Source organism: Adiantum capillus-veneris, chromosome 14 (genome assembly GCF_014529385.1).
Source record: "Adiantum capillus-veneris isolate H3 chromosome 14, ASM1452938v2, whole genome shotgun sequence".
NCBI classification, from domain to species: Eukaryota; Viridiplantae; Streptophyta; class Polypodiopsida; order Polypodiales; family Pteridaceae; genus Adiantum; species Adiantum capillus-veneris.
Window position 1 is genome coordinate 143,368,676 of NC_140944.1, and position 144,179 is coordinate 143,512,854.

Sequence of the window (144,179 nt, forward strand, 5' to 3'; positions counted from 1 at the left end):
GTATTGGGGCATCATTGCTAAGTATTTAGATGCATTCTGGGTTGAGAACGACTAGGTCAAAAATCCACTGTTGTTAATAATCGCGATTTTAGAACTTGACCTAAAGTGGGGTTTGAGGCCATAGGCATGCATGCTTAGGTCTTATAAATTTTTCCTAGAAGTGTCGTTACGTTTGGATGTCATTTGATGCTGTAACGGATGTGATTTGCTTGCCAATGAGCGATTGGCTTTTGGTGATTTCCGTCACTTGAGTGTAGCTTGAGTTAGATGCGAGTTGTTAGTTGTTTTCCGAGAGATTGACAACCTCTTGTAGCCTCTATGGACTAGTGGAGTCAGTTTCGTCCCATGGTTTGAAAAATTAATCGTGGTTCTTGCTAATACTGCAATAAGATAGGATGGTGAGGTTAGACATGCGTCCCACATTTGGTGCCACTGCCGGGGATCGAAGAGACCTAAACTAGGGAAAAACGCGAGCGTCTTGTGTAATTGTCCTTTAACTTCCTCTAGCTTTGCCTAGAGTTCAAAACTCTCTTTTAGAAACTGTATAGCTTAAGATTGTCGTCTTTTGCTGTGTAGAGATAGCTTGTAAGTAATCGTACTTGCTGAGTATCTTAGGACTCTAGGACTGTAGATTTAGATTAGGATTTGGAGGATGATTGATAGACGAAAAAAGTCTTAAGATCAAGACTCTGAAAAACATAAAAAACACAAGAAAACGATTGTTTGTGGACACTTTCCACAACCCCATTGCATGAGAAACTAGGAGTAGGGTAAGTAGGATCCGAGGTGGATTTCATAACATTGCTCTCTCTGAAAGAATCAAGTGTGAGTTGTTATATAAAGTTGCAGAATTTTAGGTCTACGGCTAGAAATAGCTTGAAAAGACTCAAATTCACTCAATCCGACTGGAGAGTAAGCCTAAGAGTTGTCCTAACCAGCAGGTAAGCTCAAAGACACTTCGAGGTAAAAATTTCAAGACGGATGTGATTTGCTTGCCGATGAGCGATTGGCTCTTGGTGATTTCAGTCACTTGAGTGTAGCTTGAGTCAGATGTGAGTTATTATTTGTTTTCCAAGAGATTGAAAACCTCTTGTAGCCTCTATGCACTAGTCGAGTCAGCTTCGTCCCATGGTTTGACAAATTAATCGTGGTTCTCACTAATACTGCAATAAGATACAATGGTGAGGTTAGACATGCATCCCACACAAATCTAAGAGATTTAAGATCCAGAAGAATGATAAGTCCAACATCTTCAAGCTAGGGTACTTTGAAAACCATAGTTGAGAAGGTTACCCTTACCTGCACCCATGGAAACCACACAACTTTCAGTTAGTATTGGCACCATATGTAGGTGATGCATGGGTATCCCACATGTTATAGATGTCACCCAACTAAAATGCTTTCAAAGATAATAACTCGCCACTTTTGAGGCAGTTTTCAATTGATTCAAAGGCAAGCCTTTTGCAAATAACAGAGTCCATGTTAGAATCTTTATCTAACCCAACAATGAACCGTTTCAATTCAATTTTGCGAAAGGCTAGAGAGAGATCAATTGAAATCCATGTGGACTCGGTATGCAATCACTCATGTGGGAGTTGTGAAACTAGTCCAGTAAAGACTGCCACCAATGATTTGTTCGATACATGTTGAATTGAAAACTTCAATTGGTGTTTATTACTGACCAAGTTGGCTAGGCATTCATTAAGTGCTTTTAAAGATTGTGAGGATTAAGTGGTAGAGGGGGGATATGATTGAGGCCTTTGGAAAGGAGACATCTAATAGAGCTATTCTCGATAATAGAAAGGTCCGTGGTACATACATGCTTTCCAAGAATGCCAAAATCCAATGTAAACCCACCCCATAAATGACAATCACATTCTAAGGGTTTCCTTTTCCTAAGAAACTCATTACAGTAAACTAGATGTAGAAAAGGTTCAGTAAATCTCCAACCTATCCTAACTTGGTTTAATAGATCCAAATTACCAAAGGTAGAGCGAAAGCATTTGTTAAATATAAAGCGAGGTGAAAAGAAATCTAAACTTTTTTTTGGCAAAGACACAATGAACAAAATTTTCGTGCTCATTTTCTTCATGAGATATAAGTGAATTTTACCCATCCCATTACATAGTACCTGCATTAGAAATCCAACAGGTGTTTGATAGGATACCCTCTGTCTCTCCCTCTAATCATGCTTCTTGCTTTCCCCCTCCCTCCAAAAGAATCAGCACAAGAAGAAGTTGGAGTCAAAAAATATTTGTCCGAAGAAGTGGGGGATATAAGAGAATTTGGTCTTTTAAGAGTAGGGAATCTTCAGCATCCGTATTAGGTTTTAGCAATCCAAGAAGGGTTTTAATACCAAGATAGTTACCATATGTAGTCAAAAGAAGCCTGGGTTTTTTTGCCACCAATTCTTTGAGAAGAGAGAGCATAAGGGTGCAAAACTAAATAAAAGCCATTTGAGCTAGCACAAGTTCCTTAGCCCAGCCTCCAAGCCAAGAGCAAAAAAGGGAGAGGTAGTGAGCAAAAGGAATGTCAGGAAACATAAGATCCAAGTTATTGAGGGCATACCATATAACACGATCAAGCCAGATAATGCTTGATTTGCAAGAAGCCTTGGGGTCAAGAAACCTACAAGCACATAAGGTCTGTAAATGTTTTAGATAGACAGTGTAGTATTCAGAGTTACTTTTGGACAACTCCATCAAGCCCTTAGTACGTACATACAACCTAGTGTTTGAGTTACATTTCTTTTTATCAAGAGACCGCATAGTGAAATAAGCTTTAATAAGGTCACCTTTATCAAGAGATTGGATGCCTCTTAATACTTTGAGTCATGATTCTTCTATTGAAGAAGCAGGAAGATTAGATAGAAATACCCAGGTTTTGATAGAGATAGTAGCTAAAAAGCCTTTGTTGGGAAGGGCCCAAAGGTGATGGTACACACCAAGGGATTTGATTTCAACTTGTTTGGAAGGTAATAAAGGAAACACCCGAGAAACTTTAGATACCATCCATAAGCGAGGTTTTGCTAAGAGAGCACATCTCTTTTTGAAAGGCTTTGATAGCTTCTAGGACCAAGGGTCCCTGCAGAATAGACTGTTGGATACAGATTGTATCATAATTGAAGGAGATGAAATTCAAGGGTAAGACCACATATTTTGTGTAAGTACTTGGGCAGCTCGACACCTTCAGAGGAGAATTGGCCTAACTCTCCTTTGTGAGCAAGAGTCAGAGAGGGGATGCTCTCTATGAATTTGGACAAATTTGAAACCCCATCTGAAGAGTTGTTGACAAGTTGGAAAAGGGTATGAACACAATTATCAAACGACATAGTTTGAAACAAGGAGCTGGCTAGATCAACAGAAGCTCCTGCTACTAATTCAGATTCCAAAGGGTCATAAATGCATCTAAGAACTTGAAGCAAGGATTTAGAAAGAGGCTCACTATGAAGCTCTAATCCCTGAGATAGTGCTAAGCTCTACATTGTCAAACTAGGTGTTAATAAGAGAAATATAAGAATAATTGTACGACTTGGTAGCCTCTTCACCCTTTAACTGACCAGGAGAACCCATAAGGGATGTGTGAAGAGATCCCCATCCCATACGAGTCAAACCTAGTAAATTTTATCTAGGGCAAACACCCAGTAATAAAATATAGTAACTAGGTCTTTGAATATTATCACAACTACTCTTGGTGTTAGGTGTGTGTGTTCTAGTAACCAATATAGCATAAACACCAAAGAGTTCTTTCAAATTACAAAAGACACTAGACTCTATGCCAATAAAAAGGTGGTATAACTTCCACTCATAGTACAGAACAGAATTTATACACAAGTCTAGGAGATTTAAGAGCCAGAAGAATGATAAGTGCACCATATTCAAGCCAGGGAACTTTGGAAACCATAGTTGAGAAGGTAACCCTCACATGCACCCATGGAAACCACATAACTTTCATTTAGTATTGGCACCGTATGTAGGTGATGCATGGTATCCCACGTGTTATAGATGTCACCCAACTAAAATGCTTTCAAAGATAATAATACAAAATGTTAAGCTACTCATTTATTCAGAGATGGAATCATTTAATAGGTTAAACCTAATTGGAGTTACTTTTATTTTGCAAGCTCTCATAAGTTAAGGACAAAGAGACAAGTTTTATGAGGAAATTTAGCTCCGAAGTGTTCCACATATCCCTGTTTATTCACTTTACGGGGTTTGGCATTTATTGTCACTATTGTTTTAGGGTTGGCGGACGTACTCATACGTGTAGTCAATCTATACTTTGGAGTCACCTGTTACCAAAAAAGATGTTAGTAATTTATACACATTCCTAGACAATGTTGCAGAACATATTTGGTAGTATGTATAAGAGATACAATCATAAAGCCAAGCAACATATAACATGAATATTTGATGGTACCAAATATCATCCCCAACTAGGAGACTAGTCACCATGGACCATACCCTTGATGTAGTGACCAACTACTTATAGTTCCATGGGCAGCTCATTGCCATTATGTACCATAATCCATACCTTTATACAACCATACCCTCAAACATATTGGGCCATAGTTAATAAAACCTTGTCCCCAACCAAATATTTAACCATGTACGTCCGAGTAGAGCAGTAATACAGGGGATTACAAACCTAAGCCAGCTTCGACCTTAATTGAGCAAGAAGGGGCAGCTCAAGGCTAGTAGTTCATAGTATACAAGGCCAATTTAGGTAGCTATCAAAGGGAGCACAATCTTCAGACATCAAATTCCTGATAGAGCAAGACTAGTAAGCTCATAATCAACAATGAAGCACCTACCTAAAGCGGACAAATTAAGTAGTTTTTTCAAGAGACCACCATACACAGACTTGCATTGACTATATTAGAGCAAACATAGTGAGAGCGGCATCCAATCCAAAAACATATCAATAGAGAATACCAGTTGCACCATTTATTCAAGACACGCAAACTCATAGGTAACAGTATTCAACCCTCTAGAGGGTCAACCACATCAAGTAGTTTCCTTCCCTATGTGTTAATGACATCACTCATCATATTATAACTTAAACAAAGGCCCACGGTAACAACTTCCACTATTGCAAGAGGATACCTTATCAGAAAAACCAAGCCCATGACTGGGGTATAACTATGCCAGGCCGAAGTTACACCCCAAACAAGTAGGTCCACATTACCATATGTGTTCCATCACCAAGTGTTATGAAGATCATCACTCCTATTATTAAGCTTTTATAGGGTGCCAAATACATAGCATAATAGGTTGCAATCCCCCCGCTTATGTTAAAACCACCCAAGCCAAGGATAAGACCGAATATGTGTATCAACAAAAAACCCTGCACTTATGAAAGGGAAACACAACCAAGGCCGCAAATACAGCTTTGTACCTTAATTTTTTAAAAATCAATTGAAAGATTTCTTACAGGAGCATAAACCGGCCAAGCTATTTACATAAAAGGCTCAGCATAAGTGACATTACAAACTAAGTATGAGGAATAGCACCATAGCTTCAAGTTAATTAAGCCTTACCATTTGCACAACAGTGAATACTAAAAAGATTTAGCATAAGTTTCCATACAAGTCCTCTATGTGCATGAGAAAACAAATAAGAGACTAACACATCATAATGCCGAACATGAGTCCATTTTAATGCCAACATTAGTCCGAGAATGAGTTGGAGCGGCCAGCTCCACAATGGTCTTCTTCTCCTTGCCCTTTTCCATAGATCCAATACTTAACAATACCACTTAGTAGGGCAGGTCATATATAGTCCTAATATGCAGGATAATACACCAAGTACACACGCATACTCTACCAATGCTAAGTTACCTAGAAAATCTCACCTTTTATAGGATCAGGTAGCATCCTCTTCATGGTTGTAAAGCAGGCCCAACCATATTAGGTGACTAGAGCAGCAGTGCAGAGGGAGAAGGGGAGAGAGAGAGAGAGAGAGAGAGAGAGAGAGAGAGAGAGAGAGAGAGAGAGAGAGAGAGAGAGAGAGAGAGAGAGGGGGGGGGGGGGGGGATTTGGAGAAACTGGCTTTCACATTCAAAAGAAAGCTGGCTCTAGAGAAAGGAAAATGATAAGTACAAAAACAACTCAGTCTTAGAATTATCTTTGTACATTGTTTATAAGAATGAAGACTCATTCCAGTATAATAATATCACAAGTACTTCCCCTGCAGTAGGTGTATGTGTAATCATGTGTTGACAACTGCTTTAAGACAAAAAAAAAACTTCCAAGATAAGATAGAGTCCTTACCTTCATCCATCCAAACCAGACAACAGATACGTTAGCATTGGATGTGTTTTATAGGAATCAATGGACTATACCAATTTTTATCCATGTCCCATCTTACAAACTTTTTTTTAACTTACAAGCTTAGTCCAAAGTATTTATGTGCTCCAAAAAAATGTTAGCTAATAGAGTTTATGTTTTAGCATAAATATTATTTAGATTAGAAGGCCATAACCTCTTCTAATCCAAGTGACTTATTCCCCCATCAACATCTTATCATTTTTTTTTGAGTTTTTACTTTTCCAAATTAGTGAAGCTCCACCACATGAAGCCATAAAAGAAGCCGAAAAATTTCCATTTATAGTTCAAGGATATCAAGCTTGTTTTTGTTTATTTAGGACAGATACAGTTTTATGCCCATCAAGGTTCATGGAAACCAATCCTTTCCCTAATTTGTATGTAACTTACTTTAATTATACATCTCTTAGAAAACCAAGTTTCCAACTATACCCAACCATGGAATGAAAACGTATTGTAACATCTTATCAAAACAGCCAGTAACGCAAAGAAGTCCAGTATCAGTATGCAGTCGGGGCATACCCCCCAAAAATTCCCAACCAACTATAATCAATCCAACATTTGTATGTTGTTGGGCCAAACCCCCAATATATAATTGTTAACTGAGTCAACGTCAATTAACAAAAGCTGTTAAAGACCAAAGACATATGAATGCACGTCAAAGATCAACATGAAGAAACAATAAAGATTGGAGTTACACATTTTTCCAAAATGGTCATGTATTGTAGATTCTCGATTTATTTCAAGCCATTGTAATATTTTAATGTGTTACGGGCTCACTGGGAGTTCCAAGCTGTAAAGAACAGTTCAATTAGTGTGCTTAGGTAGCAGATTCAGTAAGTGGTGGAGCCCTAAAGGCCTTGGGCGCCCGGACATTGCACATTTTTACCCTAGGTATATAAGGTAGTGTGTAAAATAAATTAGGGTTCTCAAGCTCATTCGTTGAGAGCACTCTTTGGTGAGAGCTCTTGAGGTGTGTGGCTATGGAGTCCTTGAGCTTCTCCTTGATCATGTGACTCGGTTAACACTAATCAATGCTTAATTCTCTTTCACTATGCCTCTCTCATGCTTCTTATGATTGCCTATGACGCTTTGATTAGCTAGATCTTAAATAATTAGTGGTTAATCTCTCTCTAATTTTGTGTGGTTTCTCTCTTTTTCTTGTGTGTGCATGTAGGTTTGATTGGAGTGTGGTGCTCAATAGATCTATGTGTGTGCGCTGTTATTAGTGTGTTGCATGATATGATTAGTGTTGTGTAATAAAATTAGTGTGTTGCATAATAGGATTAGTGTTGTGTGCGTCTTTCAATCGTTAGTGTGTGTGATTGGGTTGATTGGAGGTGAAGAGAAGTGGATGTGGATATTTTCCTTCATTGTGGCTTAGCTCCTCCATAGGCCGAGAAGCTCACCTCATAGAGCCAACCATTCATGTTTCCATGATTAGCTCACTAATCGTGTGAGTGTTTCCATGCCCTAGCCAGGTAGCTCATCCCTCCGGATTGATAATTTTGTTGGTCATTGAAGCTATGCAACGATGGAATCCCCAACATTTGGCGCCAGTGCCGGGGACGATGGCCTACACTAGTGTAATTGTGGCATAATCAGATGTGTTTCCTCACTAATTTCACTTGTGCGTTTATGGTTTTGTGGATTTTGGATGTGTGTGCATGAAGCAATGTGTTTATAATTCCCTAATTTGTCATCATATCTTGCCAATTGTGTGTTTACACACTCTAATTTTACACTAAACCCTTGATAATTTCACTAATTTTTGCTAAATTACTAATTTTCTATGAAAGATTGGAGCATTCAACTGTCAATTGATCTTCATTGGAAAGGTAATCAAGGTGGTATTCTCAACCTCCCTAGAATCTAAAGATGTATAGAATTGTGTAGAGACTCCACCATGATGCAATGTAATGTTAATGTTAATGTAATGCAATGTTAATGCTATGTTAATGCAATGCAATGCAATGTTAATAAAATGCAATGTTAATGCTATGTTAATGCAATGTTAATGTTAATGTTGATGCAATGCAACGTTGATGCTATGATGCTATGAAATTTTTGAATTGTTCGTTTTCATGCCGTCGTAATGCCGAAATTTTTAAGATTTGGTGGCGTATAAATTTGACAAGTTTAATTGATGATTGGTGATTGTATGTTGCTAATTGTGTGCTTAATTGAGTTAATTGCATGCTTGGATGGTCAATTGAAAGTGTGTGTGCACTAAAATCAAGTGTGTGTGCATTCTAATTGAGTGTGTGTATGTCTAATTTTAGGTGTGTGTGCACTATTTTGCCCTTGTTGGTGCACTTAAAAATCAATGTGTGCTTAATGGTTTTTCATTTGTGATGATTTATTTGTGTTATGGTCATGCCCAAATAATGATTTATGAAATAACATTACAATTTCGACAAGATTTACCGTTTTGTGTGTGCACCGAAAGAATGGTAAAAACTGCCAAGTTTATTAGTGTGTGTGTGTGCCTAAAAAGTGCGTAATGTGCATGATTAATTCAATGTTTTGATTGCATATTTTATGTGTGTAATGGTTAATTGCTATTTTTTTGAGCTCAAAATAGGGATTTGCACACTTAAATTACGTCCAATTTTGACCTAATTTTGTCACTAATTTTGCCGGTTTAATTACCTAGTCTTGATTTTATTGATAAAATTGTTTGACAATTGAATTGATGAGATTTTATTTGGCTGCACTAATCCCCAATGTGTGGAGAATTTTCAAAAAAATGGGTATTTTTTGGATAATTTTTGTAATTTTTTGACAATATATTGGTAATTTTGCATTAATTTTTTCTTAATTCCATTAAAAATTGATATTTTGCGATCTTTACGCGCTATTTTAAATGTGTGTTTACAGCTTGATTTACACACTTCAATTGCGTTAAATTTTGTCCTAATTTTGTCGCTAATTTTGCCGGTTTAATTATCTAATCTTGATTTTATTGATGAAATTGTTTGACTTTGGAGTTTTCTAATTTTCAAAACTCTTTTTTATAGGTTTTTTATTTTTTAATATATATTTTTTGTGATTTTATAATATTTTTTAAATTTTTATTGGATTTTTATTATTTCTTAGTTGTTTTTATGGTGTTTTTAATGATTTTTCTAATTTTTTAAAGTCTTTTTTAATTTTAATTTTATTTGTAATTATATCAAATAATATAAAATAAATAAATTAAAGATTACTTACACTTACCTGGTGGGCACATGCAGCGTTGACCTTCTATCGTCTCTTTCTGCAACGTAGAATCCGAAGCGTGAGTCAGGTCTGGCGTGACAGCGTGAGAAATTGGCGCGTAGCAGAGTGGGACGAGAGTCAGCGGTGCTGTAGAGTGGGAGAGAGAGAGTGTATGACGCTGAAGAGAGAGAGAGAGAGAGAGAGAGAGAGAGAGAGAGAGAGAGAGAGAGAGAGAGAGAGAGAGAGAGAGAGAGAGAGAGAGAGAGAGAGAGAGAGAGAGAGAGAGAGTAGTGCGTGAATAAGACAGGGCGTTGGCGCGTGGCAGTAGAAGTAGCAGAGGGAGCACGTGGGCAGCGACCTGAGCATTGGTGGGCAGCGGATAAAGACAAACGAGGAGGGCCCGGACCCGCGTGGGGTGTAGAGAGAAAGAGAGAGAGAGTAGGGGGAGGGTGGGGTGCACGTTGGGGAGAGAGAGAGAGAGAGAGAGAGAGAGAGAGAGAGAGAGAGAGTTGGAGTCGGTTTACTCGGAGAGAGACAAAGAGAACGGTCGGCAGAGGAGAAAGAAGAGGAGAATTATTTTAACGTCGTAAGAAAGTATCTAAAGAGACCATAAAGATCCATCCGATGAGGAGGAAATTTTATGCGTCGCAAGGCACGGGCGTTGAAGCTCAAACTGGCTTTTTATTTAAAAATATTTCAAATGTCCACAAATGCCAAAAATAGGCCGAAAATCACTTGAAAACGCTAAAATTCACTCGAAAATTCCAAAAATTCACCAAAAAATTCTAGAAACCTTAGCAAAATCGCTGTTGTTCACAATCAAACACTTTCGACGCGTAAAAGGACACCAAATACAACAGTTTTTATTGAAAACGTCAAATTTGACCAAATCATCAACCCGGTCTCCAAAAATAGTAAGACGCTCCAAATTTAACGAACGAAAGCCCAAATGCGCTCGAAATCAAGCCGTAAACATACATTTAAAATAGTTCGTAAAGATCGCAAAATATCAATTTTTTATGGAATTAAGCAAAAATTAATGCAAAAAATTGTAAACATTATCCAAAAAATACCTTTTTTTTTAAAATTCTCCACACATTGGGGATTAGTGCAGCCAAATCGGTGTAATTCAAGAGCTTTCCATAGACAACCATTTACAGGGTATGAGTGAATTTCTTTGGAAAAAAACATTTCCCCACCAATTTTGCTAACTCTAGTAGGAATGTCTTCTCCAGTCGGAGAGATCTGACAAGGTCAGTTAAACAACTAAGTAAAGCTGATAAATCAAGATATGGGTTTTTGGGAAAGTTAGGTATGTGATTAAGCCCTTTAGCCAAGACTTTTTGAAATGTGGTATTTTCAATAATACTAAGATCACAAGTGCAGACATGCGTGTCATAGGTATCAAAATCTTTACAAAACATGATAAATTTGTTACAAGCACATTCAAGAACGGAGTTGTGTCGTAAAAAATCATTATTGTAAACCAAATTCTTGATAGGTTGTTGATATTTCCAACCAATAAGTAATTCATGGTTTCCAAATAGTAAGTCAAAACAAAAAGTGTTTTAGGGTGTATCCAATCGAGAAGCTCATTCTGAAAAAGACAATGTTCATAAACATAATCTTTGCAAGAAGTTGAGATGCCTCCTTCCACATGGGTCCACAGCAACCTGCATATTCATTAGTGATTATAAGTCAAGAAGGTACCGGATAGGGGTGTTTCTACCTCTTCCTCTAGTGTAGCTACGAGATATTCCTCTATTAAAATTAGAGGAAGAGCTGGGTGTTAGAAATGAAGTAAATGAATTGGGGGTGGCAAGAGAATTAGGTCTTTTTAGTGAGGGAGAGTCATCATTCTCAATACATGGCTTGAGTAAACCAATGATAATTTTAACACCTTTGTAGACAACATAAGTAGTCAAATATATCCCAGGTTCATCAAATTTCATTTCCTTTAGGATATCCAGCATTAGCCCACGAAAGATGTTGAAAGCAATTTGAGCAATTGCTATTTGTTTAGCTTGGCCGCCTAACCAAGAACAAATAAGGAAAGATGAAAGTCTAGCCGTTTTTCGGAGAAGAGTAGGTTCAGATGGTTAAGAATAAACGAGATAGCATGATCAAACCACATAATGCTGGATTTACAAGATGCTTTAGGGTCAAGAAATTTGCAAGCACATTTAACATATGGTCAAAAAACATTCCAAATGGATTTTGTGTAGAAATCCGGATTACTTTTGGTAAACTCCATGTTCCCTTTTGTACGAATATAAAGACCTGTATTGGAAGAGCATTTGGAGTGGTCGATAAGGTTGAGGTTGAAGGGGGCTATAATGAGTTCCCCTTTGTCTAAGAACTCTCCTCCTTTCAAAATTTTAAGTTTACAATCCTCAACGGTGGAGGCAAGAAGATTAGCCAGATACACCCAGGTTTCACTAAGAATTGGTGCCAGAAAAGCTTTGTTAGGTAGAACCCAGAGCTGATGGTCCATACCAAAGGATTCAGTTTCAACTTGTCCAACTAGTAGGAAAGGGAAAACCATGGATATTTTTGGTACCATTTCAAAAAGGTTAGAGTCAATAAGGGAGCAAAGATTACTATGAAATTCCTTAACAGCTTCGAGAGCCGCATTATCTCTACATAAGAAACCACCGATTTGAGGGATAGTTGGAGCAACAGGGGTATTGATGAAAGAAGGATTGAGGCCCCATAAGTTTTTCAAAAAGTTAGATAATTCATCCCCAGAAGAAGAGAATATGGAAAGCTCTTGCTAATATTGTACAGAGAGTATGTGTAACTGGCTATGTACTGGGCAATCATATTAACTCCATCTTTGGAGTCCTTGTCCAAGGTAGCTAGGATCTTGACCCAATCATTAAAAGATAACATGTGCAAGATAGACATGTTTTTGTCTGTGGTGAGAGATGAATCATATATTAATTGAGAAGCATCCAAACTACCAATACATATGAGGAAAAGAGAGGTTGCCACAGAGAGGGGTTCAGAAGATAGTTCCAGGACTTGCAAGAGAGCAAGGGTCTGCAATATACAAAATTTTTAGGTAGTAAGGCTTTGATTACTTATGGTAGTATGTAGCACAACATTTGGCCCTTCTAGCCAAAAAAAGGTTGAGTTCTAACTGCTAAGGATTTTTTTGCAGTATGGTCTTTTAGGTAAAACCTAACCTGATCTAGAATACTTGTATGCTTCTTTAGGTCGTAATTTACTCTCATGCGAGCTAAGGCTATTTTTGGAGTATGGTCTTTTAGGTAAAAGCTAATTTGATCTAAAATCCTTGTATGCTTCTTTGGGTCATAGTTTACTCTCATGTGAGCTGTCATTTTAAAGTGTTTGTGATCTTGAAAGAGAATATATATATATATATATATATATATATAAATATATATATATATAAATAAATAAATAAATATATATATATATATACACACAATTAGTCTTGTGGATTGGGCCTTCAATTCTTAAACCGGAAAAGTTAGAGAATACAATAGTCGTGACCAGGTAACCTAAAAAACTAGTCTAAGAGGGACCACCTAACACCAGCCAACCAATCAAGGGATTACAGACTGTGGGTCTAACTTAGAAGAACTAAGATTCAAACTAGTTTCTAAAGCCAGCGTTCTGGTTTATCCAAAAGGTATGAAAAAAACCATATGTATAGGACGTGTGTGTAGCTATTTTTACTTAAATAATAAAGCATAATTAAACTTCAACATTCAAAAGACGGTTGGTGGAATTGGAGCTGATCTCTTGAGATAGCTAATTCCAATGTTAGAAGATTTCAGCTAACTGGTGATGTATTAGTTCAGATAGTAGACTGGACAAAGGAACAGAAACTGAACTGGAATACATCTACTAGAATAAGAACCAGACTATGTATTGAGAATGATATTCAGATTCAGAGTACTGAGTACAAAGTAAGTGTAACTGGAATATACTGTTGTAATTGGAATTATAGATGAAAGATTACAATGAGTATGATGTGTCTTATGAACAGAAAGATAGACAGAGTATAGCCGACAACAACTGCCAATGATTGACAACTCAAGTACAATTGCCAACAAATGCCACCAAAATGCTAACCCGATTACAATGTAATGGGCCCTATTTATATGCCTTGGGTTTACCATAGTAATTAACGTAGTAATTACTGACTGATTCACTGTCCGTCTCATATGAGAGCGTTCCCACCCAGTGAAATTGTCTCAGCCGTCTACATCCTTCCCTCCTTTCTTGAATTTTGGCAAGATTCCAAAATTTTTGAAAAATTCCCGTGTTTGATTCTGGTTTGAAGCTGAAAAATCCACTGTCTGCTTCTGATGTTGGGGATTGGACTTGACCAATGATAGAGAACCAGATGGAAGGGTCAGTGTAGAGCTCTCATCATCGACACAGACGGATATCAATCTTCCAGCTGAGAAGGAAAAGGTCAGTGTAGAGATCTCATCGTCTACACAAACTGATATCAAACTTCCAGGTGAGGAAGAAAAAACTCCAGCTGAATTCAGAGATGGAACTACCCAGTATCCTTCCATTGAACCATCTTCTGTTTACCCTTTGGCATGGATAGAGTCTGAGAAGTCCCAGTGCCAGCATTCTCCTTCTGAATGAGTCTGTAAATGGCCTCCTGCTCAAGCTGATCCCGCCTTTCTATGGTCATCTCATCTTCATAAGGCATAAGGGAATGATAGGTTTTGGTATCATGATCATAGAGCGTGCTTTTACCTTTGGTGATCCTAGTTCTGGCCGCTTGTGACAATGCGAAGCAGTATGGATCCATCCTTTTGGAAGAGGCTGATTGGTTTTGACCCGAGCTTCAAAAAGAATCTCAGCCATCTCTCTGTACTGTGGTGCTAGGCCTCCTTAGCTGCAATATCCTTTTCAGACAGTTTAGAGGACTCAACAGTAAGTTGCAGCCAACTGATTGGTGATCTTGGTCAGGCCTCTGATCTGAATCTTCCATTGACCCATACACAGCCGGATCCTCTGCATCTCCTCTTTCAGCTTGTGAATATCATTAAGTTGGAGAGTATCGTTGAACAGTGTTTGCCAAGTTTTCCATTCCACAGTCGATCGCTCATACCAATCCTGGAGCTCATCAATAATCTTGAAATATGTAAGGAGATCGACTCGTTCTAGATGTTGAGGGTAAAGTGCTAGACAAAATCTTGGCAATTCTGTCTCTCTTGCTGGGAAGGCATATAAGAGAACTGGAGAATCAGGCACAAATTCTAAGAAATTGAGAACAGTCTAGTTCTCTTGCTGCATCATTTTTCTGGTTATTCTGACCAGCTGAAACAGTTTGCGGAGAGCAGTTGCCCGTTCTCCGTCTGACATTCTAGTTTGAGGTCCCTTTACTAATGGCTGTCTAATCTTCAAGAATGGCATGCACTCTTTGATCCAAGACTTCTCTGGTGATTTTCATCTGCACCAAAACCTCTTTCAACTGTTCCCTAACATCCTTCATACATTTGTAGGTTGGTTTGTTTCCCAGCAGAAGTTCTAATTCAAGAGCGAGAGAGCAACAATCTGTAGTAGACTGTCTTTGCAAATGTGGGTTGGTCACTCTCTCTTCAGCAACATTGATTATCCATTCAGGGACCCTTTCCAGCAGAGCTGGACTGTGCTGGGATGTGCAGGTAAATGGCAAGTTTCTTGATCATGAAAAGCTACCGATTTCCAGTGCTCCACCATTTCCCTGGCTCTGACATATAGTCGTTGAAAATGTTCCACATCAGATAGAAGATCATCATACTCCAGATATTGCCTGATTATGGGAGCCTGATGATGTCTGAATCGCTTGTTAAGGGTGATAAGCTGTAAGGAATTTTGTTGATCATCTGGTCCCTCATTGAGCTGGGACTGATTTGTTGGCTGATTCCTAGTGTGATGGGTCATTGTTCTTCTGACTGATGATTGCCCAACTTCTATCCTTCATTCTGGCTTGACTGGTCTGGCTGTGAGACTGACCTCCTTCAGTTGGCCCTAGGCCACCAGTACCAGGTCGTGGAGGTGGAGATGGAGGTGAGGCATCATCATCATCATCATTAGTATGCCCTTTGTCTTGGTCATCCTCCTCCTTATCCGCTCCTTCATCCTTATCCTCTTCTTCTTCCTTATCTTCTTCTTCTTCCTTATCTTCTTCTGCTTCATCCAGGGAATTCTGCTGCTCAATATAATCCAGGATTTCTTGATTTTTTAGAGCACTATTATATTCAGCCACTTTGTCCTGCAAGTCACTCTGCATAGTCTCCATAAGAGACTTCAAGTTCTCCAGATCAAAAATAGCGTTGCCTGCTAGATTTAAAATTTCAGCCAGGCTATTATAATTATATCTGTCAGTGAGGGAAGCCTTCAGAGCTGTATGGAAAAGTAGCAAGGAGTTGAAGTCAACTCTCTTAATTTTCAGCATCGTTTTAGCCCGATCTACAGCTCTCTGTGCTTCATTCCTTTCTTCCTTCACAATCTACATATCAGACTCCGCCTTAGCTAACTTACTTTTCAATAGCTCAATAGCCATGTTTGAATGAGCTTCAAGTAGCTTATGGTGCAGATTCTGCTGGTCTCGTGCTTTCTTCATCTTTTGAATCTGGTCTTCAGCTTCGTTCAAGTCAGCTTTAGCCTTATTCAGTTCTTCTTCTGACCCTACAACATCCAGCATTTGTCCCATACAGTTGACAATAGTGTTCCATGAAGACTGGATGAGGACTGAACATCCATCATTGACAATAGATGGGTCAGAATCAGTGGGCTCATACACTGTAACCGGAGCCATATAGGGTAAGTCTGCATAATCAGCTTTCTGGAGGAAGAGACGCCCTTTCAGTGGATGGGTCTGCATCTGCTGCAACCTGTCCTTCTTTAACAAGTGCAAAGCTTCTTCATTATTTGGGATGAAAGACACCACCAAGTAGGGTTGGAGATGCTAGACCTTTGCCTTTGTCCAGTTGACCTTTACCCTTGTCCAGTTGTTCTTTGTCCGTAAGCCGTGTCCGTAAGCCGACTGTTTTGCTGCCTTCTCAGGAGTCACTGCTTTTGCCTGATCTTTGCCAATACCAGTAGCGACTGTAATATGTCCTACTGACTGGTTGACTTCAGTGCTTTGAGCTAGTTGTTTGTCAGCTTGGCTAACTATAGCCTTTTTAGTAGTCACGGTTTTGACTTGACTCTCTATCTGCTTCAGAAAAGCACTGCTCTTAGTCAGTGTTGTCTTTGGTTTCTTTGAACTGTCAGCCTGATCTTCGATGGCCTTCCTTTTCAGACCAGTTGGAGTGGTCTGACTGTCCGTGGCTTCTTCATCTGAAGAAAAATCAATATTCTTGGATTCTGGAACTAGCTTCTCACTCCAAGCATTCTTACCTGGCCATGAGCATCTAGAGCAGTTGCCCAATATAAAAATTGCCAAACATACCAAGCTTTAAAAACACTCTGAGACTTTAATTTGGCAGTTTTTTGAAGCACGTTCTGTGAGACAGGATCTGAGAAAGGTTGATAGAGACCTTTGAATCCAATGTCTTGGCCAGCAGCATAGAAAAAACTTTCTTGGACACATATGCTGGATTATTTTTAAGACTCACTGCTTCAGCTACAAACCTGTAAGTAGTAGAAGCCTCCAATCCTACCACTGGAATCCCTTGACCACTGGATTTTCTTTTGGGTTTATCCACTTCATCCTCCTTTAGGACTATACTGATCTGCTGTGGGGTTGCCACAGACGGCTTGGGCTCATTTGGCATCCAAAATGAAAAAGCAATGTCTTCTGGTGTAGCAGACACTTTTTTACCGTACACCATAGCACTACCATCTTCGGCATTGAAAGAGTCAAGAACCTGCTTTATGATGGCTGCATCAAAAGCAATTTGTGTAGCTTGCAAAACTACCCGTAGATCCCATAGTTGCAGCAAAGCCATAGCTTGGTCGGTGAACACGTAGCACTGAATCTTGCTATAAGGAATGATGGGAAGGCTTTGCAGTAGCGACAATGGCTTGGGTTTCATAGAGAGATTCCTGCATCTTGTCTGAACGCTTCTTCCTACCCATACACTATGAAGAGGACGAAACAGGTGAGGAAGAGGAAGACTTACTTGATGCTTCAAAGCCGTACCTAGGTGTTGCTGGCAAAGCTAGTCGATAGTCAACTGTCTCCTTGGAAGATGAAGTCTGTGGCTGTAGCGAAGATACCTCAGAGCTTGGCGATTTGGCGAATGAACAACGAGAGGAAATCGTCGCGCAAGAGATTTGTGAGGAAAAATGCCGATTGTCCTTATTGTTATACGCGTTCGTGCTATAAAAGCTCCACCACTCGCTACTCCTAGACTTGTGTGCATCGCTGCTATCATGGCAGACATGCATTGGACAAGACTTCTACCCATCCTTGAAATGATTACTATTGGTGTGCCATCTGATCGTTGGGCTCTTAAAAATTGAAAAGTGTGTTCCCACTGATACTGGACTGGTTCCCAGTTTAGCTTGATCACACTGGTACTGATCCTGTGATCAGTCTAGTTTGGTCCTTCTGGCACTGGTTCTAAAACTAGAACTGGCTGCACATGAAAAAGCCCAAAAATTGAAAAGTGTGTTCCCACTGATACTGGACTAGTTCCCAGTCTAGCTTGATCACACTGGTACTGATCCTGGGATCAGTCTAGTTTGGTACTTCTGGCACTGGTTCTGAAACTAGAACTGGCTGCACATGAAAAAGCCCAAAAATATATGATTATGGTATCTCTTGATCTTCAGTTCCTAATTCCCGAGTACCTTGTTCCTGGACAGACTCTCTAGCTTCTGAATAGTAGAGCTTGATCTTCGCACCATTATATACTCTGGTAGCAGTAATCCAGATAGATCTTTCAGTCTTACTGTGCCATTGGAGAAGACCCAGTCTACCTCAAATGGTCCTGCCAAGGAAATCTTTAGGTTTCGCTTCTTTGGACCCAATCTAGACTGATATAGAAGCACCAAATCCCCTTTCTGAAATTCCTGGACCTTAATTCGGCGATCATGCGAGTGCTTCCTTTGTTGCTGAACAATTTCTTGTTCCAGCATAGCCCGTTCCCTGAGTTCATCTAACTGCATAAGTTCATCTAAGCACTTTTTCAGATTGTGGTTGAAGTCTAAGCCATACTTCACAGCCATTCTCAGACTTGGGATAACAAACTCCATAGGAACCACAGCTTCAGTGCCATACACCATTCTAAATGGTGTCAACCGAGTAGTGACCTTGTAAGTTGTCCTATACGCCCATAAAGCAGTCTGGAGTTTCAAGTCCACTGGTATGGCTTCTTCTGCACAACCTTAGTGAGAATAGTCGTGATTGTCTTGTTACTACTTTCAGCCTATCCATTGCATCTGGGATAATAAGGAGTAGATTTTCGATGCTTGATTGAAAACATATCCACTAGAATCTCCATGGTGTCATTGATAAAATGTGTTCCTTGGTCTGTCACAATCTCTACCAGAAATCCATATCTACAGACAATATTCTCAAATAGAAACCTTGCAGTTGACTTGGCTGTGTGTCAGGAAGAGTCTTAGCTTCAACCCACTTAGTGACATAACAAGTAGCCATTACTATGTACTTGTTATTTCTGGGGGTAACCTTCTTAAAAGGTCCCATAAAATCTAAACCCCATTTCAAGAACACACCCAATGGTTGTACTGGCGTTAAAGGAGTCATATCTGCACCTGTAGGTCTACCCATTCTTTGGCATATGTCGCAGGTTTTACAAAAACTTCTAACATCAAAAATTAATGTTTGTCACCATAGACCAGCTTGCAGAATTTCTTGTAGGTAACTTCATTGGAAAAATGTCCACAAGATTCGCCATTATGTGCCTCTGAAATAACTTGCATTCTCCCTTCCATAGGCACACAATGCCGAAGAATACCATCAACACCTAATCGACAGAGTGACCCTCAGATGATAGTAAACTTCAAGATTTTGATGACCAAAGCTTTCTTCTAGTTCTGCTTCCAGTCCTTGGGGAAAGCGCCTTGAGAAAGAAACTGATAGACATCATACCATTCAGGGTCAACCGCTTCTCCTGCTTCCAGCTGAAATAAGTCAGCATCCACTGGTTCATCCCTCAAGGGTGCTTTTGAATAACCCTTAGTACTTCTGGACAGGAAATCAGCTCCACAGTGATTCTTACCAGGCTTATGAAAAATTTTGAATTCAAACTCCATTAGGAACATCACCTGCCTTGAATAATGACTTTATTGATCAAGAACAGAAGAGCCTGATGATCCACATAAAAATGGAATAGTTTGCCTAACAAGTAATTTCTGAACTTTGTAGCGCTAAAAACCATTCCAAGGGCTTCTTGGTTAGTGGTTGTATAACCTTGTTCAGCCTGACTGAATCTGTGACTAGCAAAATAAACAGGATAATCAGTACTTCCATCTGGTTGAGCCAATATCGCCCCCATTGCCAGTCCTGAAGCGTCCACATGTACATGGAAGGGTGGATGCATGAATAGGTGGACCAAAAACCTTGTCCCGGACAGAGGTTTTATAACCGGTACATAAAACCATCTCTATTAGTTCAATTCGATATATTCTTTTGAACAGATTTTTAATTAAATATAGAATTTCCACAGCTTTTTGTTAGATATAGAAGACGGCTCTGTACCTCTTAACTATGCACGCCAGCCAACTCTTTACACCATTACTATTTCCACGTCTCTTTTTCAAATATAGAAGACGGCTCTGTAGCTCTTAACTATGCACGTCACCCAGCTCTTTGTCTTCCCGCTCTCTTGTTTTCCTGTCTCTCTCTAACTCTCTGTGTAGGAGCACAGATTGTTGTTTTACTTTGTAGGCCTATCACACATCTATTGCTGTCATATACTACTCTTGCTCTCTGTAGGCCTATCACCTCGCTCAATCTCTCCCTCTCTAGCATGGAGCAAGAATCTCACATTGTATGTGGCTGCTCTCAACCTCACTGTGAACTGTGTGCTAGGTATGCTGTTGATTTGGTCAAGGAATATCATGCTAGGAGAAAGAGGGAGCAGCGTGCTAAGAACAAGCTTGAGCAGGTAGCACATGAGGAAGATAATGATCAAAATGGTGCTAATGATGCAAAGTGTCAAAGACTTTGCAATGACCTTGTTATGCTCTTCAATCGGCGTACAAAGGCCCTCGATGTTGCATCACGCTCAGATATTTTGAGCAAGTTTGTCAATCATCCTTCTCTTAGAGACCTTGAAATGCCCATGGCACAAACAACCTTCGTTGAAGCCATACGCAACACAATAGATGCAATCAAATTACCCAAGCGCGGACAGGAGCTCTTTCTTAAAAGGTTCATCACCACAATGCTTATGAATGTTGAGTGTACATCTACCTCAAAAGTGAATGTTTCAGCTGCATCTAAGTTGCTAAATTTGCACAAGAGGAACTTCATATCTGAAAAAAATCGGTTGAGGGCAGCAGATGATGGCAATTTGCCAATCTCTTTGTGTGCTCGACAGCCCATGGATCGTGGCTTCATAACACCTGATGAGAAAGAGTTGATCTTCTCTTTTTGGATGTCTAACACTCGTGTTTCACCCAATAAGAAGGATGTGTGCAGAAAGCGTATTGGAAGAAATTCATATGTCAAACATCCTGTGCATCTTCTTGAACAATCTCTGGTAATAACTTGCTTCACTACATCCATTTTTGTTTTCTAATATTTGCATTCATGACCTATATTCACTATAAATGGGTTGATAAGAGTAGATATGAAATCGGATATGAAGGAAGTTATAAATGGAAATAAGGGGAATCTGTATTTGGTCCTAGACTAAGAGTAGATAAATATTGGATGTGAAGGAGAATATAAATGGAAACATAGTTTTTATCATATGCGTATGTTTGTTGAAACATACGTTTGCAGATGCATACTTTCACACGCGTATGATATGTATAAACTGGTTAGGTAAAAAACTGGTTTACATAACCAGTAAAAATCTTTTAACACCTATTTCTCACTGGTATACATAGTGGTTAAGTGTTCACATGTACTCGTCAAGTGTTCACATGTACTGTTTGTCATGTCATATAGGTAAAAAACATATCTGTTTGAAAGGAAAATACTGGTTTCCATATCCAGTAATTTTTTTTGTACACTTATTTCTCACTGGTATACATCGTGATTAAGTACTCACATGTACTGGTTAGGTAAATAGTATACCAGTTTTAAATGAAAAGACTGGTTTACATTAGCAGTCAGAACATTTGAACTGGTTGACACTTATATACCACTGGTACGTACCAAGGACATGTGTTCATTTTTTTTAACACATTTTTCTCACTGGTATACATCGTGGTTAAGTGCTTACATGTATTGGTTAGTAAATAACATAGCGGTTTTAAATGAAAAGACTGGTTTACATCAGCAGTAAGAATATTTGAACAAGTTGACACTTATATATCACTGGTATGTACCAAGGACATGTGTTAATTTATTTTAACACTAATTTCTCACTGGTATACATTGTGGTTAAGTGCTCACTTGTACTGGTTAGGTAAATAACATACCGGTTTTAAATGAAAAGACTGGTTTACATCAACAGTAAGAACATTTGCACTGGTTGACACTTATATACCACTGGAACGTACCAAGGACATGTGTTCATTTTTTTAACCCTTATTTTTCACTGGTACACATCATGGGTAAGTGCTCACATGTACTGGTTATAAGGTAAATAATATACCGGTTTTAAATGAAAAGACTGGGTTACATCAGTAGTAAGAACATTTGCACTGGTTGACACTTATATACCACTGGTACGTACCAATGACATGTGTTCATTTTCTTTAACACTTATTTCTCACTGGTATACATCGTGGTTAAGTGCTCACTTGTACTGGTTAGGTAAATAACATACCGGTTTTAAATGAAAAGACTGGTTTACATTAGCAGTCAGAACATTTGAACTGGTTGACACTTATATACCACTGGTACGTACCAAGGACATGTGTTCATTTTTTTAACCCTTATTTTTCACTGGTACACATCATGGGTAAGTGCTCACATGTACTGGTTAGGTAAATAACATACCGGTTTTAAATGAAAAAACTGGTTTACATCAGCAGTAAGAACATTTGAGCTGGTTGACACTTATATACCACTGGTACGTACCAAGGGCATGTAATTCTTTTTAAAGCTTATTTATCACTGGTATACATCCTGGTTAAGTGCTCACTTGTACTGGTTAGGTAAATAACATACCGGTTATAAATGAAAAGACTGGTTTACATCAGCAGTAAGAACATTTGCACTGGTTGACACTTATATACCACTGGTATGTACCAAGGACATGTGTTCATATATACTGGTTTACCTAACCAATTAAGTGAAAAAACATAGTGGTTTGAAATAAAAATACTGGTTTATAGTAATGTAAGAGTTTTCCTCAAAACCTGCAGTTTTCTTCAATGTTCTTTAACCATATATGTCTTTCATTGTAGGTGGAGCTCTTTCTCAACTTCAAAGAACAATACCCTGAAATTGTAATAAGGCAGCGGGCGTTTGAGTACATAAAGCCATATTTTGTGCGGAAATTGAGAGACCGATATACTTGCTGCTGCATTTCACATGTTCAAATGTCCTTCCTAAAGGATGCCTTAAATCACATGTGAAGTTCTGTATTCGGTCTGCATGGAAAAGCTTGCCATTGTCAATGCAACATATGCAAAGACAATGGTGGATGCAAGGCACCAAAAAACCCTATCAAGAGTGTCACAGCCTTATTGGACTCTATACTGTGTCCTAAATCAGATACGTCCACCTTCCATGCCCTTGCTTGCTTGAGTGGTCAATGTAAAAGGTGTGGCCCGGATAAGTTAGACTTTTGTGCTGTAGAGGCTGCATTTATTTCTAAAAAGATTGTGGTGAATATTTTTGAGGACCTAGAAGTAGGAGCTGCGCGTGACGGTCTGAAGAAGAAAAAGAAAGTCTTGTCGCATAAGGAAATATCATGCCAGGATCTCTCAGTCATGTTCAAAGACCATCTTAAGAAATACATAATGCATAATTTTGTGTATAGATGGCAAGCAGAACAATATAAGGAATGTATACAAAGCTTTCTAGAAGATGTTGTTGTGTCAGTTGTTGACTTTGCTGAAAATTATAGTTTCAAAGAACAAAATGAGATTCAGTCCATGCACTGGTATTCAAATCAAGTAACTATTTTTGTGCACATAACATATTTCCGAATTGCAGGTAACGACATCACCCTAGATCAATATTATTTCTTTTGTATTAAGCCTTCAATAATTTTTGATTTTTATATTATGCAGGTGACATCCACAAGACAATTCACTTCCTCATTTCAGATGACAAGCAACATGACACACATTTTGTTCAACACTGTTTTCTGAAACATGCAGAATGGCTAAAGCAATTTGGTCTAAACATAAAACGTCATTGGGTATGGTCTGATGGAGCAGCTTCACAATTCAAAGCAAGAAGACCATTCTATTTCCTTGCCAGGTATGCCATGTTCTAACAAACATTATCTGAAGGTGGTTTTAATATAGAGACCTATAATAGTGGCATTAAAGTTGTAATAAAATGCTTGTCTAACATCAGTAATATTATAATGCGTGTTTTTTTTTGGTAATTTTATCATGCCAAGAGTATTAATCTTCTTCTATCCATTGAATAAATTGCAAAATATAGTGTTTTTACGGGATGGAAAATGTCTTAGAACTTTTTTGGATCCGGACATGGTAAGGGAGAACACGACGGTGCGGGAGCAGTGATAAAAAGGTCTTTAACTCAATACCAATTGCAGCCAAAGTGCCCAAAGATAGACTGTGCTACAGATGTTGTGGCATTATTGAGACGGACCTTGTCAGATGGTGCTATGCCACCTATGCATCCCAGGCCCGTTATGTAAGCAGGATTTTTTGGGTGATTGAATTGGGAGATGTCGAAAGGGGAAAAAATTGGGATGTGAAGACTGTTAAAAATACCTGCTCAATGCACTCTGTTTCTGCATATTCAGAGCATGATACAACTGCTTTGAGAACACGTTCACTATCTTGTTTCTGTAGTGTATGTAAACAGGAAAAGTGGAGGAGATGTGTGAGCAAGTCACACGTTCCTTTCTAGACATACCTTATTTTGGAGCCTACTGAGGAAGGGGAAGACGATGACGACGAAATAAATGAGGATGCAGCATATGAAGGACACTATGACACCCTCAGTCAAGCTCTTATTGTTGGTGATAATTTTGTTGTTCCCGCACCAAATGACAATGAAGAAAAAGTGGATTTCTATATAGTGAAATGCACTGCAGCTATTCAAGAGTTTCATTCAGACGCTGAAGATGACTGGGGAAATATCATTGGGCGAGGATCCTATGCTATCAAAGGGTTTTACTATCGTATGATAAATGAGCAGACCTACGAGCTTTTGGACAAAAAGCCAGAGGTGTTCATATATTCACATCTTGTTCGGGCAATCAAAATCCCCATGATACCCCATCCCAGCAACTCTAAACTATATACAATATCACTTGATGTCAGTGAGTCTATCTACAATAGTATGCCTTTTGAGTTGTAACCATCTTAAGAAATGCATAAAGCATAATTTTGTGTATATCTGCCTATTACTGTAAACTGAATTGTCTCCCTCTCCCTCTCTCTCTCTCTCTCTCTTTCTCTCTCTCTCTCTCTCTCTCTCTCTCTCTCTCTCTCTCTCTCTCTCTCTCTCTCTCTCTCTTTCTTTGGACGGGAGATTTTACCCATGAGTGGATGTGTGATATGTTCAACCTTGCACTTCAACATGGTATGCCTTATGATTGGAGTACTAATTGGGTTAAGCCTTTGCATAAAGGAGGGGATGTAAAGAATGTAAGCAACTACCGGACTATAATGATTGGGTCTCTTATGGCAAAGTTGTTTGGGTGCATAATGGAAATGAAATTGAGTGATTGGGCTGAAGAGAATGACAAGCGTGCAAAGGGACAAGCGGGTTTTCGTCGATGCCATAGCACCATTGATCATCTTGTCACTCTTCGTGTTCTCATGGAGGAAAGTCGGTTGAAAGGCAAGCGATTGTATTGTTGTTTTGTGGACTTTAAGAAAGCCTTTGATATGATTCCACGTAACAATTTGTGGAGAAGGATGGAAGAACTCCAAGTGCCAAGTGAGTTTATGCTTGCGGTTTCTCGAATCTATGAGAAGGTGATTTGTCAATTGCGCATGGGAAGAGAAATTTCAGAAATTTTTGTAAGCACTATTGGGGTTAAACAAGGATGTCCATTGTCACCAACTCTCTTTGGTCTATGCATCGATCAATTGGAACAAATGGTACTTGACTTTATGCAAGAAGAAGGCATTGAAGAGGTCACTATTTGCAATGCGGTAATCATGCTTTTGTTGTATGCGGATGATGTAGTGCTTCTAGCACACACTTTAGAAGATGCACAAAAGCTTATGGTTGTCCTTGAGAACTTTTGCTTGCATAGTGGGCTGATTGTAAATGAATCCAAAACAAAGGTTATGCTTGTGAAAACCAACCATAAGGAGAAGCCATGCATTGTGTACAACAACGAGACACTTGAAGTTGTTGAGAGCTTTAAGTACCTTGGCCTTGAGGTTCCATCCAATCACAAGTGGCATGAATGTGCTATGCGTCGTTTGGAAGCGGGAAAGAGAGCATATTATGCATTTGAGAACATGTGTAATGCGGGAAACATCAAGTGTTGGGTTCTCAAGAAGTATCTTTTTGATGCATTGGTGACACCGGTTCTTCTTTATGGAGTTGAAGTGTGGGGCGGGAGCATCTCAAAGTCTACTTGGAAAGAGTTTGAGAATGTCCAAAAGCGTTTTCTTACAAACTTTCTCCAAGTTAAGACACAAACACCATATATGCTCCTACTTCTTGAGTCGGGATCTCTTCCAATTGAGGTTATGGGCATGGAAAGGGTTGTGGAGTACATGATAAAGATGCGTCAAAACCCCTCACATCGACTTCCTACAATTGCATGGGAAGCAAGCAAAAAAGTTCAAAAGACGTATAAAAGAAAGATCTTGAGCACGGGATGGATGCAAGACATAAAGAAGTGGTTTGGGAGATGGGATGCATTACACTTGCTACATGATGCTTCAATTGACTCTCAAGTGAATGAAGCTTTTCTACAACGCCAATGTATTACGGCTTGGGAGAAATCCGGTGGGTCACGCTTCATACATTACACCACCTATATTGCCCCCAACTACAAAACCATGTTCTTCGCTGAGAGAGGAAACCGTACTCACACTTACATGCTTGAGCCTATTCCCTTGTCCGCAATACGCACTATCGCAGCAATTCGGCTTAGCTCCCATTTCCTTCGATGCGAGATAGGGCGTTGGGGCAATGGAGAAGAGTCAAATCGATTGTGCACATTATGCTCACTGCAAGTTCGAGAGTCTGAGTACCACACACTACTAGAGTGCTCAGCTTTTGATCACATCCGAACTTGCTTCTCTCACATTTTTAGCCATAACTTAGACCTACACACTTTCCTCTCCCAGCCAAAGTGTGGGCTCTCCATTGCGACTCTCATCACTACAATTTTGGAGCATTGAGAGTCACTCATCAGCCATACACATACTACATCACATGTAACTTTGGTCCCATAGGTCATATTTGACCTCCGAGGACGATAATAAAATCTATCTCTCTATCTCTCTCTCTCTCTCTTTGTCACTTCTCAGTATCATTTCTGTATCATACCAGCCACTTCTCAGTATCATACCGATATCATACCAGTCAATTCCCAGTATCATACCGGTGTGATACAGTATTATACCAGTCATTTCCTAGTATCATACCCATATCATACATTCCCTCTCTCTCTCTCTCTCTCTCTCTCTCTCTCTCTCTCTCTGTCATTTCTAAACATCATACCAGTCATTTCTCAGTATCATACCGTTATGATACTGAGGAGTGACTGGTATGATACCGGTATTATACAAGTTCCTCTCTCTTTCTCTCTCTCTCTCTCTCTCTCTCTCTCTCTCTCTCTCTCTCTCTCTCTCTCTCTCTCTCTCTCTCTCTCTCTCTCTCTCTTTGTCATTTCTCAGTATCATACCGGTATCATACCAGTAACTCCTCAGTATCATACCGATATCATACCAGTCCCTATCTCTCTCTCTCTCTCTCTCTCTCTCTCTCTCTCTCTCTCTCTCTCTCTCTCTCTCTCTCTCTCTCTCTCTCTCTCTCTCTCTCTCTCTCTCTCTCTCTCTCTCTCTTGTGTAACGTCTCAGTATCATACCGGTCACTCCACAGTATCATACCGGTATCATACCAGTCCCTCTCCCTCTCTCTGTCACTGCTAAGTATCATACCGGTCACTCCTCAGTATCATACCGGTCACTCCTCAGTATCATACCGGTATCATATTAGTCACTTCACAGTATCATACCGGTATCATACCAGCCACTTCTCAGTATAAGACTCTCTCTCTCTCTCTCTCTCTCTCTCGTGTCACTTCTCAATATCATACCGGTCACTTCTCAGTATCATACCTGCATCATACGAGTCACTTGAAAGAATCATACCGGTATCATACATGTCACTTCTTTGTATCCGACTCTCTCTCTCTCTCTCTCTCTCTCTCTCTCTCTCTCTCTCACTCACTTCTCAGTATCATACCAGTCATGCCCAGTATAATACTGTTATCAGACACTCTCTCTCACTCTCTCCTTTTATTTGCAATATACTTCAAATATAGAATACAACGTATTTCCGTGCAACTTTCTTGTAAATGTATTATACATGAATTCTGTTACATTGATTGAGCCTTTTGGCTGAGTAATTCTCCATTTACATCCATTGACAAAAAAATACATCGACAAAAGTCGCCCACTTCACAGACTTTATGAAGCTTTCTTTTTATATAAAAAATCTGTTCCTTTATTCTTGAAAAAGTCAATCCTCCATTTCCAATAAAAACGACGCACATAGGTGTCGTCAGGTTGTCCGTCTGCACAAATTACAGTCCTCTTTGTATACTCAATTCTGTCCTTAGAGTACAACCAGTGTGCCAGCAAGTTTATGACAGTGGTTGATAGAAAATAGGTGCGCACTTCTTTAGACTGCTTTTCTAGCTTGGAAAAAACAAGAAATGACCACAATGGATTAAACATTAGCTTATATCCAGAATCATCAAAGATAAGTGTGTTAGGTGGTAGGTCAGGAAAATTTTCGAGATTCTTGTGGAACACCGGTTTATCTGTCGCGCCCAATTTAAAAGGGGCCCTTGTGCACTGCGCCTGACTTACCACTCTATTGAATCTTTTGTGGTGGTCAGGGAACACTGTCGCTAGTGTGCGTTTGAGCTTCTCAAACTCGCAACAGCTCCATATCCACACTTTGAACCATCTGAAACAAAAATTCAGAAACACTTCTGCATCGGGCCTTACCCAAAACTGTGTATCTCCTTCAACAACATACCGCATTTATGGCCAGTGGGGCAATTCTTCACCATATTTTCCATCAAATTTCTTGAGCAATAATCCATTAAGGTCCAAAATGAGAACCCTACGCTGGAAGCTCAACGGAGGTGGTGGCCTTGGCCATATCAGTGGGATTCTTTTAATTAGTCTATACCATAGAGGAAACACGAGCACTGCAGGAGACAACACGCAATTCCATATTGCACGAATGTCAGCCCTACCATTCTGCTTGTCAGCCCTGAACCTATCTGCAAGGTGCCATTCTTCAACTGAAAACATATCTGTAGATGCAAAATTACACAAGACTCAAATTTAAATATGAAATTAGGACATATCTATAGATTGAAATCATACAATAAAAACACACAATGTTCAAAAATTAGGCACAAGATGAAAGAGATGTCGAATGGGAAAGTAAGTTATATTAATTTCAGAAGTGGTTACATAAAAAGAAACATGGGGGGGCAAACTATAATCTTTTGCGGGCTCTGGGTTTAGGGTCAGAACTTGTGCCAGTATTCTGCATCTCCTTAGTGTCTTCTATGTCCATCTCCTCTTCTGGCTGCCCCTGGGTCTCTTCCTCTTCCTTGCTTTTTTGCTCCATTTCAGGCTTCTCATCTCCAGTCTTCTCGGTTTTTTTTCTTTTTGCCTTTCTTATATGCTGAGCAAGGGTCTCCTCGGGACTTCCCTCCAGCCTGACATCTACACGACCATCAGATTTAAAAAGCTATGCAGCAAGAGATCACTTATTACAACCATAATCAATGAAAAAACTTACTCTTGCCACGTTGGCCTCATTTTCTTGGGGTCTTTGATCTTGTCACCCACACGCCATTGTCTAGAAACACATCATCTTCCTCATTCTGGGTTTTCTCTTCAGCACCAGTCATACTCTGCTCCTTTACCTCAAAGTTTTGTTCTTCTTTTGTTGTTTCTGAAACAGGTTTCTCAGCATTACCAGGGACATTTTCATCAAGGAATACCTCCACAGGTGTCTTGTATGCAGGCGTCACTGCATTGTTCCCTGTGTCTTTACCGGCAGTAGTTCTGAAGCAGCTTGACTCTGAAAAAACATCAAAGAAGAAAAAAATCAACCACCTGATTACCCATTGAAACAATTTTCTCACCTGTTTTTGGGCATGGTTCAATTGGCTTCTTCTTTAGAAGGGATTGGTCTTCTGCAAAAATAACTCCGAGGCAATCCTTAAGCATGCACTTTCCTTTCTCAGCCAAGTGAGCATAGCAGAATGCATGGTATGCATGTGAACAAGGCAATAGAACAACATGGCTTGAGCGATTGTGATCATGAATTTTTACACCACAAGCATTGCACACATCAATGAGAACAACACTATGTCTAGGAGCTGAAACTCATGCAGGCAAGAGTATGGTTTCAAGTAGCATTGGTTGACTAATCATGCCTGTCACAAACGTGACATAGAGACCAAAGGTTTCCTCACGGTCCAGGAATTTGGATAATTCTTCCTGTAGGCAAGAGACCTCTGTTATCAGACAATTTTCAAACAGGTATAAAATCGGTATGAATGCTTGAAAATCAGTATAATGATGCTATCATACCGGTATGATTACATCCTGCTGGTATATTGTATCCCACCGGTATAATGTTATTATACTGGATAGTATAACATCATACCGGTAGGATAACATCCGGTAACATCATACCGGTAGGATAACAGTATACCGGAAGCATAACATCAAACCGGTTGGATTTATCATACTGGTTGGATCTAACCATACCGGTCGGATGTAACCATACCAGTAGGATGTTATCATACCGGTAGGATTATCTCCTAAATCCTATCGGTAAGATAACATCCTACCGGTAGGATATAATCATACTGGTAGGATGTAATCATACCGGTAGGGTATAATCCTATCGGTATGATAACATCCTACCGGTATTGTCAGCTACCCTTACCGAATATGATATGATCCTACCGGTATGAAAAATCATACCATAAGGTACTTTGCATGTGTTATACTACAATTAGATGGAGTTAAAAGCATACATGTGCCTGCTGTAGGGTGGATTTTGCTTGGTCAAATTTTTCAAGCAATCCTGTTGGTACATTGGCATCATCAGGGAAGTGCATTCGGATGGTGTCAAGGGCACCCTCACAACGATGCACATCAGCAACAGATTTGACCACTGAATCCTTAGCCTTCTGACACTCGGCTGATACATTGTCATGAGATTTTCTAACCTCAACAAGAAGTTCTTGCAAGGAAGTGGATACTTCAACACTAAAGGTAGACTGAGTGGTCGCAAAAAGTCCACTTCCGGATGGGGTATTTACTAAGAAGATGGCAGAACCACTTGGGGTACCTGTGGATACTTTGGAAGTCTCTAACTTCCATTGTTCTCTTTTCCTATCTAAGTGACCTTCATTGGTCACATTCTTCACCACCTCAGATGCAAACTCATCCCACTTTACCGGACCTCTGCATACGAAATAAACATATCCACGTGCAAACTTGACTCCCAGCAGATAGTTTGGTGGTTTGGATTGGTACACCTGCTTGTAGAGCTGGTAGAGTGCCTTGTAGTGATCCGGCCTTGCTGTTTTTATTGGCACTTTTTTCTCCTTCACTGGAAGACACGTGAAAACTTTCATCCAGTCGGATATGGGCACATCTACATCTGTTAACTTCCTAACATCTTTCCCCTCAAGACTTAACCCATATTCCCTGTGAAAATCCTCCTTTGTCGTGTAGAATGCCTTTAATGGCACCTCCACATCCTTGGGGTGAACAAGCGGCTGATTTTGGGAGGAGGCTGTAACTTCTGTCTCTGAAAGGAATAAATCCATACTCATTACTCAATGTATCCACACCTCAGTACTCTACTACACACAGGTCCGCTGTACACAACACAGAGAGAGACAGAGAGAGGTGACATATTTTTGGGTGCCTTAGCTTGTTGAACACACTGGATTTTATCGTTGGCCATTTCTATTCCATTATGGGAAACCACATGTCCCAGTAGCTATCCCTTCCAAACTAGGAAAGCAGATTAAAATGGATTCAAACAAATTCATTTCTCCTGACAGCGTGTGAAAACCATTTCTAGGAATATTAAGTGTTGTTCCTCATCTGAATATACAGTAAAGTCATCCATAAAGATGGCGAGGAACCGATGAAGGAACTCATTAAACATTTCCATCATACACTGCTGAAAAGTACCTGGTGCATTGCACATGCCGAAAGGTATCACCACATACATGAAAGCTCCCCACTTGGTGTGATGAAAGTGGTCTTTTCTCTATCTTTAGGAGCAATTTTTAACTGGTTATATCCATTGTAACCATCCATAAAGCTATACATTTCATATCCTGCGATCTCAGCAAGCAACATGTCAGTAAAAGGCAATGGAAATGGATCTTTGATAGTTTGGGCGTTGAGTTTCCTATAGTCAACACAAACTCTCAATTTCCCATTCTTCTTGGGAACTACGACTATGGGAAATAGCCAATTGCTACTAGCTACCTCTGTGATGAACCTGCCTTGAGAGGATTGTCAATCTCCTCTTTGACTTTCTTAGCATAGTTGAGGTTCATTTGGTATCTTTTCAGTTGTACTGGCTGAGCATCTGGCTTCAACGGTATCCTGTGCTGGCATACTTCAGGATCCACCCCTTTTAGGTCTGTGTGTTCCCAGGAAAATACGTCTTTGTAGTTCTGGAAAATCCTCCATGCCTTTTGCTTCATTATAGGATTGAGATGCTTATTAACCTTGATCATCCTAGGACTATCCTCCAAGCCTAGGTTCCATTCTTCAACTTCTTGGCCGTCTGGAAGCAACCAATTAGGCCCGCCTCATTTTCGCTTGGTTGATTCCTCAGCATAATCCCAGGATGGCCCATTCAGTTCTGAATCAGCATCTTGATCCACTGTGTGCTCTTCAGAATGTACTGGCTCCTCTACCATGCCAGTTTCAGCTGATTCCTCCAGCCTCCCAGTTAACTGAACTGATCTTTCCCCTGTGTTGATTTCAGTAAATTGATCTGGGAATTGCTTTTTCTGCTTGTCGGCCTGCTCTTTATTTAGTAAAACTGCATTCAAGTCAATCTCTGTTAAAGGAAATATGTTCAGAGATGCTAACATTCATTCAATTTTCTTTGACTTGTACTTCTGGCATAATTCCTTCGGCCTCAGCTCTTTTCTCCAGCTCCTAGTATTGTTCATCTGGATTTGAATTCTGCTGTTGGCCCCTTCTGTGGTTAAGGTTTGATTTGCATAGTCATGAACAACATGTGTTGTTCTCAACCATGGGCGCCCTAGCAGCATCCCATATGCCCCTTGCACATCCATAACTAAGAAGCTGGGTTTAAATTTTTCCCTGCCTACTCTTATCTACATATTTTCAATCATGCCCGTAGCTTGTACTACTCTGTGATCTGCCATTTGCACTTTAAATGGTGTTGGCTTTAGATTTGTAATGCCCATCGTCTGCTGGAGATGGACTCCCATTATATTGACTCCTGCTCCTCTGTGCAAGATAACACTTGAAAGAGGTTCCCATTGCTTTCGAACCTTGTAGTCCACGTGAATGAGCAGTACTTCATCATCTTGGACAACCGTCAGATCCACTGTTCTGGCCTCCGCTTCAGCATTCCTGCGCTGTCTGATGAAGTGTGCCACTTCAGGCAAGGTTTTTCTGATATCTTCCAGCTCCACAGTCAGCTTCTGAATTCTATCACAGATCTTAACATGGATTTCTTCTTTCTCTTGATCAGACTGGTTGTCAGAGCTCGAAGAACTAGTTGTATCTTCACACTGCCATTCCTCCCTTGCAGTGCTTCCAATCCTTCCATCAACTCCCAGTTCACCAATCATTTCTTGTACTACAGCCAGCATGGTCTTCGGTATGCCCGATATTGACTGATCTTTCTTAGTTGATTGGGCTGGTATCTTCTCAATGACTTGGGATTCAGAACTTTCTGGCTGCTCTGGAAGCTTCTTGGCTAAATCCTCCATGATTTTAGCCACTAGTTCTCTCTCCTCTTGCCATTCATCTACCACCTTCTCTTTACCCTTGGCCTTCCAAATCTCTCTTTGTTGAGCCCATTTGTTGCTGTCAGCAGTGACTAGTTTTTCTGAAGTATCTGGAATTTCTTCAATTACCACGCCTTTGCTTCTTGTGATTGCCCATACTGGGACTGGCTCTGGTGCCTTAACCTCAGTAGTAGTAGGTGCAGGTGCGTATTGGGCATTGAATCGCGAAATGCCCGTAATGCCCACAAGTGTAGAAATTCAAACTCCAGCTCTAGAAGTTGCCACGCCCTCTGCCTCGGCCCTTATCCGCTTGGAATCGGCCATGTCCTTGACCAGTACCACTGGTACCTAGTCTCTCCTCCTAAGAAGCTTTGGCGGGTTCTACTTTCATTGGTTCAGTATAGGCTACCACTGATAGGTCTTTGCCCTTCTTAAAGTGATGAATCCTGATACCACATAGTAAGTACACTGTGGGCACTCGTTGGAAATATGGTCCTTGGATTTGCATTTCGAACACCAAGTGTCTATTTTCCAAACTGGTTGTCTGGTGTGGCTAATCTCGGCAATCTGCCTAGCCATCTCTTCAATCTTCTTAGTCCAGAATCCCTTCTTGGACTTATCCTTGGACCGTTCATTAGAGCTACTTTTAGAGTTGCTAGACACTTCACTAGAATCAGAGCTCTTAGTAGAAGAGCTATTGCTACTGGATCTTCTCTTTTTATGGCCCTTTTCCTTCTTGGCCTGCTGTTCCAGCTTCAATGCCCGTTGTACCAGATCATTGAATTTCTTGGTTGGAGCTGGTACCTCCTTCTCCCTAAGCTTCGTGCTTCGAAAACCATTCAGAGCTCTTAGTAGAAGAGCTATTGCTACTGGATCTGACACTTCACTAGAATCAGAGCTCTTAGTAGAAGAGCTATTGCTACTGGATCTTCTCTTTTTATGGCCCTTTTCCTTCTTGGCCTGCTGTTCCAGCTTCAATGCCCGTTGTACCAGATCATTGAATTTCTTGGTTGGAGCTGGTACCTCCTTCTCCCTAAAGCTTTGTGCTTCGAAAACCATTCAAAAACCATGCCTGCAACCGCTTCTCGGATGGCGGTCCTCGTAACTGCTTGGTTAGCTCCTTGATTTTTTCCACATAACTTTGGATTGACAGATTTCGCTACTTGATCTTATTCAGTTCACAGAGGATATCTTCATCACCTCTGTTGTCGGAATACTCCAGTTTGAAGGCTTCAAGTAATTTTTTATAGGATCTAAGCTGACAAGTGGGGTAAAGGTACTACCACTTTCTCGTTGTCTCCTTCAAGGTTTGTGAAAAGTACTCCCCCCAATCATCCTCATCAATATTCTTCAGCTCAGCATACTGCTCAAAAGCCTGTATGTGAGCATCTGGATCATCCTTCTTGCCTCCTTTGAATACTGGAAAAGAAATTTTTAGGGAAGATGTGTAATCATTCCGATTACCACTGGTTCTACCGCTTCTCTTCTTAGATTTTGAACGGCGCTTGGGAGTCTTCTTACAATTGTCAGTATCGGCATCCCAATCAATATCTGTTTTTGTCTATGTGTGAGTGTCCTCTCTGGCCTGTCTGTTGGAAGTGCGGTGACTACCTTTACTACCTTTGGTACCCTCATCCCACTGCCTGGACCGAGAACTCTTGGCTTTCCGTGCTTCCATTTCTGCCCGTCTGTGTCTAGAGTGACTGGAATGATGTGAGTCTTGCATCTCATCATCCTGACTATGCTCCTCCTGAGCCTCAGTGTGAGTTAGCCTCTCTTGCTTAGGGTCAAATTCTCTTCCCGACTCCTCAGGAATACGATCAACACGGATGGTGGATTTCGGCCACGACTGATTTTGGGTGCCATTGCTGTAGCTGAGAGCTTCCAATTGGGAGAAGAGTGTTTTTGTCAATGAGCTTCAACTCTAGCTACCATGATCGCCAAAATGGAATTGGAGATGATCTCTTGAGATAGCTAATTCCAGTGTTAGAAGATTTCAGCTATACTGGTGATGTATTAGTTTAGATAGTAGACTGGACAAAGGAACAGAAAGTGAACTGGCATACATCTATTGGAATAAGAACTAGACTATGTATTGAGAATGATATTCAGATTCAGATTCAGATTCAGGGTACTGAGTACAGAGTAAGTGTAACTCGAATATACTGCTGTAATTGGAATTTGTTAACCCTCACGGCACACGGACACCCTATCGCCTACGACGGACGTGTATTATGTATTTGGTAGAGTCAGGTACCGGGCTTGTCGGACCAATAGGGAAAGGTAGAGTGATCGTCGATGAGAGGCGCACTTTAACTTGGACATTCAAGGGATTAGTTGGCTAAGCATGCGCGCACAAGTGTGAATGGGGTGAGCTCCTATAAAAGCCAACTAAACCTAATTTTTACTCATTCTCTCATTTGTGCAATTGAAGAGTGCTCTTGCTCCATCTCCATCTCCATCTTCTTCTTCTTCACCTCCTTGTGTGTGTGTGTGTGTGAGAGAGAGAGAGAGAGAGGGAGAGTGTGTGTGCGATCGAGCATTACGAAGGCACGACGGCGGCGAAGCGGTTGAGCGCGGCACGACTGCAGCTTCTTCTTCATCGCGGCGAGGAATCCACCACGAAGGCGAGCGTAGAGCGGTGAGTGACACACCCTTTGTTCTCTTGAGCTTGCTAGTTTAGGCTTGTTGTGTGCTTGGAGCCGTTTGTGGCTCGCACACGGTGTATCGGCAAGTCCCTTGCTTCGAGAGTGCGGCAAGGAGCGCACATTTTTGGCGCCGCTGCCGGGGATATGCCCTACACTAAGCTCGGTTAGCACTTTACGCTTCCTTGTGGTGCAATTTCTATCATAGGAAAGGCAGGGAAGGAGTGTGTGGAGATTTCTGTTTTTTGCGTTTTCTGCATTTTCTGTCAAGTTTCAATTTCTGCTATTGTCTGCGTTTTTTCAATTTTTGCAATTTCTGCATTTTCAAGTTCGGCGTTTTCAATTTCTGCAATTTCTGTATATCTGCGTTTTTTCAATTTCTGCGTTTTCTGAAATTTCTGCATATCTGCGTTTTCAATTTCCGTATTTTCTGCACCAAAAAAAAAAAATAAAAAAATTTAGAAATTTAAAAAAATAATAATAATTTAGAAATTAAATAATTTGGAAAAAAAAAATCGAAAATTAAAAAACGTGACTCTTAAAACGGACGGGTTGGTTTGTATAAAAGATAGATCGGGATCGGGATCATTTTCCCAAGCCCGGTGACTTGGGAAAAATCGGAAATTAAAAAACGTGACTCTTAAAACGGACGGGTTGGTTTGTATAAAAGATAGATCGGGATCATTTTCCCAAGCCCAAGCCCAAGCCCAAGCCCAAAGCCCAGGCCCAGGCCTCAGTCCTCAGTCTTATGATATATACTAGACTCACTCTTATATATATACCCTACTCCCTCAAGAGAGAATGAGAGCATGTGGGACAAGTCCTCCACTCTCCTCCTTTCTCTTCCCACTTGCACCCTTAGACTTTCTAGTTTGGGCTTAGTTCCCTACTGGAAATTGACAGTTTTAGGGATTCCGAGGGCATAGAGTGACCAAACGGAGGGCTGTAAAGCACGGCACGACCCTCTGACCGATACGCTCGTTTCGAGCTATCACACGGCCCATTCCACGACACGCTCTAAAAAATCTAGCAAAAAAACAAACAAAAAACACGCTAAAAACTAGTCACAAGGCCTCCTAGAGCAGCTTTTTGACACCTTAGGGTATCAAAAGCACATGCACTTACGCTCTGGGCGGGTGCTAGAACACGAGCATATTGAGGGTGCCTCTGTTCATACGGACACCCATTACCCGTCCACGATAAGCTCTAGACCCTCAGCGGGGACACAAGGTAGCACCACCCAAGACCCTAAAATAGCCGCCAGTGATTCCTCCTCCGACTCAGAAATCATGGAAGCATACCCTACCCAAAACACTGAGAGAGAAGGCCATGCACCTCCCGAAGCTCCACAGCCTAGTACTAGTATGTTTAGCCGTTTCATGGAAACATTAGGTAGAGCTACTCGCTCGGAACCTGATGCAAATGAAGCACACGAAGGGGGTGGGGAAGTGGACTCTCCTTTCACATCGCACGTGGACCCCACACCCCCAAAGAGTGTCCATGTGGATATCCTGCCAACTTCTTACCAAGAAGGCCCTGTTGAGCTGCCTCCTTCAGAAGTTCCCTCTAGAGTACCGTTGGTGACAAGTAAAACCACGGGGAGCAACATTGCTTCTACCTCACAAGAAACCATTAACACGTCGACTCTAGAAGGATTGTTCATTAATGATCATTGGACATACGACCTCCACACTGAGGTGTTGACGGATCTACACTCTGGCCAAGCCTACCATGTAGGATGGATAGAGATTGTACAATCCACCTCTAGTGCCACGAGCATCGAAGATCAACAGAAAATGATCTGTAATGTTATCCATGGCATTATTCAATCAGAAAGGCAAAACCGAGGGGTAAATATACTCTCAACTGGCCCCATGAGATTTCTGGATACGAGCAAGGCTCAACAGCCTACTCTATCACAAATGGAGACTCCTCTAATGAGTCCCATGGACCCATCTTACGTCATTTCACCTGGGGTCTCTATGCAATCTGAGCCTCCGAGCGAAAACTTTAGCTTCCCTAACTTGGCTCAACCCTCTATTAAGGAAAACACAGTGCTCACTCCAGGGATAAGCCTGACAGAGAATGTACCGATGACATCTACGGTTAGCGCAGTGCCACTACCTAGTGTCGTAGTACCTAATATGGGGCCTCGACCGTATGTGCCTCTAGCCCCTTATGCACACATGGCCCCCACACCTCCAATTGTACCACTTGCTTATGCTCCTCGAGTGCCGCTCGCTAGCTCTTATCCGAGTGGACCTATGCCCGGTTATGTTCTATATCCTGCATCATCCACACATATGCCAAGACCGGTACCCGTTCCTCTCCCACATATGATTCCAAGAGTACCTCCACCGGCCCTGCCTCCTCACATAGGTGACTTGGCAGCGTTTGCTCAAACCATAGGTCGATCTATCGCGGAAAATATGCGTCACGCATCTGATAGAGAGCCTAGAAGTAAGGCAGTACAAATTGCCAAACTCACGCAAAAATTCAATGGGGACGAAGATGCTAGGAAACACATTGAAGTGTTTGAACAAGTATGTGATTCCTTAGGGGAACGCAACGAACTACATAAGTGCAATGCCTTAAGCTTGACATTAAGTGGGAAGGCTGGAGATTGGTATAGGACCCTAAGGGTGGACGAGAAAACAATCTACCCTACCCTTCGAAGGTTGTTTCTAAAGGAGTACATACGAGAAGGTGTGATTTGGGGTGTAGCACAGAAGGCCGAACGCAAGGAAGGAGAGTCAGTAAGGGACTTCATTAGTCGTCTAAAGCACTTAAACTCTCGTTGCCGTGTAAATGAGCGCTTCAACAATAACCAACTGCTTGATCGATTCATTCGAGGGTTGAGGAATGAAGGAATCTATAATGGACTAGTGATTAGAGGTATCACAACCTGGGAAGATGTCACTGCCAATGCAATCCAATTAGAGGACAACTTGATGATAGCAGGCATGAGGGTGTCTACTGACACGAGATCCACTAGCTCACAAGCCATTGAGTATGAACCCATGACTGCAAAGCCCATTGCCAATGAGCCAAAGGTATTTGAGACATTCTTGACAGACCTCACCAAGGCAATCCAAGAGTCTCTTAAGGATAATCGACCCCCTCAAAATAGTCACATGTATCCAAGAAGGGAGCAACAATGGTGTTCCATTTGCTTAGGTCCACATAGCACTAGTGAGTGCCCTACGTTTAGAGTAAAATTTAATGGAACTTGCAACGAATGTGGTAGGTATGGTCACCAAGCTAAGGATTGTTTAATGATCAAACGTATGATGGCAAATAGACCACCTGTAGCCTGGACGGATGCGCCTCGAGCTCCTGTATTGATGCCTACTCCACCTGTTGAGTAACTATCGCAACACATGGTCCCTAGATCTCAAAATGTTGTACAAGCTACACCGCTACCACCTCCTGTGCTAGGACCGCAGCCCCCGCATCCAAGAGTCGCCCCTATGAACCAAGTGGGTTGCGAGCCATCAAATGCTTATGCAGATGGCTGTGAGGAGGAAATAGACACTAGTATTGCCTACGGACTTGATACATTGGAAGAATGTCCTATATACTACATGGAAGATTGTTGGGGACAAGTCAAGCCGGTTTATCAAGCTGCTGCTCTCGCATCCAGAGGTCAAAATATCAACACCCAGGCTAGGAGGCCACCTCTTCAATGCTACGAGTGTGGTGGACCACATCGAGCAGCGGAATGCCCTATTAGGCTGCAAAAGAATGCTGCACAGATGCAAATGAATCAAGGGAGCACGTCTGCAATGCCAATACTCACATGTAATCGTTGTGGCATAGATCACTTGATTGCCCAATGCCCCTATAACCCAAATGCGCCTAAAATCACACCCCTAAATTTGGTCGAAATTGCTAGTGTGACATCGCCAATACCACCCGTCGCACCCGCTTATGCGATTACACGGTCCATGCTTCAAGGGCCAGGACATATCCTCGAAGAGAGAGATACCGCGTCAGTTATCCAAGCAAAGAAAAAGAAGACACGAAGGAAGAAGTCGCAGAATACGGAAAATTCAAAGCCAAGTTCCAAAACAAACATAGGAACAGGAGATGACCCCGTGTATATGAATGACCTCGAGGATGATTCAGATTCAGTCGAGACAATGGAGACTAGAACCAATACCACAAAGGGAAAGACCGACAAAGAAAACCGTAACATGGAACCAAATGAAAACCGAATAAGAGAAAATCATAAAGAGCCTCTGAAAACACCACAAGTGTTTCCAAATCCAATCCAAGACCCCCAAGATAAACCGCAGGGGCAAAAAGGGAAGAATCGTAAAAAGAAGATTGGGACGTACCCAAACCCTGTAGACGAGATTAAGCAGGTGAAACATCTAAGAGGTTTAGTGGAGGAGAATCAAAGGAAACTAGAACCAGAACCCATGCATATCAAAATTCATGACACAGTGTTTCCCACACAAGTTCATCCACCCCACATGAACCATAGACCGTTAGCCATATCTAGTATCATCCAAGAAGGGAGTGAGGACGGGACATCAGAAAGTGAGCATACACCTTTCTTGTTGGAAAGGATGTTTAACGAAGGAATACATGATCCCATTGAGGAATATGAGATTCCATCCTCACCAGTTCCTAGTCAAGGACCTACACCCTGCAAAACGCCAATGAATGTTGCCAAACTAGTGGACTTCATGTCTTCTGAGGTCCGAACCACGATCATAGCAAAGCTGTATGGAGATCCTGAGTTATTCCTTGCACTTCGAGCATTCCTTAACGGAGAGCTACGAACGGGATTACCGCAGTTTGCGCAACCAAATAGGCCTGACTCGATTATGATTGATGAGGAAAATCATGTGCAATCACTTGACTTAGATGGACACGAGTCTGTGATTGAGGTACCCATTAACGAATTAGGGCAGTATTTTGAAGGCGACGAGTCTAATGCGACCCTACCCATCACTACCAAGGGATTAACTATAAAGGGAATTCTTGATGGTGGTGCGGGAGTTAGCATCGTTACAAAAGATTGTTGGGAATCCATGGGAAAACCCCGCCTCAGTGTTACTAACATTGTGGTAAAGATGGCAAATGGTACCATAGCCAAACCTATTTGGATGCTCAAGGATCTTAAGATCAAAGTTCTAGGACACAAGGTACGACATACGTTCATTGTAATGGATTTCTCTAAACACCTTATTTCATATGAAATGATTTTAGGACGACCATTCATGAGGGAAGCACAAATGGTTCATGATTGGTCTAAAAATCATGTCTATTTGCAATTCCAAGACTCTATCCTTAGAGTGGATTTGGTGACTGGTAAGGTACACCCCTTAGGGAGTAAAACCATTATTGATCATCGCTCTGACACCACAGTTCACTCGGCCCCACTACAATATTGTTACACTTGTAAGAAGGATACAGACATTGGCCAAGATTCTCCTTACATGGATGTGTTACCGGGTATGACGGAATCAGACAATGTGGATTGGGTCCACCTAGCATCAACCATAGACACTTGGGGAAATAGGGGGACAACCTGGGTAACACCTGAGGGGGATGAAATGCATATACCCTTAAATATGCTACAAGCAATGCATATCGCTTCTGACAAGACTCATCCTAATGTCACAAAGAAAACATACAAGTGGGTCCCTAAAGCTTCTTTAGTGACCATAGCTAGTGCTAAAAAACAGAAGCCTTGTAAGAACCGTACCACTCGCTCCAAGAAAAGTAAGAAAATGTTGCGATGGATCCCTAAACGACTATTGGAAGCCCAAGGCTACTATCAAGGAAATGATCAAATCTGGGTGCCAAAATGTAGATTGTGCTCTTACCTATCACCTGACCCAAGTGAGCCCAATCCCGTAGCTCCAAAACGAATCAATGATCGTGGAAAGAAAACAATCACAGAATGCTACACACCCGCTCCCGAGCTAGTTTGGGTACCAAAGAAAGAACGATTTGCTCCACCTAGCTCAGGAACAGGGAAATCAAATGAAGCTTCTTGCTCTTCATGTAGTTCCTATACGCAAATAGAAGCTTCGACACAACCTCCACCTACCACTGTACATATCCATCCAAGCACGAAAGAGTTTGCACCTTCCGGGGTAAGTTCACCACCTACAACAATGTTGCAAATAAAATCATGGGAGAGTACCTTACCACCCTTGCAACTAGATGAAACACATAGGGCGGTCGAAAACTATTGGTTAAAATCCTCACCTATTACCAACTGGAACAATTGGTTTCAAAGGGTGACAAGCTCATTTCAAACGGTATGATCTACCCAAGGAAGGGGGGAGTGTTTGCTGACAGTCATCATTCATTTGTTTCCCTCTCAACCTTTTTCCCTGACCTCTCAATCTCCGATCTTAGGGAATGTATATATATAGCCTTATACTCACAAAAAAACAAAAATAGTAAAGAGCAAGAGCGCCTAGCAATGAGAGAGCACCCTATCAGATCTTACATATAAGTCCAAATTCACCGTGTCAATTCAAGCAACACACAAAAACAACTCTTATGTTTTAAAGGCCTAACCAAATCTATCTGTCTTGTCAGAAATGGCTGCTTCACCAGAGGCATGCACTTCTATTTTTGATGAAAGGTACCCCTTGTCTTTTCAACAAGTGTTTTACGTATGCTACCCTATACTTTCTTGCGAATGGGATTTGATAGAGAGCCTTGCATGTGAGAGAAATTTTGAGGAGTTAGAATGGCTGATACGTCTATGGCTAACTAGTGATCCCTACCCAGTAGCGAATGTGTCTCCAATGGCACATGCTTATTCTTTTGCACAAGATCCACGCATCACGAGGTTCTTGATTAGCATGCTAGCACAAGAGGATGATGAAGAGGAACTAATAGAGACCGAGGAAGACTATGGCCTCACGGACAACGATTTTATTTATCTAGATGATGAGGATAGAGGCCTAGCCTTAGGGTGGCCACCCGGTTTATATAATATCCTCTTTCCTTGATTCTAAAAGGGGTGACAGATAGGTAGGTTAGGGGTCTAGATTGTGTTTTGAGTTTGTTTTTTAGGATTTTTAATTTTTCCCACTGATGTGCCTCCTGGAGGTATTCCTTTTGTTTCCTAGTGTGTACAAGAGCGTGTTGCTATCGATAGGATTTGGACCTTCATGGAACCTTCAAATCAAGCGCGACCATCAACACAAACAGGTGTTTCTTGTCCATTAGCATTGCCCTTATCTTTTTGCATCCATGTTTGTCTGCCTTGATTGTGATTGGTAGCATAATATTCAGTACATTTGCTTAGTATCAACCATTTAATTCAATGTAATGTTTTGTCATAATCACTTGTGTAGGTTTAAAAATCAAGCAGTCCGACTAAGCTAGTTTGACCAAGCTAGGTATTAGAGATCTTCTCTTAATACCATGGGGAATGCCTTCCTAATAAGCAATGGTTACTTAGGTTCTTAATCCGATTTAGGCAGCATTGTATGAAATGTACTAGGGCTTTCTAGTGGGCTTGACCCTATTGACCTTTAGCTTAAGTATTATAAAGGGAGTTTACTAATGTGATGAGCCTGGGGAGGGTAACAGTGTTATATGACCCCCCAAAGTTACAAAATTTAAATGCTGAAAATGAACAAGCAAAAAATCAAAGTGCCACAATGTAAAATTTTAAGCTGGAAGAGAAATCTCAGCTTGATTTGGTACTTCACTCACATGTATTGCCTATGGTACTAGAGCCCTAGAGGTTCCCAGTGTGGGCGCTTTTCCTTGAAAAGCAAAAAACCCAAGGCATACAAAATAAGCACCCACTTCATAATTGAATCAATGTGAAAAGACTTTGGGGGGTCAAAGAAAAAGTAATCAGTCAGGCGATGATTTCATGAGAAATTCCTTTTATGGTAGCTTAACTACAAGGTTTTCTAGATATAGCCTCTAGTCAGCCCTCGAACATGAATACTTGGCTCTCGCGATTAAACAACTTAATTGACCAGAGAAAATTAAGAAGCTTACCCATGGTATTAATATTCGATCTCTAGTGCTTTTCGATCGTCAAATTAGCGACCCCAGACTTGTTTAATTTTCTACCTTTACATCTGTTTATGCATTTGATTACATTGCAATTTAATGTTCATTGCTGACAAATTGTTTGAAATTCTTTTTCCAATCAATGTGTCTACCTAAAACTGCATATGCTTTTTAAGGGAATGCCATTACTGTGCCAATGTTGTTTGATTTTGCAGTGACTGAAGAAGGCTAAGGACATTCATCTCAAATGCTCTTCCACCTCGACGAACCAGCTTCAACTCAATAGCTTCCGAGGACGGAATCTACATCAGGAAGGGGGGCATGTTAACCCTCACGGCACACGGACACCCTATCGCCTACGACGGACGTGTATTATGTATTTGGTAGAGTCAGGTACCGGGCTTGTCGGACCAATAGGGAAAGGTAGAGTGATCGTCGATGAGAGGCGCACTTTAACTTGGACATTCAAGGGATTAGTTGGCTAAGCATGGGCGCCCAAGTGTGAATGGGGTGAGCTCCTATAAAAGCCAACTAAACCTAATTTTTACTCATTCTCTCATTTGTGCAATTGAAGAGTGCTCTTGCTCCATCTCCATCTCCATCTTCTTCTTCTTCACCTCCTTGTGTGTGTGTGTGTGTGTGTGTGAGAGAGAGAGAGAGAGAGAGAGAGAGAGGGAGAGTGTGTGTGCGATCGAGCATTACGAAGGCACGACGGCGGCGAAGCGGTTGAGCGCGGCACGACTGCAGCTTCTTCTTCATCGCGGCGAGGAATCCACCACGAAGGCGAGCGTAGAGCGGTGAGTGACACACCCTTTGTTCTCTTGAGCTTGCTAGTTTAGGCTTGTTGTGTGCTTGGAGCCGTTTGTGGCTCGCACACGGTGTATCGGCAAGTCCCTTGCTTCGACAGTGCGGCAAGGAGCGCACAGAATTACAGATGAAGTATTACAATGAGTATGATGTGTCTTATGAACAGAAAGATAGATAGAGTACAGCCGACAACAACTGCCAATGATTGACAACTCAAGTACAATTGCCAACAAATGCCACCAAAATGCTAACCCGATTATGCTCAGGATTATGCTAACCCCATTACAATGTAATGGGCCCTATTTATATGCCTTGGGTTTACCATGGTAGTTAACGTAGTAATTACTGACTGATTCACTGCCCGTCTCATAAGAGAGCGTTCCCACCTAGTGAAACTGTCTCAGCCGTCTACAATTGGATTTAGAGAAAAGGCAATGATAAGTACAAATACAACTCAGGCTTATAATTATCTTTGTACAAAGATTATGAGAATGAAGCCTCATTCTAGTTTAAACTCATATTAGAAGTACTTCCCAAGCAGTAGGAGCAAGTGTAATCATGGAGAGACATTTGCTTTAAGCAAAAAATTAATTCCAACAAAGGATAGAGTCCTCACCTGCATCCATCCAAACAAGAGAGCACATATGTTAGCCTTGAGTGTGTTTAGCTGGTATCAATGGAATATATGAGTTGTTATCCACGCCCAACTTACAACTTTTTTAACTTAAAACCAATGTCCATAGTTTTTTTGGGTGTTCCAAATTAGTTTGTAAGAGATTTTTATTTATAAGTTTGGTTCCTATCTTTTAGTTATATCTTAAACAAAATATATTACCAGAAGTACACCAACCTTTCCAATCGAAGCAATTCATTTTAATATCTGATTTTGCCAGATTTATCAAGCACTAATTCCTTTAGTTTTTTTAAGTACTATGAAGCTATGAAGTAACCAAAAAAGATCTTTTGAATGCCTCTTATCAGCCCAACTTCTAATCGGCAGAAAAAGGTAACCGACTCGGCCATGTTTATCTACCTCAAAAATATATAAATTCCCTTGGGCTAATTGAATCATTCTTCTCAAGTTTGTGTGTCCCAATTTTTTTTTAAAAATTATACCAATCTTTTCATCAAGTATATTGTATCAACCTATTGAACAAGGTATCAATCCTTCCAAAGGACAAATAGAGCTCAATACCACATCTTTCTATGTCAGTAACGAGCCAGAGTTTTAAAAAACCTATTTACAGCTTGTCTAAAAAATTACCCAATATTGTCAACATATATTCTAGATGTTACGCTATATAAGAAAGTAAGCGCGTTTTTTGGTACATACAATAATCCCAGAATGGCACAAAGAAGAAACCCATTATACCACGCAATAGTATGAAAAGTTATCCTCGTGTCAAATACAGAGTTAGGAAATTAGACAAAGAAATGGATCATTAGTGTTCTTTTAGTATCAAAAGGTAGGAGGTCCAACTAATACCTAGTATCAAAGTTGTGTATAGTATTGTTAGAGTTCAAGCCATATGAAGAGTTCCCTTCTAAAGTACATGCAACTCATATCAATTGCGAGTAATGAAACACTCCCACACCATGTGTGGTTCCTCCATTGGGGTAAGAAGGTTACCTAGTCAAACTAAGAATGTGGAGTACGTTTCTTTTACACAAGGCTACATAACAATCCATAGAAAGTTTCAATTTTGCATGGATCTGACCAAAGTACATAGCAATGTCAAAAACTAGGTTAGGAACAGAAAAACCTTACCTAGTTTTTCATGCAAACCTGGTGCATTTTAAGGCAAGGAATCAACCTAAGCACTTGTTAAATCAGCCTTAACCAATCAACCATACCAAGTGTTAAAAGATAGCCATTTGTGCCATTCACTATCAAAAAAAAATGTTAGCCACCCACACAGTGGGCCTTACCAAGCCATGCCATTATCACAGATGCTTCATAAATGTATACGGGCAGACGTGCTTACATCACCTTAGAACCACCTTTCAAAGAGAGATTACCATACTATAAAGAGTAATTTTGAGTCAATTACCAACCTGCGAGGGTTGCATTGTGAGCTCCATACCACCATAGCAAATAGTAATGCACACAGTCCTCTCTTTCAATTTCTTACACAAATCAGCACACACAAGGCTAAGTGAGGGACAAAATGCACCCTCACTTGTTTAAATAGAAGAAGGTTGATAAAAAATAATCATGGCATGTAGCAAGAAGTATACTCCACCATTCCAAGCTTGAGTTGGCAGGGTGCCACTTTTATTGATGAATCAAATGCAGCCGCGGCTCTGATGGGACTCGGTTATGGTCCACAGAGTTTCCTACACGCCATTAACACGGCAAGGAGGAGAGAATGAGTCAAGCAAAGAGGTAGAGCGTGAGTCTGGCCTCGTTAAAAGAGACCTTTTTAATGCCCACATTTTAGGCTTTATTAGACTTCCTCCTCAGGGGTACCATCCCACGGTAGGTTTATCCAAGGGTAGCCTAAGAGAAAAATAGGCAGAGTAACCAATTCTATAAAGCTAGTTTTCCGGATGCTACCAGCCCCAGTTATAGCATGGGTGGATACCCATAGAAAAAAATGAGAACAATATGGGGGTGTTTTTATAAAGCCACGTAATATGTGAGTAAACCTAGGGTTTGATTTAAAAGACAAAACCTAGTTGTTAGGTAATAGAAAGAAATGTTAGCTAAATAAGTACTCATGTTTGTGTGTGTGTGTGTGTGTGAGAGAGAGAGAGAGAGAGAGAGAGAGAGAGAGAGAGAGAGAGAGAGAGAGAGAGAGAGAGAGAAGGTGTAAAATTTTTCATGTGCTTGATGCCTCTGTTTATTTAAAGTCCATGCAGTCCTCTTTAGTGCATCTCATAAGTAGGGATACAAATCTTGATGATATATGCAAAGTTAGGATGTTGTATAAAATGTTTTGAGAGCACACCTACTCAAGTTTAGTGTTGCCTCAAGTAGATTTAAGGAAGTTTAACAATCTCTCTTAATGAGTGCAAGAGGATCTTTGTCTTCTACTTATTTGCTCAAATTTGCACATATACAAAATTAAAGATAGGTCTCCAAGAGGTATATACCTATTGCACAAGGGTAGGGCACAGACTAGAAATCTCTTAATATGAAAAAAAGAAGCTAGATAAACAAAAATGAAGGGATCTTACAAACATGGTGTAGGAAATGTCCAAAGTCTTTACCTAAACGTGAAACACAAATTATATGCCTTGTAGTGGTGCATTACTTGCAATGTTCATGATGTGACATCTTCTACAACTCTTCATGGTCCAAGCAGACAAAAATTGAAGTGTAAATAGTCCTAAATGTCTTCATCATCAAAGACTTTGGACATTTCTAAACAAGTAATCTGGTTTGTGGGATATAATTCAGTATTAATTGTCCATTAGTTAATAGTAAAGGCAATAGAACATTGGACAACATCTCAACCATCCCAATTGCACTTATGGCTATAAAAAATAGCTTGTTTCAACTAGAAATTCAAGTTTCTCATGATGTTACAAAATAAACTTAAAAATATCAAAAGGCACTCATCATCAATAATCTAATAAAAGTACTCATAATGGGTTGGATTAGTATAGGGGGTTGACTAGTAAGAATTGGCCATGTGTAATGTTCAAATAGTATATAGCTTGTAATCCAAATAATATGTATATTTGGGCTGATGTCAATTAAGATAGCTTTATCAACGGTTGAGTTTTCCATGCAAGAAAAACAAGTGGAAAATAGAGTACACCTCTGCCTCTCGTCTAAATGAACTTTGAGGCTAATTCAAATAATCATCACAAGCATGGGATTTTCAAGAATCGATATACTGAATTGATGTATTAAAATTGGTAAAGAATTAGTCCTTGTACATACAAGGCATAAACAACATTGTAAGGGGAGTGACATGGAAATCACCAAATTAAGGTCGTGTGGATGGAGGCAAAAGTTGACTCATGGATGCAAGCCTCTATAAAGCAAGTGACACCACCAAGCCATCATATTTGACCTTTAATGTTATATATCTTTTAACATATTGTATTCTAAGTGACAAAAGATCCCATTTAGTGAATTTCAATTTAATGAGATTGCATAGGAACTTTTTCTGTGTAGAAAATTTCATAATCCAATCAAATGCCATATAGCAATTTTATAAGAACACATATTTTGCTATTTAGGAATAATGTTTTAGACCCATCTACTTGAACTAGATTACTAGATAGAAAATATGTAGCAACCATTGCAATATAAGGAAACATTAGATCCATCTACTTGCACTAAATTACTAGATAGCAAATGTGTAGCACCAATTTCTTTGTAGGGAAAGTGGGAAGAACATTCAATTACTTTATAGCAAATGGGAAGCATGACTTTGCTAGTTCCATCTAGCAACTACATGGCAAGGCCACACTTTTACTGGTTGCAATGCAAATGGTATACTTGTTGGGTTTTCTAGTTCAATCTAGCAAATCAATCAAATGGGATAACTTTTACTAGGTGGAAATCGGTCCAAAGATCCTTATGCTAGTAGCATCTCGAGAGGTTTCTTTTGTACACATAAAATAGTCCTTTCCTCAGGTAGAGAGAGAGAGAGAGAGAGAGAGAGAGAGAGAGAGAGAGAGAGAGAGAGAGAGAGAGAGAGAGAGAGAGAGAGAGAGGTAGCTATGGTAGGGATAAGTCGCAAGAGGGAGCAGGGAGCAGAGCCAAAGAACTTGAGCGTGCACATAACAGAGAGAAAGAGAGGCTGAAAACCTGAATTTTTTTATTTGAAAGGGGGTGTCACCATGCTGGTTTGGGCATTAGTATAGGCAATGGTAAATAGTTTGACTTCTTGACACCTATATTGATGCTTGTAATTAGGTGTGAGTACTTGAGAGTCGATAAGGGGAGTGTGTAGTAGTCACACACACACACCACACACACACACACACACACACACACACACACACACACACACACACACACACACACACACACACACACACACGTGCATGCGTGCAAATGGTATTTAACCCAGCGTAGATCACAAGAGAGTTCAAAGCATGTATGGCACTTTCAAGAGAGAAGAACCCATTTCTTCAACTCCTCTACATCCACATTCTCAACATTTTTTGTTTGAGCCATAGCTTGCATGAATGAAAAATTAGGAACCACATTGTTACCACATACATCATCCCAAGACTTGTTTGTGCATACATGTTTGTTGCATACATCCGGACACATGGTGTCAAATTTCTCCTCTTTCAATACATGGTCATTCTCTAATTTTCTCATGCGCTCCTTCAAAGCATTTAATTCCACAAGAGAGAATTTATATTCCTTGACTTCCTCTTCAAGTTGCATCAAAAGTGTTGCTTGCATCTCAAGCCTTCCTCTTGATATTCTCTATTGCAAGTGCCCATAAGTCTTCACCTTCCTTGTTTATGGTCTCTTGCAATGATACCAAGTATGCCATGATCATGGTTTTTGATGTTGTTGGTCAAGTGGTTGTGTTGCTATCTCCACACTTTGAAGATTTTGGATCATTTTCCACAATGGTTGTGGACCTTGCTGATGAAGAAGAACCCTTACAAGTGCTGAAAGACATTGTATGTAAAATAAGAGATTAGAATCAACTTCCCTGAACCTGCTCACTGTAGAACTTTTGTTGCAAAAAAGCCTTTCATAACTTTGAGAATTTATGTTTTTACATCAATGAAAAGAGGGTATCATGCTCTTTCATTGAGGCTATAGTTCACCCAAATGGGAGTTTGGATGAAGAAGTTATGATCAAAAGAGTGAATTGTTGTCTATCTGGTCAAAAAATGGTTGCATGAGAGAGAGAGAGAGAGAGAGAGAGAGATAAGTGAGGTTTAGGGATGATTGGTCCATGTCTAAGTATTGGAGACTCTTTTTACATCTTGCTTTGTCACACATACCTCTCCTTGTTTTGTATCTATGGATATTGTTGATGTTTGGTGCCCAACCACATCATATTTATCTTCACATATAGAGTTAGGATATGGAGCGAGCTTTGCAAAGAATTTTTTTTCTTTCTTGGGCGGCTGATGCACCATTACTCTAGCCCTCTTTGGCCTCCAAGCCTCCCAATATTCTCCTCCTTTACCATACTATCTTGTCCTCCACCTTCTCCTCCTCTTCTCCTCCTCCTCCACACTCTCCCCCTCCACCACCTCCACCTATTCCCTAATCCTCTTTATACATTGCTTGGTACTCTCTTGCTCTCGCCCTCCCCTTGTGTCCACATCTCTTTCTCACTAGTTTCTTCCCTCGGTTTCACCCATTCTTTTCTCTCTCTCTCTCTCTCTCTCTCTCCCTCTCCCCCACATGTCTCTCTATGATTCCTCTCTTCTCTCATGAGCACATTAGCAATCAATGCATCTTTCTCTTTCTTCATTTAAAATCAAAGAATTTCTATATCTCCCCTTGTTGATTAAAATGATGCATTCCTGAAAGTAGCAACTTTGGTATAAAACACTCTTCAAAATATATTTATAATTAATTAAATTTTACTCTTCTATAAAATTAATTGAGGCTACAAGTGACCCCGACCCCCCCATGTGCTAAGTTGAGAAAAACATTTACCAAAACAACCACATTCTACATCATATGAGATGAGTAAATGAGTAACACTTGTAAGTGGTTAAGTAGCATCAACTGAAATCAACAAAGCTACAAGAATTTTCTGCTCATATTTACCTTAACTATACATCTACCCTTGAAACATCACACAATCAGCCACAAACAACAAGAGCTCCAACATTAGATTGGCCAGCACACAACTAAACCTCTAATTATGGAAAGTATCTTTGTACAAAGGGAAATTTTCTTTGTACATGAGTAAATAGAGATTGGAAAAGCAAATAGTTAAACAACTTCACAAAAAAGACATCATATGTCTACACCATGAATCTAATCATGGGCTCTATTAGTATTATTTCAAACTCAACCTTCTAATCCACCTTTTTCATCATCACCTTGTAAATGTATTTGCTATCCCGTGCACCTTTTTAGTCAACTCCATGTCAAACAAAGGTGTTGTGTTGAGAATGAGATTGGTTACAAGGATTTTTCTAAAGAAGACGTAATGCAAATATGACATAGGCTTCAGTTGTCACTTCAATTCTTGATCGCTTTCTCCAAGTCTTCATCCTTGAATTTTAAATTGGTTTGGAATTTATCTTGTCTCTCTAGCTCCAAGAGCAAGTTCTTAGATCCAATGGATGTTTTGTGATCTTCCACTAAGAGTCAGGTTGACTGCAAGGAAGGGGAATGTACCATATTGGAGATTTAAAGCTCTACCTTGAAAGTTCTAAAGACCTTGGATGATAGATTCTCCCTTTTACACTTTCAAACTTGCTACCTTTTTATGGTGAGGAGAGTGCCAAGAATCCTTTACTTATTTCTGCATGTGCATGGCTCTATACTACTACAAAAGCATACTAATCCATGAGAAAATTAAAAAAACATGCTTTTCAATGTGCAGCTATTCAACCCAAAACTAGACTGGAGCAATGGATGATCTACACCCAAAAGAATGTGTAAGAAATCAAGATAATTTGTGTTGAGAAAGAAAAATAAGCATTAAAGTAGCATGTAATGGAATTAGCCTATTCAACTTGAGAATAGCGGAAATTAATGAGAATACTTTCGAGAAATAACTTTGTGAGCATAGCGGGTAGACATAATTGAAGATAGCAACATAATCATAGCAATTAGGTAACTTGGCAGGAACAATACTTTTGCAAGAGAGAGAATTTAGAGAACATGACAACAGTTGAGGACCGGATTTATGTGGAGCCGGTCCCCCCTCCAATAGGCATTTGTATTATGATTTCTCCCATTAAGAGAGACTTGTTACATTACATTCTTTGTGTTCCTTGTGACCTAGGTGATGCAATGAAGATGGAAAGCTTCATGCATCACAATCATAGCATAACATGAACTTGAAGAAAGCTTTAATTGTCCCAAGCCTCAGTCCCAAGACCTCAAACAACTTAGAAGGTGGAGAGAGCTAGCAGGGAATGAGGGTAGGGAAGAGGAAGAAGAAACATTTCATAGGAGAAAGAACTAGTTCCTCACTTATCATACTCTTGTTGCTAGTATACATAATAGCATAGTAATGAAGAAGAAGGAGATGTCAAGCTTAAGCATTGAAGCATGGCTCTTGGTTGGATTTGCACTCCATAGCCAAGAGTGTTGGTGTAGGCTCTCAACCTCTACTTGGTTGGAGAAGGCGAGGGAGCTCTTGCACTTTGCATAGCACACAATGAGAGTGATTGTGAGTGTGTGTGGGTGAGTATACCCCTCAAGCAAGCCCCTAGCTAGCTTGGGTGGACCCCCCCTTGTAGCTCATGCTTGAAGCTCATTGGACCCTCCCAGGCCTAGCCAATCATGAGCAGGAGGCATTACAAGCAGTAGGGGTAGCCTTGAGACAAGTGTCCCCCTTTCCTTTTTGAGAGAGAGGGCTAGATAAATGCTAAAACAATTAGATAATTCATGTAATTTATCATTGGACCCCTTTGAAGCTTAGCCAATAGGCTTCAAGAAACACATGAAGGTAACATGGGTAGGGGCCTGACATGTGTCCTTGCTGCCTCTTCAAGTTGGGGCTTCCCTTGTGTGTGTGAGTGGGTGTTCTCTCTCTAGCCCCTAGGAAAAGGGCTCGCCCCCCCTCTTGTAGGAATGATTTTGACTTTAGGTGATCAAGCACCTTACTCACCAAGCATGACAAAGCACTTGAACTACGGGGTGTTCCCACAAGCATCTCAGGCAAGCTTCTCAAGGCACCTCAAGTACCTTAATCAAGCATGGAGCCAGTCAAGCACCTCAAGCATGACAAACACCTCAAGCATGACAAGCACCTCAAGCAGGACAAGCACGTCGAGCTTGGGCCGGGTTCCCACCTCAAGCTCAGCCCTAGCTTACCTAAGGTCAAAGGACTTTTACACACATTTATTGGAGGTCTTCAATGAAGCTAACCCTAAGGTCTTATGCTCCATTGGTTAGCCTTGCTCTTTGATAGACCATCTCCCTTTTGGGTCCCTTTACCATTGGCCCCGTGTTGAGATAGATCTATAAGCACATATCTATATCTTAACACTTGTTCCCGTTTATTCTCCCACATTAAGTGATCAATTTAATATGAGAAAATCATTTGGGTTGGTTAGATATCAGATTTTATGACATTACCTCTCTCTTGAAATCATAGTCGTCCTTGACTATGAGGTAGAAGAGATAAAGGCTTAGTCATTAGTCAATCGTACTTAGCGGGTAGAGGATCCCTTTTTTATCCTACGACAACTTTCCAAGATGGATGACTAATCCATTTGGTGCTTGGGAGACATAGCTGTCGCAAGCATGTCTGCTTTTTAGTCCATTTCATTCTCCCAAAGTAGAGTGACAAATTCTACTTGGTGTTTGAGAGACGTCGTCATCACAAACATGATTCTAAGCATGCATACTAGTTAAATTTGTGCACAATTAAAAAGAGGACTAGTCATATAAGACAAAAACATGAGTCATTTAAAAGAAATTTGTATATTTGCTTACTCTAATGTAGCATTGTAAGCATTGACAAGGTTCATACTATCCTTAAGTTGTACTCCTTGCATCCATTTAGCATCTTGAAAAGGATAATTTTTGAACTTAATAAGATACCGTCGGATTATCTTACCATGTCGTAGTACCTTGTCTTCATGCCGAATGACAGCTTCGGGTTGTAGCACCTCTTCTTGGTCTTCGACTTCGGGAGGGTCTTCAATAATTGGTTCAATTGGTGGCTCTCCTTTGTAGGGATTAAGTAAGCTTACATGAAAGGCATTGTGTATAAGCCAATGGTTGGGCAACTTGAGTTGATAAGCCATCTCATTGATAGGCTTCAAGATTTGGAAAGGACCATAGTATCTTTTTGCTGCCTAAGACAAAAAATGGTAAACTCTACATTCTAGTGGCTGTAGACTATATGACTAGGTGGGTGGAAGCACAAAGTGTGGCAAAGGTGAACGAGAGGACAGTGAGAAAATTTGTCTACACTCACATTTGTTGTAGATTTGGCACACCTTTGGAGATTGTTTCTGATAATGGTCTAGGGTTTAAGAAGGGCTTGCTCATAGAAGTCTGTGAAGAACTTCACATTCTACATCGTCACAGTACACCCTACTATCCCCAGTCAAATGGTCTGGTAGAAAAAGCTAATGGTGTCATTGCAAGCATCATTAGAAAGATGGTGAGAAACAAGACAAATTTGTGGGATGACTTCTTGGATGGTGCCTTGTGGGCTTATCGAACCACATATAGGGAATCCACGGAGTTCACACCATTTCACTTGGTCTATGGTCAAGAGGCTTTACAACCAATTGAGCTCAACATTCCAACAATGCGACTTCATGGCAAAGCAGCACAAGATGATCAAGAAGCATGGATGGATTGACTTCTTACCTTAGCTGAGCTTGAGTGGAAAAGAGAAGCAACATACGAGTGCTACAAGAGGAAAGCTACGCAGGTGAAAGAAAAGCTCGACAAGAAACTAAAGGACAAAGTCATCAAGGAAGGAGATCTGGTGCTAAGGTATGACAATCGACTCGATAACCGTTTTGATGCCAAATTTGAAACTAGATGGCAGGGGCCATACATAGTCAAAAAGGCTTTCAACTCAAGCTATTATCAGCTTACGGACTTGAATGGGAAAGAGCACTCTAGGAAGGTAAACGGGTATCGCTTGAAGCCTTATTTGAGTCGCCTTCTACCAAAGGATCTACCAAAGATCTGTCAAAGGGCAGCTGTCTCATGTAAGTATTGTTACATGAAGCATGAGTGTAACTCCAACCAAAATTCTGAGGGGCCAAACAATGAAGATCTCGTCAAGGACTCTGAAGCACTCTCTTTGGAAAAGATGCTCCATGATGGTACATGAATATACCATCATTCTGAGGGAGGACTAATGATAGCCGTTTTTCGGCTTTCCATAATTGCCATAGTAAGTTACCTCACCCTATCAAATCACTCAAACACTGTGGTTACCCTCACCCTTTCACTATATATAGGGTGTGTGAGTTAGGGGACTTTTCCCATATCTTCTTAAAAACCCTCAATTAGCTAGTCACTGGGCTAGTTGAGCCAAAAAAATAAAAAAATAATAAAAAAATAAAATATAAGTATATTATGGCCCATTTGTGTGTAAATATTTTATTGTATATAGGGCCTAAATAAAAGGATTTTTCATAAATATTTTGGTATTTATTTAAATATTTATACCTATGTGGGTTATTTATGCTATGTACATTGACTCACCATTACTATATTTTTCTTACCATTTTGCATACTCTTTATTCCATATAAAAATAATTTCATGCAAGCTCCTCTTATTTTTGGTGTAACTGCATCCCAATAAAAATCCAAAAAAACTAGTTCTATTTATGTGTATACTTTTTCACTATTGTGGTTTTTTTCCTTCCTACATCTATTCTCTATTACTCTCATAAATTAGACCACCAAAAATATTCATCTTTTTATGGTAGACTTATAATGAGAGAGATTTATTTTAAACCCTTTATATTTTCTCCACCTATATTATTTATATTTGACATGTACATATTTTTTTTTAGACCCCTCAATATTTGATTTTCTTAGTTGTACAATTCACTTATATCATGATCTCAACAATATCTTCAATTATAAACCTAGCAAATAAGGTCAAGGGTATGTGGAATACATGCATGCACCATGGGGGGCTCACTCTTGGAGGTATTCAAAAGAATCATCCAAAGAAGGACCTCACAAGGACTTTGTGCAATGGAAAACAACAGTCGGTTTTACTGAATTTTTAAAGACCACATGCTCCCCGAATTTGAAACGGTGATACAAACAAAAGTTGTAGCTCGTGGGCTGAACTTTCACCTCAAATTTTTTCATATTTTTTTGAGCTACGAGCTGTGAGCTATGATTTTATTGGTGGACCCCAGTTTGCCCATGCTATGCAGCCACCCTCCTTCTTCCACTTTATCATTTTCCTCTTTTCTACACACCTACTCACTCTTACACACTCCTCCCTCTCCTTCCCACTCCCAAACCTACAACTCCCATGTCCTAATTCACCCTCTTCACCATTGTAACTTCTCTCACACCTCCATAGCCTTCATCCTCCATTTCTACACACTATGTGTCCCCCTTTCTCTCTACATATATGTCCATATTACCATACTCTCTTCAGCTTTGTAAAGAACTTCAAAAAATCAGCAAAAATCCAAGGATAACCTCTGCAAATGAATGCGTTTATCATGAATTTTCCAAGGTTTGAAGATAACATAGCTTCATCGACACGCGCTACTTCGCCATGCTGACTGCTTCTTCTACCGGTGTTGTAAAGAGGTGAATATCAACTTCTCCAAAGCTTCAACCTCTCTTTACAAACTCATCCCTTCTCTAACTTTTCTCATCATATGTCTCACCATTTAGTGAATGATTTTGTAAATATGTTTTAGTGATAATTACTAACTACTAACCACTAACCTTATTGTAAAATGCACCCTCTACTAGAGTAGGCACTCCCAAATTATTCACTCAATCCCTCTCTCCTTTCATCCTCAATAATTCTCTTCCCATGAGCCCACATCCATGTGACTCAAAGGACAAGAGAGACCCACCCCCATTTAAAAAAAATAAAAATATGCATAATCTTTTATTCCTTCAAATAAACTTGATTAGGCCTAATCCTAATCGGGGCTTCTAAAACCTATAAATAGAACCTTTCTCTCCCTTGTAAATCATCACATGATCACACTACACCACACCATTCTCAACATAACACACCACTCTTCAAGCCTAGTTGTGTAGAGTATATGCATTGTGAGTGCTCTATTCCATCCTACACATAGGTGTATGGAGAAGCTTGAAGTTAGTTATGCCATCTAGAGGAGTGGAGTGATACCATACTCCACATCACACTTGTAGCCTACTCTTGTCCAATAAATAAGATTTATAGTTTTGGGTGCAATTGTATGCTGCAACTATGACTCTTCTCTCCAAATTGACTTGATAAGTTGGCTCATGAGGTGGTTGAAGGTATATTGTCCTTGAAGTTTGTTGTGCCATTTCATGCTTGGTGGTTTGAGGGCTTGTTGAATGGTTTGCCTAAAAGGTCAATTGTAAGAGGGTGCTCGCTGAGAGGGCTCCCGTGACCCTAAGACAATTTGTGTATTGGCAACAAGGTCAAGTTTGGTGTTGTCTCTCTATTTCTCATCAAGCTTTGTGTACATCTAGTCTTTAAGGCTAAGACTGAGTTGCTCAAGTTGATTTGTGCTCTTTACCTCTCTCTGGTGTGGTAAATGTTTGTGTTTGGTGTGTGTGGCTATCTTGCATTCCCCTCTCTTTGTGCGTTTGAGTACAAGGAGATATCACGTGCGTCCTAGTTCGCATCTACAACTAGGTGGTGACCCTTTTCTTGTTTTGTTTCTGGTTGTGGGTTGTTTTTGTCTCTGATTGTGCTTGCCCCAGCCCCATTTGAGCAACACAAGAGGGTCGAAGGGTGTTTAGAGGCCGCTCTTCTTGTTGCCCGCCCCGGACCGCATCAATAGTATGCTGTAGCAAACCTTGTCGGGAAAAATATTTGCAAAGCTTTATTTGGTGACTTGGTTCGAAAAAGAGCATACGAAAATTGATTCTCTCTAATGAATTTCACCACACGATTTGCATCCAATAAAGTTTGCTTCACACATGCCATTTTACCAATATCTTTTAAAAGAAAATTTACAGTGTGAGCTGCACATGGTACCCAAGAAATATCCGAATACTTGACTTGAATAGCTCTTCCTGCTCCTTTGTAGTTGGACGCATTATCTATGACCATAGCAGTCACATTCTTTGGTCCACCTACCTTTGCAATTGCATGCTCATACACCCCTGCTAGGTAGGTGATAGTCTTCTCTTTCAATGAGCTGTCAATTGCTTCCACGAACATAGCCCCTCTAGGGTTAATAAGCATTACTATGTGAGAAATGCGGTTTTAAATATATTGTTTGGGTTCTTACAAATTCGATGATACCCTGATTTTAGGTCTATCTTGCTAAACATTGAGGCGGAGGTCATCCACATGGGGAATAGGGTAGCAATTCTTCACAGTGACCTTGTTGAGAGCCCAATAGTTAGTGCACATCCTAAATGATTTATATTTCTTCTAGACTAGTAGGATGTGTGCATCAAAAGGATAGGATCTACGTCTAATAAGTCCTTTTTCTAACACGTTAGAGACTTGTAGTTGAATCTCATATTGGTGCATGGGATTGTGACGATATGGTGCATAGTGCAGTGGTTGACTTCCAGGGATGATCTCTATCATGTGGTCTATGTCGTCTTGCAAGAGGGATTTAATGAGGCGGTAATCATGAGAAAAACAATCATCATATGCATGCAAAAATTGTTGCTATTGAGGAGAGAGAGGGGTTGCTGCTCTTTCTCAACTTCTATCACATACACCATATACAGTTTGTGTTCTTTCCTAAGTGAACATTTAACTTGATTGTGTGAAAGGAGTGGGTATGTCTCAAGTTTTGGGTCGCATTTGAGAGTGATGTATTGACCGTTAAAAGTGAAGTACATTTATTGTGTCTTGTAGTCAATGTTGGGGTTATGATCATGACAAAAAGGCATACCTAAAATTACATCGATGGATTGTAGTGCTGCAACAAGAAAATTGTGCTTTTGGATGTTTGCACCTAGAGTGATTTCAAGGTCATCAACCATGTAAATACCATTAAACTATGTTTCTTGAAATGCACTCCACTTTAAATGATGATTTAATTTTAGTCATGATTATTTGGGTGCAAGACATTCAAAAATAAAATCATGTGTGCTGCCATCGTCGTGCAAAAGAGAGACTATCGTATCATGTATAGAAGCATTCATGTGCAACAAAGAGTTTATGGTGATAGTAGTACATGTTGCACCGGTAGAGTTGAGATCAACAGGTTAGTGATCATTGGTCCAGTCATCATAGACTTTTGTATTCGTGTCAAGATTATGAAGTTGGGCCACATGATTGGGCCATTGGTGGTTGAGAGGGAGATTGGCCAATGACATGGCCAATCCTGTGATAGAGACAACAGACGATGCAAGGATGATATTTGTGGGATGTGCGGCGGTGGGTGCAACATGCTGTGGTGGGAAATTGTGAGGTGGTTGCCCAATTTTAGTCCATTGTGGACCAGAGTTAAAGATAGTGCATGGAGGTGGTATATTGTGTGAAGCATTAAAAGCACGTGCAAGTGTGAAATTGTGAGTGAGCAGTGTCTAATAATTATTGGGGTTATACCTACAATTATTATCATAGCACAAAAAATTGTTGAAGGTAGGTGGTTGATGTCATGGTTGATTAACTTGTAGCATATGCATGATCAATTGATCTCCTTTTCAACATCATGTGCATAAGAAATTTCCACATAGAGAGATGCTGGCTTCAGAGCATGAAGCTTGGCTTGAATATCGTGGTTGTGTCTGTCTTCATACTTGATTTAGAGCTTCTCTTATGGGACATCCTCCATCATGCGTAGGAGCAGCAGGCATTGCCAAAATCTTTCAGTGTATCAGTTCTATCTCGGCTTCTATCCAAGAGAAAGTGGACCAAGCACATCAAGCATGTAAGTAGAATTGGGGTGGGAATTTTTTTTCTTGATCTGCTCTTGAAACTTGTGCCAAGTGGTTGGGCATTGTGCGATGTGACATATGACATTCCACCATAGTGATGCCTTACCGATAAAGTGGTTTGTGGCACACACGACCTTGTCCTTCTCAAAAAAAGGGTTTGTTAGCAAAGTAATCATCAAATTGGATAAGCCAAGAGAGGACTGTGTTACCAATTTTGCAATCGTCATAGCAGGAGAAGGTGAAGGCACAGTGAGTGATTTTTTGGTCTTTACAATCCACTTGGTTGTCAAACGTTTCCGTGAGAATCTTTGCAAGTCACTCTTCGCTGAATTCTTTGTTTCGGTCGCATTTCTCATGTTCTACAAGTTAGTGTTGGAGTTCTTGGATGTCTTGTTGTAGGAGCTCAAGCTGTTGCTTGATAATGAGTGGGTCAAGCAGAAGCATGTCTCCATTCCACATGATGCATTGGTTCAAACTTTGTGAATTGCTTTGAAGGTGCTAAATCACGTGGTGGGTCCCTCGATGGTCTTTGACAATCCCAATTGGCAAGGAAACAATTATGGAGGGAGAAGCAACTAAGCAAGAACAAATTCCACGACCATTATCCGTCTATATCTCACTGATTGATAGCGAGTGCATGATTCTTAAGGCAGTAGTGAGGAACTATTGCGATGTCAAGCTCAACATGTACGACTCTTGGATGACTATCACCGCCAACAGTCATCATCACTGGCATGCCTTGGTGGATACATATATCTTCTCCAATGATAGTTGGAATACATCAAGATGGTCTACCTACTAGAGTGATGGAACACTTGTCTACACACCTCACTCACTAGCAGTTCTTACTAGACTGTTGTACTAGTTCCTTTTTTATGTTGTATTTTCCCTTATGTTTTGTAGACCTCTTATCTTGACTCCATCTTTGTGTGTGTGTGTGTGTGTGTGTGTGTGTGTGCACTTGCAAGATCTCAAGCTCCTCCTTTCTATCTCATGACATGGTATCAGAGACTGGTTGTGTCTAAGGAGCTTGGAGCAGCAAGCAGGAGCAGCCTAGGAAGCAGCTTCGGTATTCTTGAGAGTCGTTGCCAACGATCTTTGATTCGGGTGATTCCACTTATAGGGTGTGCATCTCAGGGTTATTTATAGTCCTTTGGACTCTAATTGTGCAGCCAAATTTCCATTTTGGGTGCATTTTGACCCTGTTTTGGAGTTAGAGTGCGCTCGCATGCAAAAACACTAAGGTTCAAGATTTTACAGATCTACATATAGGTGGTGCAAAAATATTTGGTTTGCACAGACAATATTTAGTACAGTGAAATAGGTGTATGTACGTAGATTGCGATTACAAGTGGTAATTGACTATTTTTAGTAGGTTGCTCGAAGACTGTGTGAAGGGTTGAAACATGCCGCCCAACAATGATGGGCTTAACTAGGTTGTCAGTGAGAAGTTGGACAAGAACAACTTCCATGCTTGGAAGTTCATAATGATCAGTTTCCTTATGGGCAAAGGTTATTGGGACTACATTGATGGAGAGCATGAGGTAGCAGCACTACTACCAGAGGAAGGTCTAAGTGCTTCACAAACTAAGAAATTTAAAGATTGGAACCAAGGATCTCGAAAGGTCTTTTATTGTCTATTGTTTAGTGTATAGGACACTATGACTGGGCATATACAGGATGCTCAATCTCCTAAGGAGGCTTGGACACTTTGTTATCATTGGATGTGACTAATACTAAGGCAAGGAAGCTATAGTTGAAGACTAAGATGAATAATGTGCAGAAGAAAATTTTGTCCATCAATGACTATTTTTTGAAGATAAAGAACATTTGTGAGTCACTTGCATCGATTGGTGTTACAATTGATGATGATGATAAAGTAGAAGTATGTCTGCAAGGTCTGGATCCTAAATACAAACAATTTAAAACTGGCATCCATCTTCGAGAGAACATTCCATCATTTACAAATTTGGTGTTCTTATTGATTGTGGAAGAGAAGGAACTTGAGGAAGACTCCTCTATGTAGGGTAGAAACAACTATGAACAGATCATTTTCAACAACAGAGGAAGAGGAAGAGGATGTGGTACAGGTCGTGGATGAGGCCAGGAAAGAGGAAACCACCAAGCACAACAACAAAATAATAATCATGGTCAGAACACATGTGGTGCTCGAGGAAAATTTTGAGGCAATGGGCAGTCCAAGAGGTAGCAGAAATGTGCAATAATATAATGCACGTCAACACGGAACTGTAGTTGTTGGGGATGTGGAAGACATGGTCATTTTAAACATTACTGTCCAGATAGGAGGTAGTAAAACAATTATGAAACTACTAGCAGGGATGCCATGAGCTCGAGAGGCTATCTATGATGTAGCACATATTGAATAGTATGTCTACAAACGTGGAAAAATCTAGTGATAATGTCTGGTATGTGTATTTTGGTGCATCTAATCACATGACCAGCCATGATGAATGGTTTAAAGAAATGTAGACTTTACAAAATCCTAGTTAGTAGAAATTGGGGATGATACCGCACATCCTATTATGCATACAGGAAATGTACCATTGTCTATGAAAGTTTGTAAAGTGAAGTATATGGCTGATGTACTACATGTACCCAACATTACAAAGAACCTAGTTTCCGTTGGGAAAATGGATGAGTGGGGTTTTTAGGTCAGGCTTAACTCTGATGGTCTCTTTGTTGAAGAGCACAAGAAGGATGGAAGGCTGGTTGCACAAGGAAAGAAAGTGGGTAGAATGTTTACTTTAGATGTAAATGAGCCCAAGGTTAATGATTCCATGTTTGCACGAGGGTAGATGTTGTTCCAGATATAGATATTTGGCACAAACATATTGGTTATGTAACTTTGCAGAGATTGAAAATGATGCAGACTAAAGAGATGGTTACAGGTTTACCTACGTTTCGAGTTGCTGAAATGTAGAAAGTATGTGAAGATTGTCAATTCGGAAAGCAAGCGAAAACATCATTTCCTCATGATAAGCATGTAAGCAAGAATGGATTGGATTCAGTGAATACATATGTATGGGGTTCGGCAAAGACTGCATCTATGGGTGGGTGCAAATACTATGTGAGTTTCATTGACAACCATATGAGAAAGGTATGGGTCTACTTCATGAAGCAAAAAAGTGAGGTGTTTATGCATTTTCAAAATTTGAAAGTTGTGGTTGAAAAAAAAACAGATTGGGAAACATATAAAGTGCTTAAGGACAGATGGAGGGGGGGAATACTTCTCCAATGAATTCAATGGTTTTTTGAAAAAGCATGGAATTTAGAGGCAGTTTTCATGGAGATATACTCGACAACAAAATGGTGTTGCTGAGTGAAAGAGCATGCACATTGCAAAAGTGGCTAGAGCTTGATAAATGAGAAGAACATGCCTCATTGTTATTGGGTTGAGGTTGTTGCTAGAGGTGTCTACATTATGAACAGGACCCCTATTGCTGTAGTACATGATACGACACCTCAAGAAAAGTTCAGTGGTGAAAAACCAGGTGTATAATATTTTAAAGTGTTCGGATGTATTGCTTATTGCATGTGTCGGATGAGCTAAGAAGTAATCTTGATCCAAAAGCTAAAAAATGTGTGTTTATTGGCTATTCCCTTAAGCAAAAAGGATTCAAGTGTTATAATCATGTCTCGGGTAAAGTGAGGGTGAGCAAGGATGTTGTTTTTTATGAAATGGCAAGTTGGTATACTGATGTAAAAGATGATTTGGGGGCTAATGTAAGAGAGAATGTGGATGTAGAAAATGCAGGTGCATGATCACAAGTTTTGAGTGGGCCGCAAGGGTCCTCTAGTGCAAGTCATGCAGAGTATCCATGGAGTGGCAGGTTACATGAAAGAGTGAGTCCTACAAACTCCAAATGTATCCAAGAAAGGAAAGGAAAGGAAAATTTGATGATGCCAAATTTGAGAGCTAGTTATGATGATGGCGATAGCAGTGGTTCTGAGTAGAGTTTGGATGAGGAGTTTGGCATGCCCTCTGTGAAGACTCCAGGTGCAAGAAGAATGCAAGCAGGGAATAGGGCACCTGGAAGTGATCTTGGACCACAGGTCAGAAAGAGCAAGAAATCCTGTGCAGAGATTTGACTTATGACAGTTATATGACTCGCCATTGTGCATTTATGGAAAAGATTACAGAGGAAGTAGAACCCACATGTTTTGAGGATGTTTCCAAGGATAAAAAATGGTGGAAATCTATGGATGAAGAGATGACTGTACTTAAGCAAATGGAACATGGGAATTGGTGCCATTACCAAAGGATAAGAAGGCAATTGGATGTAAGTGGGTTTACAAAATAAAGCATAATCATGATGGCACTGTGAGTAGGTACAAGGATAGACTTGTGGGGCCAAAGGCTATGCATAGACTTATGGAATTGATTATGAGGAGACGTTCAACCCCGTAGCTAAGATGGATACCGTTTGTGTGTTTATTGTTGTAGTGGTTGCCGCATTAAATGGGTGTTGAAACAAATGGATGTAAAGAATGCATTTTTGAATGGAGACTTGGAGGAAACTATGTATATGGAGCAGCCACAAGGTTATGCAAATATGAGGCTATGTGACCTTGTATGTAGGGTAAAGAAAGCATTGTATGGGATGAAGCAAGCACCTAGAGCTTGGTATGGGAGGACTGTGGTATTCCTCATTTCATTGGGCTTTCAGATGTCTAATGCAGACCATTCATTGTATGTGCAAAAGAATGAGGCAAGAATTGTGGTAATATGTATCTCTGTAGATGATTTGTTTGTTGGTGTAACTGAAGTAGAGGGAGTGCAGGCCCTACTTATGCAAGAATTTGACATGAAGACTTGGAAGACGTGCGATACTTCTTGGGCATTGAAATTATTTGCACGAAAGAAGGTGTATGGCTGTGACAAAGGAAATATGCTTTGGATATGTTGAAAAAGTATGGTATGGCTGATTGTAAGCCAATTGCAATGTCCTTAGATCAAAAGTTGAAGTTGGGAAATGATACAGGACAAGTGCTTGATAATGCTACCATGTACAGGAAGATTGTGGGTAGCTTGATCTACTTGACTATCTCACATCCAGACTTGAGCTACACAGTTGGATCGGTGAGTCAATTTATGCAATGTCCAAGGAAATCAGACTTGGATGCAATGAGGTGTACTTTGCACTATGTGGGTGCTACTTTGGATTATGCACTCTTTTATATGAATGATGTGGTGTTGCATCTCTATGGCTACACAGATGCAGATTGGGTTGGTAGTACATACGATTGTAGGTCTACCAATGGATTCATGTTCTAACTTGGGAGTGTTGCTATCACATGGAGCAGCAAGAAGCAACCTATGGTTGCTCTTTCAAGTACAGAGGCAGAGTACAGGGGTCATGCAGTGGCAACATGTGAGGTAGTATGGTTGGGATTGCTACTTCATGACTTTGGAGTATAGGTATAGAGGCTTGTTGTCATGTATTGAGACAACCTTAGCAGTATATAGTTGGCATGAAATCCAGTGTTTCATGCCAGGATGAAGCACATTGAGGTGCACTACCACTTCATCGAAGAGAGAGTCATAGCAGGCGATATCAACCTACAGTACATGATGGTGATGGATGAGCAGGTTGCAGATATCTTCCGGAAGGCCCTTGGGACAGCGAAGCTATGACAATTTTGATCAATGCTTGGCATACAAGAGATGGCATTGAGCTTGAGGGGAGTGTTGAGGTGTCAAGCTCAACATGTATGACTCCTGGATGACTATCACTGACAGTCATCATACTGGCATGCCTTGGTGGATACGCATATCTTTGCCAGTGACACTATAGTTGGACTACATCAAGTTGGTCTACCTACCGGAGTGATGGCACACTTGCCTACACACCTTAGTCACTAGTGGTTCTTACTAGACCGTTGTACTAGTTCCTTTTTTATGTTGTATTTTCCCTTATGTTTTGTAGGCCTATTATCTTGAGTTTGTGAAGAAGACTTACGGTCTTTTGCCTCCATCTTTGTTTGTGTGTGTGCTTGCAAGAGCTCAAGATCTCTCCTTTTATCTCATGATAGGAACCACTAAAGGCAAAGGTTTATGGTTGGCATTGTGGAGCGGGTAGCATTCATGTGAGGGTTGCTTGTGATCCTTGCAAAGTGAGGATTTCATGAGTGATCTCCAACAACAAAGAAACACCGTGCTGCCCAGTTGGGTTGGGGTTGGAAAAAACAACAAACACACAGACAAACCCGCAACCTAACCCTACACAAATTTGGGGCACCACCTAGTTTTGGATGCGAACTAGGATGCGTAAAGAGAGAGAGAGAGAGAGAGAGAGAGAGAGAGAGAGAGAGAGAGAGAGAGAGAGAGAGAGAGAGAGAGAGAGATAGTGCTCGGGCTGCTTTGAAATGTTTGACAGTGATCAAGCAAACACAATTATATATGTAAGAAAAAGAGGGAAGGGGGAGGGGGTGCTTGTTGCACTAATACCTTCTTACAAATCTGTCATGACCAATGAAAGTGAGATTAGTATTTGTTCAACATATCTTGAGTAAATTACACCACCACAACACATCACAAGAAAAGCCACCCCAATCACTGTCTTAAGGCTAGGGGAGTACTCTCCACCCTGTCGCCCTCTTACAGTATGTGGGATTTATGGCTAAATTGATGACAACACCCAGAGACAAGCTATCAAGAACTTTAAAAAAAACACCAAGACAGTTACACATCATTGTTGTCCATTACTTCACGTTGGAAGAGAGACAAAGTATCCAAACTTACTCCAAATCCACCCTCCTTGATTCAGCAAATGTTGGGCTTACACTAGTAGGAGAAATGATAGATTTCCTACTCTCAATTGAATGATCACTCTCTCTTACAATGGCATAGAGTTCCCTTGCTAATCACCCCTAATAAAACACATGCACACGCATAAGACAATGAGCTTCCACTCAAGAGCTCCTTCTAGAGAGGTTGAGCTTGGCCTCTCAAGCTATAGCATAGTGCTCTTGCTTATGGATCCCCCTTTTGTGCTAGATACACCCTCCTTTTATAGCAATTTTGAGGGCTAGGGTTACTCCTCTAGCCATGGTTGGGTTAGATTTTCAGCACTTATCTAATTTTTTTTTCTTGGAATTATCGAGAAGTTGGTGGGGATAGATGAAGAAGAGAGAGAGGAGAGAAGTGGAGGTGATGGGACTTTTCATAGTAGGTTAGTGTTAGTAAATTAGTAGAGTTAGGATTTTTATTGATTTACAAATGGAATTGGATATTTACAATGGGAGATACAAATAAGGAAGAAAAAACTCTTAAGGTAAGAAAATATGGATTTCTTACAATGTTGATGCTCCAAGTGTCTTGAGTAGGGTCAATTTTGACGCTTCCACTAGCTTTGACGGTACGTTTTTTCTCCACTCTTGACCTTCCTTTGGGAGCCAAGGTAAGTGAACATGAGTAATCAATCACCATGATGCTGTCTTTCAAGAGAAGAGGCTGAATTTTGTGGTTTTTTTTATAGATATGGGTAATATGGATGAGGAAAAATGAAACTAGGTGGTCAATTTTGGAATGGAAGTGTGTGTAGGAGACATGAGTTCACCATGGTTTCTCTTATTCTTCAAGGTTGAGAAGAAGGTGAGTAGGGTGCAGAGAGGAGTGGTGAGAGAGGTGGGGATGATGAGTGGAGAAGTGTGTGTGTGAAAGAGGAAAATGATGAAGTGGAAGAGGGAGTGTGGCTGCATAGCATGGGCAAACTGGGGTCCACCAATAAAATCATAGCTCACAGCTCGTAGCTCAAAAAAATATGAAAAAATTTAAGGTAAAAGTTCAACCCACGAGCTACAACTTTTGTGTGTATCACCTTTTCAAATTCGGGGAGCATGTGATCTTTAAAAAATCAGCAAAACCGATTTTTGTTTTCCACTGCACAAAGTCCTTGTGAGGTCCTTCTTTGGATGATTCTTTTGAATACCTCCAAGAGTGAGATCCCCATGGTGCATGCATGCATTCCACATACCCTTGACCTTATTTGGTAGGTCTATTATTGAAGATATTGTTGAGATCATGATATAAGTGAATAGTACAACTAAGAAAATCAAATATTGAGGGGTCTAAAAAAATATGTACATGTCAAATATAAATAATATATGTGGAAAAAATATAAAGGGGTCAAAATAAAACTCTCTCATTATAAGTCTACCATTAAAAGGTGAATATTTTTGGTGGTCTAATTTATGAGAGTAATAGAGAATAGATGTAGGAAGGAAAAAATCACAATAGTGAAAAAATATACATATAAATAGAACTAGTTGTTTTGGATTTTTTTTGGGATGGAGTTACACCAAAAATAAGAGAAGCTTGCATGAAATTATTTTTATATGGAATAAAGAGTATGTAAAATGGTAAGAAAAAATATGGTAATGGTGAGTCAATGTACATAGCATAAATAACACACCATAGGTAGAAATATTTAAATAAATACCAAAATAATTATGAAAAATCCTTTTATTTAGGCCCTATATACAATGAAATATTTACACACAAATGGGCCATAATATACCTATAATTTTTAGTTTTTTAATTTTTTTATTGTTTTGGCTCAACTAGCCCAGTGACTAGCTAATTGAGGGTTTTTACGAAGATATGGGAAAAGTCCCCTAACTCACACACACCTATATACAGTGAAATGGTAGGGATAACCAAAATGTTTGAGTGATTTGATAGGGTGAGGTAGCTTACTATGGAAATTATGGAAAGCCGAAAAACGGCTATCAATACCAAACTTTATACACAAGTACAAGAGAACCAAGAGCCTGGAGATATATAAATCCACCATCTTCAAGCCAAGGAACTTTGAAAACCATAGTTGAGAAAGTAACCCTCACTTGCACCCATGGAAACAACACAAGTTTTAGTTTCGCATTAGCACCGTATGCAGGTGATGCATGGGTATCCCACATGCTATAGATGTCACCCAACTTAATTGATTTCAAAGATAAATAATAAGAAAGGTAAAGCTAATTATATATTCAGAGATGGTTTCATTTACAAGGGAGAAAACCATATGGAGCCCCTTGTGTTTTACAAGCTCTCATGAGATAAGGCCAAAGACGAGTTTTATGAGGCAATCTAACCTCGAAGTGGGCCACATATACCTGTTTGTTGCCTTTACAGAGTTTGGTATTAATTGACACTATTTTTTTTGGGTCAGTGACAGTACTCATACGTGCAATCAATCTATAATTTGGATTCACCTGTAACATAAAAATGCATTAGTAAATAAGTCCTACACCCCTTTAGTCGGAGTCGAAGACCACATGTAAGGTAGTAAGTGTAAGTGTTAATCCCCAAAATCATAATACATATAGATGGGATATACCATATTTACTCATTTTTCAAAAATCCAAGAATGTGTGCCAAAAAAGGCCCATAACATTGATGCAATAAGCAACCTCTTACAACCTCACGAGCATCCCATTTACAACCATGTTTACCATATTCCACAACCCATCTAAACTATATTCATAATCATATTCGGCCACAATCCATCATAACCTTGTTCACAACCAACCATTCATTTATCCCATTTAAGCAATTTTGCCCAAGATCCATATACACACAGCATGGACCGTATCTAAACACGAATGGTAAGCTCAATAACCAGCCTAGAGGCACATCAACTGTAATATAACCTCCATGATAGTCTTAACAGAATATACAGGCCGCTTGTCTTACACCCCACAAGTAGGGCAACCCCACTATATAGGGTCAATCACCAACTATTTAGGAAGAATTTCATCATTACCCCCCCCTTTTTTAAGAAACAACTTTCAAGGTCACAATTATCCAGTATTTGAAAGAAGATACAACCTTTCAATGTTTCTTTACATGCCTATGAAAAACCGTAGATATGCATTGACAGATATTCCTAAACTCAAAAGGGAGTTATAAACCAAAGTCGCAGACACCAAAAGGGTGCTCATACACATGCATATGATAAGTCATTTAAAAGCAATTCCTAACTTGCAAGGTGAGTAAAAAAAGATCAGTGCCGTAAAAAAAAAAGATTCAACAGAATTTTCCCTTCATGTACCTCTACCAGCATATGCATGAGGAAAATTACCATACCAACAAGTGAATCACAACCCATCAAAACAGTTTGGACAGCAGTTCATTTTAATGCCAGAAGTCACTTGAGATTGAGTCCAAGCAGCCAGCTCCATAATAGCCTCCTTATCCTTGCTCTTTTTGCCATAGATCCAACACTTAACACTACCCCTTTGCAGGTAAAACTCACAATTCTAATGCATAGATAACTACTGACAAGTACACACACACACCACCAATGCTAGGTGAGCATGTAAATCTCACCTTTTTATAGGGTTTGGAGCACGTGGCCACCTTCCTTCACAGTTGTATGTCCGGCTCGGCTTCAGGAGGGAGATGATGCAGCAATGTCGCCTTGTACACACACACACACACGCACACACATAGGGAGAGCGCTTAGAAACAATCTGGTAAAAATATTGTGGTGATGAATCCTCTAAGGAACAAGACTAAAGTTCATCCAACAAGACAGATGTATTAGAACACACTCTAGCATTGTGAAAGATAGGTACGATACAACCTCAATTGCTTGTTATCGCTATCAATCTAAAAAAAAAACCCGCTTGTTATCGCTATCAATCCCAAAAAAAAACCCGCACACTAAATTGACATCACATTTTATTCAAAATATTGTACATCATTTTTGGCATTTTGGGCAAGATATGGTATGGTCCTAGCCAATGGTACTTTTTGAGTATCTACAAGGGAGTCCTGATCCTGTTTTTAACGCTTCAAGATCATTTTTCATTGATAGCTACCCTCTTGGCTAGGTCTATACAAACATGCATCCTAGCTGTGAGTTTGTGAATCCGTGGTATTAGCTTTTTCCTTAAACAAATACTTCTCATGAGATATTGGTTATTTCTTCATCCTGTTTTTTACGCTTCAAGATCATTAAAAATATATTTTTTACATTATTTCCAGTTATTTCTTCATCCTGTTTTTTACGCTTCAAGATCATTTTTACGCTTCACCACATGCTAATCCCAAAGCAAAGGTTAATGTCATTTTATATAAAACATCCGTCTTTTTATGATGTTATGCGTCATACTATCAAAATGAAAATGTTTCATAGAATTCATAAGTCATTCTTTATGCTTTTACAAAAAAAGTGATAATTTTGAGATATAAACAAGCAACAAAAAGAACCAACTTTAATTCATTCATATTGTATCAATAAGGAATTATTAGATCTCAGTATGCACAAAGGCCCACCTTAATTCTTATACCAATCATTTGGTTATACCAATCCATAAGTTTATCAGAAATCCAAAATATCTCAATAGGTATAAAAGCCTACTTGATGATTCAAAGTAGCAGGCATATGTGTGTGTGAAAACGTATGCAGCAAGAACCAGTAGTTATTCCACACTGGGTACAACAGGGGATTCCACTGTTCTTGCCAAGTAGATGTGTAGTATGCGCTGAGAACAGATGAGATGGGAACACCCGTGTGTGTGTGTGTGTGTGTGTGTGTGTGTGTGTGTAGCAATTCTAAATAAATACATATACGCAAACGAACACTATCTGTTCACAAACCAACAATTCTAAGCAAATGCAATGGATTTGTACAATAATTTATTTGCAGTTGAAGGTAAGAGATCCACCGCAAGTCATCTACCACATAGAACATAATGTTTGAAGGTAGTCCTTAACTGCACCCATAGCCACAAGAAAACAGACTTTACGCAGGTGTTGCTGGGCATCCCAGTTTTTATCCATGTCGCAATGAAAAAACAAACAATCCTCTACAAGTAATTTGTTTTCTTTTTTAAAACCATAATAAGAATCCTTGGTTTTTAGCCAATCTAACAAGGAGAGTGAGAATCCCACCATAGCTACTATATATCAAGTTAGTTCCAGATTTATTCAATGCCTAAGCATAGTTTCAAGAGCTTTAAAAAGACTATCAAAACAATATAGGTTTTTATAGAGACGACCCCAAAACACATTCTTTAGCTAGGTTGGGGAGATTTTAACCCCATAGGCACAAGTTCAAGTTAGCTCGAGATATATAATCCTATCTAGACATTAGATCTTAAAAGGCTAAAACCCTCTTGAAGAGATAAAGTCCCATCCGGTTTATGTTTGAACAAAGTTCAAGCTTGAATTTTATTTCACTTACAAAGCCTTAAAGGGCCTCGATCTGTAGTATATTAGCAAAAGCTAAACCAATATACATCAGAGTGGCACAGTAATGAACATGACCAGTAGACCAACCAGAGGAGTCTGAAACAAATGTTTGGATTTTTACAAACTACACTAATACCAAAATTAAGAACCAATTAAATACTTTCAAATACCATCCTTATTAACAGCTGAATCTCTTCCTATGTCATAGTCGAGATATTCTTCCAAATAGCCAGTACCAAATACCTATTTTTAAACTTGCTAATCGAGAAATCACTCCCATCAGGCGGATTCCCAAAAATTATCCAGACAATGCAGATTTGTTCCTTGTATTATGAAAAAACATAAAACGGACAAATAAGCAATTGTTTTTATAGTGCACTCCAAAAATGCCATTCTCAAAAAAAATATCTGCACAGCAGGGCGGCAGGTCATAAAATCAGGCTAACAATAGCCCAACCAGTCCAAGCCAGAGAAATAATAAAACCAAAGATCAGCCGACACTTTATCCCAAAGTCAACCAGACATTCTCTAGAGAGTAACCTGCATAAAAATCATTACCCCATGTTTTAAGTGTCAAATATGTTCTGATACAATCAGCAAGACCAGTCTGGAAGGTCTACTTCCCAGGAATAGGCAATCAGCCAAAACCGGGGAAAAAGGGGGTAGAGACCATCACAGGCTTAGTAAATAGACCATCTCACATACTAGCAAGTACTAAATATACCATCAGCCCTTTATAGGAGTCTACACACTTAGCTGGAGATAACATTTTTCTATTCTTCCACACAACATCATACAGGTATGCAATCATTCTCCTACGCACTAATATAATGAAAGAAAGTAAGAGTAAGTTTAGAAATAGCCATGCTTAGGATATTATAAAGTTGTTGACCCAATCCATTGAAGGCAAGATGTATCCAGTATCCATAAGTTACAAATTGTGAATGGTGATCAACCGAGAAAATAATGTATGCAGGCAAAAATTATTCAAGCTTAAAACAACCTAGCTAACATCACACTATTCGGATATGAGATGCTTGAAAACCTCAACCAATTTTTCCATATCTACTTGTACCACAGTAACCAACCAGTGAAACCTCATTAATAATTTTGAGACCTGGCATCCCTCATTGATAGAGCAATAGAAAAATTTCCTCAATTTCTTCAAATATACCAGCTAAAAACAAACTTCAAATGTCCAATTAGCCAGAGCTTAAACAAACAAAGATTATTATTTACTCAATTAAAGCACCTTCATTTTAGCCAACAGTCTAGCTCACAATGTTTTAAGGCTACAAGAGAACCGAACAGATAGTTAAGTTGTAGACTTGGAGAGGATGATGAGTCCACCAAAACTTTCTCAATGTTTTTTGGCATGTTGAATTCACAACAGCATACAAGATTTGAACGCACAAGCTGTAGTCACAGAACACGATGCTAAGTGAGTAAAGTAATCACCTTATTGAGGGTTTTATAGATGATGATGCCTCTTCCTAGCAGAAGGGACCCAGATTAGGCTAGATATTCATGTCATCAAGGTTGCCCTTAAAGACCCTATTTCCAGGGATTTCTCTCAACACACGATCCAGATGAGAAAAGCCAGTGTCGAGTCACATTCGCTGCAGCACTCGCCTACAAACCCACTATTTGTATGCAGAATACAGAAGAAGATTTGCAAAGGAATACTCAGATGCAATGCAATACAGGTGTAATGATTTTTTAGGGTAAATAATAGATAAAGACACGCTTTTGCCCAATGTAAAAAGAGGATACCAAAAAAACCTTTTATGAGCATCACCTATTATTATGGCAGTAGATAGTATGGCCTTTCCCAAATGCTTTTGCAAGGTCAATACACGATACATACAATTCCTTAAGAGTTATTGCCCCTAATAGTGGATGGAAACAAACAAATAGTTACCCATAAAATCGATATATCAAACGAGACTATTATCGGTAAGCTATCCAATTGGGCAAATTACGAGAAGAGACATATGCCAATCACAAAGAGGTGAGTTAATGTAATACTGGACCCATTAAGAGATAGTTTGGGTAATTCGTACAAATACCCATTTGGTTCAGGTATCAATGTAGGTCTATAAAAGACTGTTGTTTTTTTTTAAACCAGAGTGCACAGTATCAGTCTTGAGTAACTTTCAAAGAGTTTACATCCAACAGCTTACTCTGTCGTAAGGTTTGTCATACACATTATATGTTATGACTTATAAGCAAGATCAGTTTTTAGCCATAACCATTGCACATCTTCAGTAGTTGAGTGAGTCTACTAGGAGAACCACACTACTCTGTTATGAGCGTCTTTTATTCCCCCAATTAGAAACATCGGTTACACAGACGAAGTGGTGGATATATCAGGACAGAGTGATGCGGGTGACCCTTTGGGGTCGAGAGAACTTTAGGAACAATATCCGTCTGGAAATGGTAACTAAATCCATGGGCTTAGGGCCACAATATTATTATGTGGAACATTCAATGAAGCGAGGGTTTTCAGAACGGTTATATTTGCAAGCGCGGTTTCTTCCACACCATCAGATTTTTTTGTATCGCAGTTATGGACAACCCCTTAGAGGATACTTTAACAGGACACCACGCACCAAAAAGAATGGTGTACTAATCAAATTTTGTAGGTCAAACTTAAGGCCGGACCAATTGTGCTTTTATAATGTTGCAGATACAAGCAACAAGGTCTTTTTTAGAAAACCCATTATTAATGAACTTGGTAATAAGAGTAGTGATTTCTTCATATGCTACAAAATTGTCTGACGAGGCATACATTATAAGAAAAAGCATTCCTAGACAGGTGTGTAATGAATTTTTAAATGGTCTATTGCTTTTCCTTTTTGTAAATTCAGAGGGTGCGAGCTTGAGATTATCTCTTTTTCAGAAGAAACAAGTATAAAAATTACCCAAGAATGGGGGAGTCATAGTAATCTCAATATTCCGGAAGTGAGTCCTAGAAATGACCAATTTATCATGCCACGTTACTCTATCAGAGAACATAGGTTCAATATTAAGACAAGGTGGATATATATCTTTAAGTGTATCCTCAAACATGGGATTGTTAAGGCTACACAGGTCATCCATAAACCTAAACAAATGAACAAAGTGTGTGAGTATCAAAACACTAGTAGGGTTACTTAACATTTTTAAGAGCCATTGGTATTTGAAGTGACAAAAATAGACACATAATCGAAGAGCAAGAAAATCCCATTGGGATCCCTAAAATTTTTTTGTGGCAAGTAGCCCCTACTTGGATACAATAATTATTAAGGAGCCAAAAGATATATCTATATAAATCATCTTCTTTAAAGATGAAAGGTGTAGACTTATTAGATTTTTTTACCCAACCTTTATTCATTTTGGTTGAGATACATGTATATCCTAGTTTCACTCTACAAGAAAAATCTAACTTTATAAGAATAGATAAAGTATTAAAAAGACCATAAGGTCCTTTTAGAGGAATATTGTCATAACATTGTGTTATGTCTGCAGTAAAGATAGAGAAAATGTTTTTTGGGAGGTTAATAGAAACCTCAGCCACATTAATGATCCAAAATGGGCAACAATCTAAATTTCCAAATCGTCTGAGATCATTACGTTTGATGGTGCAAATTTCTTCGATTTCTAGCAGAATAAAATTTAAGTAGTAGGTGATGTCATTTGTAATACAGGAAAACTGGCTATTGGATGCGTCAAAAATCCATCTAGATTTATGCTTATGGTTTTTATAAGTTGGGAAGAGTACAAGATTTTTCAGACATTTTAGGACAATAACCAAGTCCTGATAAATCATTATTTAGAAATGTAGCAGTACTAAGTGGAGAGGTATCAAGTTTAAAAGAATCCATACCATTGAGTCTGGAATAGGCAGACTCAAAAGCTAATCTTTTACATATAAAGGAAGCAGTATTCGAGGCTTTATCAAGGCCAATATTGAACCATCTCTCCTTAATGTCAGAGATGGAAGTCTTAATTTTAGGAGTAAGCTAGGTAGTATCAGTACTTAGCCATACGTGCGGCATAAGACTGATCTTGTTCCAGAAAATTTCTTTGAGTGTTGAGGCAAGTAGAATGTGAACATCCACTTCCAGTTGGAGTTTTAAGGCCAAGTCGGCCAGACATTCAAGTAGAGCCAATAAGGCAAGCGAGGATTTAGTGGAAAAGGAGGAATATGATTCAAGCCTTTACTCAAGAGGCTCCTCACAGGAGAATCAGATATGATTTCTAAGTTAGAAGTACAAACATGTAAGCCAAAGTTAGTAAAAGTCTTACAAAACTTCGGAAATAGGTGACAAGAGCAGACAAAAACCTCTTCATTGTGGAGAAAATCATTCGAATAAAAAAGATTTGTGTTATGTGGCAAGTATTTCGATCCAAACAATACATCGTTTAGCAACAGATTTGATCCAAAAACATGTCTAAAACATTCTGTAAAAATAGATTGGGGACTAAAGAAATCCAAAATCTTGCTAGTAAACAAGCAGGGTGAAAATATTTATTTTCTTCCTTCAAAGGTAGGTAAAGTCTGCCCACAGGCGTTCCTTCATACCTGCACATTACATATCCAAAAGATTTTGGATTGGTAGGTTTTTGCCACGGCCTCTAATATAACTTCTAGCTCTCCCTCTCCCAAAAACAGAATCACTCGAGGAGCGAGTCAAGAAAGAGGTGTAAGAAGCAGACGCAGAGACAAGAGTGTTGGGGCCTTTGGAAACTTGAGTTTCATCATCATCAATATTAGGCTTGATTTTCCCAACCATACTTTTGATTCCTTTATACCCTCCATAAGTGGTTAGCAGTGTGCCACAACCATCAGAACCAAGCTCTTGGATGGTGTCACACATAATCGAGCTGTACTAAATAAAGGCGATTTGAGCTAAGACCAGATCCTTAGCTTGTCCACCAAGCCATGAACAAAAGACAAAAAGATGAAACTCTTCTGCTTTTTCAAGAAAGATACTTGGCAGATTGTTGAGGGCGTACCAAATAGCATGGTCAAACCAAATGATGCTCGACTCACAAGCCACTTTAGGATCTAAAAATTTTCATGCACACTTAAGGTAAGGTCTAAACACATTCCATATTGTTTCAATGTACTAATCAGTATTATTTTTACTAAAGGTCATCACACCTTTGGTTCTTGCATATAAACCTGTATTCAAACCGCATTTCTTATCATCAAGGAAATTCATATTGAATGGAGCTTTAATCAGATCTCCTTTATCCAGAAGCTGAATCCCTTTCAGAACTTTAAGTTTTCATTCTTCAATAGTGGCAGGTGCCAAGTTGGCAAGGAAGACCCAAGTTTCCATAGAAATGGCTGCAAGAAACCCTTTTTTTGGGAACAACCAAAGCCTGTGCTCCACACCTAAGGATTCTACTTCAATCTGTCTCGTGATGGTAAAAAAGGAAAGACCGTAGAGACTTTTGGCAGCATATCCAAAAGGGAAGCTTCACTGAGTGAACAAAGATCCTTCCAATGCAGCAGCATCTCTACAAAAGAGGCTATTAGGTGGAGGGACTATAGGAGTAGAGGGAGCATTAACAAAGATGGGACAAAGCCCACAAAACTTTCTGAGGAGATTGGATAGTTCAGAGCCTTTAGAAGAGAAGAAAGCTAAGTCTTGAATATGGGCTTTGGAAAGACCAGCCAAATTAGAAGTAAACTCCAGTAGTAGGTTGATACGATCAGTTTTATTCTTAACGAGGAGAGCGAGAACCTTCAACCATTGGTCAAAAGAAATAAGTTGGACAAGAGTCAGACTAGAATCCTTTGAGGCATCAAAAATTAGAGCTGAAGTGTTGCTATCTTGTATACATTAGCACAAGTAGAGAAGCAAAGGAAAGGGGTTCCATAGGAAGAGTGAGCCCTTGGGAAAGGGAAACAATCTACAAAGATTTCAATAACAGTAGTTAGATTACCACATTTTGGAAGAGCTGAGTAGACCCAAAGATCTTATATAGAGTGTAACTTCTTTTTGAATTTTACAGCCCTATGCAAATAAAGCCTAATCCTAAGAGAGATATTAGGAAATATGCTTTCTATTTCTCTAGCAAGTCATAATTTCTCCAAAATCAGAGCTCTTTTTTCTGGGTCAGAGCAGACCTTTATTCTTGCAGTGAGCTTTCCACTAACTTGGTAGATAGAAGTAATAAACTAGTGAAATGACAAGCAAAAAAGGACTTTTTAAAAAGTGATCAGAACGAGAATCTTTAGTATAGAATGGAATGGTCGTGCTAGCAACCTTTCATCAATCAGGTCAAAGGGGACCATTGAGACTATGTGATAGCACCCTGCCTATTAGAATATAATAAATTATATTGTAATAGGCATTTAGAACTAGAACTATGGTCTGAGAGAGAAAAAGACAAGTCAATCTCTCTTTTGTATTTATTGTGTGTGTAGCAGTTCTAAATAAATACATACACGTAAACGAACACTACCTATTCACAGACCAACAATTCTAGGCAAATACAATGGATTTGTACAATAATTTATTTGTAGTTGAAAATAAATTTTGTACAAGGTAATGAAGATAACAAAATATAACATGGGAGAGAGTAATCCCAAAGTTTGGGGTGATGTTGCTTCAAGGTAAGAGATCCGCCACAAGTCATCTACCACATAGAACAGAATGTTTTTATCAAATAAGGTAGCCCTCACATGCACCCATAGCCACAAGAAAACAATTCATTAGCATGTGACTGTACGCAGGTGATGCTGGGCATCACACTTGTTATCCATGTCGCGATGAAAAAACAAACAATTCTCTACAAGTAATTTGGTTTTTTTTCAAACCATAATAAGAATCTTTGGTTTTTAGCCAATTTAACCAGGAGAGTGAGAATCCACCCATAGCTACTATATATCAAGTTAGTTCTACATTTATTCGATGCCTAACTATAGCTTCAAGAGCTTTAAAAAGATTATCAAAACAATATGGTTTTTATAGAAACGACCCAAAACACATTCTTTAACCAGGTTGGGGAGATTTTAACCCCATAGGCGCAAGTCCAACTTAGCTCCAGACATATAATCCTATACTAGACATTAGATCTTAAAAGGCTAAACTCTTGAAGAGATAAAGTCCCATCCGGTTTATGTTTGAACAAAGTTCTAGCTTGAACTTTATTTCACTAATTACAAGGCCTAAAAGGGCCTCTATAGTATATTAGCGAAAGCTAAACCAATATACATCACAGCGGTGTCGAGCAATTTGCGGTCTTGCCAGGAAAGCACTGCGCTTATGGCTGTGAGAGTTTGTGAGAGAACTCAACAAAAACTATATGAAGGAGTTAAACCATAGATGCCATCAAGACTACGGTTTGGAAAGAAGTGCAATCAAAGAAGACCCACTCTTTCTCTCTTGCACTCACACACACAAAGAAAGAACACAAAAGAGAATGTCAAAACAACACAAAGATGAAAACATCAAGGCTATGGTCATATCGTATCATGGGTAGTATAAAAGGGTTAATAGATGGGTTAATGGCATTCAATCTTGGCTAACCAAATATATATGTTTTGTCTAGTGATGGGGATTAATTGTGTATACAAATCCTCTTGGTTCATAGCAAGATAACTACGCTTACATCAAAAGAAAAGTTATAGTCTATAAGAGGCAGTATGATGGGATCCGGTAAAAGAAGTATTTCATTGAGCCTTTCTGAGCCAAAGAGAAACACTATACGTTGTTCAAAGTGTATTTTACGGCTAATCCATACGTTAATTCTAATAGATCATACAGAGTGAAAACGATAGAAATTATCATCATGTGGGTTATTCATCTAGGATAGTATGTGAGAAATGTAGATATGAGAGAAGTGAAGAGATGAGAAGTTTCCCTCCCAAGCCCTATTCTTGCCTGTAGGCAATAAGAATACTGCGGGGAGATATGTACCTATAGCAAAGAGAACCTAGAATTTGTAGAGAGGATGAATTACTAAGAGTAAGAGAGATAGATTTGGTTAAGGAGATGATATTAGATATATATATATGTTGGATTAGAGATGAAAAAGAAAATAACAAGAAATCAAGAAAACATCAATGTAGAACACATCTTACTTGACAAACCCTTCGGCACTATTATTGATGGAGAGAGAAGAAGAGGGGAGAACTCCACTTTGATTGATACGCCAAGTGCAAGACCTTCTTTGATTAGAGTTGATCTTCCAAGGTTAGCTTGTTGCAAGAATGGCTAGTCTTCTTCTAGGAGAAAGTGTAGGCTTAGGCTTATGTTAATGACTAAGTACAATTTGGCATTACTACTCCCTCCCTCATGAATTCCTCTCATCAATGGCTTGAATGCTTGAGTTCTTTTCAAGGAAGAAGAGGTCCCCTTTTATAGGTGAAGGAAACCCCCAAGGGTTTACACAAGAAGAGAGGAGCCAGTGTGAACAAAAATTGGAAAAGTTAAAAATGAGCTGTCCCTGCATGATGTGGGCAGACTGGGGTCCAGTATTTTGATCATATCTCCTCAACCGTGGCTCCAAATAAAAAAGTAAAAATATGGACAGAAAATTCAGCTCATTAGCTATGATTTTTATTTTAAAATCGTTTTCCAATTCAGATTGGAACCTTGTGTAAAACAATCATCAAAATAGGGTCCATTTCTGGCAGCAAAAGTCTTCCTGTGGTCCCCTTAGCTTAGACTTTCATTTGATTCCAAAGGACACCTCATGCCATATGAAAGCATGAAATTGCTCCTTGACAAATTTTTGTAATCATGCTTGCAATAATGCATTAAAATAAGTGTATCTTTGAAATCATGCCACCTAGTGTCCCACTAGGATTTGATTCCCCCCTAGTAGCTATTTAAAAAGAAATATAAGAAAAATATGAAAAATACATAGAATATATATATATATTGGTGTTTACCCTAGATATAGGATCTAGCTAGGGTGTGAGATGATAATGAGATAGTAGAAATAAAGAATCAATGCTTTTTGCCCCAAGTTAAAGAGACGGAGCTATTGATGCTTTTCCCATAGTATTTTCTGATGGTAAAGTAAGAATAGGTTACCCTTGAGAAAAATAATAGGATGAGATAGAAGGCTTATTATTATACTTTAATATGCATATGTACATTATAGGAAATATAATTATGTATCTAAAAACTTACAAGATAACTCTTGTAGCATGCGTTCCCACTATGTACGTGTCACAGCATGACATCCACCCCCTCTAAACCTGCACATCCTCCGGCATGTGCTAGCCTCATGGAAACTTGTGAAAGAAATTGTATCCCCTGTCATCCCATGACCTCCTCCAGGATCATATGGGTAACTCAAAAACTTGTATTGTACTAAGCATTGAGATTCTCTGCATCTTTTAATTCCTCTCGGATCAGAAGGAATGGTTATATACATCTGTCTCCAAAACATCTGTAACAAATCTCCATTATGCGCAAAATCTTCATGACAAAGAGACATAAGTTCCTCATCCTCCTCTTCAAAAAACACTTCCAGGCTTCGTGTAATATACTCGAAAGATTTTTGAAACTGCACTTCAACCTTCTCACCAACCTCCAAATCCATATGTACCTCTTTCGCATAGAAGTCTGAATCTGCATCTTCATTCTCAAAAGAATCCTCTAGATAGCCTTTCTCAACATCGAGAGAAACCTCAAAAATATGCATGGTAAACCTCTCATCAATTCTCTCACCTTTTACCAAATACCTCTCCAGCTTTACATCATAAAACTTTGCATACCCCTCAAATATGGTGTCTAATTCCCTTTCCAAATCATCCCGGTAGGTATGCTCCCGGTCACTTGTAACCGACTGCTCAAAAACCTCCTTGGAGTTAGTCTCTGACACAATCTCTTCACCCCTTCTTCCTTTTTGACCCATCCCTAAATTATCTTCAACTGAATCATGTCTCCACTCATCTAGGGAGAACCCTTATTCATTACATGACTCTGGTGTCAGCATAGAGCTAGCATCCTCTTCTTTCTTCAAGGCATCACCATGTATACCCTTCCTATCCATAGCAGATAGATGCTCACAAACCTGCTTGCAATTTATACCCTGTGACACAAGGCCTAAATCCCTTTTATGCCTTAGATATTGTTTGCATACCTGCAGGCAACCGAAATTCTTAAAACCCTGTATAGTAGGCACTTTATGGCAACCCATATCCGAAGAGGTTTCTTGCTCTTCTACTCTATCCTCTGATGTCACTTCAACCTGTATAGCATTCCCAAACATTTCTCTATCTTTGATTTGTGAATCTTGAAGATTCATAGCTTCATCCACAGAACCCCAATCCTCATGCAGAGAATCTGCATCTATCATTCTTGCAAACACGACTTCAAAAATGTCATCATCACGAATAGGCAATCCAAAATCACCTGTTGAAGACTCCAAACTTTGCATAACACCTTCCTCTACCATGGAATTGTGAAAGCTTGCTGCATCTAGCTTTAAATAAGGCACAATTTCATGATTCATCTGCTTCACATATGCTACCCCATATATACAAGACATACATATTACTCTGTCAATGCACTCCTCTTCTTCCACCTCGTCTAGCTGAGGTACTTCACAATCCGCAATGCTACTAGCAGCGCTATACTCACAAAGGAAGAGATTTTCAGTCACCCCCTCTAAATCAGCACTTCGCAGCTAGGCATATCCATTTGTGTAGTACCACTAATAGCCGTTTTTTGGCTCTTTGTAATTGCCACAGTGAGTTACCTCACCCTACCAAAATCACCCAAACACTGTGGCTATCCCTACCATTTCACTGTACATAGGCGTGCGTGAGTCACAGGACTTTTCCCATATCTTCTTAAAAAACCCTCAATTAGCTAGTCATTGGGCTAGTTGAGCCAAAAAAATAAAAAATATAAGTATATTATGGCCCATGCGTATGTAAATATTTCTTTGTATATAGGGCCTAAATAAAAGATTTTTCCATAATTATTTTGGTATTTATTTAAAATTTCTACCTAGGTGTGTGTTATTTATGCTCTGTACATTGCCTCACCATTACCACAATTTTTCTTACCATTTTTCATACTCTTTATTCCATATAGAAATATTTTCATGTAAGCTTCTCTTATATTTGGTGTAACTCCACCCCAACAAAAATCCAAAAAAACTAGTTTTATTTATGTGTATATTTTTTCACTATTGTGATTTTTCCCTTCCTACATCTATTTTGTTTTTTTTTCTAAAAACTTAGAACACCAAGAATATTTATCTTTTTATGGTAGCCTCATAATGAGAGAGATTTCTTTTGACCCCTTTATATATTTTTCCACTTATATTATTTATATTTGACATGTACATATTTTTTAGACCCCTCAATATTTGATTTTCTTAGTTGTACTATTCACTTATATCATAATCTCAACAATATCTTCAATTATAGACCTACCAAATAAGGTCAACGGTAGGTGGCATGCATACATGCACTATGGAGGGCTCACTCTTGGAGGTATTCAAAAGAATCATCCAAAGAAGGACCCCACAAGGACCTTGTGCAGTGGAAAAAAACGGTCGGTTTTGCTGAATTTGTAAAGTTCACTTGCTCTCGGAATTTGAAAAGGTGATACAAACAAAAGTTGTAGCTCGTGGGCTGAACTTTTGCCTCAAATTTTTTCATATTTTTTTGAGCTACGAGCTGTGAGCTATGATTTTATTAGTGGACCCCAGTTTTCCCATGTTATGCAGCCACACTCTCTCTTCCACTTTATCATTTTCCTCTTTCACATACACTTCTCCACTCATCATCCCCACCTCTCTGCACCCTACTCACCTTCTCCTCAACCTTGAAGAATAAGAGAAACCATGGTGAACTCATACCTCCCACACACAATTCCATTCCAAAATTGACCACCTAGTCTCATTTTTCCTCCTCCAAATTACCCATATCTTTCAAAAAAACCACAAAATTCAGCCTCTTCTCTTAAAAGACAGTATCATGGTGGTTGATTACTCAGCTTCAATTACCTTGTCTCTCAAGGAAGGTCAAGAGTGGAGAAAAAATGTACCGTCAAAGCTAGTGGACCGTCAACAAGCGTCAAAATTGGCCCTACTCAAGACACTTGGAGCATCAACCTTGTAAGAAATCCACCTTTTCTTACCTCTTAAGAGTTTTTCTTCCTTATTTGTATCCTACATGGATACTCCCATTGTAAATATCCAATTCCATTTGTAAATTAATACTAACTCTACTAACACTAACCCACTATGAAAAGTCCTATCACCTCCATTTCTCTCCTCTCTCTTTCCCTACCAACTTCTTGATAATTCCAAGCAAAAGAAATTAGATAAATTGCTGAAAATCTAACCCAACCATGGTTAGAGGAGTAACCCTAGCCTTCAAGATTGCCATAAAAGGAGGGTGTAGCTAGCATAAAAAGGGGGAGCCATAAGCAAGAGCACTATGCTATAGCTTGAGAAGCCAAGCTCAACCTCTCTAGAAGGAGCTCTTGAGTGGAAGCTCATGGTCTTATGCATGTGCATGTGTTGTAATAGGGGATTAGCAAGGGAACTCTATGCCATTGTAAGAGAGAGAGTGATCATTGAATTGAGATTAGGAAATCTATCATTTCTCCTACTAGTGTAAGCCCAACATTTGCTGAATGAAGGAGGGTGGATTTGGACTAAGCTTGGATACTTTGTCTCCCTTCCAACGTAAAGTAATGGACAACAATGATGCGTAAGTGTCTTGGTGTTTTTTGTTAAGTTCTTGATAGCTTGTCTCTGGTGTTGTCATCAATCTAGCCATAAATCCCACATACTGTAAGAGGGCGACAGGGTGGAGAGGACTCCCCTGGCCTTAAGACAGTGATTGGGGTGGCTTTTCTTGTGATGTGTTGTGGTGAAAATTACGCAAGCTATGTTGAACAAATACTAATCTCACTTTGATTTGTCATGACAGATTTGTAAGAAGGTATTAATGCAACAAGCACCCCCTCCCCCTTTCTCTCTCTTTCTTAAATATATAGTTGTGTTTGCTTGATCATTGCCGATACGTTTCAAAGCAGCCCGAGCACTATCTCTCTCTCTCTCTCTCTCTCTCTCTCTCTCTCTCTCTCTCTCTCTCTCTCTCTCTCTCTCTCTCTCTCTCTCTCTCTTTACGCGTCCTAGTTCGCATCCAAAACTAGGTGGTGCCCCAAATTTGTGTAGGGTTAGGTTGCGGGTTTGTGTGTGTTTGTTGTTTTTTTCCAACCCCAACCCAATTGAGCAACACGGGAGCCTTGAAGGGTGTCTAGAGGTTGCTCTTCTTGTTGCCCGCCCCAGACCGCTTCAAATTGGTGCCCCGACGGAGGAACGACTTGTGTATTTTTGTGTAGAATCAACCTTTAGCATAGTCAAGTAGTTTACATGAATCACAAAAATTTGTATGATCCCTTCATTCCCATTGCAAGGCAAAAGGTACACATAATTGTTAGTACTAAGTTGCAATTTCAACGTGTCATTCGTAGAATTTTAGGTCCTCTTAGGTTGGCGGAGATAAACGCTTCAGTAAATCCTTTTATTTTGCCTCTCATTAGGTACGACCTTAGTTTGGACGTCTATATTTTTGTTTTGTTTTAAGCATTAGGTCATGCATAGACCATGGATAATGGCCCAGGAATAGAGGTTTTCCCCTTCCATTTCACTCCACACATTAGAATAAACATTGCAATTAGTAGGAAAATCCATTTTCAACAACGTATGGTGTTCATGTTTGGTGCCCAAAGAGTAGGAGAAATTCTCGCATCACCAAACCCTGTCATCCTACCTCTTATTGATTATCATAGGTCGTTTGATGTGAATATCTTTATTTTGTTGTAGAATAGATTGCAAGCTAGATACATTATTGTGTAAATCTTTTTAATAAAGAAAAACAAAAACGGATGTCACTTTGAAATCAATTCAATGGAAAGCCAACGCCAAATGTCTGGGTATCCTCTTTTCTTTGGAGAGCCTGGGGAGGATGCTGAATTATTTTTAGCGAATTTCAAGATGTCTTGCCGTATCAAGAGGATAATAACTGATCAAGAACGTGTAGAAATGTTTGAGGTGGTCCTTAGGAAAGATGCTAGCACTTGGTTTGACTCTTTGCCTGCAGAAGTTAAGGGGAATTACACAGAAGTTTTGAATCATTTCAAGAAATACTTCTTTGATCCCCAAAACACTCAAAAATTATGGCAAGACATTGTTTCTCATAAGCAAAAAGACTTAGATGACTACTACTTGTACAAGCAAGAGTTTCTACGTCTTTGGGCTCTATGGATACGAAATGTTGCTAACCCTGGTGATGGTGCAGAATTTCTAAAGAAGGAGAGGTTCATAGCCGGACTCTTTCCTGACCTTAAGGTAAAAGTTGAGGCGGGTGCACCTGCCACCTTTGATGCAGCTGAAACTAGGGCTGCTGAGAAATATAGGAAACTCAAGTGCTTAAGGGGAGAGGTTCCAATAGAAGGTCTTAGACCCAAAGGTAAGTCACAAGAATCAACATCAAGGGAGCTTCCTGAGGTAATGGAGGAAGTAATTGAGAAGTTAAACGAATCTTTAAGCAGCCTGTCAATTCACCTTGCACAAGCTGTAGGTCCAAAGGGACAAGCAAAGAAGTCTGAAGAGCGAGATCCACGACCTAGGAGAGTCTTGCAATGTTGGAATTGCGGAGAGTCTGGACATGGGATGTATAATTGTCCTTGGCCCCGTGGGGAGCCAGGGAGACCTAACTTGAATTACCCAGTGATGAATGTAGGTGAAGGAACTGGTCAACAACCAAGGCTTCTACAAAGACCAAATGGACCAAGACCACCTCCACAAGGGGTAGAAGGAGTTCCACCTTTGCCAGATCCAAATGTGCATGTGGTAGAGGTGACAAACTCAAATGAGGTTGACATGGAAGCAAATGGCATTAAGCGTGGCCGAGGAAAAGGTAAAGAGAAAGAGGGTGTCCCATCACAGAGTGACCATGGACAAGGCAAGAAGGCAAAGGAGACCAAGGAAGCTAAGAGGACTCGACGTCGTATCAATCTCCAAGACTTCCCTCTTGGACATGGTATGGCTCCATACAACCTGTTGGAAGACATGCGAGGTAAGGGTCCTGATATCTCATGTCCTCAGTTTCTTGCATTATGCCCACAAGTTAGGAGGGATTTAACAAAGGCAGTTAGCACTAGGAGAAAGGTAAAGGAGAGTTTTCCTGTTGTAAAAATTGCACATGCTGAAATGAACGAGGATATTACACCTATGCTAGATTGTTACATAAAAGGAAGATTGGTTAGGAAAGGTCTAGTGGATGGGGGTGCACAAATTTGCATCATGACAGAAGGGCTCATGCAAAGACTAGGCATGCACATCCATGAGACACCTGAAATCAAAGTAAAAATGGCAAACAATAGCAAGGCTAGGTGCGTAGGCATTTGTAAAAATGTTTTTGTGGAGGCCTTTGGCATTAAGAAGGCAGTGGATTTCTATGTCATGTCTACCAAGGGAAATGGTTACCCATTTATCCTAGGAAGACCATGGCTAATGAAAATGCGAGCTTTGCAGGATTGGGAGAGTAGAAAGCTAATTTGCAGGAATGACAATCACAAGAAGGTTGTCTTTGACATGAAGGAGCAACGCCAAGAGGAGCTCCATGAAGAATCATCTCAAAGTGAGACGGAAGAAGGTTGGACCGATAGCACTTCAGAAGAAGAAAGTAGCGGCAGCATTACTGAAGAGGAGTCTTCCATCGAAATCATGGGGGTAAGGTTTAAGCCAAGCAACCAAGAGACCTCTTGTCAAGGCTTGGAGGAGGTAGGTCCTCAAGAGAATGAAGGTGTTCAAGATGAAGGGATGCTGGAAGGTATTCTATCAACAACACTTACAAAGGATGAAAGAGAGGAGTTCAAATGTGTGCTAAGGAAATTTCCTAGGATTTTTGCTAAAGACTACACCGATGTGCATGGAGTAGATGCTGTTCAACACAAAATTGAGTTGAAGCCAGAGGCCACACCTAAGGCTCAGAAGCTACGAAGGCTAGGAGTCATCAAGGAGCAGGCTTTACTCAAGGAGGTAAGAAAGCTTCTAGCAGCAGGTTTCATTTATCCAGTGGAGAATTCAGAGTGGGTCTCTCCCGTTGTTGTCACTCCTAAGAAAAATGGCAAGTGGAGGGTGTGTGTGGATTATCGTCCACTTAATGAGGCAACAAAAAGAGATCACTTTCCCCTCCCATTTCAGGATGAGATACTAAATGAGGTAGCTGGTCATGAGAAGTACACTGTGTGTGATGGCTACTCAGGCTACTTTCAAATAGGTATCGCATTGGAAGATCAATTGAAAACAACCTTTATCACTCCTTGGGGTTGTTATTCTTTTAGAGTCATGCCATTTGGTCTGACAAATGCTCCTGCAACATTCCAACGTTTCATGAACATGGTGTTTCAAGCATTTTTTGGAAAGTCAATTAGGGTGTTCATTGATGATTTCTGCATTTATAGCTCAAAATCATTGCATCTACAAAGGGTAGAAGAAGGTTTAAAGAAGCTCTATGACATGGGAGGTCAAATCAACCCCGACAAGTGCCATATAGGTGAGGATGAAGTGATCTTGCTCGGTCACAAGGTTTCCTATAAAGGCATTGAGGTGGATCCTTCAAAGGCAAAGGCTCTTATTGAGCTCCCATCACCAAAGAGTCTTAAGGAGGTCATCTATTTCATTCAAAACGTGAAGTATATGTCACGCTTTATTCACTTAGCTTCGGAGTTGCTTCATCCTTTGTAAAAGTTGACACAACAAGTAGAATTTGCATGGTCTGATGAGCGAGAAAGTTTAGATCCTACTTGCTCCCAAAACCTTTTGTAATCCTCACCGCAGAGAATTTGTTCCCTTGGGTGTCATCTCAAATGAATCTTAGTACTAGGATCTTAAAGTGGATTATGGAGTTGCAAGAGTTTCAATACTCTTTCAAGGTAGAAGATAGTGTGCGTGCACAATTGGCAGGGATTCTCACTTATAGGGTACATGAGAAGGAAATTAAGGTGCCTCAAGTAAAGACCCTACCATTGCCACCACCAAAAAGTATTCCCAATGCTTTTACCTTGTTCTTTGATGGAGCTTTTCGACGAGCCACGGGGAAAGCAGGGGGAGGGCTAGTGTTGCTCAACCCAAGTGGAGAGGTGGTCATGAAAGAGAAGGTCAATCTACCAGATTCAACTAGCAACAATGAAGCAGAATACGACACACTACTTCATGGTTTGAAGATGTGCATTGGCCAAGGGATAAAACGTCTCATGGTAAATGGAGATGCACTTCTCATTGTTAAACAGATTTTAGGCATTTGGGCATGCAAGAATGAAAGCTTAAGGACAAAAGTTCATGCCATTCGTAAGATGTTTAATCAGTTTGAAGAAGTGCAACTATATCATATTCCGAGGAAACAAAATGAAGATGCCGATTTACTTGCACAACAAGCAGTTACATGTGTTGAGAGAGAAGTGCAGGTCATCATGGTGGTAGCAGCTGTCAAGAAACCGAGATACCAGGGATTGGAGTCATTGGCTCCCATTATTGACTACATTTTGGAGGGTGAGTTTCCACAAGACTTCACGAAGGCTCAGAAGAGGAGACTCATGAAGAAGGCAAGCGCATATCTCTTCCTAGAAGGCTCCCTCTATCAAAGAGGGAAGGATCAAGTGTGCAGAAGAGTACCAACTATTGAGGAAATTCCATCCATTGTAAAAGGTTTGCATGAAGAGGCATGTGGTGGTCATTTTTCCCAAGAATTAACTGTGAAGAAGATTTTGCTTGCGGGGTATGTTTGGCCAAGCTTGCATGTGGATGTTCAACATTGGTGTAAAAGCTGTCACAATTGTCAGATAAATGGAAATAGAAGGTTGGTGCATGGCCCGAGGCAAATAGTGCTTGCAAATGGACCCTTTGAAAAGTGGGGCATTGATGCTATGGGTCCTTTGCCTAGGACAAAAAATGGTAAACTCTACATTCTAGTGGCTGTAGACTATATGACTAGGTGGGTGGAAGCTCAAAGTGTGGCAAGAGTGAATGAGAGGACAGTTAGCAAGCTTGTGTATAATCACATTTGTTGCAGATTTGGCACACCTTTGGAGATTGTTTCTGATAATGGTCCAGGGTTTAGGAAGGGCTTGCTCATAGAAGTTTGTGAAGAACTTCGCATTCTACATCGTCACAGTACACCCTACTATCCCCAATCAAATGGTTTGGTAGAAAAAGCTAATGGTGTCATTGCAGGCATCATTAGAAAGATGGTGAAAAACAAGACAAAGTTGTGGGATGACTTCTTGGATGGTGCCTTGTGGGCGTATTGAACCACATATAGGGAAGCCACGGAGTTCACACCATTTCACTTGGTCTATGGTCAAGAGGCTTTACAGCCAATTGAACTAAACATTCCAACAATGCGACTTCATGGCAAATCAGCACAAGATGATCAAGAAGCATGGATGGATTGACTTCTTACCTTAGCTGAGCTTGAGTGGAAAAGAGAAGCATCCTATGAGTGCTACAAGAGGAAAGCCACACAGACAAAGGAGAAGCTTGACAAGAAACTGAAGGACAAAGGCATCAATGAAGGAGATCTTGTGCTAAGGTATGACAATCGACTCGATAATCGTTTTGATGCCAAATTTAAAACAAGATGGCAAGGGCCATACATATTCAAGAAGGCTTTCAATTCAAGTTACTATCAGCTTATGGACTTGAATGGTAAAGAGCACTCCAGGAAAGTAAACGGGTATCGCTTGAAGCCCTATTTGAGTCGCCTTCTACCAAAGGATCTACCAAAGATCTGTCAAAAGACCACTGTCTCATGTAAGTATTGTTACATGAAGCATGAGTGTAACTCTAGCCAAAATTCTGAGGGGCCAAACAATAAAGATCTCGTCAAGGACTCTGAAGCACTCTCTTTGGAAAAGATGCTCTATGATGGTACATGAATATACCATCATCAGGGGGAGGGCTAATGATAGCCGTTTTTCGGCTCTTTGTAATTGCCACAGTGAGTAACCTCACCCTACCAAAATCACCCAAACACTGTGGCTATCCCTACCATTTCACTGTACATAGGCGTGCGTGAGTCACGTGACTTTTCCCATATCTTCTTAAAAAACCCTCAATTAGCTAGTCATTGGGCTAGTTGAGCCAAAAAAATAAAAAATATAAGTATATTATGACCCATGCGTATGTAAATATTTCTTTGTATATAGGGCCTAAATAAAGGATTTTTTCATAATTATTTTGGTATTTATTTAAATATTTCTACCTAGGTGTGTGTTATTTATGCTCTGTACATTGCCTCACCATTACCACAATTTTTCTTACCATTTTTCATACTCTTTATTCCATATAGAAATATTTTCATGTAAGCTTCTCTTATATTTGGTGTAACTCCACCCCAACAAAAATCCAAAAAAACTAGTTTTATTTATGTGTATATTTTTTCACTATTGTGATTTTTTCCTTCCTACATCTATTTTGTTTTTTTTTCTAAAAAATTAGAACACCAAGAATATTTATCTTTTTATGGTAGCCTCATAATGAGAGAGATTTATTTTGACCCCTTTATATATTTTTCCACTTATATTATTTATATTTGACATGTACATATTTTTTAGACCCCTCAATATTTGATTTTCTTAGTTGTACTATTCACTTATATCATAATCTCAACAATATGTTCAATTATAGACCTACCAAATAAGGTCAAGGGTAGGTGGCATGCATATATGCACTATGGAGGGCTCACTCTTGGAGGTATTCAAAAGAATCATCCAAAGAAGGACCCCACAAGGACCTTGTGCAGTGGAAAAAAACGGTCGGTTTTGCTGAATTTTTAAAGTTCACTTGCTCTCCGAATTTGAAAAGGTGATACAAACAAAAGTTGTAGCTCGTGGGCTGAACTTTTGCCTCAAAGTTTTTCATATTTTTTTGAGCAACGAGCTGTGAGCTATGATTTTATTAGTGGACCCCAGTTTTCCCATGTTATGCAGCCACACTCTCTCTTCCACTTTATCATTTTCCTCTTTCACACACACTTCTCCACTCATCATCCCCACCTCTCTCACCCCTCCTCTCTGCACCCTACTCACCTTCTCCTCAACCTTGAAGAATAAGAGAAACCATGGTGAACTCATACCTCCCACACACAATTCCATTCCAAACTTGACCACCTAGTCTCATTTTTCCTCCTCCAAATTACCCATATCTTTCAAAAAAACCACAAAATTCAGCCTCTTCTCTTAAAAGACAGCATCACGGTGGTTGATTACTCAGCTTCAATTACAATGTCTCTCAAGGAAGGTCAAGAGTGGAGAAAAAATGTAACGTCAAAGCTAGTGGACTGTCAACAAGCGTCAAAATTGGCCCTACTCAAGACACTTGGAGCATCAACCTTGTAAGAAATCCACCTTTTCTTACCTCTTAAGAGTTTTTCTTCCTTATTTGTATCCTACATGGATACTCCCATTGTAAATATCCAATTCCATTTGTAAATTAATACTAACTCTACTAACACTAACCCACTATGAAAAGTCCTATCACCTCCATTTCTCTCCTCTCTCTTTCCCTACCAACTTCTTGATAATTCCAAGCAAAAGAAATTAGATAAATTGCTGAAAATCTAACCCAACCATGGTTAGAGGAGTAACCCTAGCCTTCAAGATTGCCATAAAAGGAGGGTGTAGCTAGCATAAAAAGGGGGAGCCATAAGCAAGAGCACTATGCTATAGCTTGAGAAGCCAAGCTCAACCTCTCTAGAAGGAGCTCTTGAGTGGAAGCTCATGGTCTTATGCATGTGCATGTGTTGTAATAGGGGATTAGCAAGGGAACTCTATGCCATTGTAAGAGAGAGAGTGATCATTGAATTGAGATTAGGAAATCTATCATTTCTCCTACTAGTGTAAGCCCAACATTTGTTGAATGAAGGAGGGTGGATTTGGACTAAGCTTGGATACTTTGTCTCCCTTCCAACGTGAAGTAATGGACAACAATGATGCGTAAGTGTCTTGGTGTTTTTTGTTAAGTTCTTGATAGCTTGTCTCTGGTGTTGTCATCAATCTAGCCATAAATCCCACATACTGTAAGAGGGCGACAGGGTGGAGAGGACTCCCCTGGCCTTAAGACAGTGATTGGGGTGGATTTTCTTGTGATGTGTTGTGGTGAAAATTACGCAAGCTATGTTGAACAAATACTAATCTCACTTTGATTTGTCATGACAGATTTGTAAGAAGGTATTAATGCAACAAGCACCCCCTCCCCCTTTCTCTCTCTTTCTTAAATATATAGTTGTGTTTGCTTGATCATTGCCGATACGTTTCAAAGCAGCCCGAGCTCTCTCTCTCTCTCTCTCTCTCTCTCTCTCTCTCTCTCTCTCTCTCTCTCTCTCTCTCTCTCTCTCTCTCTCTCTCTCTCTCTCTCTCTCTCTCTCTCTCTCTTTACGCGTCCTAGTTCGCATCCAAAACTAGGTGGTGCCCCAAATTTGTGTAGGGTTAGGTTGCGGGTTTGTGTGTGTGTTTGTTGTTTTTTTCCAACCCCAACCCAATTGAGCAGCACGGGAGCCTTGAAGGGTGTCTAGAGGTTGCTCTTCTTGTTGCCCGCCCCGGACCGCTTCAAATTGGTGCCTCGACGGAGGAACGACTTGTGTATTTTTGTGTAGAATCAACCTTTAGCATAGTCAAGTAGTTTGCATGAATCACGAAAATTTGTATGATCCCTTCATTCCCATTGCAAGGCAAAAGGTACACATAATTGTTAGTACTAAGTTGCAATTTCAACGTGTCATTCGTAGAATTTTAGGTCCTCTTAGGTTGGCGGAGATAAACGCTTCAATAAATCCTTTTATTTTGCCTCTCATTAGGTAGGACCTTAGTTTGGACGTCTATATTTTTGTTTTGTTTTAAGCATTAGGTCATGCATAGACCATGGATAATGGCCCAGGAATAGAGGTTTTCCCCTTCCATTTCACTCCACACATTAGAATAAACATTGCAATTAGTAGGAAAATCCATTTTCAACAACGTATGGTGTTCATGTTTGGTGCCCAAAGAGTAGGAGAAATTCTCGCATCACCAAACCCTGTCATCCTACCTCTTATTGATTATCATAGGTCGTTTGATGTGAATATCTTTATTTTGTTGTAGAATAGATTGCAAGCTAGATACATTATTGTGTAAATCTTTTTAATAAAGAAAAACAAAAACGGGTGTCACTTTGAAATCAATTCAATGGAAAGCCAACGCCAAATGTCTGGGTATCCTCTTTTCTTTGGAGAGCCTCGGGAGGATGCTGAATTATTTTTAGCGAATTTCAAGGTGTCTTGCCGTATCAAGAGGATAATAACTGATCAAGAACGTGTAGAAATGTTTGAGGTGGTTCTTAGGAAAGATGCTAGCACTTGGTTTGACTCTTTGCCTGCAGAAGTTAAGGGGAATTACACAGAAGTTTTGAATCATTTCAAGAAATACTTCTTTGATCCCCAAAACACTCAAAAATTATGGCAAGAGATTGTTTCTCATAAGCAAAAAGACTTAGATGACTACTACTTGTACAAGCAAGAGTTTCTACGTCTTTGGGATGTATGGATACGAAATGTTGCTAACCCTGGTGATGAAGCAGAATTTCTAAACAAGGAGAGGTTCATAGCCGGACTCTTTCCTGACCTTAAGGTAAAAGTTGAGGCGGGTGCACCTGCCACCTTTGATGCAGCTGAAACTAGGGCTGCTGAGAAATATAGGAAACTCAAGTGCTTAAGGGGAGAGGTTCCAATAGAAGGTCTTAGACCCAAAGGTAAGTCACAAGAATCAACATCAAGGGAGCTTCCTGAGGTAACGGAGGAAGTAATTGAGAAGTTAAACGAATCTTTAGGCAGCCTGTCAATTCACCTTGCACAAGCTGTAGGTCCAAAGGGACAAGCAAAGAATTCTAAAGAGCGAGATCCACGACCTAGGAGATTCTTGCAATGTTGGAATTGCGGAGAGTCTGGACATGGGATGTATAATTGTCCTTGGCCCCGTGGGGAGCCAGGGAGACCTAACTTGAATTACCCAGTGATGAATTTAGGTGAAGGAACTGGTCAACAACCAAGGCTTCTACAAAGACCAAATGGACCAAGACCACCTCCACAAGGGGTAGAAGGAGTTCCACCTTTGCCAGATCCAAATGTGCATGTGGTAGAGGTGACAAACTCAAATGAGGTTGACATGGAAGCAAATGGCATTAAGCGTGGCCGAGGAAAAGGTAAAGAGAAAGAGGGTGTCCCATCACAGAGTGACCATGGACAAGGCAAGAAGGCAAAGGAGACCAAGGAAGCTAAGAGGACTCGACGTCGTATCAATCTCCAAGACTTCCCTCTTGGACATGGTATGGCTCCATACAACCTGTTGGAAGACATGCGAGGCAAGGGTCCTGATATCTCATGTCCTCAGTTTCTTGCATTATGCCCACAAGTTAGGAGGGATTTAACAAAGGCAGTTAGCACTAGGAGAAAGGTAAAGGAGAGTTTTCCTGTTGTAAAAATTGCACATGCTGAAATGAACGAGGATATTACACCTATGCTAGATTGTTACATAAAAGGAAGATTGGTTAGGAAAGGTCTAGTGGATGGGGGTGCACAAATTTGCATCATGACAGAAGGGCTCATGCAAAGACTAGGCATGCACATCCATGAGACACCTGAAATCAAAGTAAAAATGGCAAACAATAGCAAGGCTAGGTGCGTAGGCATTTGTAAAAATGTTTTTGTGGAGGCCTTTGGCATTAAGAAGGCAGTGGATTTCTATGTCATGTCTACCAAGGGAAATGGTTACCCATTTATCCTAGGAAGACCATGGCTAATGAAAATGCGAGCTTTGCAGGATTGGGAGAGTGGAAAGCTAATTTGCAGGAATGACAATCACAAGAAGGTTGTCTTTGACATGAAGGAGCAACGCCAAGAGGAGCTCCATGAAGAATCATCTCAAAGTGAGACGGAAGAAGGTTGGACCGATAGCACTTCAGAAGAAGAAAGTAGCGGCAGCATTACTGAAGAGGATTCTTCCATCGAAGTCATGGGGGTAAGGTTTAAGCCAAGCAACCAAGAGACCTCTTGTCAAGGCTTGGAGGAGGTAGGTCCTCAAGAGAACGAAGGTGTTCAAGATGAAGGGATGCTGGAAGGTATTCTATCAACAACACTTACAAAGGATGAAAGAGAGGAGTTCAAATGTGTGCTAAGGAAATTTCCTAGGATTTTTGCTAAAGACTACACCGATGTGCATGGAGTAGATGCTGTTCAACACAAAATTGAGTTGAAGCCAGAGGCCACACCTAAGGCTCAGAAGCTACGAAGGCTAGGAGTCATCAAGGAGTAGGCTTTACTCAAGGAGGTAAGAAAGCTTCTAGCAGCAGGTTTCATTTATCCAGTGGAGAATTCAGAGTGGGTCTCTCCCGTTGTTGTCACTCCTAAGAAAAACGGCAAGTGGAGGGTGTGTGTGGATTATCGTCCACTTAATGAGGCAACAAAAAGAGATCACTTTCCCCTCCCATTTCAGGATGAGATACTAAATGAGGTAGCTGGTCATGAGAAGTACACTGTGTGTGATGGCTACTCAGGCTACTTTCAAATAGGTATCGCATTGGAAGATCAATTGAAAACAACCTTTATCACTCCTTGGGGTTGTTATGCTTTTAGAGTCATGCCATTTGGTCTGACAAATGCTCTTGCAACATTCCAACGTTTCATGAACATGGTGTTTCAAGCATTTTTTGGAAATTCAATTAGGGTGTTCATTGATGATTTCTGCATTTATAGCTCAAAATCATTGTATCTACAAAGGGTAGAAGAAGGTTTAAAGAAGCTCTATGACATGGGAGGTCAAATCAACCCCGACAAGTGCCATATAGGTGAGGATGAAGTGATCTTGCTCGGTCACAAGGTTTCCTATAAAGGCATTGAGGTGGATCCTTCAAAGGCAAAGGCTCTTATTGAGCTCCCATCACCAAAGAGTCTTAAGGAGGTCATCTCTTTCATTCAAAAAGTGAAGTATATGTCACGCTTTATTCACTTAGCTTCGGAGTTGCTTCATCCTTTGCAAAAGTTGACACAACAAGTAGAATTTGCATGGTCTGATGAGCGAGAAAGTTTAGATCCTACTTGCTCCCAAAACCTTTTGTAATCCTCACCGCAGAGAATTTGTTCCCTTGGGTGTCATCTCAAATGATTCTTAGTACTAGGATCTTAAAGTGGATTATGGAGTTGCAAGAGTTTCAATACTCTTTCAAGGTAGAAGATAGTGTGCGTGCACAATTGGCAGGGATTCTCACTTATAGGGTACATGAGAAGGAAATTAAGGTGCCTCAAGTAAAGACCCTACCATTGCCACCACCAAAAAGTATTCCCAATGCTTTTACCTTGTTCTTTGATGGAGCTTTTCGACGAGCCACGGGGAAAGCAGGGGGAGGGCTAGTGTTGCTCAACCCAAGTGGAGAGGTGGTCATGAAAGAGAAGGTCAATCTACCAGATTCAACTAGCAACAATGAAGCAGAATACGACACACTACTTCATGGTTTGAAGATGTGCATTGGCCAAGGGATAAAACGTCTCATGGTAAATGGAGATGCACTTCTCATTGTTAAACAGATTTTAGGCATTTGGGCATGCAAGAATGAAAGCTTAAGGACAAAAGTTCATGCCATTCGTAAGATGTTTAATCAGTTTGAAGAAGTGCAACTATATCATATTCCGAGGAAACAAAATGAAGATGCCGATTTACTTGCACAACAAGCAGTTACATGTGTTGAGAGAGAAGTGCAGGTCATCATGGTGGTAGCAGCTGTCAAGAAACCGAGATACGAGGGATTGGAGTCATTGGCTCCCATTATTGACTACATTTTGGAGGGTGAGTTTCAACAAGACTTCACGAAGGCTCAGAAGAGGAGACTCATGAAGAAGGCAAGCGCATATCTCTTCCTAGAAGGCTCCCTCTATCAAAGAGGGAAGGATCAAGTGTGCAGAAGAGTACCAACTATTGAGCAAATTCCATCCATTGTAAAAGGTTTGCATGAAGAGGCATGTGGTGGTCATTTTTCCCAAGAATTAACTGTGAAGAAGATTTTGCTTGCGGGGTATGTTTGGCCAAGCTTGCATGTGGATGTTCAACATTGGTGTAAAAGCTGTCACAATTGTCAGATAAATGGAAATAGAAGGTTGGTGCATGGCCCGAGGCAAATAGTGCTTACAAATGGACCCTTTGAAAAGTGGGGCATTGATGCTATGGGTCCTCTGCCTAGGACAAAAAATGGTAAACTCTATATTCTAGTGGCTGTAGACTATATGACTAGGTGGGTGGAAGCTCAAAGTGTGGCAAGAGTGAATGAGAGGACAGTTAGCAAGTTTGTGTATAATCACATTTGTTGCAGATTTGGCACACCTTTGGAGATTGTTTCTGATAATGGTCCAGGGTTTAGGAAGGGCTTGCTCACAGAAGTTTGTGAAGAACTTCGCATTCTACATCGTCACAGTACACCCTACTATCCCCAATCAAATGGTTTGGTAGAAAAAGCTAATGGTGTCATTGCAGGCATCATTAGAAAGATGGTGAAAAACAAGACAAAGTTGTGGGATGACTTCTTGGATGGTGCCTTGTGGGCGTATCGAACCACATATAGGGAAGCCACGGAGTTCACACCATTTCACTTGGTCTATGGTCAAGAGGCTTTACAGCCAATTGAACTAAACATTCCAACCATGCGACTTCATGGCAAATCAGCACAAGATGATCAAGAAGCATGGATGGATCGACTTCTTACCTTAGCTGAGCTTGAGTGGAAAAGAGAAGCATCATATGAGTGCTACAAGAGGAAAGCCACACAGACAAAGGAGAAGCTTGACAAGAAACTGAAGGACAAAGGCATCAATGAAGGAGATCTTGTGCTAAGGTATGATAATCGACTCGATAATCATTTTGATGCCAAATTTAAAACAAGATGGCAAGGGCCATACATAGTCAAGAAGGCTTTCAATTCAAGTTACTATCAGCTTATGGACTTGAATGGTAAAGAGCACTCCAGGAAAGTAAACGGGTATCGCTTGAAGCCCTATTTGAGTCGCCTTCTACCAAAGATCTGTCAAAAGACCACTGTCTCATGTAAGTATTGTTACATGAAGCATGAGTGTAACTCTAGCCAAAATTCTGAGGGGCCAAACAATAAAGATCTCGTCAAGGACTCTGAAGCACTCTCTTTGGAAAAGATGCTCTATGATGGTACATGAATATACCATCATCAGGGGGAGGGCTAATGATAGCCGTTTTTTGGCTCTTTGTAATTGCCACAGTGAGTTACCTCACCCTACCAAAATCACCCAAACACTGTGGCTATCCCTACCATTTCACTGTACATAGGCGTGCGTGAGTCACAGGACTTTTCCCATATCTTCTTTAAAAACCCTCAATTAGCTAGTCATTGGGCTAGTTGAGCCAAAAAAATAAAAAATATAAGTATATTATGGCCCATGCGTATGTAAATATTTCTTTGTATATAGGGCCTAAATAAAAGATTTTTTCATAATTATTTTGGTATTTATTTAAATATTTCTACCTAGGTGTGTGTTATTTATGCTCTGTACATTGCCTCACCATTACCACAATTTTTCTTACCATTTTTCATACTCTTTATTCCATATAGAAATATTTTCATGTAAGCTTCTCTTATATTTGGTGTAACTCCACCCCAACAAAAATCCAAAAAAACTAGTTTTATTTATGTGTATATTTTTTCACTATTGTGATTTTTCCCTTCCTACATCTATTTTGTTTTTTTTTCTAAAAAATTAGAACACCAAGAATATTCATCTTTGTATGGTAGCCTCATAATGAGAGAGATTTATTTTGACCCCTTTATATATTTTTCCACTTATATTATTTATATTTGACATGTACATATTTTTTAGACCCCTCAATATTTGATTTTCTTAGTTGTACTATTCACTTATATCATAATCTCAACAATATCTTCAATTATAGACCTACCAAATAAGGTCAAGGGTAGGTGGCATGCATACATGCACTATGGAGGGCTCACTCTTGGAGGTATTCAAAAGAATCATCCAAAGAAGGACCCCACAAGGACCTTGTGCAGTGGAAAAAAATAGTCGGTTTTTCTGAATTTTTAAAGTTCACTTGCTCTCGGAATTTGAAAAGGTGATACAAACAAAAGTTGTAGCTCGTGTGCTGAACTTTTGCCTCAAATTTTTTCATATTTTTTTGAGCTACGAGCTGTGAGCTATGATTTTATTAGTGGACCCCAGTTTTCCCATGTTATGCAGCCACACTCTCTCTTCCACTTTATCATTTTCCTCTTTCACACATACTTCTCCACTCATCATCCCCACCTCTCTCACCCCTCCTCTCTGCACCCTACTCACCTTATCCTCAATCTTGAAGAATAAGAGAAACCATGGTGAACTCATACCTCCCACACACAATTCCATTCCAAAATTGACCACCTAGTCTCATTTTTCCTCCTCCAAATTACCCATATCTTTCAAAAAAACCACAAAATTCAGCCTCTTCTCTTAAAAGACAGCATCATGGTGGTTGATTACTCAGCTTCAATTACCTTGTCTCTCAAGGAAGGTCAAGAGTGGAGAAAAAATGTACCGTCAAAGCTAGTGGACCGTCAACAAGCGTCAAAATTGGCCCTACTCAAGACACTTGGAGCATCAACCTTGTAAGAAATCCACCTTTTCTTACCTCTTAAGAGTTTTTCTTCCTTATTTGTATCCTACATGGATACTCCCATTGTAAATATCCAATTCCATTTGTAAATTAATACTAACTCTACTAACACTAACCCACTATGAAAAGTCCTATCACCTCCATTTCTCTCCTCTCTCTTTCCCTACCAACTTCTTGATAATTCCAAGCAAAAGAAATTAGATAAATTGCTGAAAATCTAACCCAACCATGGTTAGAGGAGTAACCCTAGCCTTCAAGATTGCCATAAAAGGAGGGTGTAGCTAGCATAAAAAGGGGGAGCCATAAGCAAGAGCACTATGTTATAGCTTGAGAAGCCAAGCTCAACCTCTCTAGAAGGAGCTCTTGAGTGGAAGCTCATGGTCTTATGCATGTGCATGTGTTGTAATAGGGGATTAGCAAGGGAACTCTATGCCATTGTAAGAGAGAGAGTGATCATTGAATTGAGATTAGGAAATCTATCATTTCTCCTACTAGTGTAAGCCCAACATTTGTTGAATGAAGGAGGGTGGATTTGGACTAAGCTTGGATACTTTGTCTCCCTTCCAACGTGAAGTAATGGACAACAATGATGCGTAAGTGTCTTGGTGTTTTTTGTTAAGTTCTTGATAGCTTGTCTCTGGTGTTGTCATCAATCTAGCCATAAATCCCACATACTGTAAGAGGGCGACAGGGTGGAGAGGACTCCCCTGGCCTTAAGACAGTGATTGGGGTGGATTTTCTTGTGATGTGTTGTGGTGAAAATTACGCAAGCTATGTTGAACAAATACTAATCTCACTTTGATTTGTCATGACAGATTTGTAAGAAGGTATTAATGCAACAAGCACCCCCTCCCCCTTTCTCTCTCTTTCTTAAATATATAGTTGTGTTTGCTTGATCATTGCCGATACGTTTCAAAGCAGCCCGAGCACTATCTCTCTCTCTCTCTCTCTCTCTCTCTCTCTCTCTCTCTCTCTCTCTCTCTCTCTCTCTCTCTCTCTCGCTCTCTCTTTACGCGTCCTAGTTCGCATCCAAAACTAGGTGGTGGCCCAAATTTGTGTAGGGTTAGGTTGCGGGTTTGTGTGTGTGTTTGTTGTTTTTTTCCAACCCCAACCCAATTGAGCAGCACGGGAGCCTTGAAGGGTGTCTAGAGGTTTCTCTTCTTGCTGTCCGCCCCGGACCGCTTCACCACATGCATCAAACTCGCATAGGAAAGCATTGATAATTACTTCTTCATCTTGGTATATGTCTTCAGCATAGGCATCCGGCTCTTCTAAACTTGGTAAAAGTTCCTGGATCTGCTCAAAAGTAGATTGTAGCACATCACTAATATAGACGTCCTTCACCTGTTTTCCCTTCACATCCTCTGTCAAAACCATAGCATCCTCATCCTTGTATATACACTCATGTGCATCTTCAAACGAATCAAAAGGAGCGTCCAAATCATCTATCATAGCCGCGACGAGTTTGCATCATCCTCTAAGTCACTTTGAGCCGTTTCAGGCGCTTGGATAGCATCATGAGAGTCATTATCTTGAGATACGAAGGTTACAAGACCCAAACATGCATAAATAGCTTCCACTATGTCTTCTTCATCTGCATACAATAAATTTGCATCTTGCAAAAGATATGTATCTATTACTACTTTTAAATTAGCTTGTATGGATGTGTTGACACTTGCATGGCTTACAGGAGACACCAACTCTAGCTGGTCACATCCGCTTCCACTCTGCTCCATCTCTTGGTCTTGATGTTCCAAGAATACCTGTGTTATAGCTGTAGAAAACTCACCCCAGTTGCTTGCATATACACTTGCATAGTCTTGAACTTGGTGCTTGAAATCATCAGTCACAAGTTCAACAAATGCTACAATCATCCGAGCTTCTGGAATTGCTTGAAGCCTCATCTCTCTCACATAGCACTCAAGATATCTTTCTGAATCATAGCCTTCGAATATATTAAGCTCATTATATATGGATTGCCTAGCGCTTTCAGTCGCTTTTTGAATCCGGTCTTCTTCTTCAATCCATTTGCATCTGCCTGCAAGCTCTTTCATTTCAGCATGTAGCTGCTCAACTTTGCTAGCCATCTTTACGTACTCACCCCGGCTTGTTCATGTTGGGTTCACCAAAAATATGTCGAGAAATTTGCGGTCTTGCCAGGAAAGCACCGGGCTTATGGCTGTGAGAGTTTGTGAGAGAACTCAACAAAAACTATATGAAGGAGTTAAACCATAGATGCCATGAAGACTAGGGTTTGGAAAGAAGTGCAATCAAAGAAGACCCACTCTTTATCTCTTGCACTCACACACACAAAGAAAGAACACAAAAGAGAATATCAAAACAACACAAAGATGAAAACATCAAGGCTATGGTCATATCGTATCATGGGTAGTATAAAAGGGTTAATAGATGAATTAATGGCATTCAATTTTGGCTAACCAAATATATATGTTTTGTCTAGTGATGGGGACTAATTGTGTATACAAATCCTCTTGGTTCATAGCAAGATAACTACGATTACATCAAAAGAAAAGTTATAGTCTATAAGAGGTAGTATGATGGGATCGGGTAAAAGAAGTATTTCATTGAGCCTTTCTCAGCCAAAGAGAAACACTATACGTTGTTCAAAGTGTATTTTACAGCTAATCCATACGTTAATTCTAATAGATCGTACAGAGTGAAAGCGATAGAAATTATCATCATGTGGGTTATTCATCTAGGATAGTATGTGAGAAATGTAGATATGAGAGAAGTGATGAGATGAGAAGTTTCCCTCCCAAGCCCTATTCTTGCCCGTAGGCAATAAGGATACTGCGGGGAGAGATGTACCTGTAGCAAAGAGAACCTAGAATTTGTAGAAAGGATGAATTACTAAGAGTGAGAGAGATATATTTGGTTAAGGAGATGATATTAGATATATATATATATATATATATGTTAAATTAAATATGAAAAAGAAAACAACAAGAAATCAAGAAAACATCAATGTAGAACACATCTTACTTGACAAACCCTATGGCACGATCATTGATGGAGAGAGAAGAAGAGGGGAGAACTCCACTTTGATTGATACGCCAAGTGCAAGACCTTCTTTGATTAGAGTTGATCTTCCAAGGTTAGCTTGTTACAAGAATGGCTAGTCTTCTTCTAGGAGAAAGTGTAGGCTTAGGCTTATGTTAATGACTAAGTACAATTTGGCATTACTACTCCCTCCCTCATGAATTCCTCTCATCAATGGCTTGAATGCTTGAGTTCTTTTCAAGGAAGAAGTGGTCCCCTTTTATAGGTGAAGAGAACCCCCAAGGGTTTACACAAGAAGAGAGGAGCCAATGTGAACAGAAATTGGAAAAGTTGGAAATGAGCTGTCCCTGCATGATGTGGGCAGACAGGGGTCCAGTATTTTGATCATATCTCCTCAACCGTGGCTCCAAATAAAAAAGTAAAAATATGGGCAGAAAATTCAGCTCATTAGCTACGTTTTTTATTTTAAAATCGTTTTCCAATTCGGATTGGAACCTTGTGTAAAACAATCATCAAATAGAGTCCATTTCTGGCAGCAAAAGTCTTCCTGTGGTCCCCTTAGCTTAGACTTTCATTTGATTCCAAAGGACACCTCATGCCATATGAAAGCATGACATTGCTCCTTGACAAAGCTTTGTAATCATGCTTGTTATAATGCATTAAAATAAGTGTATCTTTGAAATCATGCCACCTAGTGTCCCACTAGTATTTGATTCCCCCCTAGTAGCTATTTAAAAAGAAAAATATGAAAAATACATAGAATATATATATTGGTGTTTACCCTAGATATAGGATCTAGCTAGGGTGTGAGATGATAATGAGATAGTAGAAATAAAGAATCAATGCTTTTTGCCCCAAGTTAAAGAGGCGGAGCTATTGATGCTTTTCCCATAGTATTTTCTGATGGTAAAGTAAGAATAGGTTACCCTTGAGAAAAATAATAGGATGAAATAGAAGGCTTATTATTATACTTAAATATGCATATGTACATTATAGGAAATATAATTACGTATCTAAAAAGTTACAAGATAACTCTTGTAGCATGCATTCCCACTATGTACGTGTCACAGCACGACATCGGCATAGTAAAGAACATGACGAGTAGACCAGCCAGAGGAGTCTGAAACAAATGTTTGGATTTTTACAAACTACACTAATACCAGATTTAAGAACCAGTTAAATACTTTCAAATACCATCCTTATTAACAGTCAAATCTCTTCTTATGTCATAGTCAACATATTCTTCCAAATAGCCAGTACCAAATACCTGTTTTTAAACTTGTCAATTGAAAAATCACTCCCATGAGTCAATTTCCCAAAAATTATCCAGACACTAGAGATTTGTTCCTTTCATTATGAAAAAATAGAAATCGGACAAATAAGCAATTGTTTTTATAGTGCAGTCCAAAAATTCCATTCTCAGAAAAAATAACTGCACAGTAGGAGAGGTCATAACATCAGACTAACAATAGACCAACCAGTACAAGCGAGAGAAATAATAAAACCAGAGATCAATCGACAGTTTATCTTAAAGTCAACCACACATTCTCTAGAAAGTAACCATAATATCATTACCCCATGTTTTAAGTGTCAAATATGTTCTGATTCAATCACAACAAGAAGACCAGCCGGGAAGGTCTACTTCCCAAGAATAGGCAATCAGCAAAAACCGGAAAAAAAGGGGACAGAGACCATTACAGGCTTAGTAAAAAGACCATCTCACATACTAACGAATACTAAATATACCATCAGCCCTTTATAGAAGTCTACACACTTAGCTGGAGATAACATTTTTATATTCTTCCACACAGCATCATGCAGGTATGTAATCATTATCTTACACACTGATATAATGAGAGCAAGTAAGGGTAAGTTTAGAAATAGCCATGCTTAGAATATTATAAAGCTGGTGACCCAACCCATTGAAGGCAAGATGTATCCAGTATCCATATGTTACAAACTATGAGTGGTGATCAACCGAGTAATAATGTATGCACACAAAAAGTATTCAATCTTTAAACAACCTAACTAACATCACACTATTTGTATATGAGATGCGTAAAAACCTCAACCAATTTTTCCAGATCTGGTTGTACCACAGTAACCAACAAGTGAAACCTCATTAATAATTTTGAGACCTGGCAGCCCTCATTGACAAAGCAATAGGAAAATCTCCTCAATTTCTTCAAATATACCAGCTAAAAACAAACTTCCTAGAACCATAGATTCATAAAAAAATATTTCCAATTAGTCAGAGATTAAACAAACAAAGATTACAATTGACTCAATTTAAGCACCTTCATTTTAGCCAAACAGTCCAACTCACAATTTTTGAAGGCTACAAGAGAGCGAATAGCTAGTTAACTTGTAGACTTGGAGAGGATGACGACTCCACCAAAACTTTCTCAATATTTTTCGGCATGTTGAAGTCACAACAGCATACAACAAGATTTGAACGCACAATCTGTAGTCACAAAACATGATGCTAAGTGAGTAAAGTGATCACCTTATTGAGGGATAGATGATGATGCCTCTTCGTAGCAGAAGGGACCCAGATTAGGCCAGGTATTCCCGTCGTCAAGGTCGCCCTTAAAGACCCTATTTCTAGGGATTTCTCTCAGCACACGATCCGGATGAGAAAAGCAAGTGTCGAGTCACACTCGCTACAGCACTCACCTGCAAACCCACTATCTCTATGCAGAAGGTAGTGTGCGACCAGACAAATACAGGAGAAGCCTTGCAGAGGAATACTTAGAAACCACACAATATAGGTATAATGCTTTTTTAGGGTAAATAATAGATAAAGACGCGCTTTTGCCCAATGTAAAAGAGGATATCAAAAAAACCTTTTATGAGCATCACTTATTATCATGGCAGTAGATAGTATGGCCTTTCTCGAATACTTTCGAAAGGTCGATACACGGTACATACAATTCCTTAAGAGGTATTGCCCCTAACACTCGATGGACACAGAAAAACAGTTACCCAAAAAACCAGCATATCAAACGAGACTATTATCAGTAAGCTATCCAATTGGGCAAATTACGAGAAGAGACATATGCCAATCACAAAGAGGTGACTTAATGTAATATTGGACCCATTAAGAGACGGCAAGTAGTTTGGGTAATTTGTACAACTACCCATTTGGTTCAGCTATCAATGTAGATCTATAAAAGACAGGCGTTTTTTCAAAATCAGAGTGCACAGTATTAGTCTTGAGTAACTTTCAAAATCTTACTCTGTCGTAAGGTGTGTCATACACATTATATGTTATGACTTATAATCAAGATCCGGTTTTAGCCATAACCATTGCACATCTTCAGCAGTCAAGTGAGTCTACTAGGAGAACCAAACTACTCTGTTATGAGCGTCTTTTATTCCCCCCATTAGGAACATCGGTTACGTAGACGAAGTGGTGGATATATCAGGACAGAGTGACACAGGTGACCCTTTGGGGTTGAGAGCACTTTAGGGACAATATCCATCTGGCAATAGTAACTAAAGCCATGGGCTTAGGGCCATAATATTATTATGTGGAACATTCAATGAAGCGAGGGTTTTCAGAACGGTTATATTTGCTAGCGTAGTTTCTTCCACACCATAAGATTTTTTTGCATCGCAGTTATGGACAACCCCTCAGAGGATACTTTAACAGGAAAACATGCATCGAGAAGTATGGTGTAATTTTGGCTAACCATATCTTACCTTTGGCTAAGCGTCCGAACACATGTTATTACTGTGACAGCTGCTTGTGTGATCATGTGATGGATGGTTTAATAGAGATGTAGAGTTGAAGAAAGAAAGGGGTTTCTTTTATAAAAAATAAGCCAAGAATTTTTTGTCCAATTTAAGTAGCGAAGCATGAAAAGGACTCATGTAATTGTGTGTGTGTGTGTGTGTGTGTATTTATGTTTGATTATCTAACAATAGTTTCATTTTAAAAACTATTGAACCTTACAATGGGACTAGAGACCAGGCAAGGGTTGCATGAAAAAATACATTTTTATAGTAAAAAATGACACAGACAAGATTGTACAAATGTCAACATTTTAGATTGGATGTATTGCATATATATACTTATCATAGAAGTGTTTACAAGTACAAAATCAAACACTGGATGATCTCCAACTATTACTGCAGTTCCCTTCGTAATCCCAATGAAGGAACCTTTTACTTTCCACCATCCAAGAAAACAAGCACGTTAGTACTGGCTTTACTTGGGAAGACAGGTGTCAATGGCCCCTTCCCCTTGTTATCGATGTCCAAAATTATCGAGAAACTAACAGCTAAGCAGAGATCAAGTTTATGATAAAAAGAGAATGAACCACCTTTTGGAAATCTTTAAGATTATGTATGCTTATCAATTTCTGTTCAAAATCTGCAAAAAATCTTCTTACTTCTATGTTATGGAAAGTCCTTGTACTCCAAGGTTTCCACAACAGTCCAAAGTAAATAGTTTATTGATGTTTATGTACCATTCCATCATCCACATTACCAATCTCTAAAAAGTAAAAATTTGGACAACATCTCCTTTGTACAGTGGATAGAATTTCAAATTTCCAGTCACAGCCATCTCTAATGAGACCCTCACAGGAGGTTAATAGCCGTCACGAAAAGGAAGACAAGTTCAAAATCTATAGTGTCATCTGAGTACATATTATACTTTTTCTTGCCAAGAAAAACCTGCAAAACAAATATCAATCGGCAAATTGTTATGCTTTATCATAAAGCAAGAATGAATATTGTGTCATAAGTTCCGATTCTCGACAGAAGTTAGCAACCAACGTGCTCCATATCAATATTCCGTCACTTGAAGTCACCTCAGTTCAATAGACCAACAACTTTCAACCAAAAAATTCTAGTTCTAATTACTCAAATGCTAAAAAGTCCCAAAAAGAATTTGGTAGCTTCATGTTTTCCATTTTTGGGGAAATTTCAAAACTCCAGCCAGCAGGTATAAAGTTAACAGACAGCATTATGAACCAACATTTCTATGTTTCTTTTACTAGTGATGGTGTCATCCCCAAGGATGTGAGCTTAATAATCATAGAAAAAAGCATCATTCTATCAAAAACTGATAAGTATCTACCAACAAATGTGCAAGTTCCCACATGCATTAAAACCATGTTCAACAAGATAATTTTTAGAGTTATGTTTAAGGTGCAAGGTCCCGATCTCTGTCTACACAAGTTGCTTTTATGATGCTGGTCAATTTCTCAATCTGCTTGCCATCCCCAAGCCGATCTTCAATAAATCCCCAAGTCAATAACCATACCCATATATGAGTGTTATCATCCCTTGAAATTATTAATGTGTGTGACTTCAAAGCTAGAATGTTCAAAAATTTTCCAGCATCATGTTTGTATTTTAATACTTTTTGGAAAAATCCCATAGTCTGCCATCTCTAACGAGATCCTCTCAAGAGGTATACGGCGTCAAAAAGATAAAAACAAGTAGCTTCAATCAATCTGCAGTATGTCAATATTGTCCTTGCACTTTTATACTTTCAAACTAAATAACCCTGCATTTGTTACCATTACCAGCTCAACACCCATCAGAGTACCTATTGAAATTTTTCCTTGCAAAGAACAACATGCAAAAAAATGTCCAACCATAAGCCTAAAAAGTCTGTAAAATCCATTGTGCATATTTCTATGTACGACGCTATAGTATGCCAAAAAACCAAACCAAATAAAAACCTAAGCAGAGTTCGTAGCAATGAAGTGCTGAGTAGGTGCAATTGCACCTACCTGGGATATGTTTTCATTGACGTATCAAACATGTGGACTGAAGGTAGGATGAATCCAAGGATCCTGTCGTGTCTTGCTAGATATGCTAACTCTATGGTGAGAGATACCTTCTTTCGATTATATATTTTCAGATTGATGCCGTCCTTGCATAGCAAGAGATTGAAAAATCCTACCATTATAGCTATCCGCGATTGTGGATCTCCATCAGTTATCCAAGATGAATCTTCTCTGCTTATGTAAATCGTTGTGTGTGTGTGTGTGTGTGCATGTGCACGCATGCATGCGTGTGTGAGAGAGAGATACAAAGAGATAGATGTTCTTGATAAGCGTGCAAGGAGCTAATGAGCTGTGGGCATGAATCGAATTCTGAAGGGGGGTCTTTTTAGTGTGTACGAGCGCGTGTGTTTGTGTATTGACACTCCTCGCAAGAGGGCAATACCGGGTTAAGTACACGTCTGCTGCTAGTGCTACTAATAATGATGCCAGAGAGGTTAGTCGGTATGTGAGCTAATAATAGAATAGGAGTGGATTGCATAGCATTCAACAAGGTAGGTAGTTATAGGTGACATAGCTACTTGACCAAAAGGTCTTTAAACCATACCCAGTTTGGGCAAATGAGTTGGGTATTATGGTGAGAGGGAAGCATCGGTACATGCATAAAGTGGACTTAGAGGGAAGAAAAGCCGTTAAGCACTGCTTATCGTGTTTCGGTACGACCTTACTATTAACATCAGAATAAGTATGAGTACATGCCCATACCCTTGTGGGGTTACTGGTCTATGTCATAATAATCAATATCTAATTCTCCTAAATGATTTTCTAATATTAAACTAATCATTTAATGTAGGGAAGTGCCAGGGGCAAAAAAGTTAGAATATTGGTTAAACTAGCAGACCGGTGTCGAGAAATTTGCGGTCTTGCCAGGAAAGCACCGGGCTTATGGCTGTGAGAGTTTGTGAGAGAACTCGACAAAAACTATATGAAGGAGTTAAACCATAGATGCCATGAAGACTAGGGTTTGGAAAGAAGTACAATCAAAGAAGCCCACCCATTCTCTCTTGCACTCACACGCACAAAGAAAGAACACAAAAGAAAATGTCAAAATAACACAAAGATGAAAACATCAAGGCTATGGTCATATCGTATCATGGGTAATATGAAAGGGTTAACAGATGAGTTAATGGCATTCAATCTTGGCTGTCCAAATAGGCTACGAATTGTTCTTTGGAATTGTAGTTTTGTGCTTACCATAATATATATATTTTGTCTAGTGATTGGGATTAATTGTGTTTACAAATCCTCTTGGTTCATAGCAAGATAACTACGCTTACGTCAAAAGAAAAGTTATAGTCTATGAGAGGTAGTATGATGAGATCCGGTGATAGAAGAATTTCATTGAGCCTTTCTGGGCCAAAGAGAAACACTATACGTTGTTGAAAGTGTATTTTACGGCTAATCCATACGTTGATTCTAATAGATTGTACAGAGTGAAAGCGATAGAAATTATCATCATGTGGGTTATTCATCTAGGATATTATGTGAGAAATGTAGATATGAGAGAAGTGAAGAGATGAGAAGTTTCCCTCCCAAGCCCTATTCTTGCGCGTAGGCAATAAGGATACTGCGGGGAGAGATGTACCTGTAGCAAAGAGAACCTAGAGAGGATGAATTACTAAGAATGAGAGAGATAGGTTTGGTTAAGGAGATGAGATTAGATACATATATATATATATGTTGGATTAGAGATGAAAATGAAAACAACAAGAAATCAAGAAAACATCAATGTAGAACACATCTTACTTGAAACCCTTCGGCACCATTATTGATGGGAGAGAGAAGAAGAGTGGATAATTCCACTTTGATTGATACACCAAGTGTAAGACCTTCTTTGATTAGAGTTGATCTTCCAAGGGTAGCTTGTTGCAAGAATGGCTAGTCTTCTTCTAGGAAAAAGTGTAGGCTTGGGCTTATGTTAATGGCTAAGTACAATTAGGCGTTACTACTCACTCCCTCATGAATTCCTCTCATCAATGGCTTGAATGCTTGAGTTCTTTCCAAGGAAGAAGAGGTACCCTTTTTCTAGGAAAAAGGGTACCTCTTTTTGTTGCAAGAATGGCTAGTCTTCTTCTAGGAAAAAGTGTAGGCTTGGGCTTATGTTAATGGCTAAGTACAATTAGGCGTTACTACTCACTCCCTCATGAATTCCTCTCATCAATGGCTTGAATGCTTGAGTTCTTTCCAAGGAAGAAGAGGTACCCTCTTACAATTGAATTTTTAGGCAAACAATTCAACAACCCTCAAACCACCAAGCATGAAATTTCACAACAAACTTCAAGGACAATATACCTAAACCACCTGATGAGCCAACTTATCAAGTTAGTTTGGAGAGAAGAGTCGTAGTTGTTGCATACAATGGCACCCAAAACTATAAATCTTATTTATGCACAAGAGTAGGCTACAAGTGTGATGAAGAGTATCGCATCACTCCACTCCTCTAGATGGCATAACTAACTTCAAGCTTCTCCATGCACCTATGTGTAGTGATGGAATAGAGCACTCACAATGCACACACTCTATACAACTAGGTTTGAAGAGTGGTGTTTTATGTGTGGAGAATGGTGTGGTGTAGTGTCATCATGTGATGATTTACAAGGGAGCAAAGGGCTCTATTTATAGGTTTTAGAAGCCCCGATTAAGATTAGACCTAATCAAGTTTATTTGAAGAAATCAAGGATTATGCATATTTTTACTTTTTAAATGAGGGTGGGTCTCTCTTATCCTTTGACTCACATGGATGTGGGCTCAAGGGAAGAGAATTATTGATGGTGAAAGGAGAGAGAATTGAGTGAATAATTTGGGAGTGCCTACTCTAATAGATAGTAGAGGGTGCATTTTTACAATAAGGTTAGTGGTTAGTGGTTAGTAATAATTAATAAAAATTATTTACAAAATAATTCACCAAATGGTGAGATATATGATGAGCAAAGTTAGAGAAGGGATAAGCTTGTAAAGCGAAGTTGAAGCTTTGGAGAAGTTGACATTCACCTCTTTACACTACCGATAGAGAAGTGGTCAGCATGGCAAAGTAGCGTGTGTTGATAAAGTTATCTTCAAACCTTGGAAAATTCATTATAAAAGCCTTCATTTGTATAGGTTAACCTTGGATTTTTTCTGATATTTTTGGAGCTCTTTACAAAGCTGAAGAGGGTATGTTAATATGGACATATATGTAGAGAGAATGGGGAGCACATAGGGGTGTAGAAATGGAGGATGAAAGCTATGGAGGTGTGAGAGAAGTGGCAATGGTGAAGAGGGTGAAATAGGACATGGGAGTTGTAGGTTTGGGTGTGGGAAAGAGAGAAGGAGTGTGTAAGAGTGAGTAGGTGTGTGGAAGGGTGAGAGAAAATAAGAAGATTGTTTGGTGTATGAGGTGGGAGTTTTTAAGTCGGCCATAAATTTCATTTAAAATCGCCCTTGACTTCACAATTTCTCAAAAAAGCATGAAAAATACTTTAGCTCACGAGCTACATTTTCTCTTTTGGACACATCCTCCAGTTCCGATCAAAAGAAGGTGCCAAAATTCGAGCAAAAACTTGTCCCTGCAGCACCTAATAAGGCTTGAAGTGGGCCACTATTTGATTCTTTTCCTTTGTAGTCTTCCAAGTGAGCCTATCAAATATAATATATACTTGTGGGATAAAAAGATAGGCTAGGTAGTCATGAAAAATGGACACATAGGATGCATGGTGGCAAAAAATATATAAAATAAAAGGAGTAAAATCATGAGGGAAGGGACTCTCAATTATTCTCTACTTTGAGTGATTTATGGAATTTATTTAAAGATGAAATCTATTTACTTATGAATATTTAACTAGGAGGGATGGAAAAAAATATGACGGAGCCTATAATGTTATTGGTAAATTTTTATGATGAAGTCACGTAAAGGTTTTTCAAGGCTTGTGTGAGTAGAGCTTAAGGGATAGAATGATAGTAAAATATGTATAAGGAATGACACGCAATGGAAGCTAGCATACTTAGGACTGATAACGCACACCTATGAATATATATTTATATAAATATAAAAAATTTAAAAAAAACCCTTTATACTTAGGTCCTTTATTTTATAGAAAATATTTACATGTAAAGAGGACTGTAATATTATAAATTTATTTTTTTGTCTCCTAGCCCAATGATTCGCTCAATTATTTGATTAAAAGATGTGATAAAAACCCTAAACGCACGCACACTATTTACAATGGAAAAGCGAGCTTAGTCATTGTGCTAGGGTGTTTTTTTGTGGGGTGAAGTGGCTTCTTAAAATATTGTATGAGAGCCAAAAAAACGGCTATCAACATATACAAGTAAACACACGCACAGAACCACTCTTTGGTGGAGTGCTACATCATTTGCCATTGGAGATCTAAAGGTGGATCACAAGAAGAATCGATCTTGTGAAGGCTCTACACAAGAGGATGGCAAGAAGATCCAGCCATGGACATAATGCAAGAGGTAAGCTTCTATACAACCTCCATCCACCCTATTGTCTTAAACACACATACATCATAATAGATAGTGTTAACTCTCACGGCACACGGACACCCCATCACCTACGACGGACGTGTATTATGTATTTGGTAGAGTCAGGTACCGGGCTTGTCGGTCCAATAGGGAAAGGTAGAGTGATCGTCGATGAGAGGCACACTTTAACTTGGACATTCAAGGGATTAGTTGGTTAAGCATGGGCGCCCAAGTGTGAATGGGGTGAGCTCCTATAAAAGCCAACTAAACCTAATTTTTACTCATTCTCTCATTTGTGCAATTGAAGAGTGCTCTTGCTCCATCTCCATCTCCATCTTCTTCTTCTTCACCTCCTTGTGTGTGTGTGTGTGTGTGTGAGAGAGAGAGAGAGAGGGAGAGTGTGTGTGCGATCAAGCATTACGAAGGCACGACGGCGGCGAAGCGGTTGAGCGCGGCACGACTGCAGCTTCTTCTTCATCGCGGCGAGGAATCCACCACGAAGGCGAGCGTAGAGCGGTGAGTGACACACCCTTTGTTCTCTTGAGCTTGCTAGTTTAGGCTTGTTGTGTGCTTGGAGCCGTTTGTGGCTCGCACACGGTGTATTGGCAAGTCCCTTGCTTCGACAGTGCGGCAAGGAGCGCATATTTTCGGCGCCGTTGCCGGGGATATGCCCTACACTAAGCTCGGTTAGCACTTTACGCTTCCTTGTGGTGCAATTTCTATCATAGGAAAGGCAGGGAAGGAGTGCATGGAGATTTCTGTTTTTTGCGTTTTCTGCATTTGCTGTCAAGTTTCAATTTCTGCTATTGTCTGCGTTTTTTCAATTTCTGCAATTTTTGCATTTTCAAGTTCGGCGTTTTCAATTTCTGCAATTTTCTCCATTTCCTAAATTTTTCAAAAATAAAAAACGTGACTCTTAGAACGGACGGGTTGGTTTGTATAAAAGGTAGATCGGGATCAGGATCATTTTCCCAAGCCCAAGCCCAAGCCCAAGCCCAAGCCCAAGCCCAAGCCCAGGCCTCAGTCCTCAGTCTTATGATATATACTAGACTCACTCTTATATATATACCCTACTCCCTCAAGAGGGAATGAGAGGATGTGGGACAAGTCCTCCACTCTCCTCCTTTCTCTTCCCACTTGCACCCTTAGACTTTCTAGTTTGGGCCTAGTTCCCTACTGGAAATTGACAGTTTTAGGGATTCCGAGGGCATAGAGTGACCAAACGGAGGGCTGTAAAGCACGGCACGACCCTCTGACCGATACGCTCATTTCGAGCTATCACACGGCCCATTCCACGACACGCTTTAAAAAATCTAGCAAAAAAACAAACAAAAAACACGCTAAAAACTAGTCACAAGGCCTCCTAGAGCAGCTTTTTGACACCTTAGGGTATCAGAAGCACATGCACTTACGCTCTGGGCGGGTGCTAGAACACGAGCATATTGAGGGTGCCTCTGTTCATACGGACACCCATTACCCATCCACAATAAGCTCTAGACCCTCAGCGGGGACACAAGGTAGCACCACCCAAGACCCTAAAATAGCCGCTAGTGATTCCTCCTCCGACTCAGAAGTCATGGAAGCATACCCTACCCAAAACACTGAGAGAGAAGGCCATGCACCTCCCGAAGCTCCACAGCCTAGTACTAGTATGTTTAGCCGTTTCATGGAAACATTAGGTAGAGCTACTCGCTCGGAACCTGATGCAAATGAAGCACACGAAGGGGGTGGGGAAGTGGACTCTCCTTTCACATCGCACGTGGACCCCACACCCCCAAAGAGTGTCCATGTGGATATCCTGCCAACTTCTTACCAAGAAGGCCCTGTTGAGCTGCCTCCTTCAGAAGTTCCCTCTAGAGTACCGTTGGTGACAAGTAAAACCACGGGGAGCAACATTGCTTCTACCTCACAAGAAACCGTTAACACGTCGACTCTAGAAGGATTGTTCATTAATGATCATTGGACATACGACCTCCACACTGAGGTGTTGACGGATCTACACTCTGGCCACGCCTACCATGTAGGATGGATACAGATTGTACAATCCACCTCTAGTGCCACGAGCATCGAAGATCAACAGAAAATGATCTGTAATGTTATCCATGGCATTATTCAATCAGAAAGGCAAAACCGAGGGGTAAATATACTCTCAACTGGCCCCATGAGATTTCTGGATACGAGCAAGGCTCAACAGCCTACTCTATCACAAATGGAGACTCCTCTAATGAGCCCCATGGACCCATCTTACGTCATTTCACCTGGGGTCTCTATGCAATCTGAGCCTCCGAGAGAAAACTTTAGCTTCCCTAACTTGGCTCAACCCTCTATCAAGGAAAACACAGTGCTCACTCCAGGGATAAGCCTGACAGAGAATGTACCGATGACATCTACGGTTAGCGCAGTGCCACTACCTAGTGTCGTAGTACCTAATATGGGGCCTCGACCATATGTGCCTCTAGCCCCTTATGCACACATGGCCCCCACACCTCCAATTGTACCACTTGCTTATGCTCCTCGAGTGCCGCTCCCTAGCTCTTATCCGAGTGGACCTATGCCCGGTTATGTTCCATATCCTGCATCATCCACACATATGCCAAGACCGGTACCCATCCCTCTCCCACATATGATTCCAAGAGTACCTCCACCGGCCCTACCTCCTCACATAGGTGACTTGGCAGCGTTTGCTCAAACCATAGGTCGATCTATCGCGGAAAATATGCGTCATGCATCTGATAGAGAGCCTAAAAGTAAGGCAGTACAAATTGCCAAACTCACGCAAAAATTCAATGGGGACGAAGATGCTAGGAAACACATTGAAGTGTTTGAACAAGTATGTGATTCCTTAGGGGAACGCAACGAACTACATAAGTGCAATGCCTTAAGCTTGACATTAAGTGGGAAGGCTGGAGATTGGTATAGGACCCTAAGGGTGGACGAGAAAACAATCTACCCTACCCTTAGAAGGTTGTTTCTAAAGGAGTACATACGAGAAGGTGTGATTTGGGGTGTAGCATCTCAGCTACAGAAGGCCGAACGTAAGGAAGGAGAGTCAGTAAGGGACTTCATTAGTCGTCTAAAGCACTTAAACTCTCGCTGCCCTGTAAATGAGCGCTTCAACAATAACCAACTGCTTGATCGATTCATTCGAGGGTTGAGGAATGAAGGAATCTATAATGGACTAGTGATTAGAGGTATCACAACCTGGGAAGATGTCACTGCCAATGCAATCCAATTAGAGGACAACTTGATGATAGCAGGCATGAGGGTGTCTACTGACACGAGATCCACTAGCTCACAAGCCATTGAGTATGAACCCATGACTGCAAAGCCCATTGCCAATGAGCCAAAGGTATTTGAGACATTCTTGACAGACCTCACCAAGGCAATCCAAGAGTCTCTTAAGGATAATCGACCCCCTCAAAATAGTCACATGTATCCAAGAAGGGAGCAACAATGGTGTTCCATTTGCTTAGGTCCACATAGCACTAGTGAGTGCCCTACGTTTAGAGTAAAATTTAATGGAATTTGCAATGCATGTGGTAGGTATGGTCACCAAGCTAAGGATTGTTTAATGATCAAACGTATGATGGAAAATAGACCACCTGTAGCCTAGACGGATGCACCTCGAGCTCCTGTATTGATGCCTACTCCACCTGTTGAGCAACTACCGCAACACATGGTCCCTAGATCTCAAAATGTTGTACAAGCTACACCGCTACCACCTCCTGTGCTAGGACCACAGCCCCCACATCCAAGAGTCGCCCCTATGAACCAAGTGGGTTGCGAGCCATCAAATGCTTATGCAGATGGCTGTGAGGAGGAAATAGAAACTAGTATTGCCTACGGACTTGATACATTGGAAGAGTGTCCTATATACTACATGGAAGATTGTTGGGGACAAGTCAAGCCGGTTTATCAAGCTGCTGCTCTCGCATCCAGAGGTCAAAATATCAACACCCAGGCTAGGAGGCCACCTCTTCAATGCTACGAGTGTGGTGGACCACATCGAGCAGCGGAGTGCCCTATTAGGCTGCAAAAGAATGCTGCACAGATGCAAATGAATCAAGGGAGTACGTCTGCAATGCCAATACTCACATGTAATCGTTGTGGCATAGATCACTTGATTGCCCAATGCCCCTATAACCCAAATGCGTCTAAAATCACACCCCTAAATTTGGTCGAAATTGCTAGTGTGACATCGCCAATACCACCCGTCGCACCTGCTTATGCGATTACACGGTCCATGCTTCAAGGGCCAGGACATATCCTCGAAGAGAGAGATACCGCGTCAGTTATCCAAGCAAAGAAAAAGAAGACACGAAGGAAGAAGTCGCAGAATACGGAAAATTCAAAGCCAAGTTCCAAAACAAACATAGGAACAGGAGATGACCCCGTGTATATGAATGACCTCGAGGATGATTCAGATTCAGTCGAGACAATGGAGACTAGAACCAATACCACAAAGGGAAAGACCGACAAAGAAAACCGTAACATGGAACCAAATGAAAACCGAATAAGAGAAAACCATAAAGAGCCTCTGAAAACACCACAAGTGTTTACAAATCCAATCCAAGACCCCCAAGATAAACCGCAGGGGCAAAAAGGGAAGAATCGTAAAAAGAAGATTGGGACGTACCCAAACCCAGTAGACGAGATTGAGCAGGTGAAACATCTAAGAGGTTTAGTGGAGGAGACTCAAAGGAAACTAGAACCAGAACCCATGCAGGTCAAAATTCATGACACAGTGTTTCCCACGCAAGTTCATCCACCCCACATGAACCATAGACCGTTAGCCATATCTAGTATCATCCAAGAAGGGAGTGAGGACGGGACATCAGAAAGTGAGCATACATCCTTCTTGTTGGAAAGGATGTTTAACGAAGGAATACCTGATCCCATTAAGGAATATGAGATTCCATCCTCACCAGTTCTTAGTCAAGGACCTACACCCTGCAAAACGCCAATGAATGTTGCCAAACTAGTGGACTTCATGTCTTCTGAGGTCCGAACCACGATCATAGCAAAGCTGTATGGAGATCCTGAGTTATTCCTTGCACTTCGAGCATTCCTTAACGGAGAGCTACGAAGGGGATTACCGCAGTTTGCGCAACCAAATAGGCCTGACTCGATTATGATTGATGAGGAAAATCATGTGCAATCACTTGACTTAGATGGACACGTGTCTGTGATCGAGGTACCCATTAACGAATTAGGGCAGTATTTTGAAGGCGACGAGTCTAATGCGACCCTACCCATCACTACCAAGGGATTAACTATAAAGGGAATTCTTGATGGTGGTGCGGGAGTTATCATCGTTACAAAAGATTGTTGGGAATCCATGGGAAAACCCCGCCTCAGTGTTACTAACATTGTGGTAAAGATGGCAAATGGTACCATAGCCAAACCTATGGGGATGCTCAATGATCTTAAGATCAAAGTTCTAGGACACAAGGTACGACATACGTTCATTGTAATGGATTTCTCTAAACACCTTATGTCATATGAAATGATTTTAGGACGACCATTCATGAGGGAAGCACAAATGATTCACGATTGGTCTAAAAATCATGTCTATTTGCAATTCCAAGACTCTGTCCTTAGAGTGGATTTGGTGACTGGTAAGGTACACCCCTTAGGGAGTAAAACCATTATTGATCATCGCTCTGACACCACAGTTCACTCGGCCCCACTACAATATTGTTACACTTGTAAGAAGGATACAGACATTGGCCAAGATTCTCCTTATATGGATATCCTACCTGGGATGACTGAATCAGACAATGTGGATTGGGTCCACCTAGCATCAACCATAGACACTTGGGGAAACAGGGGGACGACCTGGGTAACACCTGAGGGGGATGAAATGCATATACCCTTAAATATGCTACAAGCAATGCATATCGCTTCTGACAAGACTCATCCTAATGTCACGAAGAAAACATACAAGTGGGTCCCTAAAGCTTCTTTAGTGACCATAGCTAGTGCCAAAAAACAGAAGCCTTGTAAGAACCGTACCACTCGCTCCAAGAAAAGTAAGAAAATGTTGCGATGGATCCCTAAACGACTATTGGAAGCCCAAGGCTACTATCAAGGAAATGATCAAATCTGGGTGCCAAAACGTAGATTGTGCTCTTACCTATCACCTGACCCAAGTGAGCCCAATCCCGTAGCTCCAAAACGAATCAATGATTGTGGAAAGGAAAAAATCACAAAATGCTACACACCCGCTCCCGAGCTAGTTTGGGTACCAAAGAAAGAACGATTTGTTCCACCTAGCTCAGGAAGGGGGGAGTCCCATGAAGATTCTAGCTCATCATGTAATACATCCATAGAGGTAAAAGCTTCTACACAACCTCCATCTATAGTAGTGGACCTCCATGAAGCTACCAAAGAATCCACACCTCCCAGTGTTCAAGAATCACCTGATGAACCACTTCAATTTCGATCCTGGGAGAGTACCTTACCACCCTTGCAACTTGACGAGGCACCTAGGGTAATAGAAAACTACTGGCAAAAATCCTCACCTATTACCAAATGGAACAATTGGTTTCAAAGGGTGACAAGCTCATTTCAAACGGTATGATCTACCCAAGGAAGGGGGGAGTGTTTGTTGACAGTCATCATTCATTTGTTTCCCTCTCAACCTTTTTCCCTGACCTCTTAATCACCAATCTTAGGGAATGTACATATAAAGCTTTATACTCACAAAAACAAAAAATAAAGAGCAAGAGCAATTAGCAAACGAGTATGCACATTAAAGTCAAAACATTGACTCAGACCTACACATGTCACATCTGGTACAGTGAAACAGAAACCTATGCCATGAAACACCTTCGATCCTCATCACTTGAGTGATGGAGGGTAGGTAAGATTAGTACGATAGGAGTGTTTCTGTTTTAGAGTTGAGTGATTAGCAAAGTTCTCTTTTCCCACTAATGTGCCTCCTGGAGGTAGTCCTTTTGTTTTCTAGTGTGTACAGGAGCGTGTTGCTATTGATAGGATTTGGACCTTCATGGAACCTTCAAATCAAGCACGACCATCAACACAAACAGGTGTTTCTTGTCCATTAGCATTGCCGTTATCTTTTTGCATCTATGATTGTTTGCTTTGATTGTGATTGGTAGCATAATATTCAACGCATTGGCTTAGTATCAAACATTTAATTCAATGTAATGTTTTGTCATAATCACTTGTCTAGGTTTAAAAATCAAGCAGTCCGACTAAGCTAGTTTGACCAAGCTAGGTATTAGAAATCTTCTCTTAATACCATGGGGAATGCCTTCCTAATAAGCAATGGTTACTTAGGTTCTTAATCTGATTTAGGCAGCATTGTATGAAATGTACTAGGGCTTTCTAGTGGGCTTAACCCTATTGACCTTTAGCTTAAGTATTATAAAGGGAGTTTACTAATGTGATGAGCCTGGGGAGTGTAACAATTTTATATGACCCCCCAAAGTTACAAAATTAAAATGTTGAAAATGAACAAGCAAAAAATCAAAGTGCCACAATGTAAAATCTTAAGTTGGAAGAGAAATCTCGGCTTGATTTGGTACTTCACTCACATGTATTGCCTATGGTACTAGAGCCCTAGAGGTTCCCAGTGTGGGCGCTTTTCCTTGAAAAGCAAAAAACCCAAGGCATACAAAATAAGCACACACATCATAATTGAATCACGGTGAAAAGACTTTGGGGAGTCAAAGAAAAAGTAATCAGTCAGGCGAAGATTTCATGAGAAATTCCTTTTATGGTAGCTTAACTACAAAGTTTTCTAGATATAGCCTTTAGTCAGCCCTCGAACATGAATACTTGGCTCTCGCGATTAAACAACTTAATTGACCACAGAAAGTTAAGAATCTTACCCATGGTATTAATATTCGATCTCTAGTGCTTTTCGACCGTCAAATTAGCAACCCCAGACTTGTTTAATTTTTTACCTTTACATCTGTTTATGCATTTGATTACATTGCAATTTAATGTTCATTGCTAACAAATTGTTTGAAATTCTTTTACCAATCAATGTGTCTACCTAAAACTGCATATGCTTTTTAAGAGAATGCAATTACTGTGCCAATGTTGTTTGATTTTGCAGTGACTGAAGAAGGCTAAGGACATTCATCTCAAATGCTCTTCCACCTCGACGACCCAGCTTCAACTTAATAGCTTCCGAGGACGGAATCTACATCAGGAAGGGGGGCATGTTAACCCTCACGGCACATGGACACCCCATCACCTACGACGGACGTGTATTATGTATTTGGTAGAGTCAGGTACCGGGCTTGTCGGTCCAATAGGAAAAGGTAGAGTGATCGTCGATGAGAGGCGCACTTTAACTTGGACATTCAAGGGATTAGTTGGTTAAGCATGGGCGCCCAAGTGTGAATGGGGTGAGCTCCTATAAAAGCCAACTAAACCTAATTTTTACTCATTCTCTCATTTGTGCAATTGAAGAGTGCTCTTGCTCCATCTCCATCTCCATCTTCTTCTTCTTCACCTCCTTGTGTGTGTGTGTGTGTGTGTGTGTGTGAGAGAGAGAGAGAGAGAGAGAGAGAGAGAGGGAGAGTGTGTGTGAGATCGAGCATTACGAAGGTACGACGGCAGCGAAGCGGTTGAGCGCGGCATGACTGCAGCTTCTTCTTCATCGCGGCGAGGAATCCACCACGAAGGCGAGCGTAGAGCGGTGAGTGACACACCCTTTGTTCTCTTGAGCTTGCTAGTTTAGGCTTGTTGTGTGCTTGGAGCCGTTTGTGGCTCGCACACGGTGTATTGGCAAGTCCCTTGCTTTGACAGTGCGGCAAGGAGTGCACAGATAGATGTAAAGCTCTCATACCCCTTGCATATTTGTAGTTGGGTTTGCTTCCTTTCCCTCACTTTGTTAGCTTGCTTGAGTTCTTGGTTGCCCTCACTTTGTTAGCTTGCTTGAATTCTTGGTTGCCCTCATTTTGATTGCTTGATTGCTTGTTGTGAGCATGTAGAGATAGAGAGGGGGAGAGAGGAGAGAGAGAGAGAGAGAGGGAGAGAGAAAGAGGGATAGATAAAGGGGAGAGAGAGAGAGATAGAGAGAGAGAGAGAGAGAGGGATAGATAGAGGGAGATAGAGAAAGAGCAAGAAATAGAGATAGAGAGGGAGAGGGAAATAGAGATAGAGGGAGAGGGAGAGGGAGATAGAAAGACAAGGAGAGAAAGAGAAAGAAAATTGATTTGTTTTTGTGCTACCCCTTGTTACTTGTCTAAAGCCATCTGTCTTTTGAACTATTATGTTCTTTTATGTATATATATCTATTTAAACAACAACACATACGTTTGTATAGAGTTTACAAAAACGAAGGTCTATTGTATTTTTAAATTGATTAAAATGTTCAAAATGTCGGGTAGATTCCAAGCTTGACATAAATAAAATCCGTAAGATCTTGAGCTTGCTCTTATGTAATGGAAATGGCCTATGAACTTTGAGAATAGCGGAATCAGGAGAATTAAAAAGAGCATTTTTGTGTGACTACTTGAGAACGTAGAGGGTGAACTTATTTAGTGGTAGCCATTTAATCATAATACTTAATTAACTTGGCATGAACAATACTTTTGCAAGAGAGAGAGAGTTTACAGAACTTGACAACAGTTGAGGACGGGATTTATGTGGAGCTAGTCCCCCCTCCGTTAGGCTTTGTATTATAGATTCTCCCATCAAGAGAGACTTAGTACGATACAATCTTTGTGTTCATTGTGACCTAGGTGATGCAATGAGATGGAAAGCTTCATGCATCATGAGCATAGCATAGAGTTTGAAAAAATCATTAACCATCCTCTGTCTCAGTCCCAAGGCCTCAAACACCTTCAAAGGTGGACAAAGCTAGCTAGGAATGAGGGTAGTGAAGAGGAAGAAGAAACATTCATAGGAGAAAAAAATAGTTCCTCACTCATCATCACTCTTCTTGCTAGCATACTTCATAGCATAGTAATGAAGATGAAGAAGATAGCAAGCTTAATCATTGAAGCATGGCTTTTGGTTGCATTTGCATTCCATAGACAAGAGTGTTTGTGTAGGATCTCAACTTCTCTACTGTCATAATAATCAATATCTAATTCTCCTAGATGCTTTTCTCATGTTAAACTGATCATTTAATATGGGGAAGTGCTAGGGGAGAAAAAGCTAGAATATTGGTTAAGCTAGCAGACCGGTGTCGTGCTGTGACACGTACATAGTGGGAACGCATGCTACAAGATCTATTTTGTAACTTTTTAGATACATAATTATCTTTCCTATAATGTACATATGCATATTTAAGTATAACAATAAGCCTTCTATCTCATCCTATTATTTTTTTCAAGGGTAACCTATCCCTACTTTACCATCAGAAAATACTATGGGAAAAGCTCAATAGCTCCGCCTCTTTAACTTGGGGCAAAAAGCATTGATTCTTTATTTCTATTATTTCATTATCATCTCACACCCTATCTAGATCCTATATCTAGGGTAAACTCCAATATATATATATTCTATGTATTTTTTATACTCTTCTTATATTTCTTTTTAAATAGCTACTAGGAGGGAATCAAATCCTAGTGGGACACTAGGTGGCATGATTTCAAAGATACACTTATTTTAATGCATTATTGCAAGCATGATTACAAAACTTTGTCAAGGAGCAATGTCATGCTTTCATATGCCATGAGGTGTCCTTTGGAATTAAATGAAAGTCTAGGCTAAGGGGACCACGGGAAGACTTTTGCTGCCAGAAATGGACCCTATTTTGATGAATTTTTTACACAAGGTTCCAATTTTAATTGGAAAATGATTTTAAAATGAAAATCGTAGCTAATCAGCTGAAGTTTTTGCCCATATTTTTACTTTTTTATTTGGAGCCACGGTTAAGGAGATATGATCAAAATACTGGACCCCAGTCTGCCTAATTGTACGTAGCCCCATTAACATAAGCCCAATCCTACACTTTCTCCTAGAGGAAGACTAGCCATTCTTATACGCTATCCTTGGAAGATCAACTCTAATCAAAGAAGGTGTTGTACTTGGCGTATCAATCAACGTTGAATTCTCCCCTCTTTTTCTCTCTTCCATCAATAATGGTGCCGAAGGGTTTCAAGTAAGATGTGTTCTACATTGATGTTTTCTTGATTTCTTGTTGTTTTCATTTTCATCTCTAATCCAACATATATATATGTATCTAATCTCATCTCCTTAACCAAACCTATCTCTCTCATTCTTAGTAATTCATCCTCTCTGCAAATTCTAGGTTCTCTTTTCTACATTTACATCTCTCCCCACAGTATCCTTATTGCCTACGGGCAAGAATAGGGCTTGGGAGGGAAACTTCTCATCTCTTCACTTCTCTCATATCTACATTTCTCACATACTATCCTAGATGAATAACCCACATGATGATCATTTCTATCGCTTTCACTCTGTACGATCTATTAGAATTAACGTATGGATTAGCCGAAAAATACACTTTCAACAACGTATAGTGTTTCTCTTTGGCCCAGAAAGGCTTAATGAAATACTTCTATCACCGGATCCCATCATACTACCTCTCATAGACTATAACTTTTCTTTTGACGTAAGCGTAGTTATCTTGCTATGAACCAAGAGGATTTGTACACACAATTAATCCCAATAACTAGACAAAATATACATATTATGGTAAGCACAAAACTACAATTCCAAAGAACAATTCGTAGCCTATTTGGTCAGCCAAGATTGAATTCCATTAACTCATCTATTAACCCTTTCATATTACCCATGATACGATATGACCATAGCCGTGATGTTTTCATTTTCGTATTGTTTTGACATTCTCTTTTGTGTTCTTTCTTTGTGTGTGTGAGTGCAAGAGAGAAAGAGTGAATCTTCTTTGATTACACTTCTTTCCAAACCCTAGTCTTCATGGCATCTATGGTTTAACTCCTTCATATAGTTTTTGTGGAGTTCTCTCACAAACTCTCACAGCCATAAGCCCGGTGCTTTCCTAGCAAGACCGCAAATTTCTCGACATATTTTTGGTGAACTCGATGAGAAACTGCCCGGGCGAGATTTTGTGGATAAGCATGGGTGATCATGTTGAGCAACAGGGTATGCATTTTGACCCAGCAACAATGCAAATGTTTCAAGCATTTGCAATGTTCATGCAACAACAACATTCCATTGAAAGAAGGGAGATTTCAGCAATGAGGGCCATACAAGCAGTCGTCAATAGAATGGATCAGTTCAATGGCAAAGATGTAACCAAGTACTTACGCGAGTATGTGAAGGAGATGGAGCTGCATCGCGTGTCAGAAGGTGAGATGATTCAAAGCTTTGAGCTAGTTGTTGCTCCAGAAATTAGAGAGCATGTTACGGTAATTAAAGATGGGCATGGGAGAAATTGGGAAGAACTCAAAGTAGCTTTAAAGAAGGAATATTTCATGGAGGACTCTGAGAGAGTGACCAAAAGGGCATTCTTAGAATGGGTAGCCAAGCCAAAGCAAGGACTATCAATAACAAAGCTACTTAGGGAATTTGAGCGGCGCTACGCACAACTCACCAGGACAGAAAGGGCCACACTAGATGCAGAGAATACAGATCTTTTCTTACAAGCTGCAGGCAAAGAGTTTCAAGAAAATTTGGAGCTTCTTCTTGAAGATAAAGATGCTGAGCAAGGACTAAAGACCGACTGGAATGAGGTTGAAGGTGCTGTCTCACTGCTTGCCAAACGACAAGGAATAAGGGACAAGATGGTAGTAAACACTACAAGTCCTTCCACCTTAACTTCTGACAAAATGGTAAAGCCTACTTTTATCGCTCCTAAGTTTGATGGGTCCATGCTAGATGAGCTTGTGAAGGGAATGCGTGACTTGAAGGTGAAGTTTGCAAATCTTGAAGAAAAATGCCAACCATCAGGGCCACTTCCTAGGAAAAGACAACAGCCCAAAGAAGGGTTTGTTAATAGATGTATTTGGTGTGATAGTACAGACCATGTAAGAAGGTATTGTGATGATTTTAGTGATGCTTTGTCAAAAGATGTTGTCTTTTTTAAGGATGGTAAAATTCACTTAAGAGAAACAGGTCTACCCTTGAGAACTAACTTTGGGAAGGGGGGAATGCAAACCTTAGTTGAAGATATGGCAACTAAGCATGCCACCTCTTCAGTTGAGGGATTTACTTTTGGAGTAAAAATTGAACATTTTGGTGATGAAGAGGTGAGTGACCATCATGGTCAAATTTGGCCAAATGTCATGCAATTAGCTAAAAAGGGAAAGCTCACAAAAGAGATTCTACATGAAGCAGGTGATTGCATACGTCTAGAAATAGGATGGAATGATCCAGTGGACTCATTGTCAGTGCATGCCTACATTACAAAATGCCAACAAAATGAGGCAATTGTAGAAGAGAAGCGCAGACGTGAGAATGCTGATGAAGGACCATCAAAAAGAGCTTCTAGAAGTGGGGGAAGAAGCAACTCAATGCCTTCTCAAACACCCTCAACACAAGGAGCATTTCCACCTGAAGTACTCATGGAGGAGTCTACAACAGGAAAGAAGAAAGAGCCAACGAAAGGTAAGACAAAAGGCCCAACTTATAAACTACAATCTGATATTGAGGTTGCTACAAATTTAAAGAAAGTCTTGGAGGAAAGGATCTTGAATAGCAAGATTGAGTTTACTCTGGGAGAAGTTCTTGGCATTGCAAAGCGTGAATTCCATGAGGAGATCATTGACATCATCAAGAGGAAGAGGCAAACCCTTGTTGAAGTTTCTCGTCCACAGGTTGAAGGGGAAACCTCAAAGACACAAGGGATGCAACTGCAAAATAAGGAGAATGATGGAGCTGTGGTAGGATGCTACCAATCTAGTGGGAGAGTGAAGCAAGTGCATTTCTCAAATGATGATGAAGAAGTTGAAGATATTCCTAGGAGTTACTATTCACGAAGTCATTGGGCAAGGGCTACTACAGAAACTTTGGTCAAGGTAGGTGATCTTGAAGAGCCATTTGTTGCCTTGATTGACCATGGTTCAGAAATAAACATAATTTCAAAGAGTCTCTACAACAAGTGAAAATGGCCGATGGACTCAGATCATGGCTGGATGGTAAAAGTGGCAAACAATTCATCCTGCGAATTGTATGAAGCATGTTCAGGTGTGAAGGTAACAATAGGTGATGTAAAGATTGACCAAAACTTCTTTGTATAGGATACATCTTCATATCATCTCATCCTTGGACAGCCCTACATTGTGGGAGTTCGAATGGAAACAAAGGTAATGGATGATGTTTCAGCATATGCTAGGATACGTAGCAAAGATGGTAAACGAGCTGTCCAATTTCTCACAGTTTGTGTGAACCATGAAAGAAATCATGACAACCTCAGAGAACATCCTCTACCAAAGGTGAGCAAAGAGTTTCATGATCATAGAGAAATGGTGGGTTTTGGCCAAGTACCATTGTAAAACGGGATTGCAGTGGTACAGAAAGAAAAAGGGTCTCGCCTTATCCAAAAATAGGTAAAGCGTTTCCAACGAGCTCCTTGGTAACAAAGAATGGATCAGTATGTTTTACAAAACTTGAAGATTTGAAGAGATGTGAGAGGCAATATGTGCATAATGTACAAATAGGCATGAAAAAGAGTGAGTTGCTAGAGCCTACTGAAAATGTTTTAGGTTTGTGTGAACAAGTTTCTTTTGTAGATACTATGGGTGAGCTTGATGCTATAATGGGGTCTAATTTGCATCTTGAAAATGAAGTTGTGGAAGTTTTCTCTATGGAAATGTATCAAGTAATAGAAGCCTTTAAAGAAATCCAAACAGTTGGCCCAGAAGTCCATGTTGAAACTAAATACAAGAGTGTAGCAAAGAAGGTGAAACCAGTAGCTTCACCCTTACCACCCAACAACAGGGAAAAGATTGAGCAGGCTTCTTTACAACCAATTTTGAGGAATCCTAAAAAGATTGGGCATACCTTCACAAAGGAGTCTTTCCAAAACTTGCAGATTGGTCGCGAGGAGTTTCTAACACAGGAGGAGACAAAGTGCTTCTTTCAAAGCATGGTAAGGCTTTTTCATTTGAGCCACATGAGATAGGATGTGTTGATCCTTCTGTTGTAGCTCCTATGGTAATTTTCACAATACCTCATGTGCCTTGGAATCTGCGGCCTATTCCGGTTCCAAAGGCTCATTTGCCAAAGTTAGTAGAGCTACTGAATGAGAAAATCAAAATAGGAATCTTGGAGCCTTCTTGTGTTCCATACTCAAACAGGTGGTTCACAGTTCCGAAGAAGAATGGTTCTCTACGCTTCATCCAAGATATGCAACCAATGAACAAGGTGACAATTAGAAATGTAGGTACAGGTCCAATTGTGGATGAGTTTGCAGAGGCATTTGCAGGGAGGGCAATCTACTCAATGGGGGATCTCTACTCAGGGTATGATCAATTTTAGCTTGCAATCGAAAGCAGATACTTGACAACCATGAGGACACCTTTGGGTTTGGTAAGGATGTGTACCTTGCCACAGGGAGCAACCAACTCGGTTGCACATATGATGAATGGGATGAATAAGGTCTTACGTGACTTTATTCCTCAAATCACAATGCCTTTCATTGATGATTTGCCTATCAAAGGATGTGAAGAAATTGACAAAGATGAAGCTTTGGATCTCAAGGGATGTCGCAGGTTTGTGGTAAATCACATAAATGATTGTGATAAATTTTATCTACATTGGAAGAAGTGAATCTTACATTGTCAGGGAAAAAGTCTATGTTTGGTGTTAATGAAGTGCTTATTGTGGGGCACATGTGCGGGCCATATGCTAGGAAACCTTGTCCAACAAAGGTATATGCCATCCAAAGAATGAAAGAAACGTGCACTAGCATCACTGAGGTTAGAAGGTTTCTGGGAGCATGTGTCTTCTATGTTATTTGGATTCCACATTATGCACATGTAGCTGATCCTCTTTATCAGCTGCTTAGAAAGAATCAGAAGTTTAAATGGACAAAAGCACATGTAAAATCCATGAAAAAGCTAAAGGAGTTGCTCCAGTCAGCAACAACTTTGAGAAAGGTAGACTATGAGTGTCAAAGGCCAGTGATTGTGACAGTAGATACCAATCCTACAGGGATTGGATGGGCAATAGGGCAAGATGACAAAGAAGGACACAGGTATGTGGTAAGATTTGGAGCAAAGGTACTAAGTGCTCGCCAAAGAAACTATCCACAGATATAAAGAGAGTTATGGGGTATGGTTACAGCCTTGAAAAGTGGGAAAGAGTATCTAATTGGTGCATGTGTGGTTGTAGAAACAGAGTGTCTACCACTTCTTGGGATGATTACAAGCTACTCAACACCAGACATTGCTATGTTGCGGTGGAATTCCTACATTAAGTCCTTAAATCCCGAGTTTAAGCACATTGCAGGTAAAGACAATACAGTTGCAGATATGTTATCAAGGGCAAGGTATGAAGATGAGTCACAAATGATTGATGAGGGAGATGATGTAGGCACAAAGTTCTATTCTATCTCTCATGTCAAAGGTAACAATGTCTGCATGACTAATCTACTTGAATCATTCTTGAAAGAGCTTTATGAATGTGATTGGCTTCTTATTGGAAGCTACTTGAGTACTCTAACAAAACAGGATGATTGGTCTGAACAAGAATTCAAGAGGATACGCAGGAAAGCATATGGGTTCTTTTTGAGGGATTGTTACTTGTGGAAGCATCCTAAACAAAAGGGTGCTACACCACAACCGGTTATATGCAAAAAAGAGACTCAAGTAAAGCTCATGCAAGAGTTTCATGAGAGTCTATGGGCTGGACACAGGGGTGTGTGGGAAACCTTCTCCAAGTTGAAAGAAAAATACTGGTGGAAGGGTATGTATAAAGATGTATCTCAGTTTGTAGAGTCATGTGTAACTTGTCAAATGTATTCAAATGTTCGACATCATGATGGATTGCACCCTACATATCCACTAGCCATGCACTATAAATGGGTTGTGGATCTAGTCACAATGCCTTTAGGACTCTGGCAGATGAGATACTTGGTTCTTGCACGAGAAGACCTAACTAATCAGGTTGAAGGAAGAGCATTAAGAGCTAAAACCATAGAAGCTGTGTACAGATTCCTTCTTGATGAGGTGATTTGCCGTTATGGTTGTGTGGGAAAGATCACTGTAGATAGAGGTGAGCTGGATGCCGAAGAAGCAAGGGAGTTCTTTTCTAGATTAGGAATCAAGCTTTCTCTTACCACAGCTTACAACCCTGAAGGCAATGGAAAGAGTTAAAGAGGGCATCCTCCTATCATCAAATCTTTGGCCAATGCTTGTGAAGGAAGAGTTGGTGAGTGGCCAAAACTGTTACCATATGCTTTATGGATTGATCGTACAACACATAGCTGAGTAACTGGCTACATGCCTGCGGAGCTAATGTATGTCCAAAAGCCAGTGATGCCGATTGAAGATACAATTCCCACATGGAATGTACTACCTTGGCAAGAGGGGCTTAGCAGGGAAGATCTCCTTGCACTGCGTATAAGGCAGCTAGAGAGAAGACCTGGAGACATTGAAGCTGCAAAAGAACGACTCAAAAATGCAAGGTTGAAAAACAAGGAATACTTTGATAAGCGACATTGACTCAGGAGCAAAGCAATTGACAAAGGTGACTGGGTTTTGGTGTATGATAGTAGCCTTGATAACCAGCACACAGTCATGCGTAAGTTTTCAAAAAGATGGTTTGGACCGTATGTTGTAAAGCATGTGCATGAAAATACTACTTACAGCTTGTCTAAACTAAATGGTACAGAAGTAAAGATTCCCATTGTAGGAAAAAGGATCAAAATGTTTAAGAGAAGAGGAGACAATGATCCAGAAGATGTTGATGAGGAAGAAGAGCAAACCACAGGTAAAGATCAAAGTGAAGATGAAGATTTGAATTCATCCAGTGAAGAAGAAAGCAAGGAAGATGTACAAGAGGGCTGATCTTACAAAGAAATAACGTGGCACATACCGGAGGATGTGCAGGTTTAGAGGGGGTGGACGTCGTGTTGTGACACGTACATAGTGGGAACGCATGCTACAAGATCTATTTTGTAACTTTTTTAGATACATGATTATCTTTCCTATAATGTACATATGCATATTTAAGTATAATAATAAGCCTTCTATCTCATCCTATTATTTTTCTCAAGGGTAACCTATCCTTACTTTACCATCAGAAAATACTATGGGAAAAGCTCAATAGCTCCGCCTCTTTAACTTGGGGCAAAAAGCATTGATTCTTTATTTCTATTATCTCATTAACATCTCACACCCTAGCTAGATCCTATATCTAGGGTAAACTCCAATATATATACATTCTATGTATTTTTTATACTTTTCTTATATTTCTTTTTAAATAGCTACTAGGAGGGAATCAAATCCTAGTGGGACACTAGGTGGCATGATTTCAAAGATACACTTATTTTAATGCATTATTTCAAGCATGATTACAAAACTTTGTCAAGGAGCAATGTCATGCTTTCATATGGCATGAGGTGTCCTTTGGAATTAAATGAAAGTCTAGGCTAAGGGGACCACGGGAAGACTTTTGCTGCCAGAAATGGATCCTATTTTGATGAATTTTTTACACAAGGTTCCAATCCGAATTGGAAAATGATTTTAAAATGAAAATCGTAGCTAATGAGCTGAAGTTTCTACCCATATTTTTAATTTTTTATTTGAAGGCACGGTTGAGGAGATATGATCAAAATACTGGACCCCAGTCTGCCCACATCATGCAGGGACAGCTCATTTCCAACTTTTCCAATTCCTATTCACACTGGCTCCTCTCTTCTTGTGTAAACCCTTGGGGGTTCCGTTCACCTATAAAAGGGAACCTCTTCTTCCTTGAAAGGAACTCAAGCATTCAAGCCATTGAGGAGAGGAATTCTTGAGGGAATGAGTAGTAATGCCTAATTGTACTTAGCCCCATTAACATAAGCCCAAGCCTACACTTTCTCCTAGAGGAAGACTAGCCATTCTTGTACGCTATCCTTGGAAGATCAACTCTAATCAAAGAAGGTCTTGTACTTCACATATCAATCAACGTTGAATTCTCCCCTCTTCTTCTCTCTCCCATCAATAATGGTGCAGAAGGGTTTCAAGTAAGATGTGTTCTACATTGATGTTTTCTTGATTTCTTGTTGTTTTCATTTTCATCTATAATCCAACATATATATATATGTATCTAATCTCATCTCCTTAACCAAATCTATCTCTCTCATTCTTAGTAATTCATCCTCTCTGCAAATTCTAGGTTCTCTTTTCTACATTTACATCTCTCCCCCGCAGTATCCTTATTGCCTACGGGCAAGAATAGGGCTTGGGAGGGAAACTTCTCATCTCTTCACTTCTCTCATATCTACATTTCTCACATACTATCCTAGATGAATAACCCACATGATGATCATTTCTATCGCTTTCACTATGTACGATCTATTAGAATTAACGTATGGATTAGCCGAAAAATACACTTTCAACAACGTATAGTGTTTCTCTTTGGCCCAGAAAGGCTTAATGAAATACTTCTATCACCGGATCCCATCATACTACCTCTCATAGACTATAACTTTTCTTTTGACGTAAGCGTAGTTATCTTGCTATGAACCAAGAGGATTTGTACACACAATTAATCCCAATCACTAGACAAAATATATATATTATGGTAAGCACAAAACTACAATTCCAAAGAACAATTCGTAGCCTATTTGGTCAGCCAAGATTGAATGCCATTAACTCATCTATTAACCCTTTCATATTACCCATGATACGATATGACCATAGCCTTGATGTTTTCATTTTCGTATTGTTTTGACATTCTCTTTTGTGTTCTTTCTTTGTGTGTGTGAGTGCAAGAGAGAAAGAGTGAATCTTCTTTGATTGCACTTCTTTCCAAACCCTAGTCTTCATGGCATCTATGGTTTAACTCATTCATATAGTTTTTGTGGAGTTCTCTCACAAACTCTCACAGCCATAAGCCTGGTGCTTTCCTGGCAAGACCGCAAATTTCTCGACACCAGCCACATTAGGGATCCAAAGGAGGGAAAATAGGGATCCAAAGGGGGGACCATCTGCAAAAGATCCAAGTGCAACAATGGGCTAAAAAGACCCTAAGGTTCAGCCCATTAAGACTTCCAAAATGCTAAGGTTCCAAAATTCAAAGGTTGTGTCCAAAGGTCAACCTTAAGGGAATTGGATGCTTTGTGTGTGTAGAAAAAATTCTTTGCAATCCCTACTTGGGAGGGGGTGAGCCTTGCATGTAGGAGATGAGAGAGAAAGCAACACACACACACAAGCTCCCTTTACACAAAGGGAATGAGGGACACATGTCAGCTCCCTAGGCCAGATACCCACAAGGTGTACCCAATACCTATTGGATGTCCTTGGAGGTGGACCAATGAGAATTAGGCTAGAGTAATCTAGTTTAATTAATTTAAAAAAACACTTAATAAAATAACCAATGAGAATTAAGTCCTCTAGAAGACTATTGGACAGTCTCCCAAGGGGTCCAATGAGCATTCAGCAGTCCAATGGCTTGCCTGATTCCTATTGGCCAGGAGGCAAAGGGGTCCAATGAGAGTTTAGTTGAATTATTAAATTACCTAAATCTCTCACAAAAGGGGAAAGGGGGACACATGTCAGAAGGCTATCACTTATGCTGCTTAATAGTCATTGGCTTGGACCTGGGGAGGTCCAATGAGGGTAGAGCAAGAGCAAATAGAAAGAGGGCTCGCCCAAGAGAGAGAGGGGGTTGATTTTTGCAAGGGATTATCACACACACACTCTCACACAGTCTATGTGAGAAGTAAAGAAGACTATATCTTCCCAAGCTTTAATGGAGAGCTCATCACCTACTCCAAGCTTGTGAGATAGAAGCCTACATCGACACACTCTTGGCATGTGGATGCAAATCTAACCAAGAGCCAAGCTTCAATGCATGATCATCTCCTCTACCATGCTTATTACTAAGATAAGCTATGCTAATATGAGTGATTATGTGAGGAGATGTACATCTTTCTCGTAAGATACTCCTTCTTCCTCTCAATCTACTCTCATACCCTGCTAGCTCTCACCATCTTCGAAGGTGTGTGAGGTCTTGGGTCTGAGACCGGGGATAATTAATGTTGTGTTTGTTAAGTGTTTTGCTTAGTGCATGAAACTTTCATCTCCATTGCACTAACTAGTCTTGAAGGAACAAAAAGAATTGTATTGTACAATGTCTCTCTTGATGGGAGAAACCATAATACAAAGCCTTTTGGAGGGGGGACCGGCTCCATGCAAATCCGGTCCTCAACTGTTGTCAATAGCTTAATGTCTCTCTCTTTTGAAAGTATTGTTCATGCTATCTAACTAGGTGTCATGCTTTTTGTTGCTCTCTCCACCCAAGCACTCTTGTAATTCTCATTAGGAATCTATTCTAATGAAATACCCACTATGTTCATGCAAATTTCCACTACACATAAGTTTTTAGGCCATTAAATGTTACATCTACCTGCTTGGAGAAGTAGATGGGGCTCTTGCACTTTTCACTTCACACACTGAGAGTGTGTGTGTGTGTGGGAGAGTTTACCCCCCAAGCTAGACTCCTCCTTGCTTTGGTCGACCCCCCTCTTCTAGCACTATCTGGCACCTGATTGGACCTCCTCAAGCTTGGCCAATCACAAGCTTAGTGCATATCAAGCAGCAAGGGTAGCCTTGGGACAAGTGTCCCCCTTTTCCCTATGAGAGAGAGGACTTGATATGTGCATAGAAAATTAATAAACTTTATTACATTTTTATTTGACCCCTTGGGAGTCCAACCAATAGACTTTAGGCACACCATGAGGGAAGCATGAAGAGGAGCTTGACAAGTGTCCTATTTTCTTTGTTTGTGCCAAGCTTGCCTTGTGTGAGTGTGTGTGTTCTCTCTCTAGCCCCTACAATGAGGGCCCATCACCCCTTGTTTAGGGATACACATTGACTTTGTGGAACACCTTTCTCCCTCAGCACCTTAGTGATGGAGCACCTTATCACCTTAGTTCTTAAGCACCTCAAGCACCTTAGTCAGCAAGCATGACAAGTACCTTAAGCACCTTAGTCAGCAAGCACAACATGCACCTCAAGCTTGGGCCGGGTTCTTCCCACAAGCTCGGCCCTAGCTTTCCTAAGGTCAAAGAAATTTTAACATTAACCTTTGGAGGTCTTTAATGAAGCTAACCCTAAGATATTTAAGCTTCATTAGTTAGCCTTGCTCTTTGACAGAACATCTCTCATTTGGACCCCTTTACCATTGGCCCCGTGTTGAGATAGATCTATAATCACATGTCTATATTATAACCCTTGTTCTCATATATTCTCCCACATTAAATGATCAGTTTAATATGAGAAAATCATTTGGGTTGGTTAGATAGTAGATTTTATGACATTAGCTCTCTCTTGAAATCAAAGTTTTCCTCGACTATGAGGTAGAACAGATAAAGTCTTGGTCAAAAGTCAATGTTTCTTAGTGGGTAGAGGGTCACTTTTTACCCTACAACATCATTCCAAAATGGATGACTAATCCATTTGGTGCTTGGGAGATGTAGCTGCCGCAAGCATGTCTACTCTTTAGTCCATTTTATTCTTCCAAATAGAGTGACAAATTCTACTTGGTGTGTGGGACACGTCGTCATCACAAATATCATAAAAAGAGAATTTGTCTTATAAGACAAAACATTGGTCATTTAAAAGAAATGTGTACATTTACTTACACTAATGTAGCATTGTAAGCATTGACAAGGTTCATACTAACCTTAAGTTGTATTCCTTGCATCCATCTAGTGATATCCGTTTTTTGGCTATCCAAACTACCATAGTGAGCTACCTCACCCTACCAAAATCACCCAAACACTGTGGCTATCCCTACCATTTCACTGTGCATAGGTGTGTGTGAGTTAGGAGACTTTCCCCATATCTTCTTTAAAAACCCTCAATTAGCTAATCATTGGGCTAGTTGAGCCAAAAAAATATTTAAAAAGAAAGTATATTATGGCCTCTTTGTGTCTAAATATTTCATTGTATATAGGGTCTAAATATAAGAATTTTTCATAATTATTTTGGTATTTATTTAAATATTTCTACCTAGGTGTACGTTATTTATGCTATGTATATTGACTCGCCACTACCATAATTTTTCTTACCATTTTTCATACTCTTTATTCCATATAGAAATAATTTCATGCAAGATTCTCTTATTTTTGGTGTAACTCCACCCCAAGAAAAATTCAAAAAAAAACTAGTTTTATTTATGTATATATGTTTTTCACTATTGTGATATTTTTCTTTCCTACATCTATTCTCTTTTATTCTCATAAATTAGAACATAAAAAATATTCATCTTTTTATGGTAGCCTCATAATGAGAGAGATTTACTTTTAAAGTTGACCCCTTTATATTTTTCCTCCTATATTATTTATATTTTGACATGTACATATTTTCAAGACTCCTCAATATTTGATTTCCTTAGTTGTACTATTCACCTATATCATAATCTCAACAATATCTTCAATTATAGACTTACAAAATAAGTCCAAGGATATGTGGCATGCATACATGCATTATGGAGGGCTCACTCTTGGAGGCATTCAAAAGAATCATCCAAAAAAGGACCCCACAAGGACTTTGTGCAGTGGAAAAAAAAATTGGTTTTGCTGAATTTTTAAAGATCACTTGCTCTCCAAATTTCAAAAGGTGATCAAGATTAGAATTGTAGCTCATGAGCTGAAATTTTACTGCAAATTTTTTCATATTTTTTTGAGCTACGAGCTGTGAGCTATGATTTTATTGGTGGACCCCAGTTTGCCCATGCTATACAGCCACACTCCCTCTTCCACTTTATCATTTTCCTCTTTCACATACACTTCTCCACTCATCATCCCCGCCTCTCTCACCGCTCCTCTCTGCACCCTACTCACCTTCTCCTCAACCTTGAAGAATAAGAGAAACCATGGTGAACTCATACCTCCTACATACACTACCATCCCAAAATTGACCACCTAGTCTCATTTTTCCTCCTCCAAATTGTCCATATCTATCAAAAAAACCACAAATTCAGCCTCTTCTCTTGAAAGACAGCATCATGGTGATTGATTACTCATCTTCAATTACCTTGGCTCCCAAGGAAGGTCAAGATGGAGAAAAAACGTATTGTCAAAGCTAGTAGACTGTCAACAAGTGTCAAAATTGGCCCTACTCAAGACACTTGGAGCATCAACATTGTAAGAAATCCATCTTTTCTTACCTCTTAAGATTTGTTATTCCTTATTTGCATCCTACATGGATACTCCTATTGTAAATATCCAATTCCATTGTAAATTAGTAAAAAACCTAACTCTACTAATTTACTAACACGAACCTACTATGAAAAGTCCTATCACCTCCATTTCTCTCCTCTCTCTTTTCTTCATCTATCCCCACCAACTTCTTGATAATTCCAAGCAAAAGAAATTAGATAAAGCGCTAAAAATCTAACCCAACCATGGTTAGAGGAGTAACCCTAGCCCTCAAAATTGCTATAAAATGAGGGTGTAGCTAGCACAAAAGAGAGAATCCATAAGTAAGAGCACTATGCTATAGCTTGAGAATCCAAGCTCAACCTCTTAGAGAAGGAGCTCTTGAGTGGATTCTCATTGGCTTATGCATATGTATGTGTTGTATTAGGGGTGATTAGTAAGGGATATCTATGCCATTGTAAGAGAGAGTGACCATTTAATTGGGGGTAGGAAGCCTATCATTTCTCCTACTGATGTAAGCCCAACATTTGCTGAAACAAGGAGGGTGTATTTGGACTAAGCTTGGATACTTTGTCTCTCTTTCAACGTGAAGTCATGGACAACAATGATGTGTAAGTGTCTTAGTGCTTTATTTGAGTTCTTAATAGCTTATCTCCGGGTGTTGTTATCAATTTATCCATAAAACCCACATATTGTAAGAGGGTGACAGGGTGGAGAGGACTCCCTGGCCTTAAGCCATTGATTGGGGTGGATTTTCTTGTGATGTGTTGCGGTGTAATTTACTTTAAACAAATACTAATCTCACCTTGATTGATCATGAAATATTTGTAAGAAGGTATTAGTGCAACAAGCACCCCCTTCCCCCCTTCTCTCTCTTTTTTATGGATATATTCACATTTGCTTGATCACTGTCGATACATTTCAAAGTAGCCCAAGAACACTCTCTCTCTCTCTCTCTCTCTCTCTCTCTCTCTCTCTCTCTCTCTCTCTCTCTCTCTCTCTCTCTCTCTCTCTCTACACATCCTAGTTCGCATACAAATCCAGCCAAATTTACTCAACAACTTCGTGCTCATGGGATTTTCCTTCCTCTCCAAGAGGAGAGATAGCTTAGGAGGCCTCTTGATGTGAACCCCAAAAGAAGACTCTCTCCCATATGAGAGGAGGAATGCAAAGAACGAGAAAGTAATGAATCCCTAAGTTCGTATGAAGATGTGGCTCCATGAAGACAACGGTCTAGACGATCGCCAACTCCTCCCAAGAGGAAATGGTCAAACCCGCAGTCCTTCTCCTCGTCATTTCAAAAGGGAAGAGAGGAAACAAAGGAAGAAAAGGGCAAGAAAGAGGTCACCCTCTTCTCCTTTTTCTTCACCTTGCTCCTCTTTCAACAAATTCTATGGCTATTCTCCAAGAGAATACAAGAGAAGAGGACATTGCAAATCTTACCCTGCATGGCGAAGGTCCCAAAAGCTCAAGAAGTTCAAAGAGAGAAGAAAGAGTATCTCTTTTCTCACCTATGATGGCATCTTTGGTGCTACCGAGAAAGTATTGTCCTTCATCCAGCAATTTGATACGGCCTTTGGAGATGAGGGCTTCATAGAGTCCTCCAAGCTACGCCATGTAGCTATGCACTTCCAAAAATCTGATCGTCAATGGTGGGCTAGGCTTCGTGGCAACGGTGAAGCTTCAAAGACATAGAAAACTCTACAAGTTTCCATCATGAAGTAATTCCTTGCAAGCGACGCAAAGGACAAAGTTCTTACCAAATGGCGGAGTTTGAAGCTTCTCTCCCATGAGTCTATCCATAAATATGTGGAAAAGTTTTGGGATTTACATCTCAAAGCTACTGTCTTTAAAAAGATCGATTTTGTCAAGAAAAAGAAACAATTCTGTGTGGGATTACCTAAAGAGATGGCCGAGTACGTCAACTCCAAACGGTGTGGTTCTATCACCAAAGTAATCCACCACAATATGGTTGCTTCGCGTATTGATTTCCAACAAGGGGCTAGAAGGAATGTCAAGCCCATGCAAAGCAAAGACAAAAGTGATGCAAAGGGAAAAACCGATGCCCAAAATTCTTCCCAAGGCAATTCCAACAAAAACAACAACAATAATCGGTCCAAGGAGAAGGGAGTTTACAAAGGTAAAAATAAAATCTCTCTTGAAGAGCTTGAGGATTTTTGCAAGGACCACAAATGTTTTAAGTGTGGGGAGGACATGGATATCGTTCTTGCCCCGAAGAGAAATACCCGCAATGAGACTCTTAGAGATTTCACTACCAAAGCTCTAAAAGAGGATGCTCATTGCAAAGGATCACCTCTCTCCTATGCTTGGGGAAAGGTAAGGGAACATGATGCCTTCATCTTGTTTGACCCTAGCTCTACTCACAACTTCATATCAATAGATTTGGCCACCAATCTAGGCATTCAAGCTTTCAAGATGGAAGATACTATAACTGCTGATATCGCTTTCAAGGAAAATCAAGCCTACATTACTCCCTTGATCGGGAAGTTGAGGCTTCATGTCCAAGGCTATGTCGACAAAGAAGACTTTTTCATCTCTCCTCTCCAACATGAGGATGCTATCCTAGGGTCACCATGGTTCAATTGCATGGCTACCAACATGAAGGTCCCTGAAAGGAGAATCTACTTTACCTATAGGGAGAATAGCATGTATATAGATTCTAGTGAGTCTGGTCATACTATACCACTTGTAAATCCTCCTGTTTTTTATGAATCAATGAAGAGATCAGTTTTTGTGTACACGATTTTTGTCAAAGAGTCCATAAAAGATCCTAATGCTTCAAATGTAAATTGTAGGAATCAAGAAGAGTTAAACTTGTCTAATTTTCTAAAAGGGTTCCAAGATGTGTTCATCAATGATATCCCTACAAACTTATTTCCAAAACGTGGGGATGATGACCATCAAATTGAGCTCCTACCACGAAGCTCACCACCTAACATTGAGTTCATGAGACAAGTACAAGAATTGATGAACAAAGGAATGGTGAGGCTTAGCTCTTCTCCCTTTTGTTCTCTAGTCCTTTTAGTGCAAAAGAAAGATGGTACATACCGCATGTGAGTGGACTATCGAGCACTAAACCATATCACTATCAATTTTTTTTCTCGTACTACGAGTAGAAGATCTATTTGATAAGCTACAAAGTTTTACGTACTTCAATAGGATTGACCTCAAAAGTTGTCAGGACAATGGTAAGGCCGGACTAGACAAGGGAAAGGCCGGGCTAGGCAGTGTGGAAAGGGAGTCCAACTAGGGAAAAGGGCTAGGGGCCATGCTATATAGTGGGTGGTTGGGAGGTGGAATCCGAGGTTCTAGTTCCCCTTGTCTAACATTGGTATAAAGAGCAATGTTCCTTTTTGGGAAGTCACAGCCGTGGAGGAGGGAAGCCACACAATTCTTGCATGTTTTTTTGCATGTCCGGGTCAAGGAGGCGTGGAGCTCACCCCCTGTGAGGAGGAAGACAAGACCGAAGGCATGAGCAACATCTCTTGCAAGGGGAAACCGCCAACAGGCGACCTGCACAAAATTGCACCCTTGCGGGCTCTACGGCATCGTGTCGGTGGGAGGAGCACTTACCGTGCTTGGAGCAGGAGGCCTCGACCATCCTACAAGGTGGGATGAGCAAAGCTCCCTCCCTCGCACTGTCTGTGGGCTGCCATAGCCGATAAGCAAGTTAATTTTCACACCCGACGGGCGTTAGTCGCCACAAAGTTTTTACACAAGCTAAGGGACGGTACCCATAGTGGGGTACCCCCCCCCCCCCCCCTCCCTCTTGTGAAGCTTCGACGAAGCTAGGCATCCCGACAAGGCTAGCAAGTACATACACCACATAAATTCTCTACGTATGATCTATAGAAAATAAGAGATTTAGTAAATCATCTCAAGGGGAGTTCAAAGTGACGTTATTTCTCAAAATCGATGACGGTCAGAAGCAATTCTACCCATGCTCAATTCGGCTACAACGGGATTAAAGATTTCCCTACATGGCTGACATTTCGGATTGATTTTGACTTGGATAATATCGACTTCAACGAGATTAGCAAGGCTAATTAAACTTTGCAGTGCTCTCAATGTCAGATATTTTTTTACTATTCCTTTCACTGCACTGTGTCACCATGGATTCAGATATCAATATGACTTTTAATTTGAGCATACACATGATCCTACCCATGATGGCTCGTGGCCGGATGCTCTAGGAGAGTGCCCACGAAGCTACGGCAGGTGACGACGCTTATGAATTTCTCGACATTCAAGAATTTCGTGCACTTCAGACACACATATTAGTTGTGGAAGGAAATTTTAAATCTTTAAATGAAAACGTCACTAAATTATCCGCATTAGTGACCCAATTAATGCAACAGGAATCCAAGGGTCTTGCTGACATGCACATGCATGAGCACATTGCTACACAGGGGCAAGGCCCTTCTAATCAAGGACAAGGTCCAACTGCTAATAATTTGCACACTCTCACTGCAAAAGAGGTGGATGAGTTGTTGAAAAACACCAAACCACCGACTTTTAAGGGAGAAGACCGAGACCACAATAAGGATGCAGTGAATATCTTTCTCAATAAGTGGGAT